Below are 144,179 nucleotides of genomic sequence, written 5' to 3'. Positions count from 1 at the left end.
ATTATTTTATTATTTAATTAATTTTTTTAGTTTTATTTTTTTTTAATTTTTTAATTTTTATTTTTGGATCCTCGAACTTAGCCTTTGGAAAAATCAACTAGGACCTAGGACTTAGGACTTATGAGGGGATTTAAAACATTTTCTAACCCACAAGACACTTTACATCATGACTTTTACAATTTTACATCTCAAAGGGGAAAACCCATTTGACATAGACCCTCATAGACCACCCAGTTCTGCGACCAAATATAATCTAGCAGATCAACACACTAGGATTCCTCTAAGATTCTAATGACAAAATTCATTCCGGCTTTGGGGTTAGGCTGAAGGAAAACTCTGCCGATCATGGATCGGTGAGACAAAAAACCTTCCGAAACGTAGATTATCACTAGAAAATTAGGTCCACCTAGGCAATTTACATACATGACTCAACTCTGCTAAGATTATTTACAATTCACACATGCAGACTGGGTTTACAACATAAATTGATCGAGTTGATGATGACAGGCACAGACACGTCGCTCAAGCGCTATTCCTTTTGCGAAAAAGGGGGTGTACTGCTATGGGTAGTTGACACGTAGTGGTCAACATCTGGCTCCACTTGGGGACACGTTGCTGTATTGTAGGAATGTGAGAATCCAGAATCTGCACCCATGCAACACACAACAAAACATAAGTAGCATCCATCCATAAATCATCATATAACATTAAGCACAGGAAAGATATAAGCTCTTCATTTATTAACTAATCTAACAACATGAAAAAGTAAATCTAATCCTAAAACAGAAATGAAAATGTTGAAAAAACAAGGAGTAGGGTTAGAAATACAATACAAAGGCTGCCCCATGGCATCAAATGTGTTCAATATAGTGTATACTGAGCATTTGCCTGCTTTCAGGCAAATATGTCAGCTACTTGTCGGATGTGCCATGTCCAATTCTGCATATGGTAGGACTTTTTCCTATTCGAAAATCAAATCTTCTTCTCATTTTCTTCCTCTTGCGCTTTTTCTTCGTGGCAGGCTGTATCACGGATGACGTGGAACTTTCTGCGTCAAAGCTTTTAGATGAAGTATGTAAGATGTGCGTGACATGTTTTTCTTCATCCTGCATTTGCCTTGTCAAGGATGATGGACCAATCTCACAGGTGCCATGAGTTATAACTTGATCTTCAATGATTGGTGGATTAACCATGTCACCTTCAATTATCCACTTTTCAATGGAACAAAGGACCTCATAATATGATGGAGCTTGTTGTAACAGATAAGGAGGCTCCTGATCTATTAACGTTCCCTGGTTTCTTTCATCTTTTGACCATTGTTGAAATTTCTGAACCTGTATTTTAATGGCGTTTATCTGACTAGAGTGTTCAACCTTTATAACACTGATTTGCTTGGCATGGTCTTGTTCCATATCTTTTATTACTTTATTGTTCTTTTCCTTTATGTTCATCAAGCAATACTGCATAGAGTTTATTTCTTCCTTATGATTTGCTTGCATGGTAGGCAACTGATTATTATGATCGAATGTCATGATAGTCATTTCTTCATCCATAGTTAATAACTTGTTTTGCATAGAATTAATTTCCCTATCATGATTAGCTTTCATGGTCGTCATATTTTCCTCTAAGCCTGACATCTTGCTTTGCATAAAACTAATTTTTGTGTCATGATTAATCTTCATGGCTTCAATTTCCTTAGTATGATGATTTTGCATGATCTCCATCTCCCTATTACGTTTTTCCAGGTGGGTGCATAAAGTTCTCACATCATTGGCATAATTAGTTTGATTTATCTCCATATTTTTTACTAGCAGCATTAGTTCTTGTATAATTTGCCTTTGATCTTCCTTTTCATTGTCATTTGTCCCTGCTTTTCCACTATCATGGATTTGATCTGCAATGGATGGCACATTCTGATATGAAGAATTGTCTTGGAATCATTCACTGATAGCTGAACCTTTCATAAGATTACTTTCATTCTGTTGCACAATTTTAGGGGCACAAGGCGAGCTACCTGGATTACCATATCTATCTTTAAAAGCATTGACAATGTCTTGTAAAGAAGTGAAAGAATTTTTAGGACAATTCTTAAACCAATTCAAAGCATCACCCTCTAAAGAAAAGACAAAAAGACGCATTTTGACATCTTCATGATTATACTGAGGGGATCTACAATATATGATCATTATACGAGTAAACAAGCCTAGATGTCTTTTAACAGCGACTGAATCACCACTTGAGGAAAAAGGTAATTTAGAAATGGCCAATTCCGGAATATCATGGAGATCATCAGTAAAATGACATGGTTTAAACGAATAATCCATGATGAATAACGAGAAACCAAATGGATGATAGAAAGAGATCTCTGCTCTAGAAAATCAAGAGATGAAAGAAGTGGAGTCGCCACTTGAACAATGAATCTAATTCTAAGATCCAAAAAGCAACCAACAAGTAGATATAAGGGAGGCTTCTTGTCTGGAAAAAATAAGAAAATGAAGTCGTCACCCAAACAAGAAACAAACCGAAGAGAAGTTGCTGATATGACGAAAGCTAAGGTGATGAAAAGATCAAAAGACACCAAAAAATGTTGGCCGTTTGACAGGCTAATGAATGGCATAAAAGATGAGATGATGCCAAAAAATTCTGACTCTGCCAGCTCAAATGAAAAATAAGAAAGAAGAAATAATGATGAACGTTGAATAAACCAAGGATAGAAAATACTCTGTCCCCGGCAGCGGCGCCAAAAAATGTTGTCGCACAGATTGTCACGACAACCCTCAGACCAGGGGCTGTCACTCTGATCCCCGATCTCTCCGTTTAAGTCTGTCTCTCGCAGCTAAGGGGGGTAGGCCCTATAGGAAAATGGATGACCAACTGTGAACCAGCTGGGCTAGGAGACATGAAGGGAAACCCGCACTAAATTGATTTTATTAAATTAATAGACCAGTGCCTTATAATATAAATGATTAAAGGATTATTTATCAAATGTTGCAGAGATATGAACTCATTAACAATCGTTTTACCATCAAACAACAGAGATTAATTTTTATCACATGCGAGATAATCAATAAATGCTTAATGGCTTAACGATACTCCAGCAATTAAAATTTCGAAAGATAAAGTGCTTCAACCATGTAAAATGCTAACCAGAGATGAACATTAAAGCATGTTAAACATTAATTTCCACATCAAAATTTTAGCTTCAGTAAAAAAGATAAAACACAAGAAATTCCTGAGCCAAGACTGAAATTAGCAAAAAGTTTCCCCAATTTTTTTTTTTCAAATAAAACAAAATTTAAAAACTAAATAAAACTTAAATGTAAAGAAAATTCTATTTTTTTTTTTCTTTTATTTTTTTATTTATTTTTATGAAAGTAAAAATTCTAAGTTAAAAATAAAAAATAAAACAAAATAATTAAATTTAAACTAAACTCTAATCTAATTTTTTTTTTTTTTTTTTTTAATTAAAAAAGTTAAAATCTAAATGAAAGGAAAAGTTAACAAAACTAGAAAAATGAAACCTGAAGGAAAGATTTTTTAAGCCTTTTTTATATTTTATATTTTATATTTTTTCTTTTGATTAAAAGTCAAAAAGAAATGGTACCAATTTTGAATTAATTCAGAATCCTAAAAAAAATGAAACAAAAGAAACTACGTTAAACTAGATTAAATATAAAAGAGCTAAAACTAAAGCGTGACTAAAAAAAAAAGAATTCAAATAAAACAAACAAACTGATATCTAACTCCAAACGCATAAGATATATGGAATATTTTTTTTTACGCAGGCCTGGGAATTAGACGGCCGGTTTGCTTGCAGGTCTCAAGGGTTGGCTGCATGGAGCTCTTATGGCAGACAGAGAGAGGATTCAACAACAACGTGGGGAGTTGAAGGCCACGGGAGGATGCTTGGACAGTAAGGAGGAAGATCACAAGGCAAACCGATAGCGTTGGAGAGGTTTGGGAGCTAAACGCGTTGAAGAGTGGAGCAGGATGCAGGCAGAAAGGTTTCGATGGCAGGTCAAGGGAGATTTGAGCAATCGTGGAAGAGTTTGTGTGAGATAGTGCACGGGCAGCGTGAAACTGGAATGGAGCAAGGAACTGCGAGATGAATTCGATGAGGGTCGATGCGAATTGATGCGAGAGCTGGCTGTGTGAGGAACAACGTAGGTTATGGTAGCGGGAATAGAAGCCTGCGTGAGTCTTTTGATGTGTTTTACGGGGAGAGAGGCAGCGTGAATGAAAGTGGCGTGGGTTTGTATAGTTGAACGCAGTGTGGAGATGGTGGGAAGAGGGATACGTGGAGGCGATCCAAACAACAAATCAATGAAAGGAAGCTGCAGGCTTGCGGAAGAAATAGCTGAGGCAGCAATGGGCTGCGTGGAAGATGCTGAAGGAGGAGCTGCAAGCTTGGAGATTCAGAATTACACACAATAATGATGTAACGCGCAGATGGAGTGAGGCCTTAAAAAAAATGATTTTGCAGCGCCCAGAAAAATATTTCAAACTCCAGCAAATGATATTCACTCTTGTGCTTCAAAATTATCAATGAAACCCTCGTAGGATTTCTTCCAGATTTAAAACATTTGAAAAATCCTTAGACTACAAAGCAGCTTAGATAAATCCTCAGAAATCTTCAAAAACCCTGCAACCTGTAATGGAGAGACAAACAACCAAAAATAATATGTGCAGAAAATGAAATAAAACCCTAAATCAGCTAAACAATTACATCATTTACAACTTTGTGACTCTACAACAGCCAGATTTGTCAATAACCTTCAATAATATTTTCAGAACTTCAGATTTGCTATGAAATGCTTTAGAAAAACTCTCATGCAACTCAGAAATAAACTCTAAATGATATTATTTCTAAATGATAAAACCAGGATTGAAACTGGCTAGGCCCTGCAAGAAATTGCTTTGTGGGAGTTGGCTGGTTCAGTCAAGAACTTCCCCAAACGCCCATTGATTTCTTCAATAAGGGTTTCCTGCACAACTCACTTCAACCATCAATAAAGAGAGAAAAAACAGTGCTAGATCCCAGATGCAATGGAGATACCTGCCATTATTTCAGAAATTCTAATACCATTCAAACCCTAGTAAGTGAACAAGATACCTGTGTTCAACAATACTCTACATCAAGCTATTACTAGTGGCTGAAAATAAAATTATGCAAAAAATAAAATAGCTCACAACAGTTCAGGAGAGTAACACCAGCAAGATTTCAACCCCAAAGTCTTTCTTTATTTGCACCAGAAAAAGTTTACAAGAGAGCTTTCTTCAGCACAAGACTCACAGATCTAATTTGATCTCAAATGACCCCTAGCACCCTATTTAAAGGAAAAATTCCCAACAGCTAGTTCGAGTGATCCATGTCAAACTAATCTCGATCGTCGATGAGGATCAAGATTTCTTTTAATCTCATCCATCGAATTTTTAAATGCATTTTAATATATTAAAAAATTTAAAATTCTGCATTTATTTACTAAAAAATTTGACTTATTATTTAATTAATTTTTTTAGTTTTTTTTTAATTTTTGTTTTTGGATCCTTGAACTTAGCCTTTGGAAAAATCACCTAGGACCTAGGACTTAGGACTTATGAGGGGGTTTAAAACATTTTCTAACCCTCAAGACACTTTACATCATGACTTTTACAATTTTACATCTCAAAGGGGAAAACCCATTTGACATAGACCATCCAGTTCTGCGACCAAATATAATCTAGCAGATCAACACACTAGGATTCCTCTAAGATTCTAATGACAAAATTCATTCCGGCTTTGGGGTTAGGCTGAAGGAAAACTCTGCCGATCATGAATCGATGAGACAAAAAACCTTCCGAAACGTAGATTATCACTAGAAAATTAGGTCCACCTAGGCAATTTACATACATGACTCAATTCTGCTAAGATTATTTACAGTTCACACATTCAGACTGGGTTTACAACATAAATTGATCGAGGTGATGATGACAGGCACGGACACGTAGCTCAAGCGCTATTCCTTTTGCGAAAAAGGGGGTGTACTGCTATGGGTAGTTGACACGTAGTGGTCAACAGAGCGCACACACACCGCTTGAGCGGAAGTGGGGAGACATCGAGTTGTAGTCAGATGGACTACAGGCGATGAGGGGCAGGATCCTCTAGGTACCTAGCCTCTTGTATTAGACCTTGCTACGGGAGCCCCTACGAGGAGTAGCAGGACTGGCTGATGTGGGTAGAGACGGATGCGGATGGAGCGATAGAGAGAGCTATAGTGCAGGAGTCCCGAGATAGCACAGAGCTAGCATGCTGCAGTAGTGCGAGAGGCGCAGAAGTGTTGCATTAGTGGAGGAAGGCACAGAGAGGTGTGCAACGGTGCGAGATGCAGGGAGTTGTTGCAGCAACATAGAGGTCAAAGATAGGGAGCACTTGTTAGTGGAAGAGGGAGCTTCAGCATCAGTGGGTGTTTCTAGCCCAACAGGGAGGTCAGTTGGGAGATCAGTTACTTACTTCTCAGTAACTGAGTTGTAGTGCAGTAGTGGGCAACACGATGCAACATGATGAGAGGAGGTGCAGTGCAGATGCAGTGCTGGGAGGAAGGACCAGCAGCAACACGGATGCAGAGGGAGTTGTCGTACAGATGCAGTAGTGGTAGTGGGAGAACCATGGGCAGCAGTACAAGATGTAGTAGTGGCAATGGCAAAACCATGGGCAGCAGTACAAGAGGCAGCAATGCAGAGAATGTTGGGCAGGAAGGCCTAGCATCAGCACAAAAACTGATGCCAGATAATTAGAGTAATACTCAGTGAGGAGTATTGCTAGAGCATAGTCCTTGCTAAGAGGGAGTGTTGATTTGGGGTAGCATCGGATGTGCCCTAGCCACGAAATTTGGTGGAGAGGTTGGGGCACATGAGATCTCCAATACCCAGAAAGGGTTTGGGCAGATTCCAAACAGATCAGGAGATATTAAAATAATTAATATTTTTAATGGAGTTCCTAAGTCTAAACTTAGAGAAAATAAAATATTAATGTGTATTAATATGAATTTGTGTTAGAGTGGTCCAAAAGACATGGATCAAGCCAGATCTAATCTTAGCCATTGATTAGGGATTTAATCTCAGCCGTTGATATGTCAACAGGAAAAGTATAAGAGGAGGCTTGAGGGTCACTTGGAGAACACACCAGAGTGATCAATCACTCTATTCTCTAGAGCGGAGATTGCTAAGAGAGATAGAATCAGTGATTAGGAGAGCAGCTGAGGGGTATTGAGTACAAAGAGACAGAGAGGTAGAGATAATGCTGGGATAGAAGCAGAGCAGTTAGAGAGAGAGACGCAGGAGCAGCCAGTGCTCACGCAGGGCCACACAGAGGTAGCTAAGTGTTGCACAGAGCACCAAAGGGGCTAGCTAGCTGACATAGAGGCTCAGAGAGCTGACACATGGCCTCCTGAGGCTAACGCGGGCCAGGATAGGCTGATGTAGTGCCAGCGCTAGGCTAGGAGTGGCTGACGCAGTCCAGATTGGGCAGACGCTGGTGTTTCTGGGGCGGATTGGTGCTGAGTAGCTGCCGGAAGGATTATCCAGGGTTTCAGCCAATAGATTTGTCAGAAACAGAGAGAGGTATTACTGCTAAGGAAATTCTTTGTTGGTTAGGCTAGTTTCAGCACCCAGATTGTACTATGATATTGCTTAATAAGAAAACCTTTATATAGTTGCATCGGTTTTCCCACATTGGGTTTTTTCGGGGACATTAGTCCAAAAATAATGGTGTTGTGTGGTGTGTTTGTTTTTGTTTCTTTTAGTTGCTGATCTGTAATATGTTGAGCATGCACTGGTGTTTATTTTCAGTATTTACTTTGTAAATAACTTCTTAAGGAAAAATAACAAGTAGATAGGAATAAATCAGAAAAAGTGCATGAAGGGTTTCTAACTAAGTAAACTTAGAAACTTCAACATAATAATCACTTTTTAATCCAGAAAGATGATTATTTGGCCATCATACCTTCACCATCCCTAGAAATGCATCCTATCTGCATCATAAGGGAAACTGAAAAATGGGAACATTACAAAATATTGGTGTCAATTTTGTGTGATGTTCTCTCAGTTCTCGTGGTTTATTTAATTGGTGAAATTAGCAATTGTGTTTTATTTAGTATTTGCGGTAAATTAATTTGCTCAGAAAAATAATCTGTAAAATATAGGAGAATAATAATCAGATTAATTGCAACAGAATTTTCACACGGTACCAGAGCAAATTTGAGGGCAGAAGAAGGTCAGCTCAGGGTATAGGAAGAGAAGATCGAGGGTTTATAAAACCCTATTCGATTCTTTAGATTTATTTGGGGTTTGTTTACTTTATGAGGGTTACAAAGATGGCTTCAGCTGGATTGAGAGATTAGGATAAATTGATGGTGCTTTGAACTTTGGTGTCTAGAAAGCCAGGGTTTATTGTTACTAGAAGAGAATTGTCTCAGGGAATATGTGACCAGTGTTGTTGCCATGGTGGCAGATGCAGCACAACATTTTGCATACAAGAAGGAAGATGCCAAGGCAGGGAAGATAATCCTAGATTGGGTCAAGGACCATATTGTTCCACATATCGCAGAGTTGGATACAACGAAGAAGATGTGGGATGCCATCCTAAATTTGTTCTAGAATGCTATTGTGAATAGGACGCTGCTTCTTAGAGAGAAGTTGAGAAATATCCAAATGAGCAATGAGAATACGTTATTAGCTACCTCACCAGGCTCAGACTTGTGAAGGATGAGTTAGTAGCTGTAAAAGAGAAACTAGAAGATGACGAGTTCGTGAGAAAAACCTTGAACGGGTTCTCAAAGCAGTGGGATGTATTTGTTCAAGTGATTAATGGACGAGATACCCTACTGAGCTAGGATTATTTGTGGAGCAATTTCACTAAGGAGGAGCTTAGCGTCTTGTATCGGTAACAACAATAATACCCATAAAAGCGAGGGAGAACACGAAAACATGGCTCTAGCTGGAAATGACAAAGCGAAGAAGGGTTCTAGCAAAGGACCTAACCCCAAAGGAGAGAAGAAGAAGGACCTTTCAAAGGTCAAGTGCTATGGTTTTCATGAGTTTGGACACTATGTCAGCAATTGCCCACAAAGGAAGAAAAGCGACAAGAAGGGAAAGAAGTAGACAATAGCTTTAGCAAGTGCTGACAAACTTTCTAGTAGGATGGAACAGGAGTTCACACTCATAGCTTGCCTGACTAGCTCAACTTCACAGGGTGTTTGGTATATAGATAGTGGGGCGTCATTTCATATGAAAGGAGTTAGGGAGTACTTCTCTAGCTATAAGGAGGAGCACATTATATTCCAGATTGAGATGGGGAACACGTCCAAGTGTAATCCAATTGGGAGAGAGACTATTCTATTTCAGAGGGAGTCTAGCAAGCTGATTCCTGGCCATGATGTGTTGCACGTGCCAGGAATGGGGATGAACTTTATTTCCATTTCTATCAGGATAAGGGGTAGAACATACTCTTTAAAGGACAATACGTGTTGGTAAAATGCCAAGAATCAAAGCCACCCATAGTTTATTGGAGTCAGAAATGGAAAACCTTATAGGTTGCAATTAGATACTCCAAAGGCCAGAGTGAGCAACAATGATTTGATAGATCAGGGAGAGTTATGGCATAGGAGTATGGGCCATATTCATAATGGGGCACTTAGATTGCTCTAAAAGACAGTAACAGGTGTTCTAGAGGTGAGCACAAGGCATGATGATGTGTGAAAAGGATGTGTCTTGGGGAAGTTTGCCAAGGCAACTTTTCTAAGGAATGACACCAAATCCAAAGGTGTTCTTGATTTGGTACATTCTAATATATGTGGTGCGATGTCAAAGCAGTGTCTTAGGGGGTATGAATATTTTGTAACCTTTATTAATGATTACTCTGGGAAGACCTAGATATACTTCTTGAAGACCAAGGATGAGGTCTTCAGTTGCTTCCAAGAGTTTAAAGCTCTTGTGTAGAATTCGACAAGAAGGAAGGTGAAGGTTCTTCTATCAGATAATGGAGGCAAGTATGCAAGAAAAGTCTTCAAGGCATTCTATACCAGGGATGGCATCAAGAGAGACTAGATGGTTCCTTGCAACCCGTAGTAGAATGATGTTGCTGAGAGGAAGAATCATTGATTATCAGAGGCAGCGAGGGCCATGCTGTTTGACTAAGATATGCCACGTTACTTATGGGCAGAGGCATGCAGTATCGCAGTATATATTCATAACAGGGTCCTACATAAGGCATCGGGAAAGATGACACTAGAGGAAGCATTTACTGGGAAGAAGCCATATGTCAGCCACTTCAGGATATTTGGCAACTTAGCATATTGTCACATTCCAGGGGAGACACATTCCAATTTGGATCAGACTGCAGAGAAGGGGTACTTTGTTGGGTACAGTGAGACTTCTGAGGCATACTAGATATTCATTCCAGGGGCCAACATGGTTACTGTGAGGGGAAATGTTTGTTTCATGGAGGACAAGGCATATAGGAGGTCCAAAGATTTGCCAGCAGCAATTGATTAGAGTGATCAACCAACATAAGCTCCAATGGCACAACAATTTCAGGGATAGGATAGTACGAGTACAGTTACTAGTATGAGCATAGACTCAGATATTGGTGTTCCTGAGTGTTCGCAGAGTGTAGAGAAACAGATGCAACAGATTCGTGAGATGCATCAAGAGGATGTGGAAGTGAAAATTCCACTCTCTATAGTTGGTAGGAGGAACTGAGAGGTTCAATAGACACTTAGAGATGCTCAAGACTTTATGGGGACACCTAGGACGGGCAGGAGAGAACTGAGACAATTAGACAACTACACTCGCTACATGGCATTAGTGAGACAAATCGTGGATAACGAGCCTTCCAGCTATTAGGAGGTCACACAACAGTAGGTGTGATATGATGCAATGGTTGAGGAGTACACCTCAATCATGTAGAATGATGTTTGGGAGATAGTGCCTAGATTAAAAAACAAGGCGGTGGTTGGATCACCCTGAATCTTTAAGATCAAGCACAGTGCAAATGGTAGCATCAAGAAATACAAGGTAAGGATCTTGGCTAATGGGTTCTCTCAGAAGGAGGGAATAGATTATGAGGAGACATTCGCTCCTATGACCAGGGATACTTTTATCATGGTCATGATCTCACTTGCAACACAAATGGGATGGCAGTGATAGCAAATACACTAAAGGTCATAAGTGTGTTGAGAAGAAATTATTTTACATAGATTGTGAAGAGGAGGAAGAAAAGGAACAAGAAACATCAAAAGAAGAGGATATACACCAAGATATACATCAAGGCCACATTCCTCAATGGAAATTTGAAGGAGGACGTGTACATTGAACAACCAAAGGGCTTTGTAGCACACAACAGTAAGACCCACATGTGTAGGTTGAAGAGAGCTTTATCCGGGCTCAAGCAGGCACCCAAGGCATGGTATGAGTGCATAAATAGATACTTGCAGGGGATGTGCTTCGTGAAGAGTGAGGCAAATTCTAACCTCTATTATTTGATGGTTGTTGGTGAGGTATTCATTCTTGTCCTTTATGTGGATGACTTGTTCTTGATAGGTTGATTGGGGCTCATAGAGGAGTGCAAGAGGGACCTAGCAGTTGAGTTGTGAGATTTGTAGCTTGGGAGGTACTCCAAACCCTAGGGTACAGGCCTGTGGAGGTGTTGTCGCGCGGATTGACACGACAACGCTCAGACCGGGGGCTGTCACTCTGATCCCTGGTCTCTCCGTTTAAGCCTGTCTCCCGCGGCTAAGGGGGGTAGTCCCTAGAAAAGATGGAGGCCAACTGCCAAGCAGTTGGGCTGGGAGACGAGATGCACGATTGAAATAAGCACTGAAAATGATTCGATGAATTGAGCAGACCAGTGCCTTAGAAGATCTAAATGATTACTAGCTGGATGATATAAGAACGTGAACCACGGACAGCAATCATCAGATAAAGAGAGCAACGCTTTAGATATCTAGTAAAACCACAACGCTCTTCAAGTAACGATATCCAGCAAACTAAGAGAGATAAATTGCTTTAACAACAGTGAAACCAGATATTTGTTTTGTGTTCAGATCTCAGCGTGAAAGATAGGCAGTGATAAGCAACTGAAGATGGCAAAATAATTTTCCACAAATTTTTTATTTATTTATTTATTTATTTATTATTTTTTTTTTTTTAAGAAAATTTAAAATCTAAAATACATCAAACCCTAAAAATAAAAATCTTTTTTTTTTTTTTTTTTTTTTTGATTAAATGAAAATTTTGAAACTAAACTAAATCAAATTAAAATATAAAAAAAAATATATATTTTTTTTTTTATTATTATTATTATTATTATTATTATTTTTATAACAAAACTTATGAAATCTAATTAAAATCTAGATCTAAACTTAAAACTAAGCTAAAATTAAAATCTACAAATTTTAAAATCTAACAAATCTAAATTATAAAACAAACCTAAGCTAACCCCTTCTCATCACACATTTTTTTTTTATATATGAGTTAATATTAAACAAAAATCCCAAAACCCTTTTACAATACAAAAAATCTAATTAAAATGAAACGAACTATAGCAAAAGCCAAAGATTAAATTAAAATTTAAATCACACTCTACACTAACCCACGCCTGCCCTGAACGGAAACGCATCAAAACTAAGAAAAACGATATGCAAAAATCGTGCGGCTCTTTTTTTAAACGCGTGAATGCAAAACCCTGGCCACAAACAGACTTACGCTGCAAGGAGACGGACACAAAGAAAAAACGGGGGTGCGGGGGTTTTGCAGGTATCCAGGACGGATTTCGACAAGCACGGGGCCGCAGGCCAAAACTCAGAAGGAGAGACGCACTCACGCAAACAGCTGGGCATAAATACGATGTTTAATGCAAATGGGAGATGAAAAGCGCTGCAGAGATGTAAATCGATATTGGGTAATACATGCAAAAGCACGATCACGACCACCAAATCATAGGGCTCGATAACGGGATGCACAGTCAACAGCAAAAAAAATCGATTTGAAATTCGTTTGATACACAGAAATTTGCCTGAAGATGGACGACGCAGCTGCAACAGATTTTCCTTAGATTTCCCAATAAATTACTGAGTTTTGGTTGGACTTGTCACTGGTGTGTTTTGTCTATTAATTCGATGGCACATTTCTGTAGGTGTAACTTGTGATGTTTTGTCTCAAGTGTACATACAGTGCCAAGAATGCAAACCAGACCTCAAATCAGCAATTTATGGATAATATTGTGCTCAGAAATTGGCATTGACATGGAAATATAATGCATTAACATCAAGCTGGAACTTACACAATCATTTCATATTTATTGACAGAGGTTACAGCAGTAAGGAAACAATGGAACCTGGTATACAAGACAGCGCAGTAAACTTCAATACAACGACCAGCTCCTTGTACGATACCCGTAGTGTAGTTTACTGGTGTTGTCCCCTTCAAATTTCAGTGTTTAACCCCTGCTACAGCCACACAACGATATATGCGAGAGTTTAAAGTGAAACCCTTCAAAATTAACCTCAAATCAAAATTTTAAAGCTCTGGAACAGCCAGATTTAACCATGATTGCAGTAGTGTTTTTAATCCATCATAAATTTGAACTTTACTGTGAAATAAAGAAAATCCCTCATGTAAAACAGGAAATAAACCCTAAAAGATTAACCCAGGGCACAAACAGCTGGGCTCTGCACAGAACAGCTTGTGGGAGTCGGCTGGTTCAGCCCAGAACTTCCCCAAACGCCCACAAATAACCTTCACCTAAAAGTTTCCTGCACACCTCAAGCAAGCATCAGCAAAAGAGGGCAAGAAATGCTGCTAGATTTCAAGAGAAAATGGAGATACCTGCCATTTTCCAGAAACCCTACAACATTCAGACCCTAGCACGTGAGCAAGATACCTGTACTCACAATGCTCTAAAAAAATCAGCTATTTTAACTGTTGAAAACTGAAATATGCAGAAAAGCAAACACCTCACAGCAATTCCAGAGAGTAACACCAGCCAGTTTGAACCCCAAAGTCTTTTTATTAATCAGAAATCAGTTTACAAGAGAGCTTTCAGTACAGACTCACAGATCAGATAAACCTAAAAATGACCCCCTAAGACCCTACATAAAGGAAATGATCCCAACGGCTAGTTTTGGGTGATCCACAAAAATATTATTATTTTATTGCTTAGGGTTTTTGCTTTATGCTTTTTTTTTTTTTTTCTTTTTAATTTTTTATTATTTTTAATTTTTCAAATTTTTTAATTTCATTTTTTTTTTTTTTTTTTTTTTTTTTTTTTTTTATATATGAATTTATTATTTTTATTCATTAAAAAAAAAAAAATTAAATTTATTTTAAGATGGATCATCAAACCCAGCCGTTGGAATCATCACCTAGCACCTAGGACCTAGGACTCATGAGGGGATTTACAACATTTTCAACCCTCAAGACACATTTCATCATGATTTTTTTACAATTTTTACAATTTACATCTCAAAGGGATGAATCCACTTAATACAGACCCTCATAGACCACCCAGTTCTGCGACACAGCTATAATCTAGCAGATTAACATGCTAGGGTTCTCCTAAAGTCCTAATAACAAAATGCATCCCGGCTTTGGGGTCGGGTTTGAAGGAAAACTCTGCCGATCCATGGATCGGTGAGACTAAAAACCTCCCGGGACGCAGATCATCATTAGAAAGTTAGGTCCACCTAGGCAATTTTACATACATGACTCTGATCTGCTTAGATTATTTACAATTCAAACATGCAGACTGGGTTTACAACAAAAATGATCAAGCTGTCGATGACTGTAGGCTGGCACGGACATGTCGCTCAGGAGCTACCCTTCTCTGCCAACAGGAAGGAGGTGTACTGCATGGGTAGTTGACCAGTAGAAGACTTGATTTCTTGGAAAGCCCTTTTGCCCTCTTCTTGCCAGACAAATTTCACATCCTTCTTCAGAAGACTTTGAATGGGCTTCGCTATTTCCGCATAATTCGGGATAAACCTTCTAATAAAATTTATCTTTCCCAGGAAAGACTGAAGGGACTTGAGGTTATGCGAGAGCGGAATCTTTTGAATTGCTTCAACTCGTTCAGGATCGACCTTGACTCCTTCCTTAGAAATGATATGACCCAGAAGCTTCCCTTCAGTTACCCCAAAGACAGATTTAGCCGGATTCAAAGAGATGCCATATTCTCTGCATCTATCGAAAACTTTCCTAAGATGAACTATATGGCTAATACCATCTTTAGAGAAAACAGTAAGATCGTCTTGGTAAATTTCGATAATTTTCCCGATTAATCCTCTGAAGGCATAATCCATGGCCCTCTGGAAAGTAGCCCCAGCATTTGTTAACCCAAATGGCATTCTGATGTATTCAAAAGTGCCCCATGGTGTTGTGAATGTGGTCTTGTGTCGATCTTCCTTTTTAACCCAAACTTGATTATACCCAGAAAAACCGTCTAGCAATGACATCATCCCAGACCCAGTTACTCTTTGCAACAAAGTTTCCATTTTTGGCAAAGGGTAATTATCCTTTTTGCACGCTAGATTAAGGTTTCTAAAATCGACACAAAGTCTTATTGTACCATTTTTCTTCCTGACAATCACCAAATTCGAACACCACGTCGAATGCCTAGTTTGAGCGATGATTCCTGCTGCAAGCATCTTCGCAAGTTCTTTTTGGACCAGGGGGGCTAACTTAGGATTAATCTGCCTAAGTTTCTGCCGAAAAGGTTTAGCATTTTCGTCTTTTAAGGGAATAGTATGCTCCATAATATCTTCCATATAGCCCTTCAACTCATCATAGGAAAAAGCCAAAACATCTCGATATTCACGAAGTAAATCAATTAACTTTTTCCTTTCCTCCAGACTAGCACCTTTACCGATTTTAACCATTTTCGGATTTTCAAAAGTACCAATGTTAACTTCAAGGTACTCGCCTGGGTCCAACTTGCCTTCTTCTCTCAGCTTCGTGGCATCATGCCGATCAAAATGTTGCTCTAAGGCAACTACATTTCTGGGAGTAGGGTTTATGATATGTCCATGATCTAAAGAACCATCCTCGCCAGAAACTATCCGGAAATCCTCAAACTCATCCAAACGATTGAGAAAACGAACGACTTGTTTTTCATCATTAAAAACTTGCCAATACTCTGAGTTGTCTGGAACAGATGGTCTGAATATCACTTCCATTTTAATTTTATCGTCAATTAACTCGTCAGACAATTGGAAAGTGGTAGCAGCTACGGCAAGCTCATCTGCCAAACTATTTAGACCTCTAGGAATTGCTTCAAGGTCAAGGGCATCGAAGTGCTCCATAGTATCCCACACAGCATTTCGATAGTTTCTTAATCTCTGATTTCTACATGTGAATTTGTTCTTAAGCTGCATGATAACCAGATCGGAATCCCCCTTGATGCTAAGCAATTTAACCCTTAAAGCCTTGGCCAATTCAAGACCCAACAATATAGCTTCGTACTCAGCAACATTGTTGGTTGCTTCAAATTCTAAACGATAGGCAAACTTGAATACGTGACCAAGGGGAGATTTAAGCACAACTCCCGCACCTTTACCATGACTAGAGGACGCACCATCAAAATACATATACCAGACTTCATCCCTAAGATCTTTAATCTCATCATCGGGAGGAATTATGAAATTGGACATGATAGCATAGTTCCCGATGTCAGATTGTTCTCTAATTATTTCATTACGAGGCTTCTTAGGATCTTCAACATGAAATTTCCTCTCAGGCTCTCTATTTAGTCTAACGAAACCGTCACCGCTAGGAGAAGGAATCATAGCATATGACCAATTCATCTGAATGCTCCCTCCTAGATCAGAAGCCCACTTCCTAGATAACAGCATACCCCAAGCATCAGGTACATCAACGACAACAATATCCATAACCACCATGATGTCTGGGTAGACCGAAAGATGAACTTGCAAATCCTTAATTAAACCATGTACCTCGATCTTCTTAGAATCCATGGCGCATATATTATAGTAGGGTCTGGAAACTCTTAAGTTAAGTTGTTCCATAACCCTTTTAGTCATAACACAAGCAGATGCGCCTGAATCCAACATGCAGTTATTCAATTTATACCCATTGACTAATAAGGTGATAAAGAAGGGTTGATGATCCTTGTTATCAGCATCTACGCTTTGCAGATAAATAGGAGCATCATGATAGTCAACCTCACGAATCTTCTGCTGAGAAGCGTTGACTTGAGGACCCTGAATTGCTTTTAGTAACTTGTCCCTTTGGGAAGGGATCTTAGCGATCTCAGACACGGGAACCCAGATTTTAGCATTATTAAACCAATTCCCCAAATCGACATCTATTCCAGAGTTCATACCAGGGCTTAGAGTTCGAGGAGGAATTTGATTTCCGCTCTGATCTTTATCCCTTCTCTGGTATGTTAAACCCTTATCTCTAGCAATTTCCAGAATTTTCTCAGGAGAGGGTTTCTCACCATATAACCTGGCCAAAATGTCATCTTCGTTTTCAAGGTTATTTATACCAAAAGCAGATTGAGGATTCACAACATCATAGCTCCTTTCCTTAACCTCTATCCAATCATTCATGGGCAAAGGGAACTTGCTCCCTACTACGTTTATTTGCTCACCTGTCCCAAGCATTCCATTATCGAGAAGTCTTCTGATAATGGGACAAGAGGACTCTTCGTGAAAATCAGCACAAGCACGACAGTAGGGAGGAGCATCATCCACCAGATTGGTAAGCGGATTAGGGGGCCTCTGCTCACTAGTTTGACCCTTTCTTTGCCAGTTACTATTTCTGTTATTATTATTTCGAGGCTGAAAATTTTGCGGTTGCGCTCTTTCCATTTGAATTAACCTATTCTGCAAAGTGTTTATCTCCTTATTATGATTGATTTCCATAGTTTCAATTTTTTGCAGCAATTTAAGAACAAGCTCACTTTCTGGCTCCTGGGCTGCTTTTCCCTTAGGTTCCTTTAGTTTCGTAGCAGCCCTATCAAAACCTGGGATTTCAGACTTCCCAGAAGCTGCCTTGTCCTTTTCAAGTTCTACAGCTAAGGCTTGGCAATCTCGATAATCAGTAAGTTTAGCACGCCTTAACTCGTAAGATGGTTCAGGACCAAAGGCGTCAATATAAAAATCTTGGAGAGTTTTATCTGAAGGTTTATAGTCTTGAGGTAATTCTCTAATAATACCATTAAACCTTCTGTTAAATTCTTCAACAGTTTCGTCTTCTCTCTTTTTCATCAGAGTAAGAGCTCTTACAAGATGTCTTCCCTCTCTCTTATCTCCAAATTTTTCTCTAAATGCATTAATGAGTGATTGTAGAGAGTCAAAAGTATTAGGAGGTTTTTCTGTATACCAGTCATGAGCATCACCTCCTAGAGTCAAGACAAAAAGGGTCATCCTGACATCTTCATGATCAAAATCAGGAGATCTAGCATACTTAGCCATCCATATGTTGAAATCTCGCAAATGGGAATTAACAGTAATGGCATTATCTCCATGAAAGCTAGGCAATTTGTCTATCCCAACAGATGGAATATCATTGGGGGCTCCAGGAATGTTGGAAAAATCACAAGGGGAAAACAGACTCATGGTGTTGCGCCTAACTTGACCCCTAAAGAGCAGATGAACGTCAGAAAGGGCTTCTTGTCCAAGACTTGTAAGGAGTGCACGAGAAGCGAGTTTGTGTGATCGCACCCTGTAAACCTTTTCAGGATCCGGAGTGGGGTTGCACAGACTGCCCGGATGTCTTCTAGTGTACACTCTTGCAGATAATATGGGAAGTGGAGTCGCCACTTGAACAAGAAGCTAAGCACGGAAAAGCTTGAAAAACAAGGACCAAGGACAGAAAAACTCTATCCCCGGCAACGGCGCCAAAAAATGTTGTCGCGCGGATTGACACGACAACGCTCAGACCGGGGGCTGTCACTCTGATCCCCGGTCTCTCCGTTTAAGCCTGTCTCCCGCGGCTAAGGGGGGTAGTCCCTGGAAAAGATGGAGGCCAACTGCCAAGCAGTTGGGCTGGGAGACGAGATGCACGATTGAAATAAGCACTGAAAATGATTTGATGAATTGAGCAGACCAGTGCCTTAGAAGATCTAAATGATTACTAGCTGGATGATATAAGAACGAGAGCCACAGACAGCAATCATCAGATAAAGAGAGCAACGCTTTAGATATCTAGTAAAACCACAACGCTCTTCAAGTAACGATATCCAGCAAACTAAGAGAGATAAATTGCTTTAACAACAGTGAAACCAGATATTTGTTTTGTGTTCAGATCTCAGCGTGAAAGATAGGCAGTGATAAGCAACTGAAGATGGCAAAATAATTTTCCACAAATTTTTTATTTATTTATTTATTATTTTTTTTTTTTAAGAAAATTTAAAATCTAAAATACATCAAACCCTAAAAATAAAAATCTTTTTTTTTTTTTTTTTATTATTATTATTATTATTATTATTTTTTTATAACAAAACTTATGAAATCTAATTAAAATCTAGATCTAAACTTAAAACTAAGCTAAAATTAAAATCTACAAATTTTAAAATCTAACAAATCTAAAATATAAAACAAACCTAAGCTAACCCCTTCTCATCACACATTTTTTTTTTATATATGAGCTAATACTAAACAAAAATCCCAAAACCTATTTACAATACAAAAAATCTAATTAAAATGAAACGAACTATAGAAAAAGCCAAAGATTAAATTAAAATTTAAATCACACTCTATACTAACCCACGCCTGCCCTAAACGCATCAAAACTAAGAAAAACGATATGCAAAAATCGTGCGGCTCTTTTTTTATAACGCGTGAATGCAAAACCCTGGCCACAGACAGACTTACGCTGCAAGGAGACAGACACAAAGAAAAGACGGGGGTGCGGGGGTTTTGCAGGTATGCAGGACGGATTTCGACAAGCACGGGGCCGCAGGCCAAAACTCAGAAGGAGAGACGCACTCACGCAAACAGCTGGGCATAAATACGATGTTTAATGCAAATGGGAGATGAAAAGCGCTGCAGAGATGTAAATCGATATTGGGTAATACATGCAAAAGCACGATCACGACCACCAAATCATAGGGCCCGATAACGGGATGCACAGTCAACAGCAAAAAAAATCGATTTGAAATTCGTTTGATACACAGAAATTTGCCTAAAGATGGACGACGCAGCTGCAACAGATTTTCCTTAGATTTCCCAATAAATTACTGAGTTTTGGTTGGACTTGTCACTGGTGTGTTTTGTCTATTAATTCGATGGCACATTTCTGTAGGTGTAACTTGTGATGTTTTGTCTCAAGTGTACATACAGTGCCAAGAATGCAAACCAGACCTCAAATCAACAATTTATGGATAATATTGTGCTCAGAAATTGGCATTGACATGGAAATATAATGCATTAACATCAAGCTGGAACTTACACAATCATTTCATATTTATTGACAGAGGTTACAGCAGTAAGGAAACAATGGAACCTGGTATACAAGACAGCGCAGTAAACTTCAATACAACGACCAGCTCCTTGTACGATACCCGTAGTGTAGTTTACTGGTGTTGTCCCCTTCAAATTTCAGTGTTTAACCCCTGCTACAGCCACACAACGATATATGCGAGAGTTTAAAGTGAAACCCTTCAAAATTAACCTCAAATCAAAATTTTAAAGCTCTGGAACAGCCAGATTTAACCATGATTGCAGTAGTGTTTTTAATCCATCATAAATTTGAACTTTACTGTGAAATAAAGAAAATCCCTCATGTAAAACAGGAAATAAACCCTAAAAGATTAACCCAGGGCACAAACAGCTGGGCTCTGCACAGAACAGCTTGTGGGAGTCGGCTGGTTCAGCCCAGAACTTCCCCAAACGCCCACAAATAACCTTCACCTAAAAGTTTCCTGCACACCTCAAGCAAGCATCAGCAAAAGAGGGCAAGAAATGCTGCTAGATTTCAAGAGAAAATGGAGATACCTGCCATTTTCCAGAAACCCTACAACATTCAGACCCTAGCACGTGAGCAAGATACCTGTACTCACAATGCTCTAAAAAAATCAGCTATTTTAACTGTTGAAAACTGAAATATGCAGAAAAGCAAACACCTCACAGCAATTCCAGAGAGTAACACCAGCCAGTTTGAACCCCAAAGTCTTTTTATTAATCAGAAATCAGTTTACAAGAGAGCTTTCAGTACAGACTCACAGATCAGATAAACCTAAAAATGACCCCCTAAGACCCTACATAAAGGAAATGATCCCAACGGCTAGTTTTGGGTGATCCACAAAAATATTATTATTTTATTGCTTAGGGTTTTTGCTTTATGCTTTTTTTTTTTTTTCTTTTTTTTTTTTTTAATATATGAATTTATTATTTTTATTCATTAAAAAAAAAAAAAATTAAATTTATTTTAAGATGGATCATCAAACCCAGCCGTTGGAATCATCACCTAGCACCTAGGACCTAGGACTCATGAGGGGATTTACAACATTTTCAACCCTCAAGACACATTTCATCATGATTTTTTTACAATTTACATCTCAAAGGGATGAATCCACTTAATACAGACCCTCATAGACCACCCAGTTCTGCGACACAGCTATAATCTAGCAGATTAACATGCTAGGGTTCTCCTAAAGTCCTAATAACAAAATGCATCCCGGCTTTGGGGTCGGGTTTGAAGGAAAACTCTGCCGATCCATGGATCGGTGAGACTAAAAACCTCCCGGGACGCAGATCATCATTAGAAAGTTAGGTCCACCTAGGCAATTTTACATACATGACTCTGATCTGCTTAGATTATTTACAATTCAAACATGCAGACTGGGTTTACAACAAAAATGATCAAGCTGTCGATGACTGTAGGCTGGCACGGACATGTCGCTCAGGAGCTACCCTTCTCTGCCAACAGGAAGGAGGTGTACTGCATGGGTAGTTGACCAGTAGTGGTCAACGGGAGGAATTGACACCACAAAAGGGCTCTGTGGGCTAAGTACCCAAGAGGTGGCCTTTGCACCCAAGCTTGTGGGTGTGAAACCAAGCATGTTTTTGATGGCTTAGCACTTGGAGATGGTGGAGCACACTTAATGGAGCAAGGGGTTGCTTAGTACACCAAGAGATCCCTTATTAACTGTGAGATATTAATTTCTATTTGTTTTGAGTTGGCTAATTATCATAGAGATCAAGTCGGCCTTGACTTGAAGAGACACCTTTGAAAGGGCTAGATGTTGGCCTAGAGAGACATATAAATATGAAAGTGGAGGAGTCTCATTCACACATCCAAGTGCAATGAATCATAGATATAACATCTTTGATTTGGCCACGGTCCATTGGTGCCCTAGCCAAAGTTGAGAATTCTTTCTTGTGACAGGTTGGAGGTCGAGTTTGGAAGAGTGTAGGCCGAAGTATAGAAGGCAGTTTTGTGCATAAAGGCAGAGTGAAATTATCCTAGAATCGGGACACATTCCTTTGCGCGTTTGGAAGGAGGGACAAGAGTCCTCTAGCCTCTTATTTGGAGGGGCCGAAAGGCCTAAACAAGTGCTACATCAGTCCTAGAAGCCATCGAAGGGAAGAGGCTTGAAGTAGGAGGACCACAACTTGAGGAGGGGATTTTGGAGCAGAAAGGTAAGGTTGACATGTACAGTCAGAAGCCCTAACCAAGCCAAGAACCCACAACAATATGCATAGGTCGAGTGACACATGTAAAGGTATGTAGAATGATGTTTTCAAGATGATTTTGTTGCTAGTGGACGAGAGTCCAGGTTGGACAATTTTGTTTGACATCTTGAGGAAAGAAAGGGAGGATTGGAGTTGGTGTTAAATGAGCCCTAGATCAACTTGTTAAGAAGGATTCTAACAACTGTAAGAAGGGTAGACTTGATGAAGCCAAAGGGACTGTTCTTGAATGAATAAGGGCAGCGAAAGGTGCTTATGAACAAACCTTAAGTTGACTGTTGGGGAAGGACTTTTGACAGTGATAGTGGGCAACCTCTATCTTCATATAGCAGCATAGGAAAGCAGAAGTGGGAAGAAGTCACAAAGTGTTGCATTCTTGAAGGACTAAGAAGCAACAAGTGGACAATTAATGAAGACCCTACGTGTTGATTCATTGATGGACTAATGATCAACTAGAGGGAAGATTGGAGTCGTGTTCGATGACCTAAAGGAGTAGGATTCATTGATAGAGGCAAATTGGTGACCACTTCTACTTAGATAGATGATCTCTCCAGGAGATTGGAGAGTGAGAATTTTTCTTTGATTTCTCATTTCTCTAAGGGTGCCATTGACGAGACTGCATGGTACATGGACAGTGGTGTGTCAAAGCATATGACAGGTTCCTATGATGTGTTTGAAACTCTAGCTAATTGGGACTCGAAGTTGCACATGATGGTGGGCAACAAGAGTCAGAAGGAGATAAGAGGGTCAGGTGTCATTCCATTTAGGATGGAGTCAGGTTAGTTGATGTGAGTTCAAGATGTACTGTATGTACCAGAGCTTAGATATAACGTTTTGTCTGTCTCTGTGATCAAGCAGAAGGGGTTTGACGTGATTTTCCAGGACGGGAAAGAAAAGCTCGGGCGCAAAGCTCTAGCTCTAGTGGAGTGGTCATTGGAGTTAGGGAGCATGGTTTATATCGGCTGACGAGCAAGCCTATACATCATGAGAAGCATAAGCGAGAGTAGGTGTAGATTCCAAAGGTTCAGAGGGAGCTAAGTTATAGTGGGAGTTTGCAGGTTCAGAGGGAGAATTTGCAGCCCAAGAAGAGTGCTTGATCAGTGGGGAGCAAGGGTGCTTCTACAACTAGAAAGAAGGAACCTTGGAAGTTCTAGCGTAGTTCATGCTACAAGGTATGCTAGAGTGGTGAGCGTCAGGAGTTGGGGTAGTGTTGCCAATAGTGACAGTGATGAAGAGTTGCTTCCTAGTCTTGGAAGTACCTCCCTTGCTAAGAGGGAGTGTTGAAATTTTTAGCTTGGGAGGTACTCCAAACCCCAAGGTACAAGGTTGTGAAGGAATTGACACCATAAAAAGGATTTGTGGGCTAAGTACCCAAAAGGTGGGATTTTCACCCAAGCTTGTGGGTGTGAAACCAAGCATGTTTTTGATGACTTGGAACTTGGAGATGATGGAGCACCCTTAATGGAGCAAGGGGCTATTTAGTACACCAAATGAGCTCTTGTCAATTGTGAAATATTAATTTTTATGTGTTTTGAGTGGGCCAATTATCCTAAAGATCAAGTCAGCCTTGACTTGAAGAGAAACCTATGGAAGGGCTAGACATTAGCTTAGAGAGACATAAATATGAAAGAGGAGGAGCCTCATTCACACATCCAAGTGCAACAAATCATAGATAAAACATCTATGATCTGGCTGCAGTCCATTTGTTCCTAAACTGAAGTTGAGAAAGGGGTAGTTTTGGTTCTTTCTTGTGACAGGTTAGAGGCCGAGTTTGGAAGAGTGCAAGCCGAAGTCTAGAAGGCAGTTTTGTGCATAGAGTGAAATTATCCTAGATTCTGTTAATTTTTCTTATGGCTACATTGTTCTTTGCTTTAGATAATTGCATTTCATCATTTTCATATTACATTCACCGCATAACATTTAAACATTATTAGCAATAATATAGAAACAGCTAAGCTCTCCGATGTTGTTGTGGGTTGAGTTGAGCTCCCCTATGATGTCAGATTCTTCTTCTTCTTTAGATTCAATATTGTTCAACATATGAAAATGGGCAAAAATAAGTCGAGACGAGATATGGCTTAACATGAGCAGATTGATTATTGGATATAGGGTTGAAGCCAGATGCTCCCCTATGTTGATGATTAAGTTGATAGGGTGGTAGCCAGAGCTCCCATATGATGATTCTTCTTGTTCACCTGATGATCGAGATATGTTGAGATATGACGAGATGGATGTCCTATTGATATAGCTATGGGATATGTCTTCATGACCAGTAGGGTTTGGAGGGTTGATCTCCTCTTTCATTGGTTATGGATGCCTCTTCTTTTATGTGACGATATGAGATGGGTCTTATCGATGATACAACTATCTATCTTTCCTATGATTGAGATATGTTTACTCGATATACGTCATGATGCAACTATGATGGGATATCCTAAATGAGGCTTATTCTTGTGATGGAAATTCCTCCCTAGCTAAGAGGGAGTGTTGAAATTTGGCAGCTTCAAGACGAATTTCCCTTAACGGAAACACTAAGTCCCCAAAGCAAACCCTCCTTTCCCCATAAAAAGAATAAATTTTTAGTGCAGAGAAATATGTATTTTCATTGAACAAAATCAAAATTCAAATTTACCTATTTCCCTCCAAAAGGAAATTTAAGTCAACCTATTGGATGAAGTCGGCTTGCCTCCTAGAGTTGTGTCCTTTCATTCTCATGAGCAACTATATATTTTCCCATATGTTCTCCTCCAAATCAATATAATTGTCTAAGACAATCTTGCGAATTTTTTGAGGTGCGAATTATCTGTGGAAGTGGCATGACTTTGTTTGAGGTTTTGAGTCCTCTCTGTGATGCGTATTCATCCATCTTTGTGGTGTGGATTATGAATTATCTAAGGTGTGGACTATATGCTATCTATTGCTTTCGCATGGTGTATGAATCTTGCTCTCTTGCATAACTGTAATGGCCATAGAGCCTCACTCTCTCACACGTTCGTAATGGCATCATCATTGTTGTTATGTTATGGTTCATCGCAGGAGCTTGAAAAGGTCTATTATATATTTGCAATATGTTCGCATTGGTATGTTGATCTTCTCTTTGAATGAAGTGGATTCACATCACTCATCAAGGACTCATACTCGCATCACTGTATTACTTCCGCGTCATTGTAATAATTGTATGGTTTATGGTCTCGATATTGCATCACTGAGATGATGTATATGGTTTCACTGTAATGACATGTGATCGTGTATATGGTATGGTCTCGTATGTGTACCTTTGCGATGATAAGTATACAATTCCTATGCGTTACGTATGGCAATATGCCATTTGGTTAGACATCAGTTCCTCTATGTTCTGTCTAGCATCGACTTTGTTTCCTCACTTCAGTTACAAGGTATGGGACGCTCATGGTATGGCACTTGCATCACACTCCATGGTATTTAGACTCGCATATGCACAGTATCAATTGATCTCAGCACTTTATATATTGTCAGCATTCATATATATGTGTAGCAAGTTATATGGATCTTCGCACCATTGTATGTTGTACTCGACACTATTGTATGGACGCACTATATGGTTCTTAGCTCTGATGTATGGAATCATATATATATATATATATATATAGATGTGGTAAGCCTCACTGTTGTTTGACATTGCAGATATATATATGGGCATCTCTAATGTATGGAATCACAGTCATGTACAACATCACAAGCATTACAGATATATACAGCAGTAGTGACATCTCAGTCCAGTAATATGTACAGTAGTATTGGCATACTAGTCCAGTGATATGTATGGAAATCTTAGACCGCAGTTCATTTATTTGTATGGTATATTTGATATATGGCAACCTTGCATCTCAGAGCAGTAGTAGTATTTTTATGTTGTAATACTATTGTCAATATGGTTAAACATTGATGACAATGTTTTATATTCAATGAAATTTGTTCACAAAACGAAGTTGTGAACAAGCCTTGTATAGGCTCCGAGAAGCTTGATCATATTTGTACCTCTCTCTTGAACTTTGGAAGGGTTTTCCCCCTTCTGTGGTTTTTCTCTGGTCTCTGACCAAAATCATGGTGTCCCTTGTGCATGCTTTTCTTTTGTTGTTCCTTTATGTTTCGTTGCAATGTTGAAGTTATTTCTCTTTCTATATAATTTCTAATAATGTTTAAATGCTATGGGGAATGTAATATGAAAATGATGAAATGCAATTATCTAAAGCAAAGAACAATAGCCCTAAGAAAAATTAATAGAATCACGCTGCATTTCTCTATGTGTTTGGAAGGAGGGCCGAGAGTCCTATAGCCTCTAATTTGTAGGGGCTAAAAAACCTAAACAGGTCCTACATCAATCCTAGAAGGCAGTGAAGGGAAGTTTGAAGGAGGAGGACGACAACTTGAGGGGGTTTTGGAGCAAAAATATAGGGTTGACGTGTACAGTCAAAAGCTATAACCAGGCTGAGAACCTACAACAATATGCACAGGTTCAGTGACACATGAAAAGGTATGTAGAATGATGTTTTCAAGTTGATTTTGTTGCTAGTGGATGAGAGTCCAGGTTGGATAGTTTTGTTTGACATCTTGAGGACAGAAAGGGAGGACTATAGTAGGAGTCAAATGAGCCCTAGATCAGCTTGTTAAGAAGGATTCTAATAGCTATATGAAGGGTAAACTTGGTGAAGCCAAAGGGACTATTCTTGAAGGAATAAAGGCAACCAAGTGGGCTTATGAGTAGGTCCTATTACCGCCTCGCTTGCACACCTAAGTTAACATGAGAAAAATCCTCAACCCCACTAGGTGTGGTCTTGGTGGCAAAACTCAAAGGGTATATCACCTAATTCCTATTAGTTTTTTGTAGCATCAGAGGTGTTCTAGTCTCGAGACTTTGTGGAGAGGCTAAAACACATGAGATCTCCATAACCCAGAAATCGTTTCTAGAAATTCCACCTAGAAGTGTCTCAATTACATTATTAGCCTATTTTTAAATATTTCCTATGTCTAAACTTAGCAAATATGGTTAATTAATCAATATTAATTAAGATAAGGTGTTAATCATCTAGAAACTCACACGGATCGACTCTGATATGATCTTTGCCCTTGATTAAGTTTTAATCTTGGTCATTGGAGGCCCAACAAAGGATTATAAGAAGTTGATGGGTAGATGGAGAATATACCAGGGCAAATGCTCAGTGATCTAGACAATTCAATTTTCCAGTGCAAGTGATTTAGCAGGAGAAATTGAGTTAGGGGTCATGTAGTAGGTGGCAGAGGGGCAGAAGAGTAGAGTTCCATAAGAGTTTCCAGTCACGAAAGAGTCAGAAGAGGAGGCCGAAAATATTCTTCAGGAGGTAGGGCAGGCACTGTGCAGTGCCTCAAGATAGGCAGTTCGATTCAGCCAAAACAGGGGTCGTTTCAGCTTCCAAAGGCCGGGAAAATTTCCAGGAGGCTGGAAGAATCACTTCCAGTGGCAAAAACAGGCTAGATGTCATATTAGAGGCAGTTTTTGGGCAATATGAGTGGGGCCTATGCAAAAGCAACACAGAAGGCTGACGCAGAGGGTTCCAGAGCCAATTTTGAGGCTCAGTTTGTTGCAGGATTGCTTGAGGAGGAGGGTGAATTCCCTCAAATATTTTTGCTAGTATTTATCTCAGATAGAAATGACAGTTAGGCGTCATTTTATTGTACTCGGAATTTTTGCTACTGCATAAATAATAAAACCCTCAATTGTTGCACTGATTTTCCCACATTGGGTTTTTTCAAGGACATTTGTCCAAAAATAACTTATTTTTTATGTGTGCGCATATTTCTCAGTTCCTATTTTTAATTCTGCAACATTTTATTTGGTGAAGAAATTGCAGTGTGTATATTTTATTATTTTTGTTGTAAACAAAGTAAACTGCATATTTATTATTCAGTTAGGAGAAATATTTGTGGTTGCTGCAATTTAAGGAATTTTCACATGGTATCAGAGCATATTTGACAGACAAAAGGCTCAAAGTCGAAGGAAGGAAATTTTGTTGTTCAAAGGGAGCAGGTAGACAAAATTTTCAGGGGTTGCGCAATGCCTATCTAGGCAGTACAAATTGCTGGGAAAGGGTTCGATTTTCAGTTGCAGGTGGCAGAAAAATTCGAACTACCCAGGAAACCAATTCCAGCAGGCAGAGGAGGCAGCAACTCAATATTTTTTTTGGCAAAGCGGACTTCTTGTCCGGGCACAGAGACTTTGCAGCAATTTGCTAGAGTAGATGCAGTGTTGGAAGGAAGAGAAATAAGCACACTAAAGTTTTCTTAAAATTCTTTAGTATGACCATGGACATAATTGACATCTAGGGAGCTTCAGATTTGTCTTCCAGATTGGAGGACAAACTTATTTATTAGGTGTCTGGTATATAAATAGTGGAACGTCAACTCACATGACAGGGGTTAAAGAATATTTCTCTAGCTACAAGGAGGAGCAGATGGAATTTTAGATTACGATGGGAAACAGAACGAAGTATACACCAGTGGGAAGAGGTACTAGCGATTTTTAGAGGGAATCAGGAGCCAGTACCAACACTACAGATGTACTACATGTGTCAAGATTGGGTATGAACCTGATTTCAGTATCCGAGTTGCAAGATAAGGGATATGTTATCCAGTTTGTAGGGAAGAAAGTGTTTGTTAAACACTCGAGCTGGAAGAAGGTAAGACAGATTGGAGTTTGAAGCAACATGTTGTACAAGTTGCAGCTCGATTCTCCAATGGCACTAATAGGCAGTGACAGTAGCAGTGGAAAAGAACTGAATAAGCTATGGCATAAGAGAATGGGACGTTTACACCATGGAGCACTTAAGATGCTCAGGGAAACAGTAATAGGGATTCCAAAACTTAGCGTGGAACACGATGATGTGTGCAGAGGGTGCGTGCTTGGGAAATATGCTAAGGCGTCATTCCCAAGAAGTGACAACAGAGTAGATGATGTGTTAGGGCTTATACACTCAAACATTTGTGGTCCAATGTCCACAAGAGCTCTCGATGGGGTTGAATACTTTGTCACCTTTATTAATGACCATTCCAAGGAAACCTGGATCTACTTCTTGAAGACCAAGGATGAGGTCTTCGATCGTTTCAGGGAGTTTAAGGCTCTTGTGGAGAATGCGACAGGGAAGAAGATCAATGTACTTTGCTCATATAATGGTAGAGATTATATTGATAAAGACTTCACAATTTTTTGTGCAAAGGAAGGCATCAAAAAAGAGTGGACAACTCCATACAATCCACAACAGAATGGGGTAGTGAAGCGGAAAAACAGAACTATAGTTGGTGTTGCAAAAGAAATGATATATGACCAGCATTTTTCCAAGTTTCTATGGGCAGAGGCATGTAACACAACCGTGTATATACAAAACACGACTCCTCATAGAGCATTGGGGAAGAAAACAATAGAAGGGGTCTTCACAGGGAATAAGCCAAAAGTTAGTCACTTTAGGATCTTTGGCAACATTGCTTATTCCCACGTGCCAGATGAGAAGTGCACCAAATTGGATCAGACTGCAGAGAAGGGGTTCTTGTTGGGTATTGCAAAACCTCCAAGGCATACAGGATCTACATTCCTAGCAATAGGAAGATTGTAAAGAGACGGGATGTAAAGTTCATGGAAGATCAAGCTTTCAAGAGATCTCGTGAGATTCCTGCAGTTGATCAGAATCAGCGAGCTAAAGCTCCATTGATCCAGCAACAGGGGCAGCCAGTGGGATAGTCTCAAGGATCCAGTACTAGCATTTCCTCAAGTGCAAAGGATTCAATGAGATCTCAGGAGACGGAGTAGCAGAGGTAGGGTGAGGAGCTAATGGAACCTCCCACCACTAGTGGTCAAGCCAATAGGTAGGTTCGGCAAACATTAAGAGATGCAGAGGAGTTTATTGGAACTCCTAGAACGAACAAGAGAGAGCGCAGGAAGCCTGACTGGTACCAAGCATTGGTGGCTCAGGTTGCAAAACCTTCTAGCTTTCAGGAGGTCACACAACATCAAGTGTGGGTTGATGTCATGGTAGAAGAGTATAGCTCTATCATGACGAATGATGTTTGGGAGGTAGTATTGAGACCTAAGGATAGGTCAGTTGTAGGTTCTCGTTGGATCTACAAGATCAAGTATGCTGCAGATGGAAGCTTGGAGAAGTACAAGGCTAGGTTCGTGGCAAAGGGGTATGACAGAAAGTAGGGATAGATTATGAGGAGACCTTCACCCTAGTTTCCAGATACACTTCTATTCAGTCAGTCATATCCCTAACAGCTCAGATGGGGTGGCAGAATCACCAGATGGACATCAAGACAACATTCTTGAACGGGGTGATAGAGGAAGAAGTGTACATAGAATAGCCAGAGGGCTTCGAGACCCATGAGAGGCGCACTCATGTGTGCAGACTGAAGAAAGCTCTATATGAGCTCAAGCAGGCTCCCGGGGCTTGGTATGGTCGAAATGACAACAACTTGTAGCAGATGGGATTCATCAAAAGCGATGCAGATCCAAACCTTTACTATTTAATGGTAGAGGTTGATCCACTCATCCTAGTATTGTATGTAGATGATCTCTTCCTGACTGGATCATCAGGGCTCATAGAGGACTACAAGAGGAACTTGGAAGCAGAGTTTGATATGAAGGATTTGGGGATGATGCACTATTTCCTAGCATTGGAAGTGTGGTAGAAGGACATGGAGATCTTCCTTGGGAAAGGAAGATACGCTTCAAATATTTTGAAGAGGTTTAGAATACAGGATTGTAGACCCATGACTATGCCCATGATCACCAACTAGAAGAAGATAGATGCATTGACAAGGATGTTGATCCCACCTTGTATAGATAGCTCATCAGATCTCTCATGTATTTGGTCAATACTAGGCCAAATATATGCTTCACGATCAATACCCTTAGTCAGTTTATGGTGGAACCAAAGAGGCTACATTGGATAGTAGTGAGGCACATTTTGAGGTATGTGCGTGGCACAATCGAGTATGGGTTGAGATACACCTGAGGAGATGATGTCAGACTATGTGGGTTCACAGATGCAGATTTGGCATACATTTCAATGGACAAGAAAAGTACCTCTGGGTACCGCTTCAACGTTGGATTAAAGATGGTCTCTTGGTGCAACAGGAAGAAGAAGTTAGTAGCATTGATCTTTGCAGAAGTAGAGTATATGACAAGGTACAATGTCTTCTAGGGGAAGGATGGGAGGATTTGAGGGTTAGGTTTAGGGAATATGACTTGTGAAGGAGTTTCCCAATCTCTAAACCTAACCCTCAAATCCTCCCATCCTTCTCCTAGAAGACATTGTACCTTGCTTAGAAAGCAAGCCGACGCATATATATCGGGTATCCTTCAACCTCTTCTGGAAAGGGATTATTTGGGTATCTATATCCAACTGTTGATTTATTCTTCATTTGTGACTCCATATATATCGGTTCTCCTTCCATCAATGAAAGCCCATAAATAGCAGGGAGCCATAGCTGAGGTGACGGTGGGCTAAGTCTCCATTTGTTGCCCTTGGTCTAGTATTTGCCCCTTTAGGGATTCCCCTTGAGGCCCCCTGCTAGTTTGAGCAGTAACATTTTGGCGTCGTTAACTTAGTCAGTTTATGGTAGAGCCCAAGAGGGTACATTGGGAAGCAACAAGGCATATTTTGAGGTATGTACGTGGTATAGTCGAGTATGGGTTGAGATATACCCGAGGGGATGACGTCAAACTATGTGGATTCACAGATGCAGATTGGGCAGACAGTTTAGTGGAAAGGAAAAGTACCTTTGGGTACTGCTTCAATGTCGGATCAGGGATGGTTTCTTAGTGTAGCATGAAGCAGAAGTCGGTAGCACTGAGCTTTGCAGAGGCAAAGTATATAGCAACAAACCCAACCACGTGCGAAGCTATATGGCTTCGGAAGCTACTGGTAAGCTTGTTCAGGAAGAGGATGGAGGCGACCAATGTCTACTGTGATAATCAGAGTTGCATTAAGCTCTATGAGAATCCAGTGTTTCATGACAAGTCGAAACACATAGATATTCAATGTCATTTCATTAGAGATTGTGTGCAATGTGGAGCGGTCCAGCTACAGTATGTTCCCACAGATGAGTAGGTTGCAGACATACTTATGAAAACTCTAGGGAGAGCTAAGTTCATCTATTTCAGAGAATAGATGTGTATGGTGGAAAACCGGTTTTAGTAGCAGGGAGAATATTTTTTCGGATGGTTCTTAGTTGTAGTAGTTGCAATTGCAGTAGCAACAAATGAGAGGGAGTTTCAGTGCAGATGCAGGGTTTGTAGCAGTATGGCAGTGTCAACAGCAGCACAGATGCAACATCAGAGTTGCGCAGTAGTTGGTGGGTAGCAACTAGACATCAGCAGCGTAACAGACGGTGGTACAGAAACAGGGTGTTGTGATTGTATCTGCAACACTAGAGAGAACACCCTCCTTGCTAAGAGGGAGTGTTAGTTTTTGTAGCATCGAAGGTATTCTAGTTTTAAAACTTTGTGGAGAGGCTAAAACACATGAGATCTCCATAACCCAAAAATCGTTTCTAGCAATTCCACCTAGAAGTGTCTTAATTAGATTATTAACTTATTTTTAAATATTTCCTAAGTCTAAACTTAGAGAATATGGTTAATTAATCAGTATTAATTGAGGTAATGTTTGAATCATCTAGAAACTCGCACAGATTGACTCCGATATGATCTTGGCCCTTGATTAAGTTTTAATCTTGGCCATTGGAGGCCCGACAGAGGATTATAAGAAGAAGTTGATGGGTAGATGGAGGATATACTAGGGCAGATACTCAGTGATCTAGACAATTTGATTTTCCAGTGCACGTGATTCAGCAAGAGAAATTGAGTCAGGAGTCCAGTAGCAAGTGGCAAAGGGGCAATAGAGTAGAGTTCCAGAAGAGTCAGAAGAGGAGGCCAAAAATATTCTTCAGGAGGCAATGGAGGGACTGTTTAGCGTGTCAAGATAGGTAGTTCAATTGAGCCAGAGCAAGGGTCAATTCAACTTCCAGAAGCTAGGAAAATTTCCATGAGGTCGGAATAATCACTTCCAATGGCAGCGATAGGCTAGACGTCATATCGGAGGCACTTTTTAGGAAGTACGAGTGGGGCCTACGTAGAAGCAGCGCATAAGGCTGATGCAGAGGGTTCCAAAGCTAGTTCTAAGGCTCAGTTTGTTGCAGGTTTGCTTGAGGAGGAGGGTGAATTCCCTCAAATATTTTTGCCACTATTTCTCTTAGATAGAAACACCAGTTTGGCGTCATTTTATTGTACTCATAATTTCTTCTTTTACATCAAGGTTGCGGGGGAGCGCCCCCCCTCTCACTCCCACTCCCAATCCGCGCTCCGAGCAGGAGCAGCTCCGGAGCGCCTCAGAAGCGCGCTCCCTAAAAAAAACGCTCCCTACCTTTTTGGGAGCGTTTTAGTCTTTTTTGCAGTAATATTCCAAATGCAATTTTTTTTCAAAGAAACAAATAAGTTTTGAGTGGGGCAACCTAATGATCAAGCCTATGGCCCTAGTATTGATATGCGATTCATGGTAATGTTAAATTCTTAAAGTAAAAGTAACAATGTACTTTATCTTCATTTTCATCCTTTTACCAACATTTTTAACATTACCATGAAATGACTCAGGATGTTTGAGAGTGGTTCCGGCCCCATTGGATTTCATATGGAGAAAGTAGAATTTTAGATTTCATTCAAATCCAGTAGACTTATCAAATTTTCAGGATTTCAGGATTGGGGGATTGCAATGTTTCCATTGAATTTTGTCATGTATTAGGGTATGGAACTCATATTTAATCAAGAGCACCAATCCCTGTATGTACCTTGATGTTAGTGACATTGGTTGTCGAACTCCTCTATCATGACCCTCCTAAAAATGTACGAATCACTCAAACAAAATCTTGACTTGACATGTTGTGCTTTTTCTATCTTATGTTAATGCTTAGAGGATGATATTAATGTCAAAGATCTCTATACAGATCCAGAGGTAATGACAAAGATACCTCTGGATATTAATGCTTAGAGGATGATTTTAATGACAAAGATCCTGATTTTCCAACAAGACTAAAAAATTAGACATTTCTCGTGGTGGCAAGAGGCCTAAGCATAAGCAATAGATAATAGATTTACTTGTCTTTTCTAGTTTCTAGTAGTTTTTATAACTATTGACTCTTTCATATTTATTATGATATTTTTTAAACAATATATGACAATTTAGGTTTGAAGTTTGAAGTTGGCAATTATAACTCATTAGTAATGAATTATGAATATGATGCTTCATGAAAGTTGAAAGTTGTTTCATTTCATTTCATTTTATAACATTTCATTTCATGTTAGATATTATTTGTTGTAATGGTTACACTTAACTTACAAGTACAACTTTGGTGATCAATGATGATAAATGTTATATATTGAATTTTGAAAGCTTGAAACTTTAAGATTGATTAATCATGAGACTCAATATGTTGTATGTTACTATGTTACTAACTTGCGGATGTGGTTGATGAAGATTATAACTTCTAGATGATTGTTGTTATATGGTTCAATCTATGTTTTTATGTTTTTTATACCTAATTCATCATTCTACATGTTTTTGTTGACATATATGCATCAAAATATAAAAAATATATATTATATAAAAAATGCTCTGGGATTCGCTCCCAAACCGGGAGCTTCTGAAAATATAGCTCCCGCTCCCAAGTAACCTTGTTTTACATAAATAATAAAACCCTCAACTGTTGCACCAATTTTCCCACATTGGTTTTTTCTGGGGACATTTGTCCAAACATAATTGTGTCATTTTTTATGTGTGTGCTAGCATATTTCTTAGTTCCTATTTCTAATTCCGCAACGTTTGATTTGGTGAATAAATTGTAGTGTGTGTATTTCAGTATTTTTGTTGTAAACAAAATAAACTGCATATTTATTCAGTTAGGAGAAATATTTGCAATTGCTGCAATTCAAGGAAATTTCACAATCCCAACTCTCTCTCTCTCTAGGCTCCCTCCTAGCTAAAATCAAGGAGGGTGGACCCTATGGAAGGTTTCTAAAGGAAGAACTTGTTGAAAACAAGTTCTAGGAGAATAAGGACAAGGAAATCACTTCCAAATGCAATTTGATTTTAGAATTAGCAAGTACAACAACGAATGAGCAATGTAAAAAATAAATTTCTAACTTGCGGATGTGGTTGATGAAGATTATAACTTCTAGATGATTGTTGTTATGTGGTTCAATCTATGTTTTTATGTTTTTTATACCTAATTCATCATTCTACATGTTTTTGTTGACATATATGCATCAAAATATAAAAAATATATATTATATAAAAAATGCTCTGGGATTCGCTCCCAAACCGGGAGCTTCTGAAAATATAGCTCCCGCTCCCAAGTAACCTTGTTTTACATAAATAATAAAACCCTCAACTGTTGCACCAGTTTTCCCACATTGGTTTTTTCTGGGGACATTTGTCCAAACATAATTGTGTCATTTTTTATGTGTGTGCTAGCATATTTCTTAGTTCCTATTTCTAATTCCGCAACGTTTGATTTGGTGAATAAATTGTAGTGTGTGTATTTCAGTATTTTTGTTGTAAACAAAATAAACTGCATATTTATTCAGTTAGGAGAAATATTTGCAATTGCTGCAATTCAAGGAAATTTCACAATCCCAACTCTCTCTCTCTCTAGGCTCCCTCCTAGCTAAAATCAAGGAGGGTGGACCCTATGGAAGGTTTCTAAAGGAAGAACTTGTTGAAAACAAGTTCTAGGAGAATAAGGACAAGGAAATCACTTCCAAATGCAATTTGATTTTAGAATTAGCAAGTACAACAGCTAATGAGCAATGTAAAAAATAAATTTCATTAAGATCAATATGACATTCAAAAAAAGTAAAAATGAGAAACTAGTGGCTTATAAACAATGCTCGAGTAAATATTATATACTTGCAAAATGGAATTAATACATTCAAGTTACAAGGATAGCAATGTTGCAAGACAAGTGTTAGTACAAGATGATATTTGAAATATGAGTTGTAAGATATAACTTGCAAGAGTAAATGAAGCATGTACTTTCAAAGAAATGCTCAAATAAAATAGGACAAAATCAAATGGCAATGAATAAACAATTTAGATAACAAGTACAAGAGAGATACAATATAATGTTGCAAGTAAGATAGAAAGCCCACAAATCAACTTGATGCAAAATGAGATAATGCCAATTTAAACTATGTGAGATGCAAGTTATCTTGGTTGATTTTAATTAAATGTCCAATCTATGGTGTGAAATCTTCCTTCAATTTTTTACAACAAGGTAAAGATTGGGGTGAGTTGCAAGGATGGGCTAAGGTGGCACAAGTATGTCGCTAACGATACCCTTCCCATGCTCCTTACAATCCATGTGTCTTCGTTCCTACAAGGGGACTAAGCCACCAAGAGAACTACGAGGTCACGTGTTTTAACCTTACTCTGTATACAAGTGAAAGAAAATCAGAAGGATTTATCCTAAAAGTTTCTATTCAACCAAGCTTATGCTTGGAGGTGGATTTAAAAAATGCAAGTCTAAATATGCAAATGACATGCCTAAATGTTAATGAAATTCCTTGAAAGATATATATTGATAACAATGTACTTCAAATAGAGAGATCAAATGAAATTTGAGATCAAGATTACATTAAGCACAATATGACATAAGCTTGTAATGATCCTCAATGAAACATGTACCAATAACTCAATGGAAACAATGAACGAAAATTAGCTCAATGTTTAAAATACCAATTCAATGTATCTTCATTGCAACATATTATGATAATTATCCAAGTGAAGGTTGCATCATAAAGCAAGAAAGCATAGACTAATGAGTTGCTCCAATATGTAAATGGAATATAGGTTGAGCTAATGAACAAAAAATGCACAATTAGATTGTTCAAGCTAGATTGAAAATAAATGAAAATTTGTTCAAGTTTTAAGATGTGCTCAAAGTGAGATTCCAAATTGAAACAAGTTGCAAGTAAACTAGACCAATTTGAGCAGGAAACTTTAAGGTAAGTAAATGAAATTGTAACTAGATGGCATGAAATGAAAAAATGGACAAATAACATGTGACCATGAAATATTAGCTTGCCAAATGAGCGCATTAATAACACTAAAACTAACTTCAAAAAAAGAGAAATGAAAGGCTAATGAAACACTAGACAAGAAGAGAGTCTTCTCCCAAAAGAGAGAAGGGGATGGATGCCAAGGGGATGATTCCCCAGGGTCCAAGGAAAAAGTCACTTTATTATTATGGAGTTACAAGATAGGAGAGCCTTTGGTAATGAGGAAGGCCCAAGTCTTCAAGGAAAAGTTTCACAATGGTTTTTTGCCTTTGCAATGAGAGGACTTCTCCTTACGAGGAACAATGAAGAGACTACCATTTTATGGTGATGAGACAGCACGAAAATCCCCTCAATACAACTCTGAAAAGTGTAGAAGTTTTTTACATCAAATGACAGCCTCTTAGCATGAAGGAATCTGCCTAAAAACAGAGAATATAAGCCTATTTTTTCTCGTTGTTCTTGACAGAGATAAGCAGCAGCTCCCTTAAGGTTCACGGTCAACCGAAAATCAGACCTACAAATGGTCACTATAAGGAGGTTTCCTTGCTCCAAAACTGATGCACAACCTGCAAAAGAATTTTGAATAAAATTTCCAGCCTTAAGCTCCTTGAATCCTTGCCAATGATATGTGAGATAACCACTCAAAAATACTCTTATTTCTCTGCAGAAAAATCCCAACGATTAGCGAAGGATAATAGGAGAATAATGCAAGACTGTATACAACTAATTTGCAAGAGCTATACCAAGGAGTGGGAGCATAACTCCCTTCTTTGATTAGTCCAAAATTTTCTCTATCTTAGCAGATTTGTGTCAATAAAAGCACCAAGAATTTGAGGAAGATAATTTGAGGTAGATTTCTGTCGCAAGTCAAGGCTGAGGAAACCCCTGCACAATAAATCAATAAGACTTGGGAAAAAACAGTATGTAAGTTCTTCCACTTCAATCCTCAAGAGTGGGATAATCCAACCGAAAACGTGTGCTCATGCTTGAGATCTGATTTACGAGAAGTTCCACACAAGCTCAAGATGAATTGTTAGATCCATTTGGGGTTAAATAATATAATGAAAAAAAAAATTCTAGGAATTCAACTGAAAATTATCTAAAATGTCCAATTCTAGAATAATTCTCTAATCCAAATACTAGTGCAAGGTTGTAGGTTTTAACTCCGTATAGAAATTACCTGCATACTAATTCTAAAAAGGAGAAAATAAACAATGGCGAGAGCATAAAACATAAAACAGAGATTTTCCCCTGGATCCCAAACCGGGACTACCAAATTGATTTTTCATTATATTCTTTTCAATGTTACAATACATATATATACATGCTGAAGCATCCTTTAACCCTAGATTAGAACATAACCGTAGTTTCTCTTGACCGGATCTACAAAATACTATGGACAGAAAACCATCATGCCCAAAACCATGTGCGAAATCCATGCACAAAAAGATAGGTAGGTCCGCCCACCTAATATAGGGTCCAAAAAAAAATTCCCGGGGCACTGCCTTGGACCTCGTGCAAGGGGGCTACCATCCCCCTGCATACCCCCCAATAGGGGGGGGCAGTGAACCCCCCTGCTGCGCCCGACGCAACATACAGGGGATGTTGTCGCCCCCCGCGCGTGGTATAGTCGTTGAAAGAATATAACACACACCCAACCCCCCGCGCGTGGTATAGTCGTTGAAAGAATATAACACACACCCAACATTCTCCCACTTGTTGTTTTCTTTCCAAAGGAGAGCTTAGTCATTGATCCAGCCCTGCAATGCCCATTGTTTCTCTACACCAAGAAAACTTCTCATTGCTCACAGAATTTGTCAATGCATCTACAATATTCTTCAAAGTGTCCAACTTTACTAGCAACACCTTTTTGTCTTCAACCATATCCCTCACAAAGTGATATTGAACATCAATGTGCTTTGTCTTTGAATGATAAACAGGGTTTTTTGCCAAGAAAATTGCACTTTGGCTGTCATAGTCTATCCTTATAGCTCGTTGTACTAACCCCATACTTGAACACAATTTCTACAACCAAACTGCTTCCTTGCTTGCATGAGTGGCTTCCATGTATTTTGCCTTTGTAGTTGAAAGTGCCACTACAAACTCTCTTACCCATCAAACTAACTACACCTCCAAATAGGTTAAACACATACCCACTTTTTGATCTTCTTTGATCCAGATATTTAGCCCAGTCTGCATCAACAAAGCCACAAATGTTCCAAAACTCTGTCCAATCTTGGTCTTCATTGGTAGCACAAACCATAATCACTAGTGCCACACAAATACTTGAAAACCCGCTTCACTGTTGTCCAATGCTCATTTCCTAGTTTTGACATAAACCTACTCAATATTCCAACTGTATGTGCAATTTCTGGTCTAATACAGACCATTGCATACATCAAGCTACCGACTGCACTTGCATATGGAACTCAGAACATGTCCTCTTCCTCTTCTTGTGTCTTGGGACATTGTTCAGCAGATAACTTTACACCTACAGGAATAGGAACCTTCACCAGTTTACTATCTTGCATATTAAACCTCTACAGTATTGTCTCGACATCCTTCCTTTGGTTTAACTAGAGCTTCCTCTTTGCCCGATTTCATTTAATTTCCATGCCCAAAATATAGTTTGTAGCATGAATATCTTTCATGTCGAATTTGGAGGACAATTGGGTCTTCAAATCCTGGATAATTTCTTTGTCATTTCTAACCAGCAACATATCATCCACATACAAGACCAAATAAATAACACAGTCACCAATTAATTTAAAATACACACAATGATCTACTTTGCTTCTGGTGAAGCGAAGACCCCGTATATATCTATCAAATTTTTTATACCACATCTTTGGGGACTATTTTAACCCATACAGATGTTGAAGAAAGTGTAACTAGGTACGGTTTTCATAATGACATGATCTTTGTAAATAATGTAATAAAAGAGAATAAATTATTTTTGTATGCCTTACTACATGGGTTTCATGAGCAAGAAGTGTCATAGGTCAAAAGACTTCTTCTTGATGTCTTTAGGATTTTATTATTATGTCAAAGAGTCAAGTCATGTATGAAGAAGCTCTTCATGAGCTTATGTAACATGTATTCAAGCAAAAGCAGCTCTCCAAGACTAAGAACAATCCTCCATTAGCAAGCTCAAGAAGTCTGCAAGCAAATCAATAAGGAATTCATCATGTTAGCTCCAAAATGAATTAAATACATAATTAAATGTCATGTCGGCTTGGGCAATAGACATGTCAGTTCATGTATTCAAGTCGGCTCAATATAGGAGGCACAAACAACTATAAATACACGTCTAGGGTATTCGCAAATGCTAAGGACAAAACTCGCATTTCTCTCTGAAATTTTGTATGTATAGAAGGAGCAGATCCGCATTGCATTAGGGCAAGTGTTTAAGAGTTTGATATATATATATATATATATATATATATATATATATATATACGTGCTCTCACAATAGTGCATTATCTAGGCACTTATTCCATATGCAGTCACAGTCTAGGCTTCATTGTGAGGAGAAGGATTACAATGATATATTCTTGACATATGTATATGTGTCTCGGTGCTCCTACTATCTCGCATATCCTCAGTAGACCTCAATGCAATGATAAACTTGGTTACAGTATTGGTGAAAGTAAAGAGGCAGTCCTAATCTCAGTGACTATCACAATCTCGGTGCAATGAGGAGCAGTATCACAGTCTCTTCATAATAAGAAGGAGCAATACCATAGTCTCAGCATAATTAGAAGAAGCAGTGACAAGGAAGATCAGTCTCATCATAATGAGGAGTGACAAGGATCATCACAGTCTCAACATGATGATGATGAAAGGATCTCATAGTGGCACATGAACAATCATGATCCTATCTCAGTTATGATCTCGGTCTTGAAGGTCATGATCTCAATGAAGACAAGAGATCTCAGTGACATGATGAAGAAGCAGTAATGAAGATCTCAGCGATGCAGTAGAGATGGCTTCAATGGTGTAGCATAGATGGCTCAGTGGTATAGCAATCATGATGATCTCAACAGTGACAGAGAAGATGATTGATGTCTTGGTCTTGGAGTGGTAGAATGTGTCAAGGGACATGGTCTTGGTATTCGTCAATTGGAATCTCTATAAGAAGAATTTTTGTGCGGATTTTCCTCTCTAAAAAGGAAAGGTTTTAGCCCTGGAAGAGAGCCAAATATCTTGTGTTCTTGTCTCTTTTTTTTGATGGCAGTTCGATGAAGTAATTACACACACTAATAATAAGAAGAAGATCAAGCTAAGAAAATTGTAAAATAACTTCAAATTTTTTTTATCATGCTAAGAAGAATTGCCTTAATTCTGAATGCCCTAGATTCTTCAACATGGTATCAGAGCGATGGGTTCAGAAGTCAAAGGAAGGGCCGAAAAGAGACATTCAAGGATCAAGTTTCTACAAGGCATCAAAGCAAGATGAAGAATATCAAGATCTAAATTGTAGAATCAAACCATAATCATGATCAAACACTAGATGAAAGGATTAGTCTTCAACAGCAGTATTCAACAACAAGGGTTGCGGTCGATGCAATCAAGGAGACAATATTCAACAGCAAGACCTTTTTAAGGTCTCCAAGACTCTCATCAAATGAAGCTCAAAGGACCTCAAATCGAAGTCTACATCAACTCAAAGAAGGTCCTAGAGGTAGTCTTGATTTGAACTACAATTGAAGGAAATAAAGCATGAACATCTTCGGAGGATCATTTCCTTACCCTAGAAGGAAAAAAGTCAAGAGAAGCAGCAAAGTATTCAAGAAGAAGTCCTCATACATGTTCTTCTACCAGCATCAAAGCAATCAAGGTGAAGACTTCATCTTCACAATCAAGTAAGTATCTTTTCCTTCTGTAATCAAGTTGGTTCTATGACTTCATGAATGCAAGGAGATCTATAGATAGATAGGTCATCAAAGGTCCTTGCATAAAATAAGAAGGATTGACAGAATCCTTATGGAGAAAAGAAGTCAGTAAATAGGTCTCCTTTGAATTCATCTCTATGTAGCAAGAAAGGAGACAAATAAGAAATATATAGAAGATATACTTTCTGAAATGCAGTGAAGTAGGTCATATCACTTAGACCAGATTGAAGGTATCAAAGAGTAAAGGAAATATCTTCATGAGATCTGGGAAAAATGATGAAAGGATAATCATCATTGATATTGATGTTGATAAGCAAGGTAAGAATTGTCCATGAACAAGAAGGCTACTTCAATCAACATTTTGTGGTCTCTATGCCAAGATAGAGAAAGACAAGTTGAAAGGACTCAAATATGTGCAGTAAAGAAAAGGTAGGTTGACAAGACAGAATAGTACTATGGAAGAGGAGCTCATATCGCCGGAAGGGTGGAGGAAGTTGAAGAAAAGGACCAAGGAAAGAGGGAGTAATAGACCTCTACTATAAGTGAGATGGTGTCCCTCATAAAAGGATCCTATCATAGGCTGCAAAATCCTTTGCAGATATGACCATGATAATAAGATGCATTGTGGCATCATGGAAGCATTGGAAACAAGAGCTTGTGATATCACCATGAGAAACATGAAGGACATAGCTCTTGGGAATCTCATTGGACATTAAAGAAAGGAAGAAGTCATCCAGGTCAAAGGAAACATTCGATAGATGGGGATATGCAAGATCTTGAAGGCTCTGTGATAGAAACCGCAAACGGAGGATCCCCTAGTCTAGGAAGGCAACAAGTGTTTCATCAAGAAATCAAACTTATGGAATTCAGGAAATGAAGAATTGATGAGAAATGAAACAGTTTAGGAGATTGAAGATCTTTTCAATCAAGAAAGTTGTTGGAAGAATCCTGAAGGAAGAATGAGGTATCTATGCTTGTACTTGTATTTAATAATGTGATATCATGACATATGGTTGCAGGTAACATGGATCAGGCATGATCAAAAGAAAAAAGGATCTTCTCCTCTGAAAGGATGCAGAAAATCATAAGTCACACTAGATGAAATCAACATAATATGTCTTCATATGAAGTATGAGGTGGTTGACTACAACTAAAGAACTCTGATTGAAAGCTCCTGGGAATGGAAGGTGTGAGGATGGAAGAGATCGTGAAAAATGCAACCATGATGAAGGCAATCAACATCCAAAGAATCAGGAAGATTTGACCAGGAAATCTCCCGGAAAGATATGAAGACTCCGATGGAAGTCTAAAAAGATGAAGACCCTTGACAACAGATATCTTTGGGAGATATTTCAACATGTATGCAGGGTGTTGATACCTACAAGAAGATGTCACTGGAAAAGGCCATCACCAAAAAGGTAATATGTGATTTGTTTTTGGTTTCCGAACTCTTAGAGAAGGTCTAGGTATATGTGTTGGGCCATGGTAAGAAGAGTTGTGAAGGATATCACAACTATGTACCTCGTGATCCAGAGCAATCACCGTTGAAGAAAAGATGGCCCTATGAAGGAAGCCCCAGATGTAAAGTCAAGGAGGATACTTTCCGGGAAAAGAAGGAATGACATGATGGAGGAAAGTGATGGATGGATGAACCCTACATGTGAAGAAATTGATGACATCGAAGTCTTGGATCGTCAGTCAACTAGAAGACCCTATAAAGTACTGATGGTAGAGTCCCTGGGTAAGAGGGAGCTTTGGGAGGTTCCTATGAGTAAAGGAACTCGAGTAAGTTTCTGAGAAACTTGGAACTCATCCCTAGTTGAGAGGGAGAGCTAGACACGACATTCTTGTCTTCAGTTTGGAAGAAATAATGGAGGATTGTGTAATCATCTGGCATTCGACACTCTTTGAGGATGCGGTAGGGCATCCAAGACAAGAGTGGGCAAGAGGACCGATATTCTTGAGGGCTGGGAACCCAAGATAAGAATAGTCCTAGTAGGGCATACTCGGAGAACACCCAAGATAAGATATTCTTGTGTTCTCTGATCTAAGTGAGAGATAGAGCTGTTAGTCAAGGCCTTGCTATATGAAACAATGTTGGTTGAAATGATGCTATAATAGATGGATTGCAAATCTGATTCTTCTTATGAGAAATTCTTCAAATTGAGAATGACCAAGTACCAATATCTCCCTAGTTAAGAGGGAGCATTGAAGAAAGTGTAACTAGGTTTGGTCTTCATAATGACATGATCTTTGTAAATAATGTAATAAAAGAGAATAAATGATTTTTGTATGCCTTGCTATATGGGTTTTATGAGCAAGAAGTGTGATAGGTCAAAAGACTTCTTCTTGATGTCTTTAGGATTTTATTATTATGTCAAAGAATCAAGTCATGTATGAAGAAGCTCTTCATGAGATTATGTAAAATGTATTCAAGCAAAAGCAGCCCTCCAAGACCAAGAACAATCCTCCATTAGTAAGCTCAAGAAGTCTGCAAGAAAATCAACAAGGAATTCATCATGTCGGCTCCAAAATGAATTAAATACATAATTAAATGTCATGTCATCTTGGGCAATAGACATGTCAATTCATGTATTCAAGTCGGCTCAATATAGGAGGCACAAACAACTATAAATACTCGTCTAGGGTATTCGCAAATGCTAAGGACAAAATTCACATTTCTCTCTGAAATTTCGTATGTACGGAAGGAGCAGATCCGGATTGCATTAGGGCAAGTGTTTAACAGTTTGACTACCCCTCAGATGGGTATAAGGTGCAGGCAGACTAGGTCTTGGGTGAATAGAACTAGCAGGAAGGAGACCTCACATTAGAGGAAGACAGTAGATCAGGACTATGGATGGAATGGTTTCACTGTAATCTTCGCATGGTTAAACAGAGGTATAGTCTTGGCATTACAGTATTCGGTCTCCTAGCAGCCACAACATATATATATATATATATATATATATATATATATATATATATATATATATATATATATCGGTGCTCTCACAACAATGCATTATCTAGGAACTTATTCCATACGCAGTTACAGTTTAGGCTTCATTGTGAGAAGAAGGATTACAATGATATAGTCTCGACATATGTATATGTGTCTCGGTGCTCCTACTATCTCGCATATCCTCAGCAGACCTCAATGCAATGATAAACTTGGTTACAGTATTGGTGAAAGTAAAGAGATAGTCCTAATCTCAGTGACTATCACAATCTCGGTGAAATGAGGAGTAGTAGTATCACAGTCTCTTCATAATAAGAAGGAGCAATACCATAGTCTCAACATAATTAGAAGAAGCAGTGACAATGAAGATTGGTCTCATCATAATGAGGAGTGACAAGGATCATCACAGTATCAACATGATGATGATGATGAAAGGATCTCATAGTGGCACACGTACAGTCATGATCCTATCTCAGTTATGATCCCGGTCCTAAACGTCATGATCTCAATGAAGACAAGAGATCTCAGTGACATGATGAAGAAGCAGTAATGAAGATCTCAGCGATGCAGTAGAGATGGCTTCAATGGTGCAGCAATCATGATGATCTCAACAGTGACAAAGAAGAGGATTGATGTCTTGGTCTTTGAGTGGCAGAATGTGTCAAGGGACATGGTCTTGGTATTCGTCAATTGGAATCTCTATAAGAAGAATTTTTGTGTGGGTTTTCCTCTCCAAGAAGGAATGGTTTTAGCCCTGGCAGAGAGCCAAATATCTTGTGTTCTTGTCTCTTTGTTTTGATAGCGGTTTGATGAAGTAATTACACACGCTAATAATAATAAGAAGATCAAGCTAAGAAAATTGTAAAAAAACTTCACAAATTTGTTATCATGTTAAGAAGAATCACCTTAATTCTGAATGCCCTAGATTCTTCAACAACAAAGACTTTTTAACCTGCATACCAGTTCTTTCTTACGCTTCACCGCAAAGCCTTCAGGTTGCTTCATGCGTATCTCTTCTTCCAGATCCCTGTGAAGAAATGTTGTCTTCACATCCATCTGTTCTACCTCAAAATAAAAAATGGCAACAGCAGATAAGAGTAATCTAATAGAAGCTACCTTGGCAACAGGAGAAAAAATATCACCAGAATCAATTCCTGGTACCTGGGAAGAACCTTTTTCTACCAACCGAGCTTTGTATTTCTCCACCTTGCCTTCTGTATTCATCTTCTTCTTAAACACCCATTTGTTACCAATGGGTTTCCTTCTAGCCGGCAACTCCACCAGATCCCAAGCCTCATTTTTGTGCAAATATGTCATTTCATCAACCACGACCATTTTCCAGAGTTTGCCATCCTCTAAATCTACTGCTTCCCTCAAACTTCTGGGATCATCGTCTGTAATAGATAAAACAAAATTTGAACAGAAAGCAGATGGACTATACCTTTCTGGCTACCTTCTTTCTCGAACTGATCTTCTCTCAACTGGAGTTTGTGGCTCCTCATCTTCTGATTCCTCTTCTGCTATAGAGTCTGATTCTTCCTCTTTTAGCTCAAACTCTATATTCTCAAGTTCCTTTGGTAGGACTTCATCTTTAATAACATCTTTCACCTCTCTAAACACGACATCTCGGTTGTACACAACCTTCCTTGTTTCTAGGTTCCAAAGCTTTTTACCTTTTAGACCATCCTTATACCCAATAAAGATGCACCTTTCAGATTTACTATCCAACTTTGTTCTTTTCTGTTTTGGAACATGTACTTATGCATCACATCCAAATGCCCTCAGATGTGAAAGAGAAGGTTTCTTATCAGTCCATACCTCTTGTGGAGTCTTATCTTCCAATGTTGATGAAAGTGATCTGTTGACCAGGTAACATGCGGTCTCCACTGCCTCTGCCCAAAATTCTTGTCTTGACCGAACACCACTGAGCATGCTTCTTGCATTTTCCATCAACGCCTTGTTCATTCTTTTTGCAACTCCATTTTGTTGAGGTGTGTATGGAGTAGTCTTATATTGTGCTATACCACACTTCTTACAGAACTCTTCAAATTCCTTCTTGCAAAACTCTCCACCGTTATCTGTCCTCAGCACCTTTATCTTCTTCTCTGTCTAGTTTTCCACTAGAGCCTTAAATTCTTTAAACCTGACAAAGACTTTAGATTTCTTCCTGAGGAAATATATCCATGTATTCCCAAAGAAGTCATCTATAAATGATACATAGTACACAGACTTACCTAGTGATGGAACCGACACAGGTCCAAACACATCACTGTGCACAAACTCTAATATATGTTTTGCCCTCTTAGCACTAAAGGGGAAACTCACCCAATTCTGCTTCCCATATACACAATTTTCACAGAAATCAAAATCTAGAGAGAAATTAGACATACCTTCTACCATGCCATTACCATGAAGTATTCGAAGGCCCTTCTCTCCAATATGTCCAAGCCTTTGATGCCATAGCATGGTCTTTTCTATGGAGACCACTAGATTTTCTGCTCCATTTTCAAGAACCACAGAACTGTTGCACCCATCAATAACAATGCTACCCTAAAGCTTGTACAAAGTTCCAATCTGAACTCCTTGCATCAATACCAGTGCCCCCCGAACCATCTTGTAGGTATCTTTCTCGAACATTGTTTTTACACCTACATCATCCAGCTTGCTTATAGAAATCAGATTTCTGGCCAATCCAGGAATATGCAGAACAACCCGGAAGTGTTCTAATCCTTCCACCTTGCAACTTCAACTTGACTTTTCCGCGACCGACGATTGTAGCCTTCCTGTCATCCCCTAAGAAGACATCACCACCATCATATTTCTCATACTCGCAAAACCACTCCGTACGGGGAGTGAAGTGAAAGGATGCACCCGAGTCAATCAACCATGCTTCATGATCTACATGTGTACTTGAAGAAGAAGCCAAGTACACATCCCTACCTTCATCTGAGGTGGGTTTCACCTCTACAGAAGGAGCATCATCAGATATCTTTCCTTTCTCAGGAGCTTTAGATTTACAGTGTCTTTTGAAGTGCCCTTACTATCTGCATTTCCAGCACATCCTTACAAGTTTTCCTAGAGATTTAGATCTCCCACTCGAGGACTTATTTTTGTTTGTGTTCTGGCATCACCATTTTGGCCCTCCATATTTTTCCGTCTCATCTCCTCCAATAGCAAGGATGGGACTATTTCATCAAAGTACAAGGCAGTTGCATTGCTACCTATTGCAACAACTAGACTATCCCACGAATCTGGTAGACAACAAACTGATGCACTTATTGTTAAACTTGGCAACTAGGGCCAAACTCCATGTGGGTCATCTTATTTATGGTAGCTGATATTTTTCTTGGATCCCTCTCATCGAGAGGTGTAGGATTGATCTAAAGATCATCCTATTCCGATAAGTATTCATGGAGTTATGAATTTATTTACATTATAAGACAATTCGTCAAGGTCGGCCAGCAACCAAATAAACCCCACATGTGCTCAACGTTTTAGTATAAATAGAGGTGGCCTTCAAGTCATTTCAACACACACTTGGGATCTCTTCCTCTCTACTTGTCTTTGGGTTTTAGTAGGAGGAGAGATCCTAGGGGATAACGCTGCCCTGATCCAGAGGGAAAAAAGCCAGAATTGCCAAAAAAACTGGAACTACCGGAACTACCCGAAAATCCGAAATTGCCGGAAAAGTCGGAACTGCCCGAAAAGCCGGAACAGCCAGAAAAGTCGGAACTACCAGAAAATCCGGAATTGTCAGAACTGCCAGAAAAGCTGGAACTGTCGGGAAAACAGGAACTGCTGAAAAATCTGGAACTGCCAGAAAAGCCAGAATTGCTGGAATAGCCGAAAATGCCGGAAATGCCAGAACTACCGGAACTGCCGGGACTGTTGGGAACAACCGAAACTACCGGAACTACTGGGAACATCCGGAACTGCCAGAACTGTTGGGAACTGCCGAAACAGCCAGAGTATCTGTCTCCGAAGGAGAGCAGCATGCAAGGGACAACTAACTAACATTGGGACAGTTGTATTGTACTTAGCGGCAAATACACCAAGCATGTAATGTTACAGCTAGCATGCAAGGGACAATTAGCATGCAACAACAAGCATGCTAAGGACAACAAGCAAGCAAGGTGCAGCCAACACATAGGTTAGGATGGCAACATGGTGCAGCAATGGCACATAATGCAGTGCAATGATGGGTACAATCATGGTTAATGAAACGTGATGAGATGCAGCATAGTGATGATGGGTGTAGCATGGTGCAGCGCGGTGAGGTGCAACATGATGACGAAATGCAACACAATGATAGGTGAAGGAGTCACCTTGGAGAATTAGTTGAAGCAGCATGTCTTCAACTAATCTCATGTATCATCTTCTTAGAGATGATCTATGCTCTTATCTCGATAAGTCAAAGTGTTGACTTCTGTTGTAAACATATTATCTCTCTCTCTCTCTCTGTTGAACTATTGAAGAACATATAGGAAGAATTGATCAAGGGTTTCCCCACATTGGGGTTTGTCCCTGGCTAATGCCACATCTTGTGTCCTCTTGTCTTGGCTTGTCTTCTGCAATTTATGTTTATGTTTTATCTGCAGTTTACTTTAACACTGATGTGATTGCTAATCTGGAAAAGGTATGGAGCTAACTGTGAAAATTGGAATAAATTGCTCTAAGCATAGAACATACCTAAAATTAACATGGTATCAGAGCTGAGGTAAAGACAATGCCCAAGAAAGAGTGAAAGAGCAATCACCAAAGACAGTTGGGAAAGGACAAAAGGATTAGTGAATTCCTCATCCCTCTTCAAATTCACCAAGGGTGAAGTCGAAGAAAAGAATATTATCAGAATGGCATAGCGAAATATGACCTACCTAAAGATCACTTTATTGGAAGACCAGATCTCAGGGTGGAAGGAAAGGCAGATAACTAGTTCGGCCATTATGCGAAGGAGTGTCTGAATGGTAGGGACACATCACTTGATGATGATAACAATCATTCCAGGGACATCTTCAATGATCAAGGGAATGACAGGTAATGCAGGTCATCAAGGAAATGGCCGACTCTTCATAGAAAGCAAGGAACCCCAGGTATGAAGAATCAAATGTTGTTTTTGATAAGATAAAGAAGCGTTATCTTGTATTGGCCCTCTCATTCAGATTCTCTGGGAATCTGGCTTACTGATTGTAGTGCTTCACGACACTTCATTAGATAGTAGGGTGCACTCTCCAATTTGGTAGAGATGGAAACAATCGTGGGATTATACTTGGAGCCGATGCCACCTATCCCGGAAAGGATGTAGGGAATGTTATCCCTTAATTGAATGGGGGTAGCTCAATTCATTTATAGAATCTCTTTTAAGTACCTGATCGCAAGAAGAACTTGGTGTCCAATTCAGAAATGGAATTCAAAGGTTTCAGGGTGGCACTCATCGATGGAAAGGTACGTGTTTGAAAATAGAATTTTCAAAGATGTTTTTGAGTTCAGGGTTGTATCAAATTGCAAGAAGTCCACTGGGGATCATGTCCATTGACACATAGCACCGAAGGTCTGAGTCAGATGGTGACAGAGATGCCTGAATTCAAAAAGAGCATGAAAGTACATGTCTGAGATGTACCAAAGGAAAATCTTACAAAGGGACCATTCCCCTCATGTAGCAGGTCCACAGGGTTGGAACAACCCGAGGGGTTTGAGATTTGATGATCAGGAATCTCACGTATGCAGGGGGAAGAAAGCCCTCTATGGCTTGAAGCAAAACTCCCCGGGCGTAGTATGAGAGGATTGATAGCTGTCAAATGAAGCTGAGATTCACAAGGAATGAAACTGATCCAAACCATTACCTGAAGGTTGTGGATGATAGACCTCTCATACCAGCACCTTATGAGGATGACCTATTTCAGATAGGTGCTGACCCTCTCATTTGCAGAAGTAAGACGGAGTTGGATTTCAAATGTGGAATGATAAATTGCAAGCCTGTGACTACCTCGAGGAAGTTATATGGTAGTAATGTCGGACCAGATTTGGGAAATGCCTCTGAGTTTCATAAACTCATTCACGTTGATGTTCTTGGTGAACTTCCGTCCGGACATATGTTTTGCAGTTAGCATGGTGAGCTCATATTTGGTTGAGCCTCACTGGATTGGTGCCAAGAATCTTCTGAGATATCTTCATGGCACAATCTCTCATGGATTGAGATACACTACTGGAAATATGAAACTGCATGATTATTCGAATGCTGAGTGGGCAGGCAGTGTGGAGGATCACTAGAGCACTTCTCAGTGCTGCTTCTCTTTGGATTCTTCTTCGATATCATGGTTGAGCAGGAAGCAGAAGTCGGTTGCTATAAGAACCGCCGAGACTGAATACATAGCTACGAGTATGATCTCGTGTGAAGCTGCATGGTTGCAGAAGCTCTTAAGTGAGTTGTTTGTACACATGATGAATACCACTGTGATTCCCTGTGACAACTAGAGGGGGATTTGATTATTGAGGAATCCCATATTCGATGATTGCTCTAGCAGATACACATCAGATATTGCCTTATCTAGGATATGGTAAGTCGACAAGCGAGGAGGCTCCATCACATTGAGACTGATGTACAGGTCGCTGACATTTTGTCAAAGCCCTGGGGAAAGGTCAAATCTGTGACTTTCCCGAACGACTTGGAGTCATTGAGAGACCTTCTTATAAGGGTCTTGCATGTTGCATGCATTGAACTCTGGGAGCTCTAGGGGGCTTGGGGTACTTACTAGAGCAACATACGACCACAGGGCGAATCACCCTCCCCTGGTGGTGCGCTATGAACAGGATGATTAGTTCTTCTGTGGGCTGGGATGATTAGTTCTCCCATGGCAACTATGGAATAGGATGATTAGTTCTCTTGTTAGCCAGGATGATTAGTTCTCCCGTGGCAACTGTGGAACAGGATGATTAGTTCTCCTGTGGGCTGAGATGATTAGTTCTCCTGTGGCAACTGTGGAACAGGATGATTAGTTCTCCTGTGGGCCAAGATGATTTGTTCTTCGTGGCAACTATGGAACAGGATGATTAGTTCTCCTGTGGGCCAGGATGATTGTTCTCTGTGGCGACTGTGGAACAGGATGATTAGTTCTCCTATGGGCCAGGATGATTAGTTCTTCGTGGCATCCACTGACAAGATCATTCGTTTTCCTGTGGACAGGATGATTAGTTCTCATGTCGAGGCATCCTACCCATGCAGTCTCGGACTCATGGGAAGTACCTCTCATCTGATCAATGAGAAGGGAAATGAGGATAGGGACCATAGTAGTTCTATTGATGGACGCATCGTTGTATCTACCGTACTCCCTATGTTAGGATGACTTCCATTGATCTGGGATCAATGAAACTAATCTGGGATCAGTATGAGTGGTTTGAGACACTCTCTTGTGATATTGATCTAGGATCAATAAAATTGACTTCGGGTCAGTAAGAGTGATGTGACACACTCTCTTCAAATGAAACTGACTTTGGGTCAGTAGAGAATGGTATGAGACATTCTCAATCAATTCTTCTTCATCATACTTCAACAGAGCAGAGCTCAGCAGATCAAAGCAGAGCAGAGCTTAGCAGATCAGAGCAATGCAGGGCACTGATGGCAGAGATAGTATAGTCAGACATATGGATCAACAGATGGAGTTCTCTCTAGTTGAGAGGGAGTGTTAAACTTGGCAACTAGGGCCAAACTCCATGTGGGTCATCTTATTTATGGCAGCTAATATTTCTCTTGGATCCCTCTCATCGAGAGGTGTAGGATTGATCTAAAGATCATCCGATTCCGATAAATATTCATGGAGTTATGAATTTATTTGCGTTATAAGACAATTCGTCAAGGTCGGCTAGCAACCAAATAAATCCCACATGTGCTCAACATTTTAGTATAAAGAGAGGTGGCCTTCAAGTCATTTCAACACACACTTGGGATCTCTTCCTCTCTCTACTTGTCTTTGGGTTTTAGTAGGAGGAGAGATCCTAAGGGATAACGCTGCCCTGATCCAGAGGGCAAAAAGCCGGAACTGCCGAAAAATCCGGAACTACCTGAAAAGTCGAAACTGTCGGAAAAGCCGAAACTGCTGGAAAAGCCATAAAAGCCGGAAAAGCCAGAACTGTCGGAAAAGCCGAAACTACCAAAAAATCCGGAACTGCTGGAATTGCCGGAAAAGCGGGAACTGCCAGAAAAACTGGAACTGTCAGAACTACTGGAAAAGTCGGGACTGCCGGAAAAGCCGAAAGTGTCGGAACAACTGAAAGGCCAGAAATGTCGGAACTGCCAGAACTACTGGAACTGTTAGGACTTTTGGGACTGCCAGGAACAACCAGAACTGCCAGAACTACCGAGAACAGCCGGAATTTCCAGAACTGTCGGGAACTGCCGAAACAGTCGTAGCATCTATCTCTGAAGGAGAGCAGCATGCAAGGGACAACTAACTAACATTGGGACAGTTGTATGGTACTTAGCAGCAAATACACCAAGCATGAAATGTTACATCTAGCATGCAAGGGACAACTAGCATGCAACAAGAAGCATGCTAAGGACAACAAGCATGCTAGGGACAACAAGCAAGCAAGGTGCAGCCAACGCATAGGTCAGGATGGCAACATGGTGCAGCAATGGCACATAATGCAGTATAGTGATGGGTACAGTCATGATTAATGAAACGTGAAGAGATACAGCATAGTGATGATGGGTGTAGCATGGTGTAGCGTGGTGAGGTGCAACATGATGATGAAATGCAGCACAATGATAGGTGAAGGAGTCACTTTGGAGAATTAGTTGAAGTAGCATGTCTTGAACTGATCTCATGTATCATCTTCTTAGAGATGATCTATGCTCTTATCTAGATAAGTCAAAGTGTTGACTTCTATTGAAAACGTACTATGTCTCTCTCTATTGAACTATTGAAGAACATATAGGAAGAATTGATCAAGGGTTTCCCCACATTAGGGTTTGTCCTTGGCTAGCGCCACATCTTGTGTCCTCGTCTGGGCTTGTCTTCTGCGATTTATGTTTATGTTCTATCTGCAGTTTACTTTAATGCTGATGTGATTGCTAATCTCAAAAGGACATGGAGCTAACTGTGAAAATTGAAATAAATTGCTCAAAGCATAGAACATACCTAAAATTAACACTTATCTTCATCTAAAATTTTAATATCAACAAAAAATAACTGGCTTACCACAATATTAAAGGCGTTCAGATGCTCTATCACTAAGTCTCCATCTTCCATCCTCAGGTTATACAACTTTTTTTGTAGGAACAATTTTTTTACCAGAGACTTAGATTAGTGTAAAGTCCCTAACTTATCCCACAAAGCCTTCGCCAAAGCTTCCCCTGATACGTTTAGCAATACTGAATCTGAGACACAATTGTATTGTGCTCTTTGCCTTCCGATCCAACTTCCACCAGTCTTCAGTTGACATTGTTGTTGGTTTAGTACCCGAATCTACCACGATCCACTGTGCTTTATCCACCTGTAGATGCTCCATCTTGAGTTTCCACAACTCAAAACTTTGACCATTAAATTTCTCAATCTCAATCTTTCCACTAATTGCCATCTTTTTTCACCACAAGAATTGATCCCTTAGATCTCCCACTGAACAGGGTCTACCACAGGCCCGAGCAAAACCCCTCAGCAGCAAAGGTGTCCCCTTGAAGCCAAAACAACTCTGATACCAAATGTAGGTTTTAACCCCGTACATAAATTACTTGCATACAAATTCTAAAATTTAAGTATGGGGGATTTTCGCAGTGCATTATATTAGATATCATTTTGGGAATTCAACTGCGTTAAGTAAGTCATTCAAAGTATGACCATTTCCATGAGAGGTAGTCGTAAAGTGACTAATTTCTCATGATTTTTGAATAGTTCACTTAGCACTCATTGCATCGGGTGATGCTCACAGGGGTGAAGAAGTGGGATTGAAACTAGTGAAATGTGGAGAACGAATCACATAGCATACAACATAAAACACATATACACAAAGATTTTCCCCTGGATCCCAAAACTGGGACTACCAGATTGATCTTTCGTTATATTCCTTTCAGTGTTACAATACATATATATTCATGTTGAAGCATCCATAAACCCCAATCCATTAACCTTGGATTAGAACATAATCGTAGTTTCCGTTGACTGAATTTACAAAATACCATGAACAAAAAGCCATCATGCCAAAAACCATGTGTGAAATCCATGCACAAAACCATAGGTAGGTCCACCCACCTAATATAGGGTCCAAAAAAAATCCATGAGGCGTTGCCCCGAATCCCGTGCAAGGGAGCTAATGTCCCCCTGCATACCCCTCGACAATGGGGGCAGCCGCCCCCCTTGCTATGCCTGGTGCAATGTACAGGGGAGGCTACCAACCACCCCCCCCCATGCGTGGGGTAGTTGTGGAAAGAATATAACACACACCCAACAAAGGTAACTAGGCACTATTAAGTCTATGAAGCGAATGGAAATGACAATAGAAATTATAGCAAATGGAACATAAGCACATAACCAGAAATCATACCATGTCCATGGAGGAAAGACACCACATATGAACCCCAAAGTTTTGTTATTGCACCAAAAAATGTAAGCATACAAGGCAAGATAATCTCCCCAAGCATAAGAGCTTGTTTTTTCATGAGAGAATAGGAGTCAATGGCTTATTTAAATAGGAGAATGGGAGAAAATCCCAAGTGAAATCCATATGACAAGTAGAGATGTAGACAATCCCAAGAAGGCAATTCAAATCCCAAGTGTGAAGCTAATATGACACATGCAAATGAGCAACTCGAAATCCTCTTAGTTGGCCCAGCGTGTTTCTCCCCCTAGAATTCACTCTGCCACGTGTGAGGTCAAAGCAAGTGATAAGGGAGCAATTTCTCATCAAATCTCAACAACCCATCAAGAGGATGACACCTCCAAACTGATCCATATCTACCATGCGTAGAAGCTGCCAATGAATGCGTGGAACCTGTTAGGTGAGATCTGCATGGAGAAGACTTGAAGTAAGGTGCCATGTGTAGGAGCTAAACTGAAGGTGGAGACATGTCTCCACTAAAATAGAAATCAAATCTCCTCATATCATGTGCTGATTTACCCAAGGAAATCGAGTTGTCAAGACACCAAATCGAACCCTCTATTTGTTATGAATATAATTCATATAAAAATAATAAGATTAACGTAAACAATAATAATCATAATAAGTTTAACTAAATAGTTATCAGGAATGAAAAGGCATGTCATAAAGACATGACCATTCATGAAGAGGCACCTGCCTTGGGTATAAGCAGACCCTCACCCTCAATTGTAATCATCATATCAATTCTTTTATATAATATTCAATATACAATTACTTGTCCTACAATGGATGTCTTTGTCTTCGAAGTATTTTGAAGATTATTGTTGCATATACAAACTTTGTTTGTTACATTGGTATCAAGTTGTTCAATCCTCTGCCCACTCAATAGTTGCATAGAGCCAGTCTAATCTGGCCTTTGGCTATCAAAGAAAAAATAAAAGTAAAAAAGAGAAATTGAAAAAAAATCAATATAGAAAGGAAAAAAAAGTTTAAAAAAAAAAAAATAATAATATATATATATATAAGTAAAAAACAATTAAAAAAAATTATATGAAAAAAAATAACAATTATATTTAAAAAAAAAAACGAAAAACGCAGCGACGGCCACCCGATAATACTTACCACCGACAGACCGCCATCGCAGTCACCCACCCGTCAGCCATCTATGGTTGCCACCAATGATAGACAAGGAGTTGCCGACAGAGCTGCTGCAACCACCGCGGACCTTCTCCAATAGCCGACATATGCAACCGTAAAATGTAGTGCCGACAGGGAATTTCCGACATCACATCCATGGTTCACACTCGAGCCACTGCTGAATCACCGCCGAACAACATTTGTCTTCTTCGGCAACCCGCATGTCACAGCCACCCTAATTGCCACACCTGACAACACATCCACCAAAATAGTATCTCCAAACAAGCTGCCAACAAAATCATTTGCCGCCGCCACCTGAAAATTGAACATAAGCCGCCGTGTAAGTCAGTACAAATTCACGATTGCTGCATTCATTTCAATTGCAATAAGTTTCTCCGTTCAACCACATTTTCCACCACCGCCATACAATCCTATGCAACCACATTACAATACGGATTCCTTAGTCCATACAACAAATTGCAATTGAATTTCATTGGTTCGCACAACCACCTTTTCAAAGTGAATCGTTGTCTCTGTCCATATGGTCACTTATCCATACATTTTTTTTATTTTTTTCAGAAAAGGGTTAAGAGAATTATAACAAGGTCGTTTGGGAAAAGTAAATAAGAATAAATCACTATATTAATAGAGCTCATAAAAAATAGATAAAATATAGGAAAAAAAAAGAGTACGTGAAGAATTAAAAGTTACAATACATTATATTTCCAAGCTCATATGAAAATAGATTTTTAAAGAGGAATACATAAACCTCTTCCGCAAAAAAAAATAAAAACAAAATTGAACCAAATCGTTCAAGATTCAATACATAGAAGGAAGGTAAAGTTTCGAAGATTTATAAAATAATAATAAGAATAAAGGGGTTACCTTTTAAACCCTAAGTTCATCTTGACACAACAAAAAATGGAGTCTAATTCGAAAATGATAAACGAAGGGAGATTCTCCTATAAAGGTATTCCAACTGTAAATTTTAGATTATTTACATTAAAGGGGTATATCCAAGGGAAAGAGATTAGTATCACTATTAATACAAACACCGAGAATAATTACATTAATATTAATTTGGCAAATCAACCCTTAGTTCTAGAACCAAATATAGGCGAAAAAAAAGGTATTTTTGGCGAAAAAGAGTATGAAATTAATGATTTACAAGTGCCAGTTGATCATTATTAGTACATATCTCAATTTTGTGTCGTAACTATGCTTGACAAATAGGTTGACATAATTCTCGGTCGACCTTGGTTCAAGGAATTTGGTACTTTCATGTTAACAAAAAAAAAACCTTGATGTTCCCTTACAAGAAGAAAATGGTTGCATTCCAAAACATGACAACGAAATCAGAACAGATAATGCCTTCATTAAAATACCTCGAGGATATTTCAAAACTAATGTTTCAAGAGAATCCAGAAACATTATCAAAGATGCAGAAAGAGCTTGAAGATTTCATATCCAACAAAACAAGGAAAATTCATGTTTGACAGAACATAATCAGAAACTACTTGTACAAGTCATAAAATGTAAAGCTAAGAAGCACCAATTAGATAAAAAAAAAAAAAATTATGAAAATAAATTTAATGAAATTCTATCAAAAAAGAAGAGGAAATTTACGCTTAAAGGACCTTAATAAAAAAATTATTAGAACAAATCAAGTGTTTAAAAGAGGAGAAGCTCGAATGCCAAAATATAGTCGACTCAAAAAATGAGGAGCTCTTACAGCTCAAAAATCATAATCAGAGTCTATTCACTCAAATTAAGAAACTTAAAAATGATAAGAAATCATTGAACAACAAATTAGAAGAATTTATCACAAAAGAAGTGTCAAAGTCTTCAGTCGAAGTTGAAGAAAAAGATATGAACACCGATCCAATCAATATCACAACTCAAGGAAATAACAAACTAGTTGAAGGAAAAACATATTCCGATGTTGCAATTCAAACAATGGAAATTCCAAGTGAAGATTATGTAACCAACTCAACAACCTCAGTACCTGAAGTAAATCATAAAATTGGCACACAGTTGATAAGAGGAAGTCAAACCAAAAGAATTCCTTGTCGACATCCGAATCACAATGGCCAACAACTCAATATGCGTATATATGACTCAAAACAGAAACAACATATTTATGTTCCAAAAGATATTGAAGTTTGCAGAACCCAGTCCTATGATAATAATTCATTACAAATTTCCAATGATTGGAAGATTCCATAAAAGATTAATCTAGGATGGTCACATCCATTTTCAGTATGACAATTTTTTTTTATCACTTAGAGGATCATATCGTCTTGTATCAACAAAGATGAAAGTTTTGAGACGAGAAGATATTCAAAACGGGAAAAAAGATCAAGCCCTTTCATTAGTAAGTTTTGACGAAAAATATTTTTGAAGAGGAAGGCAATGTAATGAATATAATTCATATAAAATTAATAAAATTAATGTAAACAATGAAAAGACATGTCTTAAAGACATTGTTATGTAACCAACTCAACAACCTCAGTACCTGAAGTAAATCATAAAATTGGCACACACTTGATAAGAGGAAGTCAAACCAAAAGAATTCCTTATCGACGTCCAAATCACAATGGCCGACAACTCAATATGCGTATCTATATGACTCAAAATAGAAACAACATATTTATGTTCCAAAAGATATTGAAGTTTGCAGAACCCTGTCCTATGATAACAATTCATTACAAATTTCCAATGATTGGAAGATTCCACAAAAGATTAATCTAGGATGGTCACATCCATTTTCAGTCTGACAATTTTTTTTTATCACTTAGAGGATCATATCGTCTTGTATCAACAAAGATGAAAGCTCTGAGACGAGAAGATATTCAAAACGGGAAAAAAGATCAAGCCCTTTCATCAGTAAGCTTTGATGAAAAATATTTTTGAAGAGGAAGGCAATGTAATGAATATAATTCATATAAAAATAATAAAATTAATGTAAACCATGAAAAGACATGTCTTAAAGACATTGTTGATTTTTGGTAGCATCAGATGTGCTCCAAGTCACAAATTTTGTAGGGAGGCTTGGGCACATGTATTCCAAAGAACCCATAAAGCGTTTTGGGAAATTCCACCCAAAGACAACTTTATGACAGTTTTATTAAAATAATTAATTATTTTTAATGGGTCCCTAAGTCTAAACTTAGGAAATTAAAATAATTAATGGATATTAATCTAACTGTGGGTGTAACTTCTAGAAGAAGATGAGGATCAAGCAGAAATGATCTTAGCGATTCATTAAGATCTAATCTCGGCCATTGAATGTCAACAAGGAGATTATTTAAGGAGGCTTGAGGGTTATTTGGAAGACATAGAGAGTTGATCAATCACATTGAATTGTTGAAGCTAGAGGTAGCACAGTGATTTCATAGTGATCACGCAGAGAGGGGCAGAGAGAGTTTTGGCTAGAAGATCTTCTCTAGAGCCAAGAATACTCAGCAGAGAGGCAGAGAGACACACACAGAGGCATCACAGTGCGAAAAGAGGGTGACGCAGAGCTAGGAAGGGCCCACGCAGAGTCGGGAGGGCTGGAGTCAGCTCCTGAGAGAAAATCAATCCAACAAAGAGGTGACGCATTGCCTTAGAGGTTGACACAGGCCCACGCAGTGACTACGTAGGGGCAGTGTAAAAGTAACTGGGGACTCATTGGTTCAGTTGCCGAATCAGTCGGGACTTGCAATGTAGAGTGAGGTAATCTCACTAATTTCTTCTGTCGAGTGATATTCTCTGTACTGGATTGCCAACAAAGCATCCAAAGGTTGTATTTAGAAATAACTTCTGCTTAATAATAAAAACCCTCAGATCTACTGCACTGGTTTTCTCGGATTGGGTTTTTCCGGGGACATTTGTCCAAAAACAACTGTGTCATTTGTGTTATATCTTTCTCTTGTTCAGTTTCTTGTTTCAGCATATTATTTTAAATGGTGTAGGCTGCAGTGTATGTATTTCAATGTTTGCCGTAGGAAACTACAAATAACTTGTTCATGTAAATCTAACAAGTAGGAGAAATATCATCAGTTGCTGCAGTAGGGATTCCGAGTTTTAGGAATTTTCACATGGTATCAGAGCAGTGCAGGTGAAGCAAGAAGTATAGTGCCAGAGAACCCAGTGTTGAGCAAAGAAGGAGGTCGAATAGTTGCACGAGGCAGCAGTTCGAATCCCCAGAGGGTTTGTGCAATCCAAACCAGGAGGGCTGAATTTTCAAGGAAAGTCTCTCTTTGAGTGAGTTGACAAAGAGGAAGGTCTTTTAGATCGAAACCTTGTCGTGCCAGAGAGAGCAGCGCAACAACCTCAGTGTGAGGAAAAGAGCTAGTGGGATGCAATTTTTCTGCAGGGAGTTTGTTGGGCAGAAAATCATCAGAAGAGAGAAGAGAAGCACAGTGAGGGATTTTTTCCTCAGTAGACTTCCCGCCAAGAAGTTCGTTTTCTTATTGCCTGAGCAGCAGGAGTAAGAAACAGAGGCAAAGTTTGACATTTTCGTGGTAGAGATGGACTGAGAGATTAGGACCAGTTGGATGGAGCATCCAACTATGTGATCTAGAAGGCAAGGATGTCATGCCTTCTAGATGAGTCTTTTCTCAAGGTCTATGTCGACAACGTGGTGGCTGAGCCCGCAGATCCAGATCAGCTGAAGAAGTACACGAGAAAAATAGTGAAGGCCAAGAGGATGATTCTTGATGGAGTAAAGGATCATGTAGTCTGTCACATCGCTAGCAGAGGGACTGCTAAGGAGATGTGGGATGCCTTGGAAATGTTGTATCAAGGATCTTCCGAGCAGCGGAAGATGCACTTAGAGCAGAAATTGAGATCTGCAGAGATGTAGAAGGGGGAGCGCATAGATCCGTTCCTCACAAAGGTTCAGGAGACTTGGGACAAGTTAGCAGTTGTGGGGTCTACACCTTAAGGTTCCGAGATGGTGAGACTGGCCGTAAACTCAGTCTCAGAAGAGTGGCAAGTCTTTGTCCAGAGCATCCTAGGTAGGGAAACTTTGCCAGACTGGGATAGTATGTGGGCAGCTCTCAAGCAGGAAGATCTGTGGAGAGATCTAGTCAAGTGTAAGCTTGACGGAAGCAGCAGCAGTGGGTCGAAGCCCAAGGAGGATGAAGAGAATGCATCCCTTGCATCCAAGGGGTAGCAAGAGCAGTGGAGGTGGAAGAAGGACATTTCAAAGATCAAATGCTTCAGGTGCGGTGAAATGGGTCACTACGCAACACAGTGTCCTCTCACGAAGAAGGACAAAGATGAGAAGCACGATCCAAACGTTGCACCTACAAAGATCGAGGAGGAGGAGTTTGCCATGACAGTCGAGATACTTCCAAGAGGGAGGTGGGCTAATTTGGAGTTGTAGTTCAAAAGAGAGACAGATGGGAAGGATCCTTGAAGAGCCCACCTCTTGGATCAATTTCTTCCTACGGGAGCAAAAATCAGAAGTAGCAGGATGGACCAGTGTCAGTTGGTGTAGAGGAGTATTGGAGTGACAGATGCAGTGGCTAGAACGCCAAGTCTGAGAAGCGTAGTGCAAAGTTGCAACAATGCAGTAGTAGCAGCAACACAGTGGCTTTAGAGGGATAGCGTGGGACTAGCAGCAATCAGATCTTTAGCATCGAGATGTAGCTATGTTGAACACTTTTTCAGTAATTTGGGATGTTTTTTCGTTGTTAATGCAGTAGCAGAAGTAGTAGTTTGCAGTGCAAGGGCAGTTGGTAGTAGCAATGCCATCAACAATGTGGATGCAGAAATTCAAAGGGAGTTGTAGTACAGATGCAGTGTTAACAGTGGTAGTGTCAGCAACAGTACAATTGCAATAGCAACGCAGTAGTTGGTGGACAACATGTCAAACATCAGCAGCGTAGAGGACGATGTTATGAAGTCAGGGTGATGCTTCAGTGGGAAGCATTGCTAGAGCACATTCCTCGCTAAGAGGGAGTGTTGATTTCTGGTAGCATCAGATGTGCTCTAAGTCTGAAATTTTGTAGGGAGGCTTGGCCACATTGTATTCCAAAGAACCCAGAAAACGTTTTTGGAAATTCCACCTAGAGACAGTTTTATGACAGTTGTATTAAAATAATTAATTATTTTAATGGGTCCCTAAGTCTAAACTTAGGAAATTAAAATAATTAATGGGTATTAATCTAACTAAGGGTGTAACTTCTAGAAGAAGACGAGGATCAAGCAGAAATGATCTTAGCCATTGATTAAAATCTAATCTAGGTCGTTGAATGTCAATGAGGAGATTATTTAAGGAGGCTTCAGGGTCATTTGGAAGACACACAGAGAGTTGATCAGTCAGATCAAATTGCTGAAGCTAGAGGCAGCGCAGTGGTTTCGTAGTGATCACGCAGAGAGGGGCAAATAGAGTTTTGGCTGGAGGATCTTCTCTGGAGCCAAGAATACTCAACAGAGAGGCAGAAAGACAAATAGAGGAGGCAACGCAGTGCCCAGAGAGGGTGATGCAGAGCTAGGAAGGGCTCACATAGGGCCCACGTAGAGCAGCGCAAAAGCCTTCCACGCAGAGGTCCGAAATTCGTTGAGGTGGTTGATGTTCTGAGCCAGGAGCATTGGAGTCAGCTCCTGAGAGCAAATCGATCCAACAAAGAGGTGACGTAGTGCCTTAGAGGCTGACACAGGGCCACACAGTGACTACGTAGGGGCAACGCAGAAATAGTCAGGGACTCGTTGGTTCAACTACTAGATCAACCGGGACTTGCAGTGTAGACTGAGGTAATCTTACTAATTTCTTCTGCCGAGTGATATTCTCTATACTAGATTGCCAGCAAGCTAAGTTGCAGGAAACATGGGCAGGGGAGGAGTTTCTGTATGGAAACGGAAACGAAACTTATAAACGTGTATGGTACGGCCCAGAAATGTGTTTCTGGCCATACTGGCACGTTTCTCGAGGTGGAAATGTGGCCAGTATGGCTAGAAACGCGTTTTTGGGCCGTACGACGCCGTTTCCACATGCAGTTTGACTTTTTTTAATTTTTTATTATTATTATTTTGTATTCTAATTTTTAATTAGGTTATTAAAATGAACTTCATGGTAATGATAAATTCTTAAAGTAAAAGTGATATTCTCCTTTATTTTTCATTTTCATCCTTTTACTTAAATTTTTAACATTACCATGAAATGACTCAAGATGTTTGAGAGTGGTTTCGCCCTCATTAGATTTCATATGGAAAAAGTAAAATTTTAGTTCTCACTCAAAATCCAGCAGACTCATCTGTTTTTTAGGATTTCAGGATTGGGGGGATTGCAATGTTTCCATTGGATTTTATCATGTACTAGGGTATGGAACTTGTATTTAATCAAGAGAACCAAGCCCTCTATGCAGGGGAGACTCCCAATAATCAAGAGCATGTAGGGTACTAAGGTATGAAATTTGTATTTAATCAAGAGCACTAAGGTCGTTCGACTATGTAGGAGGAGACTCCCAATCAAGCACGAGACAAGAAATTAGAAATTTCTCGTGGCTGATTTTGGATATTTCTATTTTCATTATGTGATCATTCATGAGTAAATGTGATGTAAATTTAGAGACTTATAGTTTATGCATTGACAATTGACAATTTTATCATAATGTAATAAATTAGAATGTATCATATATGCTTTATGATTGCACATATTTCTTAAATGTCCTAATATATATATATATATATATATATATATATATATATTCCAGTTTCCCCGTTTCCAAAATTTGGGGGGTCACTTTCGTACCCATGCCCGTTTCGGAAAGTCATACTTGTTTCCCCGTTTCGTGCAACTTAGCTAGCAAGGCATCTAGAGGTTGTATTCAGAAATAACTACTACTTAATAATAAAAACCCTCAGATCTGTTGCACCAGTTTTCCCGCATTGGGTTTTTCGAGGGACATTTTTCCAAAAACAACTGTGTCATTTGTGTTGTATCTTTCTCTTGTTCAGTTTCTTGTTTTGGCATATTATTTTAACTGGTGTAGGCTGCAATGTATGTATTTCAATGTTTGTTGTAGGAAACTGCAAATAACTTGTTCGTGTAAATCTAACAAATAGGAGAAATATCATCAGTTATTGCAGTAGGGATTCCAGGTTTTAGGAATTTTCACAGACATGACCATTCATGAAGAGGGTCCTGACTAGGGTATATAAGCAGACCCTCACCGTCAACTGTAATCATCACATCAATTCTTTTATATAATATTCAATATACAATTACTAGTCCTACAATGGATTTCTTTGTCTTCAAAGTATTTTGAAGATTATTGTTGCATATACGAACTTTGTTTGTTACATTGGTATTAGAGCATACCTATGAGTAAGACGAACTTTGTTCGTTACACTATTATGGCTCGCAAATTCAATTTCCTCAAGTGCCATAACTCCAGTGATGAATCATGTGCCATATCAACGTTGATTATCCCCTGAATTTCCATGTCATGCGTTTACTTATTTTGACTTTGGAAAAATTCATAGATTTTTTCCAATTATTGAATTTTTTTTAATTTTTTCCTCATTTTTGCCACTAGCATTAGGAAAAATGGCTTTTGAGGGATTATAAGTCGTTTTTTGACCCTCAAAGTTTTTTTAAGAATAATGCTTGGCCTTTGAGGATGAATTTCGAGTATTGTACATCCCAATCATTTCCTAGGACCATTTATTTACATCATTACATAGAAAATAATTAAAAAATCCTATTTTTGCGGGAAATCTTTAATTATTAAAAAATCCTACTTAGACCTAGTCAAATTCCTCGTAATTTTACAACTGATCTAACATGGTGATATACATTGACTCTAGACACTAGGACTCACTTAAGGCCTCGCTATCAAGCTGCACTACAGCTTTGGGGTTATATTTGGGAGAAAAAACTCAATTAATTATTAAGCGCTGAAAAACACAAATAATTAATCAAGTAAAAAAAACTTCCTAGAGTGAACTCACTTGATAACAAAGTCCTAAGATACCTAGGCCTGTTACATGACTCCATTTCATCATGCTAGCATCACTTTACAATATCCTCATAAGGCTGCGAAATCTGAGTACAATGAAGAAAAGAGAGAAGAAGGAGCTCAGAAGTCCTGATGATATTTGGAACTCTGTAAGTGCAGGAATCCTCTGACATATCCTTGGGCATGGAGTCTTCGATTGTACTTCAATGGTAAACATGCCCTAAGTTGATTGTTGGAGGACTTTTGACAGTGATAGTGGGCAACCTCCATGCCCTAAGTTTGTCTTCATATATTAGCATAGGAAGGTGGAAGTGGGAAGAAGTCCCAAAATGTTGCATTCTTGGAGGACTAAGGAGCCACAAGTGAGTAGTTGATGGAGATCCTATGTGTTGACTCATTGATGGAATAATGATCATCCAGAGGGCAAATTGGAGTCATCTTCAGTGACCTAAAGGAGCAGGATTCATTGATAGAGGCATATTGGTGTTGTTGCAAATTGGGAGCAGAAGGACCAACAAATGTGTTCAAGGTACATGGACCAAGTGGAGTTGTAAAGTGTAGTACATCAACTAGTAGGTCAGTGGGTATCTTGTTCAAGGTAGATTGGTGGTCATGGTTGTTGACAACAAACCCTAGTTTGTATTCTTGTATTAGTGATTGTATGAGGGCCATGATTCCTAGCACGAGAGCCCTAGATAGTCTCTTTATAATTTGTTAATCTAATGAAGTTGGGTTGAAAATTGTAAAAAGTTGTTTATCGTGCACATGTTGATTTATTGTTGTGTTTATTCCGCTATGCAAAGTAGTTTGTTGTGACATTTGAGTTGGTTGTGTCAGATATTATAAGACCCTAACCTAGATTCTCTAGTGTCGTGGAAAATTCAATAAGTTTGAGATGAAAGACTTAGGGCTTATGCACTACTTTTTAGGCATGGAGGTGTGGTAGACAGAAGGGGAGATTTTCCTTGGGAAGGGAAATCCTACATCAAGAGCTTGGGGAGATTCGGGATGGAACATTGCAGAGCCATGTCTACGCCAATGATAACCAATTGGAGGAAGGTAGATACATCGAGGGAGAAGGATGTGGACCCCACACTCTATAGACAGTTGATTTGCTATCTTATGCATTTGGTCAACACTAGGCCAGATATATCCTTTACGGTAAACTCTCTTAGTCAATTCATGGTTGAACTGAAGAGGGTGCACTAAAAAGCAATGAAGCATGTGTTACGAAATTTGTGAGGTATAATCGAGATGGGATCATATATACTTGAGGTGATGGTATTAGGTTGAGGGGATATACTAATGCAGACTGGGTTGGTAGTACAGTGGACAGGAAAATCACTTCAGGGCGTTGCTTCAGCATCGTATCAGTAGTTGTCTCCAAGAAGTAGAAGTTCGTGGCACTGAGCTCTATAGAAGTGGAGTATATAGCAGTGAGCATGGTGACATGCGAAGCCATTTGGCTTCAGAAGTTGTTAGTAGCATTTTTTGATCAGAAGGTGGAGATGACCGTGATATACTATGACAATCAAATTTGTATTAGGCTCTCTGAGAATCTTGTGTTTCATGACAGGTCTAAGCATATAGACATTAGATATCATTTCATCAGGGATTGTGTACAGTGTGTTACATTTTAGTTGCAGTTATTACCTATAGATCAATAAGTAGCATACATCCTGACAAAGGTCTTGGGAAAGGTGAGATTTATCTTCTTCAGGTATAACATGGGTGTTGTGCAGAACACCTTCCTTGCTAAGATGGAGTGTTAGTTTATGTAGCTCAGACAAGTGTTGTAGTCTCAAGTTGTGCCAATGAGGCTAGGAACACAAATGCATTAATTATCTCCAAGCCCAATTTATTTTATAAAGGGAAAAATGTCTTAATTAGGTTCATTAACCAGTTTTAATTATTTTCCTAAGTCTAACTTTGGGAAATATGTTAATTAATTAGACTTAATTGAGGCAAGTCGATTTCTCTCTAGTGACTTCTAGAAGAGTGACTTGAGGTCAAGACGATCCTAGCCATCGATTGTGATTAGATTATGGTCATTGATTGCTCAAGGAGAGATTATAAGAGGAAATCGATGGTCATCTTGGAGACACAATATAACAGTAAGAAAGGAAGCAGTGATAGCGTGGGTTGACACTAGCAGAGGGTTCAACAATGATTGAGATCGATTTGCCGAGGAGAATTTCTTCACAGTTATTTCCAGTTTCTCAGTGATAGAGGGAGATTGAATTATTCTGCATAGGCTGAATTTCTATAGGCAGTGAGCATTGACAGAAAGAGGCCAATTTGCAGAGAGAGGCTAAGTTTCTAGGGGAAAATCGAATTTTCCAGAGAGATCGATTTGCAGGAGAAAGGCTGAGTTTACCAGTAGAGATTGATTTTCCAATGGAAGCTAAATTGTTTTGCCAGGTTGTGTGAGTTGCCAGTGGAGGCTGAGTTATTCTCCAGGCCACACGTGTTGGTTGATTCAGGGCCATACAATAGGGTCGAATTGATTATGAGGGGCCGAATAGCTTCTAGGAGGTTGAACTAGCTTGCAGAAGTGAAAGAAATAATTTGTCGAAGCTTTGCCAAATTACAAGTAGTTTATGTAAAATTTCAATTACAAAATTGCTAAAGAATTAATAATATAAAGCCCTCATCTGCAGAACTAGTTTTCCCCATCTTGGGGTTTTTCCAGGGACAATTTGTCTGAAAATATTGGTGTCGATTTTATGTGTTGTTTTCTCAATTTGTGTGGTTTATATAATTGGTGAGATTTGCAATTGTGTTTTATTCAGTATTTGCAGTAAATTAATTTGTTGGGACAAATAATATGTAAAAGATAGGAGAATAATAACCAGATAGAATTTTCACACAAAGTCATATCAAGTGAGCTTGAGCGATAGCCTGAACCAGAACTTGCAACTAGAGCCTAGAGCTAGAAACAGAGTTGTAGCTAGAGATAGGCTCATGTTCCATAAGCATAATTTGGTTGTTGGCCAACCTAGGACCACCACTAGTAGAATACTTTGACTTTTGCTACCCATTTCATCAATTTGTGGTCATCTTTAAACCATCACCATAGAACACTTCCATTTCATAGAAGACATCAACTTATAGCTAGATTTGGAATTGTTCGAGGAATTGCCTCGAACCAAGTTCCAGAGTTGGTGGTCAGAATTGGTTTTGTATTTTTATGTATATCTTGTGAATAATATGCATTTCACGCTTATCAAGTTTGTCTTTCAGTTTATTGAGTCTAACACCCTTGAAGCTTTACCTTTATATGCATATGTTTTAGTGATATTCACCACCATGCATGTAGCTTTAGAGTTGGCCTTCTCAATGTGTACTGGAGCTGTCTGGCTTCTAGGAACCATCGTGCTGGTTGGCTACATGTAAGCCCTACATGCGTTAAAATTATCTGAATCTAAATGAATAAAATCCTTAGGACTTACCATCTTACCATCAAAAACAGGAAAAACTTGAGGGTCATCAGATTCCTCCATCACCGAGAGCATGTTCAAAATATCCTCCTGATATTTAGATGCCCACTCAAACTGATCCAGGGCAAAGATATCTTGTTCATGGTAATACAACACACCCTTCTTGATTGTGAGGAAGTTCGTAAGCCCATCAATAATGGCTGAAAGATGAATGATCCACACAATTGGCATTAGCCATAGGGATTGGAGGCTTTTGGGTCTTAGGCTTCGCTTGTTGAAATGGTTTCTTATGTTGGAAAGGCTTCTGGCTCGCATGCATGTTCTGTTGACTTTGCATATTTTCTCCATTTTCACCACCTTATTAGTCAGGTCATGCAATAAATTCATTATCTTAGAAGGCAGTTCCTCCTTTCCAGCCTCCATTTCTTCTTTGGGCTCTTGGAGTCATTTGGCAGGCGGAGCCCGTGTTCTCCTCACTCGCAGATCAAACAATCTTGCAAGAGGCAGTTGTACATTTTGGGCTGCCATGATGTTTTTCCCAAATTTGATGGCAGCAGCAAAGGCAATGCCCAAATCCTGTGGCTCCTTTTCCCTGAGAAAATATCCAAACAATCCATCAAAAGGTCTAAAATAATATAATAATACCAGCCCTATGTCAACTTCCATAGTTTCTATTGCTGACTAAAAGTCCCGTAAGTGACAGAATCCACAAAAAACTGCTACAGAGCTGAAAAGCAACCAATTTCTCTTAAATGCCAATCTGTTTTACTATGATGCCCCTATCCACCAGAAATTAAAGATACCTAGTTTACAGTTCTAATATCAGACATTTTCTACACTTCATAAAAAATAGGTTGTTATTTTCTGTTGGAAATTACTGTTACCATCAGTTGATAGCTATAAGGTGTATTGTATTGCAATGTGACAGACAGGTTATATGTTTCTCTAGTCCTTGAGTGCAGCTCTTCTATGTGCTGTACATCTGATTCAGAAGGTTGTGATGAGCAAAACTATGATGTGTCAATCTGATCATGACACATTATAATTCTCCTACATTAAAATCATTTTCCATCTAGCTTTTTGATACCTGCCCTATGTTTTCACTTGGAGAATAACATACACCTTCATTGCTTGTCAACCAAGGTAAAAAGTCATTGGAAATTTGTTTACCCCCAGATATGTAAATAAATGAATTGTTGTCATCCTCGCATATTGCAAAATCAGGATCAGTACTTTCACTGTGTATGGTAGGATCGGGAAAGTGCAGCATTCAATGTCTTTTTGAATGGAAACTATTTGCATCTCTATGCACCATAAGAGTATTGTTGGATAATGCTCTCACCACGGAGCAGAGTTCTGGTAAACATATGTTAATGTTGTCGGGTAGACTGCGTGATGTCTTACTGATATAATTCGGCTACATCCAAAATATATTGCTGGATGTCTTGCTATCTTCAAACCTAATTCATGTCAACCATTTCATGACATCATAGTGCATGAAATCATATGATATTACACAAGATCTAGGCCATGTACCACTGGAATATTGCCATCTTGTAGATGGTCTTTATCCTCTGTGCATATTGATGACTGCTTTGACTTATGAGTTGACCACTTCTTCATGACAGCCCTGTCTGCTCTTTTCAACATATTACAGGTGCTGAAACATCCCCAGGATGTCTAGAGTATGCTCCATGTGTTAGATTCCATCTGTGCTTTGCACCACCATGAGATTCATTAATGGTAACAGGGTTCTGGATTTCCTGTAACATTCAATTTCTAAGACTTTTTTCCTTTCACCAGATTTTGATAATGCCAATGCTTGATATTTCTGTCATCTGATCAGCGTAGGAGCATCCCTGTGGTACCTGGAGCAAACTCCAACCACTGCATTTGATTCATGCTTGGCGCTACTAGGAGATTCATCAACTAGTTACATCCTGTAACTGGTCACATCAGTAGGTGGGAGAGCTCAGCAGGATTTGCAATGACATTCTTATAATTATTGATGAATATATCCTTCCCTCTTCTAGCACGGGAGAGTCTACAATTTTCTATTACAAATTGTAAGACCATTCTTCTAATTAACTGGTTTATTAGGTGAGTGTAGTTTAATTGAATGAAATTTTTGCAGTTTGGGTTACTAAATGGAGTTTGTGAAGGCAGTTTTGAGTAACATATTTAGTTGGTTTACGAGGTGTGTGTAGTTTAATTGAATGGTATTTTTGCAGTTATGGTTGCTAAATGGGATTTAGTTTTGAGTAACATATTTTTATATTGGAAAATATTAATTTAAATTCTACGCTTGATCCATAATATTATTGTTTCTTCTATCAAGGATCTATGTGTGCATTTAGTGTGATATAGAAATACCATTTCATTGTACTGATTTTGCATTACTTATATATTTTACTAAGGAGAATTATTATCAATTTTGCAGAATTTAGGACTGGAAATGAAAGGAAAGAAGCTGCAGATCAATATTGAAAAGCTTAGCAGGTGCAATGATCATGCACCTTTGGGAAAACCAGGCTGGGAATGTTTTACAAGTGAAAGACAATCAAGACAAGGTTATGATTATCATCACTGAATTGACAATATTTTTTCTTTTGTTGTTGCAGGCTGCAAAATTCGAACAAAGTAACTGCAGACCTGGCATCTACCAGTCAATCAGGCTTGGGATGACATTGAATTTCTGTTTTTTCCAATATGAAATTTTGAACTCTCTTGAGCTTTGGGAGTTGATTAGATTGAGGTGACCATTTTTCAATTATTTTTAGTCATTAAATTTACTAGATCCTGGGCCACTTTCCAATCAGGGATGAGTATACAATCCTACTCAGAAATCCCTCTTTGGTTTAATCATCTGACTTTCTAGTGGCAATGTTTATTCATCCTCCTAGTATGTGATCCACTACTTTTAAACACTGCCATTCTGTCAAGCTTGCTCTAACTAGTTTCAGTACAGCATGTAACTAGGAATGTAGCGGTGAAGAAATTCCCTGATGTTTAGTTCTTGAGACATCTGTTGGATAATATTGTAAAAGCACCTTCTTTGAAAAATAAAATAAAAAAGGAAGCATATTTCATCTTTTAGCTTATGTCCAAGAGGGACATGATATGTTTAAAATGATCGCATTTATGTCATCTATGTTTGCTTGGATAATAATTATTTTGTTTTAGTATAGAGTCTTGGTTGTGTGCAATTGCCGGAATACTTGCTCCTTACTTCGAATAAAGAGTATGATATGCATTAATTTCTTTCAGTGTTTTCCGATTTAAATTGGATGTATCAGTTGCTCTTTATTGATGCAATTAACATGCAGATTTTAACTCACTATATGTTACGACTTGCAAATTGTTTTCAACATGTTAGATTGACCTGACTTGGCGTAATGCATTTAGGATCTTGTAAGTGCAGCATATAATTTCTTTAGTTATTTGTTAACTGATTGTTTATCTTGCTGCCTGAGATTCTTTGGAGATAAGTAGTTGTGATTAGAAGGGATTTATGCAGAAATGTCATGGCTATGAAATTCGAACGTTTTTGTTTGGTTGATATGATTCCTTCAAACAAAACAGTTGGTGAGCAGCTTGATATTGTGCAAAGTCGTCTTCAACAAATATACCATTGGAATGTGAAAAGAATGAGTCTTGCCAAACTAGACCTTTCTAAATTCTGATCAGGCAGTTATCATTCAAGCACAATAAGGTTTGTGCAAAGTAACCCTTAGAGACGTATTTGTCATAGAAAAAATATTTGGATATTCTTGCTTATTGTGGAACTGGCAATAGGATTTGTACCCTTGATTTTTGGCAGCCAAACTCCTATGTGCTACCATTGAATTTAACCACAGAAATGCTGTGAATGTGGTAGGATGGTGCTCATCTCAGGAATTTGTGCTTTTGTCTGCAAGAAATGACCTTGAATTACTTGTTTGCCATCTTAGATGTCCCGGAAAACCTCTATACAAGCTTCAGGGACACGTGGATCTAAAGCTTATGAAATGTTCTGGAATTTACGCGCCTGCTAAGAAAGCTTCTAAATAGAATGGCTTTTTAAAAATTGAAAACAAAAATAGTGTGAATATGTCTTTTCACTAGCATAAGGAATTATTTTTTGTAACAACATCGTATTGATTAATTTGCACTTGAAACCAAACTTGTTTTTCCGATAGTACTAGTGGCCGATGCAGATCTTTTTCAAGATCTATTTGTGTTTTACCCATGTTTATACATATCCATATCCAAATTGGCGACATTTACAAGGGGTTGAACCCATCTTAAAGTTGACCTAGACCAAGTTTGACTCGTTTATGTTTCATGGGAATGACACAAGCCTCAAAAGCTATAGACTTCAATCGCTTTAAACCCAGACTAAGGTTGACTCATTTATGTTTCATGGGAAATGACATGTCACGAAAGCTATAGGCTTCAAAGGCTATTGGGAACACTTGTGCTCCATTTTGGAATATCCTCACAGATTTAGCCTAATCCAATCAGAGTACATTTATACAGTGTTGATTCGAAATCCAGCTCAACTGCATTATATAGAGATATTAGCAATTGAAATGATCGGTTTTATTTTTTTTTTAAGAATTTCTGAAAATATCGAAGTCTCCAACTGCTTTCATAATCTCTTTGACTGTTGCCTCTCTATATTCACGTTTTCCGGTGAATAAAGAGTTATATCTTATAGGCAGCGTTACCCATCAACAATTTTCAGCGTGAGAATTCATATGGTTACATCTAACTGTCTTTGTAGTGGTGCTGTTAAATTCCTTAATGTGTGGCCCTTGCTGCAGTTATGGGTAAAGCAATTTGAAAATAATCTTCTCATTGGTTCAAAGACAGAGTTGGGCATTGTTGTATTGTAAATGTCAGCTAGTATGTAAGGCTGTATTCATATGAAAGTCGTCCTCGATAATGAAAACAAGCTTAAGTATTTGTTCATGGGCACGCTTTGGAATGAACTAGGAAGACTGATGAAACCAAAATGCAAAATAGGGAGCCTTGAGACAACAACAATCTGTCTCAGAAAATTGATTTCGACAACACACTAAATTGATTTCAGTTACAAGCCAAGCGAGTTAAGCTTTGGGAAAACTTTCAGCTGCATGGACTTACCTTGAATGGTATCTTATGTTACGAGAAACGGAAACGAAACTAGAAACGGTAACGAAACTAGAAACGGTAACTGTACGAGAAACAGAGTTTGGAGGTTTTGCAAAACGATGAGAGAAAATGAAAATAAAAATGAAAAATACAGAGTTAGTTTCAATTTTCAATATAGTTTCCACCTGCTCAACTTTTATTAAAAAACTAAATAATTTGAATACCAAACTGATGCTTAACAAATTGACTATTAAATATATACATTTTTATGCCTCCTAGTCAATTAAGTGTGTACATTCTTATGCATTTTGCCCCTTAGATTAATTATTGTTTCCTTAAAAAATCCAAATAATATATATATATATATATAGGCATGTGGTCGTGTAGCCCGAGTGGTTGGACAGACAGCTTGCCGCCTCCCCACCTGGGATCGACTCCCGTTGCATGTTGGCTGCTCTGCAGCATATGTTCGCCATTCTGCTTCGCTGTTCCGGCAGCTATCGTGTCAATCACGCATTTGTACATATCGATAATGTAAATATATTGTGAATAATTGTGAAAAAATGGGCTCTATATAGCTTCTAATGGGACTCGGCCCCCCAATTTAAAATATATATATATATATATATATATATATATATATATAACTGTAAACAATAAATAGAATTTGCAATTAAATGTGAACTTCTTGAGCCACATATAGAATAGTGTTTAAACTATGAATTTTAACGATATACATGTTAAAGGAAAACAAATCAACTAAAAAAAGGGACAATAGTACAGAAATGATCAACTTTCTATATACTTGGCATAGGCCTCTAGGTTATTGAATGAATACATGCATGAAATCTAAAATAAAGAGTGAAAATACAGGGCTGAGAACGACCTGCAAAAGAGCGAAATACGACTTGTAAAAGATTTCCCATAAAATATATGCATCCGTTAACTAAAACGACCATAGAAAACAGCGTTTCCATCTGGTCTTGTTTCTTACACGTTTTTTTACGGGGAATGGTGGCAACCATCCCGTTTCTTACACGTTTTTTATGGGGAATGGTGGCAACTGTCCCGTTTCTGATAACATCAGTGTTTTACAACCAGGCCGAGTCAACTCGGAAACGGCCAGGTCAAACCGAGCCATTAAAAAAATTTGCGACCAGGCCAGCAAACCGGCTCGGTTGACCGAGTCAACTATGACTCGGCCTAGTCATCCAATAACCAGGCCGAGTCATAGTTGACTAGGTCAACCAGGCCGAGTCCGTATTGACCAGGCCGAGTCAATGAAAACTGGCTGGGCAGGCATAAAAGACATAAAAAAATTCATTTTTTTGGTATTTTTCAAATGTTTAATGGAGTTTAAGGATTCCAAACTGTTTAATGCAGTTTAAGTCACATATGTTTTAATATGGAATCGAAATCTGCCATATATCTATTATCACTGTTGACTATTCAAGTGTGAAGGGAGCTGAGTTTTGCTGTATGTGTTTCCTCATTCCACAATTATTTCAGATCGTGTCCATTGTTGGAGTGACATGGTTATGCACTGATTTTCTGAGCTGAAGAGTGAAAGCGCTGATATCACTATCATTGTTGAAGATACCAGTGGTCAATCCCTTTGAAATAAGCCCAGGTTCTTCATATCTGTTTAATGTACAGATCTTATAACTTCAGACACCTTCGGATTGTTAACATTCATAACATTATTGATGCCTAATCAAGTTGAAAAACGTTTGTTCTAACAATCTGTTTACTGGTAATTGTCGAAATTTTGGAATTCAGGAACTCAGAAAATTCCACCTCTTTCCCATAATTTCCCTGAATCTTAACCTTAAGAATTTTCAGTCTTGGGGCTGCACTATGAAATAGGAAAAAAAACAGTCAAAACAGCAGACACTATTCCATCTCTTAACAACCCCAATTAGCAAGGCAATCAAGAGAAAATACATCAAGTGTATGCCAACATGTATCAGCACTATAAGGCATTCTTATCATGCATAAAACAGATCTGAAAATCACTTCATGACTGCAGAAATAACAGCAGTAAATCTGCCCTATATTTGCCAAGATTAACGTTAAATGATAAATCATATATATCAGTCTAGACTCTATATATAAGGTATCGTCCAAATTACAATTGAAATGTCAAACGATGCCCTGGATGAGGGCCTACTCTTGCACTCAACAGAATACCTAAGAGACTCAAAGTTACAAAACAAATTAATGCAAAAAGGACCTAAACAGTACTATGCTGCTGGTTATAAGGCCTAAAATCTGCAGTTAATATAACTTTTCCTCAAGCCCTACTACACATGTCCGAGCCCTAAACACTTTACTTGAGTCTTGACTCTTCAATGCAAATGATTATCCACAGTCAAGCATAAGTCCTGTAGTTCATTGTTAGTGGATGTCGAGTTCTTTGGAGCAGGTCTGTAATAAAATTCTGGGTGTGCAATTGAAAAGGAATCCCAACCGAATCACAAGGGAAAAAGGAAGAGAACAGATCTTAAGGATAAAAATTTAAAATAACCCTAGACTCAAGGTAAAACAACACCAACGGATCAAAAATACAATAAAGTTCTGAAATTATACTCAAAGAATTACCCAAACAAATTCCATTGGAAATTTGGAACACACAAAGGAATACAAATTGAAACCCTTACCTTGACACCTAGAGCTACTGTATATTTTTTTCACTGTTCTGATGATGATGATCCAGACTCCAGAGATTGGTCAAGATGATCTTGGCTCCTCTGGCAATAGCTACTAGCCAGTAGTAGTGTAGCTGCTAGCAGTGTTGCAGTAGTACTAGTATTGGACTTTGGTCACCATCACAATTTACTTTTGTTGTAGAGGCCATTTCTAGCCTCCTTGGTTATTTGTATTTTGTTTTGAGTCTTTGATCATGTATGACAGTTGACTATGTATTGCCATTGGGTACCATTTTGATATAATGGATTGGTTCATGAGCCTACTTTGATCATATGTTGTCTTCCATCTATATTATAATGCTGTGTGTTTGGACTTTGGAAACATGAATGAAAATCTTTAAAATTATGTTTAAAATATTTAAAATTATGTTTTTTTATAAAAAAAATAAATATTTAATGTATTTTTTACAACGACCGAGTCATTGAAATCGACTAGGCCGAGTCATTATCGAGTCGGAGTCGGAGTCAGAGTCGATCCTCGGCCGAGTCGGAGTCGTAAAACACTGGGTAACATAGATGGTATCTTGTTTTGTTTGCTCTAGAGTGAGTGCATAGGACAACAAATCCCAACTCTTCTCCTCCATATTTCTGTCTGTCTGGTAAATCCCGAAAGGAAGGGGTGTTTTATGACTCAGGCACATTTTGATCCAAAGACTTTGGAAGATATTAGCTCTACCTGCCAAGTGTTTGGGCATAACATGAAGTCCCTTTCTCCACAATTGTTCAATGCTCTGGGAATTTGTCACATGAATCAATTTAGCTAGTTGGAACTTTTAATTACATTTATTTCCATCCTTGTACATTTGTTATCACTGACACTGTCAACGCCTCTATATAGATTATGTAAAATGATTAGAGCACAGATACGGATCGAGCTAAAGAATAATTGTACAAACTTGCAAGAATTGAAAAAGAAAATTGGAAATGAGAATGAATTTGATTACTCAATATTAGTTTGAGAATCAATACATAAAGCAACTAAGTTAAGCTTAGTTCTATATGCAATAACTATGAATAATTAAAGTTAAGTGTGCTTTATGTTATGTTAATGTGCACATGCACCACATGCAAGAACTAGAGTTGAACTGAAGCTAATTAAGGCTAACTAGGTGAATGTACGACAACACCCCCACTTAAGCAAAACTTAGGTGAGTGTGATGCAAAATGAATGAGTCCTAACAACAAGGCCATTTTAGGTACCCATTTAAAATGCGTGAAAAAAAGGAAAAAGGGAAAACCCCTTGGGAAGAAAACACCCCTCAAAATATAATGCAAAAATAGAGAAAAGAAAATTGTTAGGAAGTTGTGTCCTTCACCCCGAGACAATCTTGTAGAAATTGAAACTTCTGCTTAGTGAATGTCTTGGTGAAGATGTCAGCAGTTTGCTCAGAACTGGGACAATACTGCAGATTGATGATCCCAACATGAATCAATTCTCTAATGAAGTGCATGTGGATCTCGATATGTTTGGTCCATTGTCTCTACATTGGATCTCTGCAAAACTTTAGCGTACTTTGATTATCACACCATATGATAGTCAGACAATTGACACTGATACCAAGCTCAGAAAGAAAATGTTGTAGCCAAATGGCCTGAATAGTGCATTGATTGCTCCTTTGTACTTGGTCTCTATTGATAATAAAGCAATGGCAACCTGCTTCTTGCTTTACCAACAAATTGAGTTGGATCCCAAACTAAGTACATAACCAAAGGTGGACTTGCAATCAATGTTGTCACCAACCCAATCTAAATTTGTGAACCCACTGGGATCCAAAGAACAGTTTGTTGCATAATGAATCCCATAGGAAATTGTCCCTTGGACATATCGAAGGATGCGCATTGCAACTTTCCAGTGTAACTCATGTGGCTCCTGCATGTATCTGGAAACTACTACGGCATATGAGATATCAGGGCACGAGTGAGTGAGATAAAGAAGACTTCCCACAAGCTGACGGTACAATGTGCAACCAACCATTGGTGTGTCTTTGCCATTCTCAAGTGTTATCCCTGATAAGAAAGGTGTGGCTGATAGCTTTCAGTCACTAGCTAGCAATCACTCATGTGAAATCGTGCAAAAGATATCTAGCATACTTTGGTTGAAAAATGGTAATCCCATAACCACTCTGATTGATCTTTAGTCAAAGGAAGAAATTTAGCAAGCCCATGTATGTCATAGAAAACTGCTTATGCGATGCAGTTTTAATCTCAGCAATGACAGGAGTTGAACTACCTGTTATCAAAAGATCATCTATGTAGAGTACTATGCTCAACAAGGAGTCGATTTTCTTCAAAAAATAAACATTGGAATCATATTTGTAGCGTACAAAATTTTGAGATAACTAATAGGAATCCATCTTTGCATACCACGCTCTAGGTGTTTGCTTGAGGCCATAGAGAGACTTCTTTAGTTTGCATACCAAAGATGAATTTTGCACATATCCCTGTGGCTGCTCCATGTAGATTTCCTCCTCGAAATCACCATGAAGAAAGGCATTCTTCACATCCATATGGTGCACCTCCCATCCTCTTGCTGCTGCAATGGAGAGAGCTAGCCGAATGGAATCCATTTTTTCCACTGGAGCAAAAGTATCATCATACTCAACACCATGTACCTGCTGAAAACCTTTTGCCACCAACCATGCTTTATATCAACTAACTTGGCCATCTGTTAATTTCTTGGTTTGGTAAACCCACTTACACCTCACGAGTGTGAAAATTCCTTAAACCGGGAATCCCTACTGCAACACTAATGATATTTCTTCTACTTGTTAGATTTATATGAACAAGTTATTCATAGTTTCCTACGGCAAAAATCGAAATACATACACTGCAGCCTACACCATTTAAGTAATATGCCAAAACAAGAAATTGAACAATAGAGAAAGATACAACACAAATGACACTTGTTTTTGGACAAATGTCCCTGGAAAAAAACAACGGGAAAACTGGTGCAACAGATCTGAGAGTTTTTATTATCAAGCTGAAGCATTTCTGAATACAACTTCTGGATGCCTTCCTGGCAATCCAGTTACAGAGAATATCACTCGGCAGAAGAAATTAGTGAGATTACCTCACTCTACACTGCAAGTCTCGGCTGATCCGACAGTTGAACCAATGAGTCCTCCGCTACTTCTGCGTTGCCCCTACGTCAGCGTCTAAGGCCCTGCATCATCTTAACTGAGAATCGATCTGCCTTCAGAAGCCTTTTCCAGCCCTCCCGACTTAGAAACGTCAGCCTCCTCAGCAAACTCAGACTTCTATGCTGGAGGCCACTGCCCTGCTCTGCGTGGGGCATACGTGAGCCCTTTCTAGCTCTGTGTCACCCTCTTTGGCCTTTGCGTTGCCTCCTCTATGTATCTCTCTACCTCTCTGCTGAGTATTCTTCGCTCCAGAGAAGATCCTCCAACCAAAACTCTCTCTGCCCCTCTATGTGATCACTACAAATCACTGAGTTGCCTCTAGCTTCAGCAATTCGATCTGACTGATCAACTTCCTGTGTGTCTTCCAAACGACCCTTAAGCTTAAATAATCTCTCCGTTGACATTCAACGACTCATATTATAAGTTAATCAATAGCTAAAATCATTTCTATTTGATCATCATCTTCTTCTAGAAGTTACACCCATAGTTAGATTAATACCCATTAATTATTTTAATTTCTTAAGTTTAGACTTAGGGTCCTATTAAAAATAATTAATTATTTTAATAACATTATCTCTGGGTGGAATTTCCCAAAACGCTTTCTGGGTTCTTTGGAATACATGTGCCCAAGTCTCCCTACAAATTTTAGACTTAGAGCACATCTGATGCTACCATAAATCAACAACAAGTTTACGATGGACGGTAGCGGAACTAGATCCCAAGTTTGGTTCTCAATGAGAGAGTTGTATTCCTCATCAATAGTTGCTTCCCATTCAGGATGTCGAACTACTTTTGTAAGTTTGTGGATCAGACGCATGCATCATATAAGCGTGCATGGGCATGCATGGCTCCATAGCTAAGAGTGCTTGTGGATCTTCCTCAAACTGAGGTATAGTGGCAGGATCATCTAGGATATCACTCATGCTACGCTATTTTTGTGTTGAAGGTGGTCGAGAATCTTTTGAACTACAAACCCCCCGGACAGGGGGGGCTGCCGCCCCCCCTGTGACCCCCCCGCTGCGCAATCGGCGCAACGAAGGGGGGCTACCGCCCCCCTCTAACCCCCCGTTTAACTACGTAGGTTAGTCGTGGAAAGAATATAACACAACCCAACAATCTCCCACTTGTTGTTTTCTTTCCACAGGGGGCCACAGGAGAGCTTAGTCATTTTTCCAGCCCTGAAACACCCATTGTTTCTCTACACCAAGAGAACTTCTCAGAGCTCACAGATTTTGTCAATGCATCTGCAGTATTCTTCAAAGTGTCCACCTTTACCAGCAACACCTTTTTGTCTTCTATCATATCCCTCACAAAGTGATACTGAACATCAATGTGCTTTGTCTTTGAATGATAAGCAGGGTTCTTTGCCAAGAAAATTGCACTTTGGCTGTCACAGTCTATTCTTATAGCTCCTTGTACTAACCCCATACTTGAACACAATCTCTGCAACCAAACTGCTTCCTTGCTTGCATGAGTGGCTGCCATGTATTTTGCCTCTGTAGTTGATAGTGCCACTACAGATTGTTTCTTACTCATCCAACTGACTGCACCTCCAAATAGGTTAAACACATACCCACTTGTAGATCTTCTCTGATCCAGATCTCCAGCCCAGTGTGCATCAACATAAACCATGAATATCCAACACTCTGTCCAATCCTGGTCTTCCTTGGTAGCACAAACCATAATCACTAGTGCCACGCAAATACCTGAAAACCCGCTTCACTGATGTCCAGTGCTCCTTCCCAGGTTTTGACATAAACCTGCTCAATACTCCCACTACATGTGCAATGTCTGGTCTAGTACAGACCATTGCATACATCAGGCTACCGACTGCACTTGCATATGGAACACGGGACATGTCCTCTTCCTCTTCTTGTGTCTTGGGACATTGTTCAGCAGATAACCTCACACCTACAGGAATAGGAACCTTCACCGATTTACTATCCTGCATATTAAACCTCTGCAGTATTGTCTCGACATACTTCCTCTGGTTTAACCAGAGCTTCCTCTTTGCCCGATCTCTTTTAATTTCCATGCCCAAAATATAGTTTGCAGCACCAAGATCTTTCATGTCAAATTTGGAGGACAATTGGGTCTTCAATTCCTGGATAATTTCTTTGTCATTTCCAACCAGCAACATATCATCCACATACAAGACCAGATAAATAACACGGTCACCAATTAATTTAAAATACACACAATGATCTGCTTTGCTTCTGGTGAAGCCAAGTCCCCGTATAAATGTATCAAATTTCTGATACCACATCCTTGGTGACTGTTTTAACCCATACAGAGACTTCTTTAACTTGCATACCAGTTCTTTCTTACCCTTCACCGCAAAGCCTTCAGGTTGCCTCATGTAGATTTCCTCTTCCAAATCCCCGTGAAGAAATGCTGTCTTCACATCCATCTGTTCTACCTCAAAATCAAAAGCAGCAACAACAGATAAAAGTAATCTAATAGAAGCTACCTTGGCAACAGGAGAAAAAATATCACCAAAATCAATTCCCGGCACCTGGGAATAACCTTTTGCTACCAACCGAGCTTTGTATTTCTCCACCTTTCCTTCTGCATTAGTCTTCTTCTTGAACACCCATTTGCTGCCAATAGGTTTCCTTCCAGCCGGCAACTCTACCAGATCCCAAGCCTCATTTTTGTGCAAAGATGCCATTTCATCAACCATGGCCTCTTTCCAGAGTTTTCCATCCTCTGAATCCACTGCTTCCTTCACAGTTCTGGGATCATCATCAGTAACAGACAAAGCAAAATTTGAACTGAAAGCAGATGGACTATACCTTTCTGGCTGCCTTCTTTCTCGACCTGATCTTCTCACAGCCGGAGTTTGTGGCTCTTCATCTTCTGATTCCTCCTCTGCTGTAGAGTCTGATTCTTCCTCCTTTGGCTCAAACTCTATCTTCTCGGGTTCCTTTGGTTGGACTTCAGATTGAATAACATCTTTTACCTCTCTGAACACCACATCTCGGCTGTACACAACCTTCCGTGTGACTGGGTTCCAAAGCTTATAACCCTTTAAACCATCCTTATACCCAATAAAGATGCACTTTTCAGATTTACTATCCAACTTGGTTCGTTTCTCCTTTGGAACATGTACATATGCATCACATCCAAATACCCTCAGATGTGAAAGAGAAGGTTTCTTACCAGTCCATACTTCTTGTGGAGTCTTATCCTCCAACGCTGATGAGGGTGATCTGTTGATCAGGTAACGTGCAGTATCCACCGCCTCTGCGCAGAATTCATGTCCTAACCCGGCACCACTGAGCATGCTTCTTGCCCTTTCCATCAACGTCTTGTTCATTCTTTCTGCGACCCCATTTTGCTGAGGTGTATATGGAGTAGTCTTCTGCTGTGCTATACCACACTTCTTAAAAAATTCTTCAAATTCCTTGCTGCAAAATTCTCCACCATTATCTGTCCTCAGCACCTTTATCTTCTTCTCTGTCTGATTTTCCACCAGAGCCTTAAATTCTTTAAACCTGTCAAAGACTTCAGATTTCTTCTTAAGGAAATATATCCATGTATTCCTTGAGAAGTCATCTATGAATGATACATAGTACACAGACTTACCCAGTGATGGAACCTTCACAGGTCCAAACACATCACTGTGCACAAGCTCTAATATCTGTTTCGTCCTCTTACCACCAGAGGGGAAACTCACTCGATTCTGCTTCCCATACACACAATTTTCACAGAAATCAAAATCCAGAGAGCTATCATTCATACCTTCTACCATACCTTTACCATGAAGTATTCGAAGGCCCTTCTCTCCAATATGTCCAAGCCTTTGATGCCACAACATGGTCTTCTCTCCAGAGACCACTAGATTTTCTACTCCATTTTCAGGAACCATAGAACTATTGCACCCATCAACAACAGTGCTACCTTGCAGTTTGTACAGAGTTCCAGTCCGAACTCCCCGCATCAATATCAGTGCTCCTCGAACCATCTTGCAGGTATCTTTCTCGAACACCGTCTTTACACCTGCATCATCCAACTTGCTTACAGAAATCAGATTTCTGGCCAATGCAGGAATATGTAGAACACCCGGAAGTGTTCTAACCCTTCCACCTTGCAACTTCAACTTTACTTTTCCCCGACCAATGATTCTAGCCTTCCTATCATCTCCTAAGAAGACATCACCACCATCGTATTTCTCATACTCGCAGAACCACTCTCTATGGGGAGTGAAGTGAAAGGATGCACCTGAGTCAATCAACCATGCCTCATGATCTACATGTGTACTTGAAGAAGCCAAGTACACATCCCCACCTTCATCTGAGGTGGTTTTCGCCTCTGCAGAAGGAGCATCATCAGATCCCTTTCCTTTATCAGGAGCTTTAGATTTACAATCCCTTCTGAAGTGCCCTTCCTTTCCGCATTTCCAGCACACCACCTTTGTAGATTTTCCTGGAGATTTAGATCTCCCTCTAGATTTAGATCTCCCACTCGATGACTTATTTTTGTTTTTGTTCTGGGACCGTCCTCGTACAGACAAGGCATCACCATTCTGGTTGTACATATTCTTCCGTCTCATCTCCTCTGTCAGCAAGGCTGAGACTATTTCATCAAACTGCAAAGCAGTTGCATTGCTACCTATTGCAATAACCAGACTATCCCACGAATCTGGTAGAGAACACAATAGACTGATGCACTTATCTTCATCTGAAATTTTAATATCAACAGATAATAATTGACTTACCACAGTATTAAATGCATTCAGATGCTCTGTCACCGAGTCTCCATCTTTCATCCTCAGGTTATACAGCTTTTTCCGCAGGAACAATTTATTCACCAGAGACTTAGATTGGTATAAAGTCCCTAACTTGACCCACAAAGCCTTTGCCGTAGCTTCCCCTGATACATTCAGCAATACTGAATCTGAGACACACAATCGTATTGTGCTCTTTGCCTTCTGATCCAATTTCTTTCATTCTTCATCGGTCACTCCCGATGGTTTAGTATCCGGATCTACCGCGATCCACTGATCTTTATCGACCAACAGATCCTCCATCTTGAGTTTCCACAACTCAAAACTCTGACCATTGAACTTCTCAATCTCGATCTTTCCACTGCTCGCCATCTTCTTTCACCGCCAGAATCGATCTCGCAGATCTCCCACTGAACAGGGTCTACCACAGGCCCGAGTGAAACCCCTCAGCAACAAAGGCGTCCCCTTGAAGCCAAAACAGCTTTGATACCAAATGTAGGTTTTAACCCTGTACAGAAATTACCTGCATACGAATTCTTAAACAAAGAAAATAAACAATGCGAGAGCATAACCCATAAAACACATATGCACAGAGATTTTTCCCTGGATCCCAAAATCGGGACTACCAGCTTGATTTTTCATTATGTTCCTTTCAATGTTACAATACATATTTATACATGCCGAAGCATCCAATACCATGGACCGAAAAACCATTGCGTCCAATACCATGTGCGAAAAACATGCACAAAACCATAGGTAGGTTCGCCCAACCTAATATAGGGTCCAAAAAAAAATTTCCCGGGGCGCTGCCCCGGACCCCGTAGAGGGGGGCTACCCGCCCCCCTCAAACCCCCCGGACAGGGGGGGCTGCCGCCCCCCCGCTGCGCAATCGGTGCAACGAAGGGGGGCTACCGCCCCCCTCTAACCCCCCGTTTAACTACGTAGGTTAGTCGTGGAAACAATATAACACAACCCAACAGTCCAACAGGTGTCATAGGCAAAGGCTCATCTAGATTATAATTTTGATCTAAAGTATCATTTATATACTCATCAATTAATGGTGAGGGCAACTTTGTAACATGTTCATCTGGTGGTGCATGCAAAGCATCTTCTTCAAACTTTACACTCCTTTCAATAAAGAGCTCTTCAGTGTTGATATCAAGTAATTTGTACCCTTTGAATTCATCAGAATATCCAACAAAAATGCATGCCTTACTTTGAGGCTCCAAAGCCTTTCTCTTCTTTGTAGGAATGTCAGCCCATACTCGAGATCTGAAAATGCGGAAATGACCGACTTTGGGTTGCATGCTAGTCCAATCCTCAAAATGTGTTTTTCCAATAACAAATTTATGAGGAGATCTATTATGGATGTATGAGGCACAATTGATAGCTTCATGCCACAATTTTGATCTATTGTCCATTTCTTTCAAAAATCTAGTCTTCCTTTCGGCCACCCTGTTTTGCTGATTATGGATATGTAATGACCCACCTACAATTACTAACAAAATGTGAATATTAGCACGCATACGGGGCATCCATATGATAGCTACATATGCATGACCCGCATGTATATACATACCGACTAATATTGGAAAATATCTAAGATTAAGTTAATAAATCAATTATCAAAGTAAATTCTAACATATCAAAATATAATAAATATATCAAGTTGGGTACTTGATATGTATATCACCCTTTGGTTTAATCATCTGACTTTCTCGATGATCCACTACTTTTAAACACTGCCATTCTGTCAAGCTTGCTCTAACTAGTTTCAGTACAGCATGTAACTAGGAATGTAGCGGTGAAGAAATTCCCTGATGTTTAGTTCTTGAGACATCTGTGGTTGGATAATATTGTAAAAGCACCTTCTTTGAAAAATAAAATAAAAAAGGAAGCATATTTCATCTTTTAGCGTATGCCCAAGAGGGACATGATATGTTTAAAATGATCGCATTTATGTCATCTATGTTTGCTTGGATAATAATTATTTTGTTTTAGTATAGAGTCTTGGTTGTGTGCAATTGCCGGAATACTTGCTCCTTACTTCGAATAAAGAGTATGATATGCATTAATTTCTTTCAGTGTTTTCCGATATAAATTGGATGTATCAGTTGTTCTTTATTGATGCAATTAACATGCAGATTTTAACTCACTATATGTTACAACTTGCAAATTGCTTTCAACATGTTAGATTGACCTGACTTGGCGTAATACATTTAGGATCTTGTAAGTGCAGCATATAATTTATTTAGTTATTTGTTAACTGATTGTTTATCTTGCTGTCTGAGATTCTTTGGAGATAAGTAGTTGTGATTAGAAAGGATTTGTGCAGAAATGTCATGGCTTTGAAATTCGAACGTTTTTGTTTGGATGATATGATTCCTTCAAACAAAACAGTTGGTGAGCAGCTTGATATTGTGCAAAGTCGTCTTCAACAAATATACCATTGGAATTTGAAAAGAATGAGTCTTGCCAAACTAGACCTTTCTAAATTCTGATCAGGCAGTTATCATTCAAGCACAATAAGGTTTGTGCAAAGTAACCCTTAGAGACGTATTTGTCATAGAAACAATATTTGGATATTCTTGCTTATTGTGGAACTGGCAATAGGATTTGTACCCTTGATTTTTGGCAGCCAAACTCCTATGTGCTACCATTGAATTTAACCACAGAAATGCTGTGAATGTGGTAGGATGGTGCTCATCTCAGGAATTTGTGCTTTTTTCTGCAAGATATGACCTTAAATTACTTGTTTGCCATCTTAGATGTCCCGAAAAACCTCTATACAAGCTTCAGGGACACGTGGATCTAAAGCTTATGAAATGTTCTGGAATTTACGCGCCTGCTAAGAAAGCTTCTAAATAGAATGGCTTTTTAAAAATTGAAAACAAAAATAGTGTGAATATGTCTTTTCACTAGAAACAATATTCGGATATTCTTGCTTATTGTGGAACTGGCAATAGGATTTGTACCCTTGATTTTTGGCAGCCAAACTCCTATGTGCTATATAATTTAAGTTACAAACTATATTTGTTTAAATAAATAAAATAATTATTTAATTTAATTAAAATTACAAAGTAAATTATGTTAATTAAATATCTAAATGAAGTTAAGCTTAAGTAAACTAATCAAATAAGACCTACATAGCCTATCCTCTAAAAACAAAAACAAAAAAGAAAACCTACTCAATCAAATCTATATAAGGTTCAAAAGCATGCAAAGCTCCATGCAACCAGGACAAAGACACTGAGACGAAAAAGAGGAGAAAGACAGTGATTCAAAGAAATAAAAAGGGAGGGGTACGGCTGAGAGGAGAAAAATTATAGTAGAGAGCCATAAAGAGAGGATAGTGAACCCTTAATTGTTCTTGGGTTTTTGGGCACGGGGCAGAGTACCTCAATTGTGAAGTACTTAGGAGATGGGTACCGAGATTGTGCCAAGTTTGGCTGGGAGGTTTTGATCATTTTGGTAACGGAAGCGGGAGAAACAACTGCCAGAAACACCATCAGACAGAATTTCAACTTCATTGAGTTCAGGAACAACCCCACACGAAATTACAGGTAAGTACTTGTTGATGTTTTGCTGAAATTAAGAATTTTTGGATGCTTCTTAAAGTTTAGGGGTTAAGTTTTGTATGAATGAATAAATTTAGGGCTTTACAGTAAATTGGCGTATGTAATGATTAGATTTAGGGCTTTACATTTTGTAATAATCTCTCTGGTTAAATTACACCATTAGGGCTTTACAAGATATCTTTGTTGACATATTCCTTCCCATTATCTGTGTAGAGAATCTTGATGCATTTTCCAGACCGATTTCTGCATGTGCTTTAAAAATATTTAGATGTTGAAAAACTTCAAACTTGAGTTTCAAGAAGTAAACCCAAGTGAATCTTGAGTAATCATCTATAAATGACAACACATATCTTTCTTTGCTATGAAGGTATGGGAAATGGAGCCATGAGATCACTATGTACAAGCTCCAAAGATGAAGAAGCTCTCCATGCATGCCCCTTCTCAAACTTGTCTTATGGATACTTTCCAAGAGCACATCCATTACAAACACCATTTGAAAATTCAATGGTCGATAATCCTTTAACCATCCCTTGCTTGCTAAGTTGTTGCATGTATATGAAATTCAAGTGCCCAAATCTCTCATGCCAAATTCTACTTTCTTCATTTGCATGCGTAAGTAGCAAAAATAGAATCTGATTGAGGAACAAAATCAGAAAATGTATACAAACGAGATTGATCATTTACCTTGGCTGATGCAATCTTCAAGTTGGTTTGCATAACATAAATGCTCACGAAATCTGGGCTAAATTCCACTTTCGTTCTGGTTCTTGTGTGTGTCATCTAATACATTGAAAGAAGATTCACAGAAAGCCTTGGAATATGCAAAACATTCTCAAAACTTCCATCTTCGAATTGCTCTCTTCCTTGTCCAGTTGCTTCAATTGCAAAATTGTCCCCCATGAGAATAGGATGTCCCAAGTATGCATGTAGAGAAGAAAAGGATTCCTTTGAAGAAGCCATATAATGTGAATCTCCTAAATCAATGATCCATTCTTGCGGTGTAGAATGAAGGGAAATCAAAGCATGTCCATTACCCCTTGTTTCTGATGGTTTTTCCTCCGTCTTCTTCTTGGCACTTTCTGGAATGTGATGACCAAGATTATTTTGTTGAAGATTCTTTTCCATCATATCAATAGTCTTATGCATGCAAGAGGATTAAGGATGATAACCTTTGTTACAATAAGGACACTTGGACTTTCCTTTCTTTCCCATCTTACCATTGGAGCTGGAAGAATCATCTAAAGGTTTTGGATTTCCTCCCTTTCTTGGATCTAGGTCTCTTGTCTTTCCTTTGCCTTTGGATTGTTGATTTGGTTTCGAGTTGGACTTTCCTTTCTCGTGCATTGCAAGTGCATGTGCATTTGGAGACTTTAATGAACCCATTTTGATGAGCTTATCCTGGTCATGAATGAGAGACTCAATAAATGCATCAAGTTTGGGCATTTTCCATTTATCTCCAGTTGCAAGTCTAATTATATGAAATGTAGAAACGAAAATAGCATATTCAAGGCCTAATTTAGACAAAATAGAAAGGATCAATTGACCTTCCTATTTGGATTTATCGATCCCGCAATCATGTAATTGTAGAAGCAATTATTTGAATTTCGTAAAGAAATCTTGAATGTTCTCAAAGTTGTTTGGATCTAAGGAATTTAGCTCATTTTCGAAAATATGAGCCCGCATCTCATCCTGCTTTCTAAATAAATTCTCCAAGGTTGTCTAGACCTCATTCAGAGTGTTGCATGTGTCCACATGGAAACACAATGTTGGAGATATGGACAACAATAGAAGACCAAAAGCCTCGTCCATCTTGTTGAAGTATTTGGATTTTTCAATGGTGGAATTGGGTTCAGCTTTCGTATTCATAACTATCTGATACAAGCCTTTGCCTCTGAGGTGAAGCAAAATCTTTGGCTTCCATTGGAAGTAGTTATACGGAGTAAGAATAGTTGAAGATGAGAACTCCATTCTTTCACCTTGTAGTTGTAGCAACAATTGCGACAGTTCTCCAATATTTTGATCTGCAAATCAAATCTCCAAACAATTTCCAATTCTTTGATCTTCAAACTTGCAGAATATTGTTCATGCACCTTCTTCAAGCCCCTATAGCTCTGATGTTAGTTTTTGTTGCATCGGATGTGTTCTAGCCACGAAATTTGGTGGAGAAGCTAGAATACATGAGATCTCAAAAACCCATAAATATTTCTAGAATTTCCACTTAGAAGTGGCTCAATTAGATTATTAACCCATTTTTAAATATTTCCCAGGTCTAAACTTAGGGAATATGGTTAATTAATCAATATTAATTGAGATAAGGTGAGAATCATCTAAAAACTCACACGAATCGACTCCAAGATGATCTTAGCCATTGATTAAGATTTAATCTTGGTCGTTGGTGCTCCAACAGTGGATTATAGGAGAAAGTCGATTGGCAATTGGAGAGTACACACCAGTGCAGATACTTAGTTGGCCAGGAAATTCAATTTTCTCACTAGCGGAGATTTAACAAAGAAGATAGAGCCAAAGGATGAGTAGCAGTTGGTAGAGGAGGTCAGAAGCATTTCATGAGGAAGTATTCCTGTCCTGGGAAGAGGCAGTGAGAGGAAGGCCAAAATCCCCAGAGGTTCTGCGCAAGCATTGCATAGAGGTTGACGCAGAAGATTCAATGTGTAGCTAGGGAGGCAATTTCAGGGGCAGCAATTAGTTATGGGGTGAGAAAAATTCTCACAATAATTTTTCCAGTATTTTCCTTAGATTGATTGTCAGTAGAGCATCTAAATTATTGTACTTTGAATTGTTGCTGAAGATTAATAATAAAATCCTCATATGTTGCACCGGTTTTCTTGCATTGGGTTTTTCCAGGGACAGTTGTCCAAAAATAATTGTCTAAATTCTTCTATGTGTGCTAGAATTTCTCAGTTTCTAGTATTTTATTTTCCGCAATATTTTTATGGTGAAAATTGCAGTAGTGACTTATTCATTGTTTTCCATAGCAAATACATTGCATAATTAAATTTATGATTAGGAGAATAATTTCCAGTTATTGCAATAGATGAAATTTTCACAGGGTATCAGAGCATAAGTGATCAGTCGGGAAGCTTAGAAGCGAAGAAGAAAATTCCATTATTCAGAGGGAGTAGCATGACCGAAATTTTCTGGTGTTGCATAGTATGAATTTTTGGGAAGAATTCGATTTTTAGTTGCAGGAGGCAGAAAAAAGTTTGAATTTCCTAGGAGGGTGATTCCAGCAGGCATAGGGAGCAACAACAACTCGGTTTTTTCATTGAAACGATTTCTGGTTGGACGTAGAGTGTTTTGCAATAGTTTGGAATTGCAAAATCAGTGTCGTGTGGAAAGAGGAATAGCACACCGTAAATTCTTCAATATGACCATGAACATAATTGACATTCATGAGGCTTCAGATTTGTCTTACAAGTTAGAGGACGAATTTGCTTGCTTATCACAATCAGCTTCACAAGTTGTCTAGTATATAGACAATGAAGCATCAACTCATATGATAGGGGTTAGGGTATATTTCTCTAGATACAAGGAGGAGAATATGGACTTCCAAATTACGATGGGAAATAGAACTAAGTTTAATCCAGTAGGGAGAAGTACCATCGATTTTCATAGGGAGTCAAGAGGAAACACCAGCACTACATATGTATTGCATGTGCCAGGATTAGGTATGAACCTAATTTCAATATCCCAGTTATAGGATAAGGGATATGATATCCACTTCGTAGGGAAGAAAGTGTTTGTCAAACACCCAAGCTGGAAGAAGGTAAGATGTATTGGAGTTCGAAGTAACAAATTGTATAGATTGCAGCTCAACTCTCCAATGGCACTAATAGGCAGTGACAGTAGCAGTGGTAAGGAACTGAATGAGTTATGGCATAGGAGAATGGGACATTTACACCATGGATCACTCAAGATGCTCAGGGAAACAGTATCAGGGATTCTAGAACTTGGCACAGAACATGATGATGTGTGCAGAGGTTGTGTACTTGGGAAATATGTTAAGGGAACATTTCCAAGAAGTGACAGAAGAGCAGATGGCATGTTAGGACTTCTACACTCGGATATTTGTGGCTCGATGTCCACTATAGCTCTCAGTGGTCCTGAATACTTCGTCGCCTTTATTGATGACCATTCCAGAAAAACATGGATCTACTTCTTGAGGACCAAGGATGAGGTCTTTGATCATTTCAGAGAGTTTAAGGCTCTTGTAGAGAATGCAATAGGGAAGAAGATCAAGGTACTTCGCTCAGATAATGGTGGAGAGTATATTGATAAAGACTTTGCAGATTTTTGTGCGAAGGAAGGTATCAGAAGAGAGTGGACAACTTTGTATAATCCACAGCATAATGGTGTAGCGGAGTAGAAAAACAAAACCATAGTTGGGGCTACAAAAGCAATGTTATATGACCAAGATTTTCCCAGATTCCTATGGGTTGCGTAGTATTTATTGCACAGAAAATTAAATCCCTCGTTTCCTTTTGGATTTTAGAATCTCACTTTTATGGTGGAGCCTAGCCAGGCCAAGCATTAGTGGGCCATTTTGGATTTTATACTCTCACTTTTATGGTGGAGCCTAGCGATGCCAAGCATTAGCATGCCATGGACCAAGGAGGTTGCCTTGGTCGCTACCTTCTCTTGTCGCATCACACATAACCCTTATAGCCTAGAGTTTAGTCCTATGCAACGGCGCATTCTACTGGTTTAGTCCGCAATAAGAAATCTTGATGCAATACAAAGTTATAGTGTACAATTCCTTCATCGCATCGCATAAAATTTCTTCGAGTATTTATCTTTCTTGTGCCAAATCTGCTTATTCGAGTTCAATATTCTAGCCCCACACCACAAGTACAGATCTAGATCTGGAAGTGAGTTGTAGAACACGTTCTCAAAACCCATACTTGGGGGATAATACTTGAGTAGATATTATGACACATTATAATATTTATAGCTAATTCAATTAATAGACTACTTCCTAAAGTTACTTGTGAATGAATAAATGAATGAATGAGATTTTAAAGTTCACCAGATTAAAAGTAGTATATGGGACCATTAGTTTGTATGTTTTTCAATTTTTGCAATTCAATGATTTTTTAATTCAAATTGATTATGAGTTGGTCCATCTTGCTAAGAATCCCATAATTCCAAGAAACCATTGCTAACATATTTCCATAATTAAATTCCTTGATGTCGCTGAAAGCATCACATTCTAAAATGAAATGTTTTTTTCATCACCATGGAAGTGCAAAAAATACACACTTTTTCTTCCCAAGTCCCTTTAGATCTTTTCCATCACCTCATTTCACATCAAAGTTGATGTGAGTTAGTTCTTAATTGAACAATAAGAATCTTTGCTCTCCACAGAATGTTAGCTCCAAGATACTCTTTTTGTTGGAGATCACAAGTAAAGTTGAATTTCTCAGCATAGTACTTCTTCTTTCTACCCAACTCTTTTCCCCATATATGCTTGTGTAACTTCTCCATAACATAACTCTTTAACTCCTTTATATTTCTAGGACAAGCATTGAGATAGATATCCATTTATGCATCCATTTGTTGTTTTGTCTCATCCATGTTTTCTTTCTTTCACTCGCGCCTTCATTGAAGACAACTTTAGACCATCTACAAATTTCCATTTGCTTCGATGAGAGTTGACCCTGTTTCACCCAACATTGTCTGAGAAGGAACCGAACATTTTATTTTGAACTTTCTCATGATTGAACATTTTTATATTTTCTCATTTTGTTTCCATTTTGAAATGGAGGTGCTACTAGCCCACAATTCACACCCATAAAGCATCACTGGATGAATTAGGAGCCCAAAAAGCACTTTAGTCATTTTCCAATCTCATAGCTTTGCTTCTCTACATCTAATTTAAAAGAGCATATAATGTTTTCCACCCTCCTAAAATTCTCTTATTTCTATAATCCTCCCAATTAAGCTTATTGTTGAAGTCAATCTCGATGTACTTGTACTTATTTACTTCTTCAAGGGTATTGCCTTCAAATAAGGATGTATGTTGGCACTTATTTCTTTTATTAAAGAAAATGATTATTTCAGTCTTGGTGATATTGACTTGCATCCCACTGTTCTACAAAAATGCTCAAGGCATGCAAGTGCATTTGTAATCCATGGACCAATTTAGAAATCAGCACAAAGTCATCAACATATAAAATAAACCTTATCACAAACTCTGCCAAACATACAACATCTTCCCCTTGTAGATTTAACCATTCTTCCAATTTGTCAATATATAAACCAAGAAGTGTAGGGGATAAAGGGTAGTCTTGCTTGACTCCAATGTCACTTATAAAGCTTTCTGAAATGTTCGTTGAAGTTCTAATTTTTACTTTCACCTCTTCATAGAGCCTATGGAGACCAACTCTATAATGCAAAGGAATTTCAAGTTATTCTATTCTACACCACAACTTATATCTAGGGACTGTGTCAAATGCATTTTTGAAGTCAACAAAGCAACAAAATACTTCTTCTTTGTCCTCCCAAACCTTTTCAATAATGTGTCTCAGCATGATACCATGATCCATCGTATAATGTGTTTCCTAAAACCTACTTTCCCTTTTTCCATATTTTCTTTTACTTTTGCCCACGTACTGATTCTATTTTCGACCATGTTCTTGAAAATATTTACAAACAAAGAATTGATCATAATGGTTCTATAATTGAAAGGATTATTAATGTCTCCACTTTTAAAAAGGTGTATTGCTAGGGTAGTTGTCGAGTCTCTTGGGAATCCTTGTTGAATGATTTTTTTGAATATTTTCATGTGTGAAGTGCAAGAGTTTAGATTTCCCATTTTAGATATTTTACTAGAAGTTCAACCAAGTCCTTTACTTTTCCTATTCTCAACCTCTTAATACCAATCTCCACCTCCTGCAATATGAAAATATTTGTAGTTTTGTTGATCTTGGGGGGAGGATCAACCTTTGATTATTTCTCATAAAGTTGTCTTGCATAGTCAAACCATTGATTGGCTGCAATATTATTTTCAGTTTTCTTCTTCGTTGGTTGAAGTTCCTTCCAAAAAAAATTTGGGTTATTCTTTCCTAGATATACTAACTCTTCTCGCCTTGTTTGCATGAATCCATCTTTTTTCCTTTTTAAAATATGCTTGTACAACTTTACATTCATCTTATCCTTGCTTGCCTTCTTCAAGGTTCTCCTTGCCATTTTTCATTCCTCATCAAACCAAGCATTTGATAGAAAACAATTTGACTTTGATTTTGTATTTTTTTCTCTTTTGCACTTCTCAAGTGCTCCTTGAATTATATTTGTTAACTAATGACTATTGAGGCTTTGAGAATAAGTTTTATGTTTCATAATTAACCTCTCTAGCATTGCCTTGAAGTTGTTACAATTTTCTTGTGTTAGAATAATTTTTCCCCTTGAAAGTGATAGTCGAGAACATTGGGTTTTCCTCCTATGTTTCCTTTCCCAAATATTCCCCCCAATATTAACTTCGTCTATCCTTTCTATTAAGTTTTGTGAACAAATCACATAGTCAACGACACTTTCCCCATTGTATGTATTGCAAGTGAAATTTCCAGAACTTTCCCATTTATCTAAACCATTGCAAAATTAAGTTGAAAGCACCATACATCGTAAGAAACTCCTCCCTAAAATGATTGCTAACTTTTTCGTCTTCTAAACAACTCAATCATTGGGGATTTTCTTTTTCAATGAGCCAAATAGGATTGTGATCCTATTTGCAACAAAAAATACCAGCTTGTTGATTTTTTGTTCTAACATTGAAATCCCCCACTATAATAACTTCTCCCTGCAAAGAATATGCAGAAATATTTTGCTTTAAAGCTGCATATGGATCCTTGTCATCTAAACCTTATTTTTGTAATATTTTTAGACTTGAGGGGAAAAATAGCATGTTTTAATTCTTATGTGATTCTCATTATATGATATTTTGAACCATATATATTGTTTATTTGTATCTTCTTTCACTAACTGAATGTGACAACCTTCTTTTTCTTTCACTAAAACTAGTACTCCCCTGCACCATTTGCCATTTTTCGCTACTTGTTCCAAACTACTAACTTCAAATTATTGAAATTTGAATGGATGATTGAATTTGTGAGCATGATAATTACTTGTGACTGATTATATATATGTTTTTCATTTATCATTTACTTCATTTATTAAATCAACAAGCAATTATACAAGCACAATGCACAAAAAGTCAAGAGACACTAGAAGTTAGGCCAGAGGCCAGGGAAAATCCAAACAATCCTTTCCTTATAGAATCTTTTTCAACAAGAGAAATCCAAGTCATGAATGAACTAATCATTAGACCAATTATCCAAGTGTCAAGTTATCCCTCCATCAATAGCTCAGACTCTACCACACTTATGTCACTAAAATATTCAATAAGTTGTATCACAAGATGCCAACTCCACATAAATGCAGTACTTCAAATAGCTCAATAACCACAGTAGAAATAGTGCCTCAAAATAGCTCACATTCCTCAGAGATAACACATCCTCAGGTAGCTCGAATTTATTGAAATAACACTGCCTCAGGTACCTTGTATCCACTGAAGTATATTGCCTCAAATAATTCATATAGTCACAGAAGATTGTACCTCAAATACCCAAATTATTCTTCCACAAGATACCAATGAATTGCTTTCCAAGTTATGGAGTGTAGATGTCAATATATAGTTGTTTCTTCATGCGAACGGACACATCCTTTGGGCAGGCCGACATATCATCTAGAGGGCTTAGCAAATTGGAGCAACAAATGACACTGTGAAAAATTCATTTTTTTATTCTTTTACAAGGGTCACAAAGAACATGCCCTTTTACATTTTCATTTGACCAAAACAAAACATGAAGAACATGCTAGAAAATAATAATGTTTTTTCCTTGTTTTTTTTATTATATAAAATACATATTGATATAAGTATAATGATAATTACGAAGACCGATCCTAGTTACAATTTCAACCCTCCCTCTTAACTAGGGAGATATTCATAATGACTCATCATAATGTTCTCATGTTGAAGACTTCTATAAGAAAGGATCTAGATTAATAAACATCAATGATTATAACATCATCACAACCAACATCGTCAAATTACGAAGGCATTGAAAAGTACACTCTATCTTTCCAGTAGATCAAAGCACAATGTTGGGAGGCATTCAATAAGACACCACCACCTCTCTGAGGCACATACTCCATGCAGGTTCACCAAAGTGTGTCCTCATATTACCATTTCCTAATCCATTGTCACAATACCTTAGGCAAGGAAATATTGGTCCTATTGGAAATACTGAGAGGGGGGGTGAATCAGTATTTCTTTTCAATTGTTATTTTACCAGTTAAAACATTTATATTCAGAACACAAGATGAACAACAAGAATAAGTGCTTTTATTAATATAATCTTTGCAGTAAAATAGATACAATGTATATGTGGTTCCAATCTGTTGCCAAGCACTAACTTGGACTTTTGTGAGGTTCCAACTTCCAGAGCACCAACTCTGTTTTTTCAAGGCACCAACCTTGGACTTAGGAGCACCAACTCCAAGGACAACAATCCTTCCAACTTCTAAGGCACCAACCCCAAGGGCTCCAACCCTCTTCCAGTTTACAGCTTCACTGTAGTCTCCATGCTACAACATCAATGACAACCAGTGTTCATGTGAAGGAGTCTTTACAACTCTTCATACTATCCACACAGAGTCTACAAAAAGTTATCTCATGATGATATCAAATAGCCATCATGATCTTCAATAATGTCTCCACACAACTTCAGTGTCTACAATTAACTGCACTAAGCTCTGCACAAGAATCAATTCTTAGTTTCAGGCCTCTGTTCTCACTGTCACTGTAAATGCTTCAGGCATGACTGCGTCTCACTTTTCTGGCTATCTCTAACTTCCCAGAAAACAAATTCACATGCGCTTCAATGCAGGTGCTGGTAAATGTTCCCTTCAAGCTATGTTAGATGAAACTTTATTTATCCCTTCACAAAATTGTTCTTCAGGTTGCGTTATGTACCTGATTAACCCAACACTGGTCTGAGCTTTTCAAAGGTGAATCCAATCAACTGAGTTGCTCGTCCTTCAGCTTCCTCTTGTCCTGCTGGACCTTCAGCTTCCTCCTACCCTGTTGGACCTTCAGCTTCCTCCTATCCTGCTGGACCTACCACTTCTTCCTTTCTTCCAGTTCGCCAACAACAATTGCATAAAGACAATTCTTTGTTTTCTTATCTTGATACGCCTAACCTTTGGCTTCCCTTTCGCTCGCTTGAGCTTCGGCTTCCTCAATGCTCGCTCGACCTTCTGGCTTCCCTCCTCCGGTCGCTTTAGCTTCCTCTGCGCTCGCTCGACCATCTATGCTCGCTTGACACTTCGGCTTCCCGATACATGGCTTCCTCTATCTATTCGAGTGTTCCAATACTCATAGGAGACGTTTAGGAGGAAGAGAGGTTGAAATACAAAGAAATGTTGCTTATTAAAAAAAATATTAGAGAGGCCCTTTTTCCTTTAATAATATTCATACATTAGACTTCATTATTTACGGAGGATTTCATTGGAGAGACTATACCAACAAGGAGGTCCCACATGCCACGTCACAATCGCAATCACAATCGGTGGTTTGACATCCCTTAGAGACTAGCGATACAACAGATGTGATATTACATTTAGTCATGTTAAATGGTGCATTTGGGTCCGTAATATATATCGCAGTCGGCAGTCTAGCGGTGTCAATTCTTTTGAACATTGCGTTTCAATGTATGCGATATTTCAATAGGTCATATTATAATGTTGCAGCAGGTCCGCATACATATCGCAAATGGTGGTTCGGGGGTGACAGCCCTTTATAACTTGCGCTATGAGAGTTCCGATAGGCGGATGCGATAATATATTAAATCATATTGCAATGTTGTAGTCGGGTCCGCATACATATTGCTATCGCAGTTTTAACATGACAAGGCTTTAAACGCTGCAATACATAACTCCCAAGGCGGACACGATATACCATTAGGGTGCGATATAATAGGAGTCCTCGCGACTTAACTCTTAGCTGCATATATATATATATATATATATATATATATATATATATATATATATAACCTTCCCACTCTATAACATTGGTTATATAGAATTTAACCACATGAAATCCTTATATTCGCGCTATTTCTATTATAATGTTTATATGATAGAAATATACAATAATCATGCGTAACTTACCTTTTCTGCCTTTTTACAACCTTTGCACATTTTCCAATGTTTGCCTTTTTCGGATCAATCCTCCACCATAGATCTTACCATCCCATCCGACGGTTGATATTACACCCGACCAACAAATCTGCTTGGTGATCCTGCACCGTAGATCAAAACCGCATTTGATCCAACGCTTGACAACAATATCGAGTGAGCTACATGTACGAGAATTATCTACTCGATAAAGCGGTTTCCTCTCTCCTCTGGCGTGCAACGTGTCAATTGCTTAATGGAATCGAGTGACTCCCTCCTATTACCACTTACCACTTATTCTCAACCCGATAAACCATTTCCGCTTATAAACCCGCCTTTCTCTTTGACTAACACCCGAGCTATTTAGCGCCCGATGACCATAGATCTTCTACCATCGACGAATGCGACGTCTCCTCTTATTTCCTCATCTGCTAATACTTAAATTAATCTTCGTCGTTCATTTCTTTGACTTTACGCTGCGCGACTTAATCCTGGCCGCTCATTACAAACAATCTCATCCATTGATCTCCAAGATCCAACGGTTCCTGTGCGTTCAATCTTCATCTGTCTTCTCACTTTGATTCATTTCTTCAGTTTTTTTCCTGTGGTACTTAATAGAACCCGCCGATGTGATTTCTCCGATATATATATATATATATATATATATATATATATATATAGATATAGATATATATATAGATATACTACTTTGCTCTTATCTGCTCTTGGCTTGTTACTCCTATGGCTTCCTATACACTGCTCCAATAGCTCTTCTATGATATTCCTCTGATATCTCATGACATGGTTCCTCTATTAACTACTCTTCCACTAGCTTCTCCTCCTGATGCGTGTTCCTCTTTGTTCCTTCTCTTTTGATGACTTCTTCCTCTTTGCGGTGTAAGGACTCTGGACACCACATATCTCCACAATGGTATGATATTGTCCACTTTGGGCCTAAGCCCTCATGGATTTGCTTTTGGACTTACCCCAAAAGGCCTCATACCAATGGAGATATTTGTCCATCCTTATATATCCATGATCCTCCCCACCTCTAGTCAATGTGGGACTTTGGTCGTATACCCAACAATCCTCCCCTCGAACAAAGGACCATCGAGCCTCCCCTCAAACGATTATCCATCCGTCCACTCTCTACCAACCAGGATTCTCCACTCCAATGCGTTGGAAGCACACGCCTTACATGGAGCACCACCTACCTCGAGAGCTTGCTCTATCCCAGGTCAACTCCTCTTCACCGTGTTGGGGCCAGGACACGTCCATGAAGAATCCGGAGCACACCGCCTGTCTAACCGAGCTCATCCACGGATCCCATCGTGATATTACCGGGGCCCACCACCTTCGTTCGGTATTCTGAGGATTCATCCACTTGGCTAACTTTGGGGCATGGCTCTGATACCACTTGTAAGGACTCTGGACACCACATATCTCCACAATGGTATGATATTGTCCACTTTGGGCCTAAGCCCTCATGGATTTGCTTTTGGACTTACCCCAAAAGGCCTCATACCAATGGAGATATTTGTCCATCCTTATATATCCATGATCCTCCCCACCTCTAGTCAATGTGGGACTTTGGTCGTATACCCAACATGCGGGACTTCTTGGGCATATAACACATGTGATACTCCTGATATGGCTCCTCTTGCTCCAGTAGGTATTCCTTTGGCTTTGTAATGTCTTTCAATGAACTTCTCTGATACATTCATACCTTGATGGTTTCTGATATCTTTTTCGATATGCCTCTCTTGCTCTGATATTATGCAATACTCCTCTAATGTGTTAACTCCTCTGATACTCTGAAATACTCTTAAGCATAAGCGATGGCTTTGATATGCCTCCTTTGTTAACTCCTCCATTAACAGACTCTTACTCATGGCTTAGCTTTCCTGATGGCCTTGCTCCTTGGCTTCTTGCTCCTATTTTTTCATGGATCTACTATGCTTGTCCTTGGCTTCATATCATCATTTAGTATCCTAGAATATTGCTATATTGACATCAATGACAATCTAGGTCAACATGTCCCTGGGCCATTCTTATATTAGATTAATGTAATTGACTTACGATTGTTAGTCATGGTCATAGTATAGATCTGAAGAATGTCGATCCCTGATGCTTATCCAATCCACCATTCTCTCTATTTGTGTTCATGTACTAGACTTACCACTATTATTCTTGGCCATATTACATGACACATGGAGAAAAAAAGTGTCAATCCTTGCTCCCTCTCAAACAGGGAGGAGATATACACAAGCCCAAGCTTGTTTAAAAAATACTCATCCTTTCCATTAGGAAGGGACTTCGTCAACTTATTGGCTATCTATTCGTCAGTGGAGATATATTATAGCTTCACAACTTAAATTTACATCATGTCACAAATCATACGATGCTTTGACCTTCCATGAAAATCCAGGTTCTATGACAATATTTATATATTATCACGATCAAATCCATTGCATCATCAAATATTCCATCAAACATTTTATGGAGTCGAACTACTTCATAGCTAAACTGCCATATTTTTTGCCTCAACATTGCAACATAATCCTACTTCATGTTCTTCCAAGAAACCATACCATATACCAACCATCAGTAGTATCTCTACTCATCATCAGCACTGCTAACCCAATTGATGTATCTTCAAGTCCCAAGTTGTAAGATCCTTCATGTCAAATTCTTCTTCCAACTCCCTCTGAAGTCAATATTTCCTCCTTTGGCTCATGAATCCCAAAGTACAAGGTATTCTTTAATCATGAGGCTTCTTCAGAATCTGGGGTAACTCTTCTAACTAAGGCAATCAACTTAATATGATCTTCTCCCTCTTACTGGGATAATATTCTTGCTTCCATGTTGTCATTCGATTTTTACTTCTCTCAAGCATACTTCAAACTACTCTCTTATTTTTTCATTCACGTTCTTCCAATGATTTAGGAAAGTTCTCGTGCTTTTCTATTGTCTTCCACTTCTTTCTAATGTTGTCAAAGCCTAGGAATCTCTTATCATTGACCTACAAACTTTATTAGGAGGTTATGGAAGAACAAATACAATTAAGCAAATTGTATATAGAAAAGACAATCCAAAGATAAAGACAATAGAAATAGTAGTAATAGAAGAAAGGGGATGTAGAGTACTTATCTTTTGAGAAGAGAATTATCTCCATCTTAATCTTGTACTTGTAATCATCATAGTCCTCACATCAACATGATGTCATTTCTGTTATTCTCAAGAGCTAGGGATTCTTCTTTCAGCGGAAACTATTAGTCCTAGGGTTTTGTCCCTAGGGTTTTCTTAGTTCAAACTTTTTCTAGGGTTTGCAAACTCTAGATGCTTCAATATTCAAAGTCTTCAAGACCTATCAACTTTCAAATTGCAAATATATATGTATACTAATGTGTCAATTACAAAACCCTAGAAATTCTATTAACAAGCTTTCTATATATGAGATGGAGTTCATTGATGTTTCATTCATTGATTATCTAACCTTGATTTCAAAACTTAGTCTTCATTTAGTGCTTTATAAGAGAAACACCTAACATATCAAATATGTCTTTTTCCTCAAGACTCGGACACGAACACGACTTCTTATACAATATGTTATCTTACTCTAAATGTGATCTCCTAGATATTTAGTACTCCATGCAAAATGATTGACACAGACATCTAAGGTTGCAAATCTCTAAGATAATTATTTGCAAGAGAAATTTAGATATATTTCTAGTTTTGAAACATGAAAAACAAAGGATTATAGATACCCTTTCAACTTTACCTATCTATCCTTATAGTTCTTTTATCATAAGCTTGACATAGATCTAAACCTTTGCAACAAAGATAGTTCGACTTTCTTCAACTGATGTATATTGTCTTCCTCCAACAAAAGTACCTCGGACCTTTGATCTTCAAACTAGGATATGAATCACTATGATTACAACCCTTAGAGATGAACCTTAGAAAGATACAAGAGAGATGTCCTAGTTTAGATTCCTTGAGTGCTTTGTCATTGGACTTGTCCTTGTTCTACATAGGTTCGTAAGTCACTCTAACATGGAGCTTGATCTATTTATAACTTGATTGCATTCACACTTTTCAAAGATGACTTTGGATCATGGAGAGGACTTTATCCTTTAGACAAAGATAAATCATACCACTTTGATATTCCACATGATTTGTATGCCCAAAACTTATCCTTTTAATAATCATTAGCAATTATTATACATTATTGTTAGGGTTTCTCTCTACAAGGTTTTTTTCATTATTGGACATAGTTTTAGATCTAGAGGTTTTCAACCCCTTTATGATTGGAACTCTTGGAAATACTGAGAGGGGGGGTGAATCAATGTTCCTTTTCAATTGTTACTTTTACCAGTTAGATCACTTATATTTAGAACACAAAATGAACAATAGGAATAATTGTTTTTATTAATATAATATTTACAATGAAACAAGTACAATGTATATAGTACTCCAACCCTTGATGAAGACATCGATCTTCAATCTCCCAAGCTCCAACCTATTGCAAAGCACCATCTTGGTCTTTTGTGAGGCTCCGACCTCTAGGGCACTGACCTTATCTTCTTAAGGCACTGACCTTGCGTTTAGAGGCTCTAACCTCTAGGGCACCAACCCTTCTTTGGTACAGGCTCCGACTTGGTTTCTTGAGGACACCGATCCTCTAGGGCCCCAACCCTATCCTCCAAGGCACCTGTTAGCGCTTGAGATTTCACCCTAGGCTGAGGAAGGTAAACCTTCAAGGCAACATCAAACCATTTCACCTCGTAGCTAGCCCTACGGGGTATGAGAAGGCTCTCTCCAGTCAAACTCGGTAGATCTTTCAATAGGATGAGCTGACCCAATTAGGAACACTGATATTAGGCTAGTAAACTGATAAAGAGGGTTGATTTAAAGTTTTTGGGGTTTTTGGTGGCAATTGGAGGGAGTGCAATTCAGGGTGCGGGGATTGGGCTCAGTTTTTGCAGGGGGATCTTTGGGGCAAGGTAGGAGTGAGTGTTGATGCCTTAATCTGAGATGGATGATCAGGAATGATAGAAGAGGAGCTAAAGAGGGCAAACAACAACTTTGAATCCTCTTTAGACAGTGGAAAACATAGATATTGAACAAAATTAAAAGCTGAGCATGGCATGCATGAATTCAAACTTTATCACTTCATCTGTTCAATTAGAAGCAAAGAAAGAGATGGAACACATAAACACACTTACAATAACATGTAGAGAACACACCATCAACACAACAATCCACAATGATGTCTGCAAAACCCTGGCCTTCCTTTTCCTTAAATTGCAGTAATAGATGTACAATATACAATAATGCTTCTCCCACAAGAGTCCAACCTTCCAACCTCTGAAAATGATTGAGAAAATACATAATATAGGCAATCCAACCTCTTCCCTTGCCTCTAGGGGTCGAACTCAGCTTCCTAGGAGCAATTTGAAATAATTCTAAACTTAGCACTAGATAATAGGCAGTCAAAACAACTTGCCTCTAAAACTTAGCTAACTCATCCATGCATTAAATATTCACTATTTACATCAAGGAAGCTTCTAGAAGGGTTAAGAGAGATTAAATCTATCAATGTGCCATGAAAATTATCCATACATCCATCATTTACAAGTACAAATAATCAACCAAGGTAAAAAACAGAGTTTGCAGGCCTGAAAAGTCAAAACTGGCAATTTTAGCTCGAGTGGTCGCGCCCCCTGCTCGAGTGGTCGCGCCCCTTTGCAGCACTTTTTGAGTGGGTTCCAGTTGTCCAAATCAAGTGCAAGATAGCTCATTGGAAAGCTCTGTGTGTCTACTTTCCATCCCAAGTGGTTTTTCTGGATTTGGAGTTGATTTGACCCCTCAAAAGTCAATTCTCCCAAGGTCACTTTCTGCAACTCAAAAAGTGGGCAGAAAGTCAAAATTTTGATGTATTTTGAGCTTTTGGAGGCCCAAATCTCAAAATCAAGTTGACCCCAAGTATAGGTAATTCTAGTTTTTGCATGCCCTTTCCAAAAATGTCAACTTTTTGTGATTCTGAGCAGTCCTCCCGAGTGGTCACGCGCGGGGTGAGACCACTCTAATGGCCAAAACCTGTAAATTGCACAAAAAATTCACAAATGACAAAATTTTCTCCAAATTTCTTGAAATTTGGGCTGAGAGTCCCCAATCAAGTACCATGCTCATTCAAAGAGGCTTTGGCCAAAATTTGGAGTGGATCGGGCGTTTTCCTTCGTTTTTGTGCTTTGGCCAACCGTCCTTGGAGCACCTTCGTTCTCGCCGGTATTTTTGACATTTCTCTCAAACCATGACACCTGTGTAAAAAGTGAAAGAGGTTTTTCTTCCTTGGCATGTTTTGGACAAAAACCTCTCTCAGTTTTGCAAAATTCATCTTTGATTGCTCAGAAACATCTTTTGAGTGAAACTTGTCCCGATGTGTGAAACAAGGGATTTTGTCGAAATGGAGCGAAATGAAGGGGATAGGGGGCTTCTAAATTCTTGGGGAAATTTTTGGGAGTGGGGAGGGATGTTAGGAAGCAGGGGAAAGTGGAATATCAGAGATTGAGTGAGGGGAAGAGGTCCAAAAGGGAAAAACACAGGCCCAACCTAGAAAATTGCCAAGTTGTAGCTAGAAACTAGGGTTTGTGCAAAAATGAGGAATTTGGCGGATCTAAGGGATGGGAAGTGTTTGATAAGGTACTTTAAGGATAGGGGAAGGTGTATGAACATCAGGAAACAAGTTTTGCTGATTATTTAGCCGCCCAAGAGAAATTACCTTCAAAACCCTAGGAGAGGGAAATGAGCTTGCCTAGGCACAACTGAAGCATGAACAAGATGTAAAATGACCCAGTAGATACTGACATGACGATGAAAACCCTCTGAATGATGATACACTCAGCTGAATGATGACATGGACTGACATTTGGGCAAACCCTAGACCTAATGCCTAGTGACCAAATTTTGCTTGAAGACTCACTGAAATGACAAAATTTGACCTTGACACTTCAAAATCACTTTGTAAGAGCACATTTGATCACTGTAGTAAGGCTGGAAAGACTGACACTAACATTGGCTCCAATGGGGATGGTAGCTCCTTGGAGGTGCCAAGAACCTTAGACCTCTGGGAGAGCAGACCAGTGCCTTACAATCATTGGGCAATGGAGTCATAAACTCAAGCTGAAATGCAAGACTGAAAACTGACACAAACTAACTTAACCACAAAGCTAAAAATTGACTCATAAAGGACTCGTGACTCAACTAAAAACTGACTCAACACTTAAACACAACCGACAAACTGAAAATTATGCTCAAAGTGGAGCTTATTCATCAAAACCTACTCTACCAGTTTCATTCATCACCTGATCAAGTGAAATGAAACAACCAATGCAACCAAGTAAGTATCTCATCTGTTGTTTGAAATCTCCGCAAGTTCTCACTTATGAACAACAAAAGAGAACCACTGAAAGGCAACTCCCATGACAATTTATAAACAGATCCATTGAATGATATGGCTTCTCTATCCGCCTCCAAAAACACTGCATAAGGATCTTTAAATTCAAGCACACTGGAACTTAGCTCATCCAATGGATTACTTCTCTTTTCCTCATTACATGAATGCAAAATTTGATCTGAGCCTTGTGATGAGACCTCTGCTGGAAATGACAAAGAAACCGGCTGCCGGATCAAATTCATGTCAGCACATGTTTCAAGCTCACATGTGGTCAATGGAGAAAGACTTTGACTGCAAACCTCATCCAAAACATCAGCTATTGGATCATGAAAAACTTGAAAAGACTGTTGCAACCCATTTTCTATTGTTTCCAATGTGATTACATGATTGCCTACATGCTGCTCATTCTTCACTAAAGATGGACTATGCAAATTTCCTTTCAAATACTGAAATGATTCAAAACAGAAAGGTAGGGAACCTTCTTGTATCATTTGATCAAATATGTCAGCTACCATGCTTTCATCTGCAACTTGACAACCAATGGCATTTGGGGACTGCAAATCTGAATATGAGAAGTCTGGAACAAGGTTTTTATTGCCTCCAAGATGGTCTAGATCAAGACTTGTTGAAAATTGATTTCTGATTGCATGGAAGTTGTCTCTGATGAACTGACATGAATCAAAACAAAAAGGCAAAGATCCTTCACTTACTTCAAACTTTGATGCACTTTCCTCATCATTGTCATAGCTGATATGTGATGGCTGAACATTGTTTTCGAGCTGCTGAAAATGAACTTTTTCCTCCCACAAACTAGCTGCTAGTTCGTCTGCAAGATTAGCGTTTGTTTGGAGAATATAATCATCATCACACTGATCATAATGAGGCAAATCATCATCAAACATACACATCATATCAACAGCTCTCTCTTCTTCACAATGATCTATAAAACAATCACTACGACAACTAGGGTAAGAAACAAAATGTTTTGGATCAGCAACTTGTTCTTCTTCAATCAGCGTGCCATGAACATCATAATCATTCCTTGAGTTGATCTTGTCCATCATCTTTTCCACTGCACTTACCAAAATGTCAAGCTTTACCTCTAGAGATGTCGATTTTTCCGGATCTATGTTTTTCATCTCTTCTTCTTTCAACCTTGCCCGTCGGATCAGCAGATGCGCCTCTACACTTACTGCACTGTTTTGCATCTCGTGAAGTGTTGCAATATCCCTTTCTCTCAGCTGAAACTCCATCTCCGGATCAAAGGCACCCGGATAGTGCAAGAGAGCAGATCTAGGAGTAGGCCTTATATCAACTGGGATTGAATAATAAACTTGGTTAAATATGACCGAAAACTGTTGTACTGTCTCACCTGGCAGTCTTTTCAGCTGGTTATACTCTTCTACAATCAAGAAAAGGTTCTGTCCGATCATCCACCTATCGAGAAAAACTTTGACAAACTGCTGGAAATCTGAGATGCTTGAATCAGGCAGGGTTTTGAACCAACTCTTCACTTTGGCTTGCAAAGAAAGAGCAAAAAGCCTTATACTAACATCTTCTTCATCAACTTCAAAAAGATCTAGAAAATTCTCAAAATTCTGGACATGTTGCTCAGCGTTGACATTCTTACATTCACCATCAAACATCGGCAAGTATAGATCATAGTTTTTGGGGAAAACATGAAGAACAGAAGGTAAAACAAGAGGTTTATACCGATCTGGAATTTTACAAGGTGTAGGGGTATGTACAGCAAGTATAGAATCAGTCTTGGTTGCTTGGGGCTCATCAATTTGAATATGGTCATCACAAAATTCGGAAAAAGGATCTTGATCGAGCTCGAAGGCATGCAAATCTTTGGTTTTCACACTTTTCAAAGGGAAAGAATCAACTGCAGGCCGAGGATCTCTTCTCAAATACAATATACTTTGCAAAGCCTTCTTGACATTCGTGGGAAAAGAGAAGAAATAATTTATGATAAAGAACCAAATGTCTTGGATGAAATTCCAACTTGAATACCTGATTTTGCCATATTCTCCTTTCATGTTTCTGCTGGTCGGGATCATCCTCCAGTGGAGTCTTTGGATATGATCTTGAAAATGATTTAGAGTCGCCAGGTGAATGATTTCAGCCTTTCAAGTGTCTGATCGTTGTCCACCATCAACAATCAGATCTGAACTTGATACATGTACTGGGGTAAATGCAATCGAAGTGGTCGTATTCACAAGCTCACGGAGATTGACTGAAGCAGCGTTTATCTACTAACGTTGATGTAAAACAAGAGCGTTTTCGAAGGCTCCTTGCGTGACTTCAGGCTCCGTCTAAAACTTATAAAACAAACACATCAACCCACAAACAAGTTTGTTCTCCCCAGTATGGTCGCCACTATGTTAGCGCTTGAGATTTCACCCTAGGCTGAGGAAGGTAAACCTTCAAGGCAACATCAAACCATTTCACCTCGTAGCTAGCCCTACGGGGTATGAGAAGGCTCTCTCCAGTCAAACTCGGTAGATCTTTCAATAGGATGAGCTGACCCAATTAGGAACACTGATATTAGGCTAGTAAACTGATAAGGAGGGTTGATTTAAAGTTTTTAGGGTTTTTGGTGGCAATTGGAGGGAGTGCAATTCAGGGTGCGGGGATTGGGCTCAGTTTTTGCAGGGGGATCTTTGGGGCAAGGTAGGAGTGAGTGATGATGCCTTAATCTAAGATGGATGATCAGGAATGATAGAAGAGGAGATAAAGAGGGCAAACAACAACTTTGAATCCTCTTTAGACAGTGGAAAACATAGATATTGAACAAAATTAAAAGCTGAGCATGGCATGCATGAATTCAAACTTTATCACTTCATTTATTCAATTAGCAGCAAAGAAAGAGATGGAACACATAAACACACTTACAATAACATGTAGAGAACACACCATCAACACAACAATCCACAAGAATCCACAATGATGTCTGCAAAACCCTGGCCTTCCTTTTCCTTAAATTGCAGTAATAGATGTACAATATACAATAATGCTTCTCCCACAAGAGTCCAACCTTCCAACCTCTGAAAATGATTGAGAAAATACATAATATAGGCAATCCAACCTCTTCCCTTGCCTCTAGGGGTCTAACTCAGCTTCCTAGGAGCAGTTTGAAGTTTGAACTAATTCTAAACTTAGCACTAGATAATAGGCAGTCAAAACAACTTGCCTCTAAAACTTAGCTAACTCATCCATGCATTAAATATGCACTATTTACATCAAGGAAGCTTCTAGAAGGGTTAAGAGAGATTAAATCTATCAATGTGCCATGAAAATTATCCATACATCCATTATTTACAAGTACAAATGATCAACCAAGGTAAAAAACAGAGTTTGCAGGCCTGAAAAGTCAAAACTGGCAATTTTAGCTCGAGTGGTCGCGCCCCTTTGCAGCACTTTTTGAGTGGGTTCCATTTGTCCAAATCAAGTGAAAGATGGCTCATTGGAAAGCTCTATGTGTCTACTTTCCATCCCAAGTGGAATTTCTGGATTTGGAGTTGATTTGACCCCTCAAAAGTCAATTCTCCCAGGGTCACTTTCTGCAACTCAAAAAGTGGGCAGAAAGTCAAAATTTTGATGTATTTTGAGCTTTTGGAGGCCCAAATCTCAAAATCAAGTTGACCCCAAGTATAGGTAATTCTAGTTTTTGCATGCCCTTTCCAAAAATGTCAACTTTTTGTGATTCTGAGCAGTCCTCCCGAGTGGTCGCGCGCGGGGTGAGACCACTCCAATGGCCAAAACCTGTAAATTGCACAAAAAATTCACAAATGACAAAATTTTCTCCAAATTTCTTGAAATTTGGGCTGAGAGTCCCCAATCAAGTACCATGCTCAGTCAAAGAGGCTTTGGCCAAAATTTGGAGCGGATCGGGCGTTTTCCTTCGTTTTTGTGCTTTGGCCAACCGTCCTTGGAGCACCTTCGTTCTCGCCGGTATTTTTGACATTTCTCTCAAACCATGACACCTGTGTAAAAAGTGAAAGAGGTTTTTATTCCTTGGCATGTTGTGGACAAAAACCTCTCTCAGTTTTGCAAAATTCATCTTTGATTGCTCAGAAACATCTTTTGAGTGAAACTTGTCCCGATGTGTGAAACAAGGGATTTTGTCGAAATGGAGCGAAATGAAGGGGATAGGGGGCTTCTAAATTCTTGGGGAAATTTTTGGGAGTGGGGAGGGATGTTAGGAAGTAGGGGAAAGTGGAATATCAGAGATTGAGTGAGGGGAAGGGGTCCAAAAGGGAAAAACACAGGCCCAACCTAGAAAATTGCCACGTTGTAGCTAGAAACTAGGGTTTGTGCAAAAATGAGGAATTTGGCGGATCTAAGGGATGGGAAGTGTTTGATAAGGTACTTTAAGGATAGGGGAAGGTGTATGAACATCAGGAAACAAGTTTTGCTGATTATTTAGCCGCCCAAGAGAAATTACCTTCAAAACCCTAGGAGAGGGAAATGAGCTTGCCTAGGCACAACTGAAGCATGAACAAGATGTAAAATGACCCAGTAGATACTGACATGACGATGACAACCCTCTGAATGATGATACACTCAGCTGAATGATGACATGGACTGACATTTGGGCAAACCCTAGACCTAATGCCTAGTGACCAAATTTTGCTTGAAGACTCACTGAAATGACAAAATTTGACCTTGACACTTCAAAATCACTTTGTAAGAGCACATTTGATCACTGTAGGAAGGCTGGAAAGACTGAAACTAACAGCACCAGCCTTGTTTTTTCGAGGCTCCAACTGATTGCAATACTTCGGCAAGATACATTTGGTAATAACTCACAGCTCCCAAAATCGTCTTCATCGATCCCTATCAATCTTCAGCTTCACTGTAGTCTTCCACTTTACATCATCAATGAAAACCTTGTCAATTAGAAGGTATTTCCACCATACTTCATCATACCCAAGCAAATTCTCCAAGATCAACTCATGATGTCTTCAATGCATCATGGTCTTCAAGATGTCTTTTAGAGACCTCCAAAATAGTGCCTTCAAGATTGTCACTAGGTCTCTCCAAATGATAGCTCCAAGTTGTGCTTAATAGTTTTTCTACAATACTTCAAGGGTCTGCTTCACAAGATCTCTTCCAAGTCTTATATCAGTGGTCCTCCTTCAAGCCTTCAATTTCTTGACAGAGCCACAGATGCTTTACACCTCTAGATTCATTATTGTTGAAGGCACACGAGTTCCATACTTCTTTTACCCAAAAAATTCACTTATTCACATAGGTCTGAGGCTACAACAGGTAGAGGCCTTCATCACTGGTTAGTACCCATTACAAAAAATTACAATAATGTCATACCTATGCCAAAGAGTGCTAGCTCAACTGTCAATGAGAACACAACAAGATAGCACTAGTTCGAGCCTCTTATCTACTATACAGTTCGAGGTCTATAGCACTTGATCCCTTAATAGGATTGTCTCAAAGTCTGAGTTGTTGTAGGATTATCTCCATAGGTATGAGCCTTAATTCTGGACTACAATAGGTTTGAGGTTTGGTTTAATGGTTCTAAGCCTTAATCCAAGGCTGCAACACAGATCTAAGCCTCAAACAATAATATTGTTCCGTCCTTTCACAAGAGGCTTGTTAATTCTCCAACCTGCAATCTAGTGAACCCTTAGACACCCTTCTGCGGTATCTCTGTCATCAATCCGCATTTTTGTCCCCTTTTCCAAAGCTTCCACAAGCGTATAACCCTTGTTATATGGTTCAAAATATGTGAACTCAATTCTGTTTCACTTGTAGGATCTTCACCGAAAAATCTTGACAAAAACATAGGTCTAACCTCTTATATATATACCTATTTGTCCTCACAACAAACAACCACGTCCACATGCAAGTCGACATGAGTTATGGAGGTAAGGTCGGATCAATAACTAAAATTAATTTCCTTATCTTTAAAAATTCATATCTCTTCGAATATTTGGATTTTCGGGGCATGTGATAACTCATTAGAAATCTAAAAATATGCTCTAAAATATTTCATAGGTATCATGTTCAGATGCTACCTCTAAAGAGTGAGAAATATGTTTTTATGTGGTTGGTTAATAGAGGGTGCAGAAAAAATAAAGCACAGTGGAAATTCTTCATGGATGGGCTTCATGTCATCAAGGGAATCTTTCATCATTAGGATCATCAAGTGTGGTCATCAAGGTGAGGTAAGGACATGTCCTTCATCAAGTATAGTCATCAATGTGATCATCTTGTCTTCAGCAAGTGTGGTAATCTTCTGGCATCTTCAAGAATATTTTTCATCCAGACATTGCTATATCAATGATCAACTATTGAAATCAATGACAACCTAGATTAACAAGAACAAAGGACTTCTAATCATTTTTAACATGGATTTCATAGATGTGATAACGAGTGACTAGGTTCCATAAACAACTTATTTTGACTTCTTCAAGATAGGAACTTTGTTCGGGTTTAATAGATTGTAACCACTAAAAAAATGAAGACTAGTTGAGATAACTAACGATGAACTTTTGAAACACACTTTGAACAGCTTTGGACTCTTGAGATTCTGAGCCATTTGGTCCATATTGACTGAAATCCAGAACTTTGATCTTTCATGTACTAGGTCATAAACACTTCTTTAAGACTTCGATTTTACCACGGAAACTTGTCACAAAAATGAATTTGGTATTTAAACCTTCCAAAGGAGCTCAGACCAACGGTCACACTTCAAAAATTAGAATTTTGTTCTCCATTCCATAATCTTAATTAATACATAGGTAACTCAGACTTATATCCTAAACATGATTAGATTTCTTTCACACTGGATTAAGCCAACGAAATGCATTTGTGTCGAGACTGCACTAGACAAATATGTTACTCAACAATGTTTTGAGACAATGAAAATCGTCCACATAGATGAAAAGAGATCATAGAAAATTTGAATGTCCAATTTATCATAGAGATGAGGTTCAAACGTTATACAAACTCATTTCATTAAGCTCATATGGATGGATGACTTCACAGAAATATAACAATACACGGATTTGATAGAGAGAGATCATATGTTGAGGGATGATCCTTCAGTTGATTCTTCGATCTTCCTTAGCTCTGAATTCATGTTGAAATTTGAATGGATGATCAAATTTTTGAGCATGATAATTACTTGTGACTGATTATATATATGTTCTTCATTTATCATTTTCTTCATTTATAAAGCCATCAAGAAATTATACAGGTACAATCCAAAAAAAGACAAGAGAACAAAAATTAGGCTAGAGGCTAGGGCAAACCCCATATGGGGAAAAACCAACATCTTTGTCAATAAGAGAAACTTGAGTCATGAACGAACTAATCATTAGACCAACTATCTAAGTGCCAAGTCAACCATCCATTAATAGCTCTAACTCTGCCACACTTCTATCATCAAAATCTTCAATAAGTTGTATCACAAGATGCCACATCCACAGAGATAGACTGCTAGAGATAGCTCAATAATCACAGTAGAAATATTGCATCAAAATATCTTGCATTCCTTAGAGATAACATTTCCTCAAGTATATTTCATTCACTGCTCAGGTAGATTTCATTTTATTGCTTTAGATAGCTTGCATTTACTAAAATAACATTTCCTAAGGTAGCTTGTATCCATGGAAGTATATTGCCTCAAATAGTTCATATAGTCATATAAGAGTATGCCTCAAATACTTGATTTATTCTTCGACATGAGACCAATGAATCGCTTTCCAAGTGATGGAGTATATATGCCAATATATATTTGTTCTTTCATGCGAAGGAACATGTCCTTTGGGTAGGTCAACTTGTCTTTTGTAGGGATGACTTGGCAAATTGGAGTGACAAATGACCCTGTGAAAAATTCAATTTTTTCTTCTCTTGCAAGGGTCACGAAGAACATGCCCTTTTACATTTTCTTTTGAACAAAACAAAACATGAAGAACATGCTAGAAAATAATAATATTTTTTCCTTATTTTATTTTTACATAAAATACATATTGATATATGTACAATGAAAGTTATGAAGATCGATCCTAGTTACAATTTCAACACAAATAACCATAAAACATAGGAGTTTTTCAACCATCATGTTCATGAGTTTTTGTGAGACAAATTATGTCTTTACCTTCTCCAATGGCCCCTAACCCAATTCCCCTCCTCCAAGGGTAACCTCGACAATTCTAACAAACTAAACTTAGGTAAACCTGGGTAGGATTTGATTGCTATGTGGTTTGGCCCACAAGACTCAAACTTGAGCCTTCACCCCTTTTCATCCATGTTTATCTTGTTGTTTTCCTTCCTATTATAGAATTAATTGTTTTTCCTTACTTCCATCTTGCTACCCTGCTTTTCCATGTGGCCCAAAAACTGCAATAACAACATTACCTTTGTACAACCATTCCTGTTTTCCTTTGTTTCTTGCGGATGTAATTTTATCCACTTCTTCCCTTCTCTCATCTTGTTGTTTGTTGGTTAAATCTTCATCTCGAAAAAAGAATGAGCCCTTCAAGAGTTTCTTTTTTCTTAAGAGATGGTATTTTTCTTGCGCCCTTGCCATTATGACTTTTCTGGGTTGAGACCTCTCTTCACATATCTTTCCCACCCTCCTTTCTTGGAAAATTTTCCCTTTCCAATGTGGTTTTTCTTTCAAAAAGTCCTTTGTCATAATTAAGAGTGCTTTCATTTTTCCCATAGTCTCTTATTCTTTTGATAATAAAGTTTGTTTCCCTACATCTTCTTTCTTTATGTTCTCTTTCTAGTGTTCTATTAGCACTTACATCTACTTCTTCCTCCATACTTATGTAATCATTAGCGTCCTGAGCTCTAGCTTTTATTTCTTTTGGAATACATTCCCTCTTGTTCTTTTTTGCCTTCATTCCCGAAAGGATTATTTGCTGAGATATTTTCTTATCTAACTGGGTTGCTTTAGAAATTATCACATCCCTATTTGTTGCTATTGGTTCTTCATGATTTTCCATGTTGACTTGATGTTTTGTCATTCTTGTTTTGATGTCTCCAGAGTCTCTTGTAACATTGTCGCTTGTTCTTTTAAAATTCTATTACCTTCCCTTGAACATCTATTTGCAAGTGTGATCTCTGAAATTTTGTGGTCCCATTCATGTTCTTTGGCTTCCAAAATTTCCAACCATGTCATGGAATTCATTAGTTCCCAGACATAGAGATCACATGACCAAATAAGAGGTGTAGATGTGGGACTGTAAATGGTTGACTCTTCTTTATTTTTGTTGCTCTTATCTATTTTCTTTCTTTGGAATTGTTTTCTTCTTATTTATTCTCATTGAAAGCGAGCAATCCTACATCTTAAAATACCCCGACATTGGTTTGCATTTACCATAATGTACTTTCTTGTTTTATCTTCTAAGGCAATCTTGACTTGACCAAAATTATTTGTTTCCACAAAACCTGAGGTTTCCTTACCATTTTTAACATTTATTGTTGATTTGATTTCCATTTTAAATAATATAGTAGAGAAATGGATCACCTACCTCATAGTTACACAACCCTTGTCTTTTTGGTCCCCTCTATTCACTTGAAAAAATACATCTATTATCTTAGGTGTTTTTGACAATGATGGGAATATTGTGCATTTAGAAACATTTATATTTTGGGACTAAACAAATATTATTAGTTAAATTGGAACAAATCATCCTTCAATGGTCAACATGTGGCCTTATTTGTCATAAATGGAAGTTAGAATTTCCTTCAAATACAAAGAAATCTTTTTATTCCAATATTGTTCTTTTTTCTTCAAAAATTGATTTTAGCCATGTTGAAAACCATAATGAATGTTTGATTTGTATGGTCCAAAATAGTGCTCATTACACACGTGGGAAGCATTGTACAATCAATTAATCATATGTTTCCAACATGGATAGAAATTTCAAATATTTGAGTAAAACTAGCAAATTATTCATCTTAACTTCAATTTTGTAAAGGTAGTGAGAGGTTTCCTCATGGGTTTTCTAGATCCCTTTTGGTGTTTAATGGAATTAAGAGTATGTTTGTTTGCACATGGATTTTTAAGAATCTCAATAATTTTTTATAAATCCAATATTGTGACAGAAATACTCTAATTGTTGTTGAATCTGAAGAAGTGTGCATTCCTAAGATTGTGATGGAAAATGCAAATTGTAGTTGAATATGACAAAAGCAAATTTACCAATTTAAAGAGAAATCTGACCTCAAAATGAGAAATCTAACTTTGAAATTTCATACTTTTGCGTAAAAAAAATGAAAAAAGACACCTAAATCGAAATGTGATACTAATTGTATTACCTTTTTTTAAGTGTTTAAATTCCAACATTTTTCAACTATGGCATTAAAAACCAAATATGATCATTATTAATTTTTTCAAAATAATGCTTAAATTATAGAGTGGTTTTATATGAATTTTTTTTAACAAGGTTAAAACTATAAATGTTTAGAATATTAGTCTAAGACAACTTGTACCATAGCAATCACAAATTAAAATTCACCCATCAAATTGAAACAACATAAAATCAATAGCGTCATTTCTATGTGGCATTAAAATTGCAACATTTTTTAACTATGGACTAAAAAATCACCACTAATATAAACAAAATCATAAAAATGTCATTTTCTTAAAAAGAAGACTATATATATAATTTCAAAATAGATTAAAAATTAAAAAATTAAAATAATATTTTAAAACATTTTTTTAAAAACTCCCCCTACAAATTTTAAAAATTGAATTGAAAAAAATAAATTATTATATTATTATATGTTTGTTAGGTTATGTGAGTCTTGATATAACTACCACGTTTAACCTGTGGCTTAAATCCAGAGGCATCTAAGTTATCAAAATCACCTGGGGATCGCACCAAGCCTGGGCCACACCAACCCATAGCGTGACTGAATTTTTTTCCCGTCGAATTTTGAACCAGTGGCCTTTTCACCATGGAGTGTCTTAACAAAGCACCTTGTCACCGTCTATTCTACACCTTGTGGGATATATATATATATATATATATAAAGAAATTATATCTCCCCATGGAGAGTGTAATTGAGCAGGCTCTCCTCTCCTGCCCTAACATTATGAAAGCTCACATATGTATGTGCCACAAAATGTAGGCTACTTGGTGCACTACATGCTTGCGGGTCACCTCGACGATTCAAGTTGGATTCATGCCTAAATTAAATCGTGAGTCGATGCAATGGGTTGAAATTGTGGTGCAAAAACAAATTTTATGGCGAAAGGTGGAAACTTTCCACACTCCTTCGGGCATCATTTAACATATAGGCTTCTAGGGCACATTCACTGAATCCTTCTAGGAGATGGAAATTATGGGAATTCCTTACCTGGAGTTCGATGATACTCCATGTCATTATTAGTACAACTCAAGGTAGTCATTAAAGAAATTTTGAGGTCTAAAATGGGTCTCCTAAGAATATTATAAAATGATAGTGGAAATAATAAAATAATAACTTATTACATTATCAAGTTTTAGAGGGAAAAAAGAAAAACTATTTTTTCAACTCGTATTTTTTAATTATCTCCCTATAATTTTACTCAAATTTTGAGCGGGAGCACTCATTGGATGTGGAATTTAATTCCTCATCCAAGGAGTACCCATGTTGCGTACTTTTGATGCACCCCAAGGAAAATTTTAAGGATGGAAATTTATCTTAAAGTTTAGAAACCTTGGTGAATCTTACAAGTCCCTAATATGCAGACTGTAAAAGGTTCGGTGATATTTTTTAAAGACATCCAAATTTCTAATGACTTTGTATAATCAATATAAAATTTTGTCGATTTTTGGGATAACATAATAAAATTTGGGTGAATCACTTTTAGAAAAAAAATTAGTGAATCTTAATTTTGGAAAAACCATGGAAAATTAGCCCATCTGTGAATATTAGCCCCTAAAGTTTTCCTTGATGGACCCTTCTACACGAAAAATGAGAAATACATGAAAAAGCATGATTGCTACATGAAAAATGAGAAATACATGAAAAAAGTAGGAATAATGTTTTTTTCATGTATTTCTCATTTTTCGTGTAGCAGGATCCATCGAAAGTATGCAACATAGATACACCTTGGATGAGAAATTAAATTTTGCATCCAATGAGTGCTCCCACTCAAAATTCAGTAAAATTGTAGGGAGATAAGTTGAAAATAAGAGTTGAAAAAGTATTTTTATTTTTTTTATTTTTTAATCTTTCTACTTTTTTACTCCAAAAATGGTGAATCATCCTCCGTGGTTGACATCATCATATTCAATCTTATTGGTTCTTATAAAGTTGATTTTGGTTGTACGTTATTGTTTTGAGGCACATTTTTTACCTCAAAATTTCTATAATGGCTCTCGTCTTGCATATATTGGCTAGCACGTACTCTATCCTAGCAAAGGGGATCATGTTTAATTCGCAAATAGTGAGCATACCACGACATTCACATAGATACAACAATATTATGTTGAGTTTTTTGGGCACTATCTCTCTCTTTACCTGTGATTTCCCTTTGAATTACCTAAGTGTCTACAGTGTCAGCCTGGTTGTAGGTATCTCAACACTTAGGGTAAGCATTCTCACAATCAATATTTGTTACTTTCGCATCTTTGTGCATAATTTCAGGTTAAGTTGTGGATTCTCTAGGTTTTGTATTTGCTTCTCTTTCTTGAATTTACTAGTCTGTGTTTGCCTTCTCGTCCCCATTTCCTCTTTGTGAATCTCCCTCTGATACCTTCTCCTTTCCTCTTTAATTTTATTCTCCCTCCCATCTCGCATGTGTTTTTTGGCTCATACTTTCTCTCACTTCCTCTTGATCTCACTATTACTATCACCTTTAGGCACCTTATGCTCACTCCACTTAGGTTTAGGGTCATTTTCCCCTCCCTCTCACTCATACCACCTCTTTGTCATCTCCTTGTTGCCCCTTTACCTTGGACAATCATGTTGGGAGGAAGGATTGTTGCTTCCTAACAGGGGAGAGGTAGGGGTTACTCCTCTGCTTTTCGGTTGCCAATCATATTTCTACCACCACTTCATTTCCTGCTCAAGCATAAGCTAAGTAATCCATGGCATGTTATGAGGACCTTATCTTCGAACTGGTCCACCAAGAAATTAAGTGAATTGAAGTAGAAGTATTTGGAATCATGATTGTTGTTAGATGAAAACCCGCAAGTATTATTCAACAATTGCATCGCCAGAGATAAGTATCCATGAGAAGCGGTTAGTCCATGTCGCGAAACACACTGGGAGCATTGGTTTATCCAATGTCCAATAATCTTCCCCCCAATGCAAGCCAAGTGTGTATCGAACTTGTGACCTATGGTCTGATAACACTTGTTGGGAATCATGAATATCGTTAGACAAAAACTTGCAGGTATTAGTCAACAATCACATCGCTAGAGATGAGGATCCATGAGAGGCGATTAGTCCATGTCGCGAAACACACGGGGAGTGTTGGTTTATCCAATGTCCAACAAGAAGTTCACCATGAGAGGTGTTGCACTCCAGACTATCATGTCAATGCTGAGAGCAGAGATTGTATTCCAAACACAAGAACCTCCACCCACTTGAGCTTCTCAAGATACATGCAGACTATCAACATCTATTAGCACACTAAGGTTCTCAGGGGTTGCATTGTCATTGCCAATAACAATTCTCAGCAACAAAATCATATCAGAATAGCAAAATTGGAGGAGAAACCAAATGGAATCAATCATAAGCTTATATTCTCATCAAGAAATCTACCAACAATTCTCTCCCCCTTGCTAGGAAGGATTCTTAGCAATCTCCCAAACTAAATAACTCAACTTAGTAGTCCTCATGCATTTCTAGTTTTTTATTATTATAGTTTTTATGAAGTTTCTTATTTAGTTAGGCCATGTCATGCTAGAATGTGACCATATTAGTCTATGTATGAATCTTTTTGTTTATCAAACACTATAATTAGAAGAGGTTGTTGTAACCTCAAGACTATGAATGTAAATTTCTACTTTGGTTTCTCACTAGGTAGACCAGATGCTGACAATTTTTTGACTATGTAACTTGTTGATGTGATGATATCAAGTGCCTTAAAATAATAATAATAAAGAAATTAAAAAAAAAAAAAAACAACAACCTACATCCAAAGAGTTGTAGTGATGTCACCATCGGCTCTCCCCCTTCTCTCTCACCTCCACTATGTGTACCTTTTTTGAAAAAAAAAGTTTTTATTATTTTTTAAATAAAAATTATTTATTATTATTTATCTATATTTTACCCTTTTTCTTAAGTTTCTTAGAATTCTTTATTTATTTTTTTGAATTTTTTTCAAGGTTTTTTTCCCTTTTATTTATTTGTATTTAATGGAAAGGTATTTTTGTCCATTCTTTTCTAAATTGATTTTATCTCTTTTAAAACATAGAATTATCTATATTTTTTTTCTTAATTTAATTATTTTTTAATATAGCCCATAGGAGTTTGGATTGACATTGAATGGGTGTACTATTAAGCACTCCTTGCGACAGTTCATTGGTAAAACCCAAAAAAAAATTAAACTAATTCAATTAATTAGATTTAAAGTTGATTTTATGGTTTTTATTTTCAAGTTTACGAAGGCCATAATGGCAATTAATTTGTAATTTTATCCCAAAAAAAATTAAAGCAAAATTTTGAAAAACACTTGAACAATCAACATTTGAAAACAAATAACAATCTTAAAAAAATACTTAAAAGCCATTTAAACAAAAAAACAAACTTGTGAAACTTGTAAAAACCAATGTTTGAACTAAAATGTTGATACTTCATAGAAAAAAATAAAATGTCAAAAAATTTCCCCTCCCAAAAAGGGGTGCTACCAATAGCGCCACTTTTCAAAACAAGCGTAAAAGTTTGGTAGCGCCACTATTCAAAACAAGCGTAAAAGTTACCACTGAATGTGACCTCCAAAAAAACAAGAACTCATCATGTTCTTGTTAAGCTAGTAACTTTGTTGAAAGTGGGTATTCTCTAAAGGAAACAAGCTAGAAACTGCTAGAAATTTGAAGAGAGCCAGAGAGAACGAGATTTTACACACTAAAATTCACACACTGCAATGTTATTCATTGCAACAGTTACATATATATAGGACATAAGAGACTAACTTTGATACATCTAGATCATGACTACAACTCATTAAATAAAAATCAACAACTTCTAGACTAACACCTAAGGACACAATGAAAACTACACATGACATGGAAACATTACTTCCAACACCCTCCCTTAATGCTTACAAGGAAAACATTGAAAACACATATTACGACAACAATATGATATTTGTCTAACTGGCCTTCATCAATGCTCACATCCACTCTGGAATCTCGCAAACATCGTTCTTTCTTCACCACCGCATCTTCGAGTTGTCACTTGACCTCCAATTAAAACATCACTGCCTCTAACCATCGTTGATGAACTTTGTACAATTGACGCTTTTTGACTACCCCGAAGAATAGCCTAGATAATGAATATCTCTATGAATATGATTTCATCCTAATAGTATGCATCAAAATACATACTTCTAGTTATATAAGTAAGCTATCTATGTACTGAGCTTATCCAGCAGTGCATCATACAATTGACATTTTTGACATATGCACTTACATACATATGAAGAAAATCCGTAACTAATGTTTTTGAAGCACCGAAGAATGACAAGACACATTAGCATATAACAGACTCAACATAACTAAGTCAATAATATGTTCTCTCGGCACCGAAGAACGTCGAGAACTATTAACTTGAAAGATGTTTTTATGTTCATTATTTGGTCTTTCAATTTTAGAAATAAAATCATAATATCTTTTCACACCAATTTTCTAAACATGACCATAAAAAAAATTTCTAATTGCCAAAAAAACATACTGCAATCGTGACATATCTGTGGCTATAACATATTTGACACCATGGATAGTGAGGAACGTTGTGTGGATGCCAAGCTGGTTATGTTTGCAATTTGTATCTACCTTCCTCCTCATGGACATGCAGCGAAAGGTTTGACTTTGTAAAACACAGGCACCTCCCATTTTGTCAAAGTCGATGAGCGTATTCATGCACCATTTCCAATTTCCTCACTTGCATCTCTCGTCCTTGGTACTTGTGGAGGATCTTCTAATGCAGTTTTCAAAACCTCTGTATGACAAGATAGTATAAGCAACTGTTCCACCTAGTGAGGCTTATGTTAAATTCTGACAATAATGGCCTCAACATTCTCTACGTCCACAAACATCCTCCTCTCATGATCGCGTGCTTGTATTGACTATCCCATTCAATATTGTTGGGTAAAGATAGATCTGGAATCCAATGAAAAAAGATCTCAGAAATTGCAAGCTCAACTATGTTAAGCTCCCTCTCCCAACAGCCGTCGATTTCTGGAAACCAACTGCAGTAATTTCTAGAAACCAACTGCAGTTATTTCCTTAAATTACGGAAATCAACTGTAGTTAAATTAATTTCTTGTTGGGAGATCCTGGAGTGGTCCATTACTCCCTCTGCAGTTCTCTACCATGATTTGTGGAACACTTGACACATAGCCAATAGAAGCTTGATGGAAGCTTGGCTATAAATACTTCTATTTGGTCCCCAAGCTCACTAACTCAATCCCCTTCAGTTTTACACCATCAAGTTTTTTACGATTCTTTTAAGTATTTATTTTGCATTAAAGAATCGTTATTTAGTTATCATTTGGCATCAGAGCTATTTTTATATGTGCCTTGGTGTTTATAGACATGCTCTATTATGCTAATGTTATATTTTGAGAATTTTTTGAATCAAGGCATTTATTTGGAAATATGTCTAATTTTTGCTCAATTTTTATGTTTATAATATTTATTTAATTATATGCATTTTGGATAATTGTTGTGCAAAATTTATTAACTATGGTCGTATTTAATTTGCATGAATTGATTATTTCTGTTTTTAAATTAAAACATGCTATTTTGGATGAGTATACGAGACCCATCGTTGAAAGTTATGCATGAATACTATAGTTTTATTTATGCAAATTATCATTAAATAATGTCTAGTGATCCATATAATTTTAATTGATTAGAGAATAGCCACAACATCTCTAATTAAATAATATTATATATTATGATTGATTAGGATCACATAAAGAATATTTAGACATTAATTGTAATTAATTATACTAAATAAAATAAATTTTATCCCACGGGAATTTTTATTATATTTATATAATTAATTAGGATAAAATATTCATAACTTACCCATAGGAATTATGAATTAATAGTTTTATCATAAAGTTCAAACCTAAGATAGAATTTATATCAAATTATAAACATAATATACCCTTTAGAATTATGAATTAAGTGAATAATTTGATAAATTCTATCATAAAGAATAATTGAATCTGCTTGAATTGAAAATTTAGTTCACAGACAATTTTTATGTCATTAGATTCAATTCTAAGCTTGATTTACATTGGTAAAGCATGAAATTTTATTTAGGCCTCAAATTTAACGTAAGCATGTGATCTTTAATTTTATGCAGTTGTACAACCTGCAAATTTCTCTGAAATTCATTCTGATATCCCTAAACTTAAGGGAGATAACTATAAGGTCTGGAAGGAGAGAGTTCTCCTTCATTTGGGGTGGATGGACATAGACTATGCTATTAGGAAAGATGAACCACTGGCACTCACTAATACCAGCACTGCAGCAGACATCACGCTTTATGAACGATGGGAACGATCTAATCGCCTAAGCATGATGTTCATTAAGACTAAAATTTCAGCTGGTATTCGTGGTTCCGTTGATCAGCATGAAAAGGTCTGAGACTTGCTGAAAGCCATTGATGATCAATTCGTCACTTCAGATAAGGCACTAGCAAGCACCCTAATCATGAAGTTCTCATCTCTAAGGCTCACCAGTGTGAAAGGTGTGCACGAGCACATCATGTAAATGATGGACACTATGACTCAATTGAAGAAACTCGAGGTTGAAATATCGGAGTCCTTCCTGGTGCACTACATCCTGAACACACTTCCGCACCAATACGGACCCTTCAAAATCTCATACAACACACATAAGGATAAATGGTCAATTAATGAACTCGTGACCATGTGTGTTCAAGAGGAACGGAGACTGGTGATGGAACTGGGAGAAAGTGCAATGCTGGCAACGCGTGGAAAGGGCAAAGCTCAAGCCAATCAGAAAGGGAAAGGTAAAGTACCTCCCCAAGCTGATATTAAGAAGGATTCCAAGTGTTTCTTCTGTAAAAAGAAGGGACACATGAAGAAGGAATGCGCCAAATTCCAGAAATGGCTTGTGGACAAAGGTAATCCAATCTCATTTGTTTGTTATGAATCTAATATGGTTAATGTCAATATTAACACCTGGTGGATTGATTCTGGATCAACAATTCACATTTCGAATTCCTTGCAGGGTTTGCAAAACCTAAGGAAGCCAGTGGGAAGTGAGCAAAGCATCTTATTAGGAAACAATATGGGCTCACATGTGGAAGCTATAGGAACATGCTATTTAACTTTAAGTAGTGGCTTTGTTTTAGAATTAGAAAAGACCTTTTATGTTCCAAGTTTTTCTAGAAACTTGATTTCAGTTTCAAGGCTTGTACCTTTTGGATACTCCTTTAACTTTTCAGAGACATCCTTCAGTTTATTTTATAAATCTGATTGTGTTGGGAATTGTATTTTGTCTAATGATCTTTACTGCATTAATTTACAAAACAATGTCACTTATGTTTCAATGCATGCTCACATTGGCACTAAAAGGTGTGTTATTAATGAAGATTCCTCTAAATTATGGCACCGGATACTAGGTCATATCTCCATAGAAAGAATTAAAAGACTAGTACATGAAGGGGTACTTAATACTCTAGATTTTACTGATTTTGAGACTTGTGTGGACTGCATAAAAGGAAAGCAGACCAACAAGTCAAAGAAAAGTGCCAATAGGAGTTTGGAGATATTAGAGATCATACATACCGATATATGTAGTCCAGACATGGACTCACATGGTTAGAGATACTTCATCTCTTTAATAGATGATTACTCATGATATATATATCTCTACATGATTCATAAAAAGAACGAAGCATTATATGCCTTTAAGATCTTTAAGGCTGAAGTAGAGAAACAATGCGGCAAGCAAATTAAGATCGTGAGATCAGATAAAGGTGGAGAATATTATGGTAGATACACAGAAGATGGACAAGCACCTAGGCCATTTGAAAAATTTCTTCAAGAGCATGGGATTGTTGCCCAATACACCATGCCTAGTTCACCCGACCAGAATGGTGTAGCAGAAAGAAGAAACCGAACATTATTGTACATGGTGCGAAGTATGCTTAGCAGCGCCAATCTTCCTAAATCCTTGTGGACTGAAACACTTAAGACGGCAGTGTATATATTAAACCGAGTTCCAATCAATGTTGTTCCTAAAATGCCATTTGAATTATACAAAGGTTGGAAACCGAGTTTGTGACATATGCGCGTTTAGGGATGCCCGTCTGAAGCGAGAATTTATAATCCACAAGAGAAGAAGTTGGACCTAAGGACCATTAGTGGGTATTTCATTGGATATGCTGAAAGGTCTAAAGGTTACAGATTTTATTGTCCATCTCACAGTACTAGGATTGTGGAATCAAGAAATGCAAAGTTTCTTGAAAATGACTTGATCAGTGGAAGCGCTCAAACCAGGAACATAGTTTTTGAGAAGGATCATTCAGAATCTCAACCTTCCACCTCAAGTGATAGATTGGTTATTGTTCACAGCACCTCTCAAGTACAAACTGGTGTTGAACAACCAATTGTTGAAGTTCCACAAGCTGCTGATGACATTCCAGTAGATTAGGTAGTTCAAGAGTTGCCAAGAACTTTTGAACAATGAGTTGAACCACATATTTCTCAGGAAGATGATGGTACAACATTAAGAAGATCTACTAGACCAAAGAGATCAACAATTCCTGATGATTATGTTGTGTATCTGCAAGAATCTGACTACAACATTGGAGCCGAAAATGATCCCGAGTCTTTTTCACAAGCCATGAGTTGCAAAGAATCAAAATTATGGTACGATGCCATGAAGGAAGAGATGAATTCTATAAAGAGTAACGAAGTCTGGGATCTTGTTGAGTTTCCTAATGGTGCAAAAGCCATTGGATGTAAATGGGTCTTTAAGACAAAGAAAGACTCATTGGGCAACATTGAGAGATACAAGGCAAGACTTGTTGCTAAGGGATTCACTTAGAAAGAAGGAATCGACTACACGGAGACTTTCTCTCCTGTATCTAAGAAAGATTCCTTGCACGTTATTATGGCATTAGTAGCTCATTTTGACTTGGAGTTACAACAAATGGATGTGAAAACGACATTTCTCAATGGAGATCTAGAGGAGGAGGTTTACATGAAACAACCTGAAGGATTCCCCTCTAGTGATGGTGAGAAATTGGTTTGCAAGCTCAAGAAATCCTTATACGGTTTAAAACAAGAATCTCGCTAATGGTATTTGAAATTCCATAATGTAATTTCTTCTTTTGGTTTTGTAGAAAACATTATGGATCAATGTATATACCTGAAAATCAGTGGGAGTAAAATCTGTTTTCTTGTTTTATATGTGGATGCCATTTTGCTAGCAACCAATGATAAGGGTTTGTTGCATGAGGTGAAACAATTCCTCTCTAAAAATTTTGATATGAAGGATATGTGTGAGGCATCTTATGTCATTGGCATTAAGATCCATAGAGGCAGATTTCGAGGCATCTTGGGTCTGTCTCAGGAAACCTATATTAATAAAATTTTAGAGATATTTTGGATGAAGGATTGTTCACCAAGTGTAGCTCCCATTTTGAAGGGTGATAGGTTCAATTTGAACCAATGCCCGAAGAACGACTTTGAAAGGGAACAAATGAAAAACATTCCATATGCTTCTGCTGTCAGAAGTGTAATGTATGCTCAAGTCTGCACAAGACCTGACATTGCATTTATTGTGGGAATGTTGGGACGATATCAGAGTGATCCAGGTTTAGACCACTTGAGAGTTGCAAATAAAGTAATGAGGTACCTTCAAGGAACCAAAAACTACATGTATAAAACTATGGAAGCCGAGTTTGTCTCCTGTTTTGAGGCTACTTTACATGGTGTATGGCTTAAGAGTTTCATTTCTGGGCTTAGAATTATGGATTCTATCTCTAAGCCATTGAGAATGTATTGCGACAATTCAACTGTTGTTTTTATGGCTAAAAACAACAAAAGTGGGAGTCGAAATAAACACATCGACATTAAGTATTTAGCTATAAGAGAACATGTTAAAGAAAAGAAAGTGGTCATTGAGCACGTCAGCACTGAGTTGATGATCATTGATCCTTTGACTAAGGGCATGTCATCGTTTAAATTCAAGGATCATGTAATGAATATGGGACTTGATTCCATTATGTAGTTTTTCATTGTATGGACAATGTTATTTTAATGAAATTCTTAATTATTGTGATGCTTTTCTCATATTTATGTGCACCTTAATTTGATTTGAGAAAAATCATCTATGTACAACCAAGAATAAACATAGGGTTTATTCATTAAGAAATTATTGCCACATAAATTTTAATAGAAATAAATACATAGTAATACATGGAAGATAATACTCATCATTAGAGGACTTATCACCATGATTCATGTATCTATTACTTAATACAGATTATCAATGGGTTTTAAGATGAGACATTAAGATTGGAAGTATGGACCAAGTGGGAGAATGTTAAGCTCCCTCTCCCAACGACCACCGATTTCTAGAAACCAACTGCAGTAATTTCTGGAAACCAACTGCAGTTATTTCCTTAAATTACAGAAATCAACTGGAGTTAAATTAATTTCTTGTTGGGAGCTGCTGGAGTGGTCCATTACTCCCTCTGTAGTTCTCTACCATGATTTGTGGAACACTTGACACATAGCCAACAAAATCATGATGGAAGCTTGGCTATAAATACTTTTGTTTGGTCCCCAAGCTCACTAACTCAATCCCCTTCAGTTTCACACCATCAAGTTTTTACGATTCTTTTAAGTATTTATTCCGTATTAAAGAATCATTATTTAGTTATCAAACTCAACACGCCATTCATCGCTGGTCATTCACGATATGTAGAGGCATCCTCTTCTCGCAGTAAACCAGGGACGTTAGCTTTATGTAGCAGAACTCTTCAACAAGTTGATCCAATCAAACACACCACATGAGCACCAACATCCGTGTATCGTTTTGGATGAAGTTTCTTTGCATGAAATTGGCTACCCCTGCAGCTCAAAGCACACATATAACATATCTATGGATGAGGCTAGCAAAACAAAAAACCCAAGAATTCCAACCGACCTAGTGAAGAACTTCATGCACTCTGTCCCATGCCTAGTGGTCAGCTACACGCTGGCTAAAAGATATCTTAATACAAAATCAGTGAGCCCTTCTCCACTTTCACAAGATAAACCATAAATTGACGAGGACTGCATCAAAAGGCAATTCTAGATGCACAATGTTGAGAATGAAGCCACCCAATTCTCCGCAAAAGAGAAATGTCTCGATCTTGTGTTATTTGATGTCCAGAAACCCACACAATACACCCAAAAAAAAAGAAAATTGACACAAAGAACACAAGAAATAGAATGAAAATTTGACACAAAACACACAAGAAATAGAATGCAGTAATCTACTCTTACTATCTACACACTAGTCTTATGGATCAATTTTACGATCTTTCTTTCTTCCTGAACCCTCTTGTAAGAGAGTCAAGGTCATATATGCTCTAATACCATGTTAGAATTTGAAGAGTACCAGTGGGAGCGAGATTTTACACAATACAAATCACACGTTGTAATGTTATTCAGTGGGAGCAAGATTTTACACAATACAAATCACACATTGTAATGTTATTCATTACAACAGTTACATATACATATATATATATATATATATATATATATATATATATAGAGAGAGAGAGAGAGAGAGAGAGAGAGAGAGAGAACATAGAACATAAGACACTGACTTCAATGCATCTAGATCATGACTCCAACTCATTACATAAGAATCAAAATCTTTTACAGTGATGCCTAGGGACTCACAATGACAACTACACATGACATGGAAACATTACTTCTAACAAACACATTTAAACATTAAAATATATAAGCAACTTTAAGTGTTTATACATTATTGTAACAAATCATAATTTCTTGTGTTATATTACGAGAATGCATATTTTTTCCTTATCACTCTATCACTATATTTTCTTTGGAACTCATTATCATGCAATACTTTCCAATGCCTATAACATTGTGATTTGTCTTATATGTTTTGAGCCTCGTTAATGTGACCCTCCTTCATGTATCTCTACTTGAAATGATTGGTTTTAATATTCAACCTAATAAAAATTTGGCATTTGTTTTTCGTGTTGATCTTGACTTTCCTTAGTGATTCATAATGTAATGTGTTGAAATATGTTATTTCTATTACATGGATTGAAGTGTTTTAAAATTTCAAGTTTTTGCCTAATATCTTATATACTTTCTTTGAATCATATCTTATAGACTTTTTTTCGGTTGCAATACTAAAGCAATCTCTAAACACCAACTATTTTCAATTTTACTGAAACAATTGAGAGTTACGATTGTAATTGCTTACAAGTTCTATCCTTAGTTACAAAGAAATACAAGGAAAAACATTTTTGTTGATTATGGTAGATCAAATACTAGGATAGTTGTGATGGATTTTAATGTGTAGAACTAAAATCATAAACCCAGTAATGGATGGTTTAATTAGAATTTCCCCTTATGGGGTTTCTCTTGTAAACCCCATTGTCTTTATGTGTGATTGTATTGTAGTGCATATTAAAATTCAACATCACTCAATGACACCTCCTTATGATAATTTGGATTTCATTCTATTGTAAGTCTCTGCTTTGAATTTGGACATTTTACCAAATATAAAAAGGAATCCAATACGATATTGAAGGAAAATATATCCAATACAAAGTTACAGTTGTGTTGGATCATTTATAATTAGGTGATGAAGGCTACATAGGTTGGAGCTTCCTTCCATTCTAACTTGTGATGTTATTGAATGAGTTTTCTTTTATTAAGTGAAAGTTAATGTTGATGTCATCATATTTATCCATAGCAAGTGCCTTCCTTTCCATATTGAAGATTCAACAAGTGCCATTAGATTTATTGGATAGAAAAATTGATATTCAACTATCATTACTATCGTGGGAATTAATGACGATGATTGATTCTATCATTATTGTAAAAAATAATTCATATTGCATGGAAATGGAAATTGAAATTTAAGGATGATTACTAAAAGGATTTGAAATTGATTGGAATTGATATTAGACCATGATGATTTTTTTTTTTAAGGGAAAAGATGTTGGTGTTTTGGAGTTGAATAGAAATTGTGACAATGCTTTAAGACTGGTCAACATTATTGAATTAGTGGTATTTGTTCAATAAGTTTGTATTAATGGATCATGACGAAAGATAGCATTTTTTTCAAATGCTCTTGGTCATGCAAGGCATGGATTGTTTTTGTTTGTTATTTTTGTGAAGAATATGGGGACAATTATTCACTATTGCCATAAACTATTATTGGTGGTGACTTTTCATGTCACTATATCTCCTTTATTTTTGGTGATGGGGCCTTTTTGACTATCAACAATAAGGTTATGGTGATGTTTTTTCATTTTTCACCAAATGCCCCTTTTTGTAGTTGTTGTTAATATTGTAATTTATTGAGAAGATAAATGAAGCTATATAGTATTCAAAATGTGATCTAAAATTTTATATGTGATAGTTCAAGCATTGAAGCACCATAAGTTATTTATTGGGGAATATTTAATTAGGAACTACGTAATGGAAATTTATGTGAACATTTTTTTTTGGGACAATAACGGTTATATTGAAATGGGTTGTAAACCAGCTACCGCATGCTTTACAATTCTGAAGAGACCATTACAGAGAACAGGGGAATATAAGAAATTACAGATCGAATCCGATAGAGATGCTGGTCAAATCGAGATTCTGAACTGAAGAAATAAGCTGCTTCGCCAAATTGATGGTTGTAGATGAGACAGCGCCTCATGCAGAGTCCTCAAGCGGATCATGAGCTAACTATAAATCAAACTTCGCTTCAGATGGGCTGCCTGCGAATCTGTGAAGTGCCATTCCAGCAGACATCCTTGGCACAGAACTGAATGACCGCAGAATGAAGGGAAGGCTTCAACAACTGGAATTGCCAACGCAGAGTTTGGGAGAAGTCACCAATGCTGTTTCCCAGGGAAGACCGACTCTGAGATTTCTGTTCCAAACCGTCAGAAGAGAGAGACATAGGTAAAGCGAGACTGAGCTTGGATACGCCCTTTAGGAATCGTTAAATTCGCTAGGGAAACAGAGACAAATCAGTTAACAGAAAACAAGCTCGGAATCTGGATTCAGTTTTGGATTGTCGGATTACAAAATTGATTGAACAGAGAGCCCCTATTTCAAATAGGAAGGGAGGATCGAGCTGGAAATTTAAGGGATTGAGCAAGATGATTCGGATGAGTTTATTACCAGGGATCTTCGAGAGCAGAGGACACCAAGGTTGGCCTCATTATCGGCTAGGGAGTTGAGGTTCCTTAAGATATGATAGAAGGAAATTTTGTTAAATTTGGGGAGCAGAAGTCTGATTTTCCTAATGATGGGGGCTAGCTGAACCTGGTGAGAGTTCTTAGGACGAAGCATGGCCTGGATGATGAGTCTTGAGTCTCCGAAGACTGAGAGAGAAAGGATATTTCTTTTGATCGCCTGTGTCAGCCCTTGCCACAATGCCAGAGCCTCTGCTCTGTTGTTAGTTTCAATTCCTAGACCCCAATGGAATCTCAGTTCCGGAAAGCCTCCAGGGCTCAATATAACTCCCCCACTGCCAGCAACCCCAGGGTTTCCTTTAGAAGCCCCATCGAAGAATAAACAATGATCTTCCAAGGCCGATCTCCACTTGATAAACTCTTGTTCTTCCAGCCTAATCTCCCAACTGGAATGAGCGGGGATAGATTGAGGGGGCCTTTCCTTTAGCTTTGGAACTAATTCTTTGAACCAATTCTCTTCTTCTATGAGCAGTCTTGTTTCGTTCCTTGATGAAGTGTTGGCTTCCAGAGCCTCTCCCAACAAAGCTTTTATTTTAGAGATAACTCTTATTGTAGTGCAACTTTCTTCTCGAAAAATTCTGTTGTTTCTTTCCAACCATAATTTCCAACAAATAAACTTGGGGATCCACATCCAGCTGGTTTTGAGAAGACTTTTATTTTTAAGACAGAAGGGAGATAAGTTGGCCCAAGTTCCGAACAAGGCAGGAATGTTGTCTGGGAGAGCAAGGATAGTGGGCTCTAACAGTAGCACCCCCCTCCAGACTTCTTGAGCAAAGGGGCATAGCAGCAACAGGTGATTGGTAGTTTCTTCATCAGACCTACAAAGGGGACATCTGGAAGGTCCTTCCATCCCTCTTCTTCTCAAATTATCTCTGGTGAGGATGCTTTGATGTGCCACAATCCAACAGAAGAAGTCTATTTTTGGGAGAGCTGGAAAGTCCCATATAAATTTCCATTGGGCCGGATTTGGAGGAACATGAGGAGTAGCCATAATTCTTTTATAACCTTCAGCAACAGTATATTGGCCAGATATGGACCCCCAGCCTCTTTTGTCTTTAGCAGTGGCTTTTGAAGGAGATTTTCCTTGGAGCATATCTAGAAGTAAAGAGGCTTCCCCTTGCAACATTATGGGGACCTCCCCCAGATTCCACCCATCCCAGGTTCTGTCAGGAGCTTCTTTCCAGTTCGAAATGTCCCACAATGTGTGCAGATTACGAGACTGAAGCCAATCTTTGATGTTTGCAAGACCATTCACATGCTTCATTGGCTGGTCTCCCAAGATCGAATCATCCCAGATATTGATTTTCCTTCCATTGCCAGGGATCCAATATAGGTATTGGCTGAATTGCTCCCTTGCAGCATTGCAGAGATTGAATATTGGTGAACCTTTTAGAGTTATTGGGGGCTTATCCAGGCATCTCAATCGCTGCCCATGGAAGTATTTCTTCCAAATGACTCTTTTACTCCAGCTAGTATTTCCAGAGACTAAATTCCAAAGGATCTTGGATCCCAAAGCAAGATTTTGAGCAGCCAAATTGCGCATCTGGAGGCCTCCTTCCTGAAATGGACTCTTGAGGATTTCCCAGCTCACTAAATGGATTCTTCTATCATTGTTATTCCCACCTTCCCACAGAAATCTTCTCAACAGGTTATCTAACTTACTAAGAAAGGTTTTTGGGGCAAGGAGGATTGAGTTTTGGAAAAGAGGCATGCTTATTAGGACCGATTTCATGAGGATGACTTTCCCTGCATTGTTCAACCATGAGGCACCCCAGGCTTGGATTCTATTCTTTATTTTGTCAAGCAACGGTAGCCAGTGAGCAACTTTAGGCTTAGTTTTGAAGATTGGTATCCCGAGATATTTAAATGACTCCCAATTTCGGATTCCTTCCATTTCTAAAAGTCTTGCTATGTCAGACAGTTCTTTAGTCGAGCAATTCCAGCCATAGATAGAGAATTTTCTATAATTGATTTTGCTGCCCGAGATCAGCCTGTAAATGTCCAGTTCCCTCTTGAAATGTCTGGCAGAAATCAAGCTGGCTCCTCCAAGCAGCAGAGTGTCGTCAGCAAATTGGGCATGATTAATGTCTTTCACCTTGTGAGTAGTTTTGAGGCCAGGCAGTGTTTGAATTTGCTGATTATGATCTAGTTGGAAACTTAACACCGAGGCTTGGACAACATATAGGAGCGGAGACAATGGGCATCCCTGTCTCAGGCCCCTAGAAGCTTGGAAGAAATCAGTAGAACGGCCATTAACCAAGGGCGCAATCCAAGGCGAGGCAATACAGGCTTTCACCCAGTTGATGAAGTTTGTTGAAAAGCCTAGCTTCTTCATCACAGCAAACAGAAATTCATGTCTCACCCTGTCAAATGCGTTAGCCAAGTCGAGCTTAATCAACATGCCTTTCTCCTTTCTTTGGAAACTAGAGTGGACTGCTTCTTGGACCAGCACAATATTATCCAAAATCTTTCTGCCTTTTATGAAACCGCCTTGATTTTCAGGGATGATGTCTGGCAAGATGTTTTTCAGCCTGTTGGCTATTATTTTGGAGACCAACTTATAGCTGGAATTGCACAATGATATTGGCCTAAATCTACTAAAGTCAGATGCGCCTTTCTCTTTTGGGATCAGAGCTAGGAAGGCTGAGTTGATGCCACCACCTAACTTTACACAATTCTGGGATTTTCTGACCATCCTCAGTAGATCTTTTTTTATTATTGACCAGCAAGTCAAAAAGAACCTGACAGAGAACCCATCTGGCCCTGGGGCTTTATCAGGCTCCATGTTTTTCAGTGCCTCCTCAAGCTCTTCCATACTAATCGGAGCTGTCAGCATATCGTTATTCGATTCCTTGACACAATTGGGAATTAAATTGATCGGATAAGAGTGGGGATCAATATCTGGTTCTTCAGGAGCCGAATACAGGTCTTGGAAGAAGGAGTATGCAGCTCTCTTGATGCCTTCGAAATCCTTGATCATAGTATTTTGGTGCTGAATCTCTGAGACTGATTTGAAGTTCTTTCGGGTTTCCACTTGCTTATGAAAAAAGTTGGTGTTCTTATCGCCGGATTTCAGCCAGAGCATCCTAGACTTCTGCCGCCAAAACTCTTCCTCCTCCCTGCTTGATCTATGAACCTCTTTTTGGAGCTCGACTTCTTTTAGTAGCATACTTTGAGAAACCGTATTTTGCTCCATTTCTAGTTGATGGGCAGCAAACCTATTTGTATTTTCTTTTCTTTTGGATGAGGGGGATTGCAGTCTTTTAGCCCAGTCTTTTAGATTTCTTTTTAGAATCCTGATTTTCTCTTCCCACACAAAGAAAGGAGAACCTTGGACGGGCCTATTCCAAGAGTCGGAGACCACATCTTGAAAGCCTTCTTGCTGGATCCACAAAGGGCTGAACCGAAAAGGGATGGGGCCAAGATTGCAGTCAAGGGAAAGCTCGAGAAGAATTGGCTTATGATCAGAGGTGAGATTTGGGAGAATTTTAGAGGATGCCATAAGACCGCTGGTTAGGAAGGAAGAATGGACAAGAAATCTGTCCAGGTGGGCAACAATATGATTGGGGCCTGTTCTTTTATTGGACCAAGTAAATTTTCCTGAAGAAGGTTTAATATCCTCCAGGTCCCAGCCCAGCATGATGTCTTCAACCCATTCTCTGGCAGGATCCCTAACAATGGAACCTCATTTTTTCTCATCAATATCAAGGGTGACATTAAGGTCACCTGAAATTATGATATTCTCGGGGTTTTGCTCTAAAAGAAATGAATGAAGCGAAATCCAGCAGATTTTTTTCTCACTTGACAAAACAGGAGCATAAACATTAAACATACTTACTTGCTGACCAGAATCCTTGTGGAGTAGCTGAGTGAAGAGCCAGTGAGGGCTGCTTTTTTCTTGAATAAAGTCATATATGGTGCTGTTCCAGAAGGTGGCTATTCCACCAGAGGCACCTCTTGCACTGACCGCTTTCCCATGGCCTTTGTTCCAAAAAATATTTACTAGATTGGAGGGAGGAAAGATCCTCCAGCTTTTTCTCCTGGATGAGGAGGATTTCAGGCGAGTATATTTTCACTAAATCCTTCAGGGCTTCCTCTTTCGACCTGCTGCCTAAACCTCTGCAGTTCCAGGAGACGTATTTCATTATTTACTTTTGAGGGGAGAGGAGGCTCCCATTGGAGCCTTGTTGCTTTTGCGTCCAGATCTGGTATTCATCATTGATTTGAGAGTTTTTTGGGATCCCTGGAGGACATCTTTGTAAGTTTCTTCCTCTCTCTGTTTCTTCTTGGATTTCCGCCCTCTAGTCGTCTTGATTGGAGTGGCCAACGAATTGTCAGATTTAGAATCTCTCTCTTCTGAATTGCCTTCAGAGTCTGAGGCTAGACTAATGTGTTCTTCATTGCCTTCATTTCCTCTCTGACGCTCCTCGGGTGTGGGAACTGTTGATTCTACTTCATTTGTTTTCTCTTGTTTCTCCATATTTCCGGTTTCTTCTTGGTTCTCCTTGTCATCCATCCTTTCTCCAGATGGAGATCCGTCTTTAGAGGCAGCAGCGGCTTTTGGGTTGATGTGAGGATTTCCCGATGGGGCGGTAGTTTTCTGTCCGGGAGGCTTTGGGATAGCCTTTCCCTTTCTGATTTCTTTCCATCCTTCTTCTTCAACTGTGTTCCCTGATGGGGCTTTTGGGCAGTTTCTCTGGAAGTGTCCATGCTCATGACAAGTTCGACATTTGAAAGGCAGCTGCTCGTAGTCCAACTTCTGGTAGTGCTGCCATTCTCCAACTTTGAGTTTAATCGCTTCTGGTAGCCCGGCTTCCAGATCGACTTCTACGCAGATTCTGGCACAAGTATATTGGCCCTTGTGATCAGCTTTGTCAATGAATCGACCCAGCCCATTACCGATCTTCTGTAGAGATTGATAGCTCCAACAGTGAAGAGGGAGATTGGGTAAACGAACCCAGACCGGCGCCTCCTTGGGGACATCAACGGATGGATCAAAATCAGGACTCCATTTATTGAGATACAGTCCCTGATTTCCCATAAAGTACGGCCCGTTTCTGAAAACCAAGTCGCGATCTTCCTTTGTGGTAAATTCAAAAATGAAATAGCCTCGCCCTACAGCATAACAAATCACATTATTTTCCAGCTGCGGTCTCCAGTTTCATTGTATCCAATCGTCCGTGGTCTTAGTGGACGGCCATCGGCCCATAAACTGCCCTACCAGGCCTCTGTCAGACAATGCTAGAGCGATTTTAATCGATTGCTCCTCTGGGAGAGCTATCTCTGGAATTTCGTCAAGCTTTTTAATGAATTTTGGCACTTCAACGTGCTGGTGCTTCTTCCCTTTCTGTGTTAACAGCGTTCTGAAGGCATCTGCGGTGGATAGAGGAGGGGTGGGAGCAGACTCCCCACCCCCGGGACCGCTCATGGCAGCGTCCAAGAACTTGTCGGCGGCAACCTACAGGCGTCTCTAGAACAGCAGCGCACGCTCAACTCGAGAGCTTCCATGTGAACATTTTAGGTAAAGATAAAACATAGAAAATTATGTGGACATTTTAGGTAAAGATAAAACATAGAGTTTTCTAGAAGAAATATATCACTAATCAAGTACGAAGAATTAGGTCTAAATGTTTTTAAAAAGGTGTATGTTTTGTCAAGTAACCAAAAAGATTAGAATATTCAATTGTATACACCATCATATATTTTGAGGACACTATGAGAAGACGTCTCCAAGGAATTAATTTTAGGATTGAAAATGCAATGAGGATTACATGCGGAGTTTCAAAGAAAGCATGTTTACAACTTGGAAGAAGATAAACAATGGAATATTGTGCACATAAATATTTTTCAAAGGGGTTGTACATTTATATGCACTACTTAGGACAATCATCTTGCATGAGGCCATCATAATCTTAAGCCGGTTTGGAAGGGTGTTATGGATGAAATAATTGACAACACTATAGTAGAGTCCAACTTTTCATGCTCAAACAAATATCGTGCATAAATCATTGTTTTATGGGGTATACTCATCTACACCAAATGGTTGGGCATTGGTGACCTACATGTGCATATAGATTCAAAAGGCATCATCGATTGGGTCAATGGACACTCACAATTTCAAACTCCACTACTCACAAATATCTTTTAGGCACATATACAGGGAGCAGAACCGGATCACAAACATTTTGTCAAAGAGAGGAATCACAAAGGAGTCGGGTGTGATCTATTTTGTTGCTTTTATCAAGGGTTTTTTGTCTAATGCAAAAATTATTAATATCATATAGGGGTTCTCTATAGACTCAATATTGTTTTTATTGTGTTTTTCTTATGGTTTTTGAAACAACTTTTTATGACGATAAATACTGAATAGTTTCCAAGTATGATAGATTAGTATATGTAATGTCATGTAAAGAAACATTGGTGGATAGTTATTTAGATACATCATAATGTTTTATCCAAGAGAAAATCTTAACATGGAAAATTAGGAGAATCTAGATGTTTTTTTGGTAACAGAGTCCGGCCTATAGTGAATCATGAAGACTTAGAAAGAACTATGTCCTTTGTAATCTTTTTTTTGACCCAAAAAACAAAACAAAACAAAACAAAAAACAAAAAACCCACCTTCCATAAACATGATTTATGGAATTTTGATCTGCTGAGTAGGAATCGTACTAAACCTTCCCCATGAAATATGGAATTTTGACCAGCAAAATAGGAATTGTGCTAGACCTTCCACATGAAATACTTAGCATGGAGGGCAATCTTCTTTAGAAATTGTTCCAGTCCGTTGAACTTATTTTTGCTCCATTCTTCACATGTCGATGCCTAATTGTTTCAATCTATGGCGTTGGTTGATTGTTTTCGGATGGGGGAAGATGCACTGGTTGATTGCCGTGTTTCGTGGGGGCGCCTTGCATAGGAGACGTATATTTCCCTTCCCCCTACAGAAAGTTGCAGTTTTGGAGAGCCTTGGCAGACCGCAAAAGCAACACTTCTCAGTTTATTGAAAGCACAGGCATCACAAAGATTCAGACGTTGCAACTTTTCGGAGGCAGCGGATTGGTTAATTGAAACACAATCTAACTTTTCTTCACTATTGGTCACGATGGTCTTAGGACATGAAAACCCTAGCAATTCGGAATTTTCTTATAATAAACACCCTGATGAGGTACTAGTCATTGCTGAGGGAGAAGATCGGCCAGGTCGAGCTCCTCCAGATCATTCTGTGAGATTTGATTGGAGACGACAAACTAAAGTTAGAGTCGACCTGAATGTATTTCTATTTGACCTCGTCGTCTGGTGGTTACCTCAACTAGTCTGCATCTGTTGACCTGAACAAAATCGACATGCGATCGACCTGGTCGGCTTCGACTTCCAATTTCAGTCTATCAACTTTGACTTCCTAATTCAGGCTTCAACTTCAGATAATTCTTATGGCAACACTAACAGTGGAGCATGAGTCCTCTCGGTTGGAATACAATCAACCGACCCATATGGCCAGTTGGAACCGACATACATGGATTGGCTGCCGAATTATGTCGAATTTTGTTTAGAGTTGCATAAATATCACCGCAGAGCACTGCAAAATTCTTAAGTATGCAGCCAAGGACTGTGTATTGGTGCAGGACTTTACGGACCCGTTGGTGGAGATGGCTAAGAAACTTTGGTAGAGATGCAAGTTTGTGCAGAGTTGGCAAATGTAAATCGACATTGCCCTCTAGTTGTGTCAAAGATATGAGGAATCTGACTGTATCGACTTGTTGGTTCACCCAGTGTTACCACAAGGAGTTCCCAATCCCCATTTGATGCATATAAAGGAGTTCCTGCTGACGGGATCGACTAGACTAATTTAACCAACTGAAACGCATCGACTGAGTTGATGGAACAAGTTAGCATTGATTTTGATATATGTCTCGTGCCAAATAAAGTGCGACCAATAAAATGACAATATATTTCATAAATGGAATCTGGTCAACAAGTAAACTTAAATTGCCTTGCACCCGGGCACCTGGTAAGCTCCCCCTTGTGAGCTTGGATGTTTTCACTCGAAGTAAAGGAGGAGTGCGCGTGGAGCATTTTTAGTTGGGAGTTGTTTTTAGTGTGATTTTTTGAACTTTTAGTGTGGAATTTGGTGGAAAATTTTGAGGTGAAATTTTTATGTGTTATTTAAATTGGTTTTTTCATCGTATATATGGATTCAGTGCTCTGAAAAAAATTTAGGGCACTTCGATTATGCAGGGGTTACTTAATGACAACTCATAAGTTTATGGCAGGAAATTATATCTAATAAATACATGAAGGGGAAGTCGTTACATGTGTGGATCTAGAATGGGGATTGTTTTCCTAAATATCGTTTTTATATTTGGAACAATTTCATAAAGCTTAAATATTAGTTTTTCCGTAATTTTAAGTGGGACATTGGATTGGGCAATGCATTTGAGGTGGGCATGGGTCCCATCTGGGGTTTCAAAGGTAATTCTATCCTTCCTAGTGACATGTTGCATCATATTCATGAGTTGGGATGCACAAATTACAACATTTTGTGGTTGACATGGATCCTCTAGGATTATTTTCTATCCCGATCAATTCTATGACTCTGGGATTGGAAACTCATTTCATTGTTATATGGGATGGATATATAAACAATCCATATGACACCGGGATCATCTTTAGCAGCAACAAACCTAACTCCTTAATATGGAATGGGAGTTCTTCTCTATCTATTTCGGTGGAAGAGATTTATCATTTCATCACTCCTTCCATTTCTTTACCCTCGAGATCAGAATGATTTAGGGGGATGTAGAAGTGGCATATTACATTAAAGTTGAAATGTTTTGCTTGGCTAGTGGGGCACAATTAAATTCTCACTTGGGTGAACCTAGCCAAACGTGGATTTCAAGGCTCAGGTAAATGTTGCATTTGCATTTAGATCTTAGAGGATCACACTCACATATTTCTCAAATGTCTAGACTCTGTTTCTCCTACTATTCTATCAGTGAATGTAGATTGGATTGGTGCCAAAATTACAAGGAGTGTAAGGTACTTCCCATTTTCATTTTCTGGGGTATATGGAAAAGAAGGAACAATAAAAATTTTGAAAATATCCCCTTCCTCATTGATCAAATTTGTCAAAGAATCATATCATATTTCTTGGAATTCCAGCAAAGGCTTGACCGTGGGATTAACAACCACTCCATGCCCATTGACTGCTGAAGTAAATTTTCGATTGGATACTTTGATGGTGCGGCTTAGAATTTGATCTATGGTTGTGGTGCTATCATTTCCTTTGCTTTTGGTACCTTTTATCATTTCCAATGGAATGACAGTCCCAATACCAATTCCAAAGTTGATGTTTTGGCACTCTCGGGCCTCTTTTATTGTACGCATTACATTTATATGCCATCCATTTATGTCTTCGGTGATTCTAAAGTGTCTATCAATTGAGCTAATTGTAGGAATGGCTTCAACCCTCCACAAATCTCTAATTGGTTAAGTTGCATTAGGGTTCTCTTGCAAGTTTTTGAGGAGATCACTTTCACTCACATCCATTGGATTCATAATTCCTTGGCATAAAAATGATCAAAAGGTCCCTCCTTGCAGCCATGATCGATTTATTCTGATTTATAGGGGTGATATATGCTTGGGTGTCGGGGTCATTCCCCTCCATGCATTATATTGCTTTGTCTCTCTGCTTTATGGTTATCTTTAGACCTCTAGTAGTTTTGAATATCAGTTTTATTTCGGTATCATATATTCCTCCACTGCTTTTCTCTCGAGTCGATTTTATGTTTTGTCTCTTATGCTTATGTGGTACTTCTTCTATCTTATGATGTGGCTCTTCATGTGTGATTGGTCCTTTTTGTTGACAAAGGCCTTAACGCTTTTTTCTATACAATTTTTGGTCTTTCTCTGGACCAGTTGCCATTATGTCTATAATGTTGGTAGTAGTCTTTGGTTTGATCATTTTGGTTCAGAGTAATGGATATACATGTAACCATGTAAATGTATATTTTTCTCCTCATAAAATAAATATATATATATATATATATAGCATGGAAATTGTGATGAAATTGAAATTGAAGTCAATAAAATAATAATTTATTTCATGAAAGGAACCATATTTGAGAGTTTCTAACATTGTTGATTGATGTATGAATATTATGCAATGCACTTATTTCCATTGTTTGCAAGAGTCTCTTTTATCTATCCCTCAGTATTAAGAGAGGGCAACATTGTGTGATTTGTTAAATGTGTGAGTTCCATGTATCGACTATAACCTTAGTCAATTCATCCTTTGGTGGTTGAATGAATTTGTGAATCAATCGATCTATATGTGAAAATAATATTGGTCGTTGCAATATCCACATAGTTTATGAATAATCAATGAATAATAGGAAAATTCAATTGAAGAAAGAGATTGAAGGTTGCAAAATTGTTTACTGGAGATGCTCGTGATTTTTTCGTGGCGACTTTCCATTGAAGAGAATCTGGTTTTGAATAAATTTTGTATGTGAATATCATAAATTACAAAATATAAGTGTTTTATGTAACATGTTGCATGAAGGATTCAAGTTGAAGTTATGTTGTGGATTGAATATTTCGGTGATGTTTAAGTTAAAAATCTAGGAGTGGGTGAAACTTGAGCCTTCTCTAAGGCAAACGATCCTCTCCACTTTTTTAAGTAAATTAACTTCTAGTTGATGAGATCAGTGCTATGACTCCCATTGATATCGAGTCAACATTTATTGTAAAAATCTCAATCCGTACTA

At 38.4% G+C, this 144,179-nt stretch overlaps 1 protein-coding gene across 1 annotated transcript; it reads right to left on the bottom strand.

Moving 5' to 3' along the window:
- Nucleotides 1–76,606: 76,606 nt before the first annotated feature.
- Nucleotides 76,607–136,606, bottom strand: LOC149216394 (uncharacterized). The gene is made up of 4 exons (XM_089389936.1): nucleotides 136,152–136,606; nucleotides 134,546–135,773; nucleotides 76,913–76,947; nucleotides 76,607–76,751 (listed from the first exon to the last, which is right to left on the bottom strand). The coding sequence occupies exons 1-4, from the start codon at nucleotides 136,604–136,606 to the stop codon at nucleotides 76,607–76,609; spliced, it is 1,863 nt and encodes a 620-aa protein (XP_089246062.1).
- Nucleotides 136,607–144,179: the final 7,573 nt, after the last annotated feature.

The sequence above is a fragment of the Pinus tabuliformis genome, chromosome 1_1 (assembly GCF_031772625.1).
Source record: "Pinus tabuliformis cultivar Carrire ecotype Pingquan chromosome 1_1, CPIR1, whole genome shotgun sequence".
Classification (NCBI taxonomy): Eukaryota; Viridiplantae; Streptophyta; class Pinopsida; order Pinales; family Pinaceae; genus Pinus; species Pinus tabuliformis.
This window is presented reverse-complemented; position numbering and strand designations above follow the sequence as displayed.

Excerpts from the sequence above, each read along its gene's own strand:
- LOC149216394 (XM_089389936.1), bottom strand. The coding sequence starts at position 136,606 with ATGGAGCAAAATACGGTTTCTCAAAGTATGCTACTAAAAGAAGTCGAG. Across the intron at positions 135,774-136,151 it reads CCAGATGGGTTCTCTGTCAG|GGTGAGACATGAATTTCTGT; the intron begins GTTCTTTTTGAC and ends CGCATTTGACAG. Across the intron at positions 76,752-76,912 it reads GTTATTTCTGCAGTCATGAA|TGCAGCCCCAAGACTGAAAA; the intron begins GTGATTTTCAGA and ends CCTATTTCATAG.